General features: G+C 46.9%; 1 protein-coding gene across 11 annotated transcripts; it reads left to right on the top strand.

Annotated features, from left to right (window-relative positions):
- Positions 1–42416: 42416 nt before the first annotated feature.
- SPTLC1 (serine palmitoyltransferase long chain base subunit 1) lies at positions 42417–133052 on the top strand. 11 transcript variants are annotated; one of them, XM_036302433.1, is made up of 16 exons: positions 42418–42657; positions 49470–49577; positions 52094–52188; positions 61304–61397; positions 63502–63574; positions 80455–80587; positions 97685–97814; positions 104183–104272; positions 113966–114073; positions 114565–114660; positions 114923–115019; positions 117177–117231; positions 127843–127960; positions 130393–130466; positions 131286–131290; positions 131821–133052. In XM_036302433.1, the coding sequence occupies exons 1-16, from the start codon at positions 42601–42603 to the stop codon at positions 131943–131945; spliced, it is 1458 nt and encodes a 485-aa protein (XP_036158326.1). In that variant the 5' UTR covers positions 42418–42600; the 3' UTR covers positions 131946–133052. The 11 variants fall into 11 exon arrangements, 9 of the variants coding, with proteins under 9 accessions (XP_036158324.1, XP_036158326.1, XP_036158320.1 ...); XM_036302424.1 differs by lacking the exon at positions 131286–131290 and having other exon boundaries at positions 42447–42657; positions 131784–133052; XM_036302425.1 differs by lacking the exons at positions 42418–42657; positions 131286–131290 and adding an exon at positions 49138–49158 and having other exon boundaries at positions 131784–133052.
- Positions 133053–143804: the final 10752 nt, after the last annotated feature.

Here is a 143804-nt window from a genome sequence, read left to right as displayed (position 1 = left end):
ATTATCTTTCCCCTCAGGACCCGCCCAGAGAATTCTCTGCCCAGAAAATCCTGCCTAGAGTCCTTTAAAACCTCAGACTCCCCACCCCTGGGGGCTGGCACCATTTTGGGGCTCAGCCCATCTGGTTTTCCAGATGACCTCATCTACACTAATAAAAGGGAAACATGCAAATTGACCATCCCTCCGCTACGCCCACCAGCCAATCAGGGTGAGTATGCAAAATAACCCAACAAAGATGGTGGCGGCCATGGAGCTGGAGTGAGCAGGAGGCTTGGGTTTCCTGCCCTGGCCTCAGCTCAAGGAGGGGCTGGGGGCCTGGGCTCGGCTCCAGGAGGGGCTGGGGGCCTGGGTCACTGGGGGGCATGACCAGCCTGAAAACAGCCCTCAGCCCCTCACTCAGGCTGGCCAAGCACCCCAGCAGGACCCCCACCCAGAAGGGGGTGTGGCCAGCCTGAAAACAGCCCTGAGCCCCGCACCCAGGCCGGCCACACCCCCATGGGGTGAGGGTCCCTGCTGGGGGGCATGACCAGCCTGCAAACAGCCATCAGTACCTCACCCAGGCTGGCTACACCCACCCAGCGGGGAACCTCACCCCATGGGAGTGCGGTTGGCCTGAAAATCACCACAGGCCCCTCGCCCAAGCTGCCCCATGCTTCAGGGGAACCCCCCACCCTGATCTGGGACACCCTTCAGGGCAAACCAGCCAGCCCCCACCCATGCACCAGGCCTCTATACTAATAAAAGGGTAATATGCTAATTAGACTGGGAGACCTTCTGGACAAAGCCATGGTGGCAGGGCCAAGGTAGACATGGTTAGAGGCCAAGAGGGTAGGGAAGTTGTGGGTGATTAGGCAGGTGGGGGGGCGTTGGGGGTGATCAGGCTGGTGGGGGGGGCAATTTCGAGTGAGCAGGCCAGCAGGGAGGCAGTTGCAGGTGAGCAGGCCAGTGGGGAGGGAAGGTGGGGGCAAGCAGGCCAGCAGGGGTGGCAGTTGGGGGTGAGCAGGCCAGCAGGGGGGGCAGTTGGGGGCGAGCACACTGGCACGGAGGGCAGTTGGGGGTGTTCAGGCTGGCGGGGGGGCATTTGGGGGCGAGCAGGCCGGCAGCGGGGGGTAATTGGGGGCGAGCAGGCTGGCAGGCAGAGTGGTTGGGGCAATCAAGCAGGCTGGCAGGTGAGCAGTTAGGAGCCAGCAATCCCGGATTGTGAGAGGGATGTCCGACTGCTGGCTTAGGCCTGATCCCTGTAAACCGGCAGTAGGACATCCTTTGAGAGGTCCCAGATTGGAGAAGGTGGAGGCTGGGCCGAGGGACACCCCTCCCCTCCCCCATGCATGAATTTCATGCACCGGGCCACTAGTAAATTTATAATTCTTTTCCCCTTTTGGCCTCATGTGTTCCTTCTTTGGAGACCTTAACACCTTCCTCCTGTCAAAGTTAAAAATAAAACATGTTATTTCACCAGCAAAAAAAAGTTTATTCAGAAATGTCAGTGGAATTACAATTCAGGACATGCAAGCTATGGCAAACCATAGTCCAAGTCCTTGTTTGCCTAGGAGAATGAAGGAGAGAAACATTGCTTTATAGACAAAAAGGGGGACATTTGGAGGGGCTGTTGTAAACAAAATGTCCATTGGAAGAAACTGGGAGTTCCAAGTGTAGTGACTTCCCATTGAGTCATAGCAGGTTCTTATTGGCTGAGTCTGTTGCTGGGCAAGGAGAAAAGCTTCCTCCAGCTGGAGTAGTAAAGTAGGCAGTTGTGAAATTTCAGGTATAGTTCTTCCTGTTGGAGTCTGCAAGGGGCAGTGAGTGGTAGTATGTGAGAGCTCCGCCCAGGGCTTCCCCACTCGATTTTAAATGAGGTTTCCTTCATTCAGTTTCACCCTCCCCTCAGGCTACACACAGGCTCTCCCTCCTCTCATGACAGACCCAGACTTCCTTCCCCCTCCTCCTGTCATACTTGGTTAGCTGAGATTAGAACTGCTTGTCCCCTGAAACCAGCTAAGCACAGAGAAAAATGTTTGCTGTGATTTGGACTGAGACTTTCCCAGAGTGAAAATCACCCATAGTTTTCTCCAGTAGAGTCTGCTGCATTATGCTAAACTGACAATGTTGTTTAATTAATTAAACCACTGCCAGTCCTTGAGGTTCGGGATGATGACAGAATCCCAGAGGGAGGGACTAGAAAGCCGAGTGGCCAGTGGACGGGGTCTGCTTCTGTTGCTGGGCCCACCGATGTGCAGCAAGGACGGCAGCATGGCAGCCGCCAAGAGCACGTGCAGACTTCCTTATACCTGAGCTCAGGTGCTGAGGCCTCCAGACCCAGGACTCCCCCTTTGGAATGCATCTTTCAAAGGGAAACTTGTTATCGTGGAAACTGGGGGGGGGGGGGGGGGGGCGGGGGGCCCAGGGGGGGTGCTGGCAAGGCCTGAGTGTATTCTGAGTTTGGCACGGACCAGCCACTCACCAACAGGTCGGGGCCTGGCGTCCAGGTCAGGCCAGCAGGGGGTGCGCACGGAGGACGGCCAGTCATGGGCACGTGGTGACAGCACTTCTGTGAAGTCTTATTGGGCCAAAGCCAGCACCTGAATGAGTCTGACCTACCTGGCCTCCCTCCCTCAGGAGGCCCACAGAGGGAGCATCCTCACTAAACTTTTTCTCTAAAATATGTTCACTTTGGTACAAAACTGCTTCTAGACAGCAGACTGCATACATGCTGCAGTACCCCCTTTACCTCAAAATTCATGCAAAACTATAAAGTATAATAATAAAATACAAAGTCACATTCAAAATCAAAACACATGTGGAGACTGGGTTGTGAGGAGCGCTAGAAGGTGGAGAACAGGATCTGTGGGACACAGCAGGAGGCGGGTCACTACCAAGGTGCCCAGGCTTCCAGGTGGAGGGGCCTGGGGCTGGGCTGGGCACAGGGACCACAGTGCCGGAGGGATGACCCCTTCCCATGTCGTTTCCTTTGGGGCCCCAGTACAAAGGCAGGAATGCCCACCTCCCCCCGGGTGGGGTGGGTCAGCGCGGAGACCAGGCTGTGGGAAGTGCTGCTCAGTCCTAAGAGAGGCCCAGAGCAGAGTCCAGCAGGAACAGGCAGCCCTGCTTCTTGCTGTCTCTGAGGACGGTGAGGCTGAGGGCACAGACCCCAGCCTTCCCAAGCGGGCTTTCCCAAGAGGTGACAGGCAGCGGACGGGGACTCCCAGCCACAGGTCTGAGCGCATGTTCAAATGTCACTGTGCTTTTAGGGGTAACACCACCTTGAGAGAGGGAGCAATGCAAGAACTTGCATCAGAGAAAATCCAGTTACACAAGCAAGACCAGGATTTAAAACAACATAATGAAAATTCCCAGTGACACAGAGAAAGGGGTTTCGTCTATGAAATGTGGACAGAAAATAAAACCCACAGAATGAGAACAAATCGAGTTAGAAGCATTAGAGATAAAAATATAGGACTGGTGGAATTTAAAAATAACTTTATAACAAAATAAAGTGAACAAAATTACAAATTCTCTTACAAAAAGATACATATTTTATCATATTGTTGAATTTTCTCTCAGACACACTTTCTAACAAAAAATCAGGATTAGCCAGATACATATTGTGTGTGTGTGTGTGTGTGTGTGTGTGTGTGTGTGTGTGAATTTTGTAAGCTTCCATCTCCCATCTCTTTATGACCTTAGAGTTAATTTTGACCTACAAGGAAAAGATCACTGGCTAATTAAACATGATAAAAAACTGCCAGCAGATGTGATGATGCCATGTATGTTCGTGACCAAGAGAGAGGATGCTGGTATCCTCAGATAGTCTCTAGATTTAGAAAAACTAATACCAAAAATTTCACAGAAGAGTGCAGATCTAAATCCCTGCCTTGAGAGAGTGAGAATGTCCTTTAAAATAAATTGACCTTAATTACTAATTATTTTAGTGAAGAATAAATCAACATGGCCGAACAGAAACTCTCTTTTTTAATCTTCACCTGAGGATGTGTTTATTGATTTTATTTATTTTTTATTTATTTATTTATTTTCATTTATTTTTTATTGCTTAAAGTATTACAAAGTGTTTATTGATTTTAGAGAGAGGAAGGGAGGGAGGGAAGAGAGAGAGAGACAGAGAAAGAAATATCGATGGGTTGCCTCCTTTATAAGCCATGATGAGGATCGAACCCACAAACTAAGCATGTCCCCTGACCAAGAATCGAACCCAATCTTTTGGTGCACAGGACGATGCTCCAACCAGCTGAGCTACCAGCCAGGGAGAAACTCTGTTTTTTAAAGAAGCCAAATGAGATGGAGGTGTTCACAGGGATCATTGTTCCTATGCTGGGACCTCCCCAGTCACAGGGCTGACCTCATTCAATTTATAACCCCACCCAAGCTGTGTGCAGTGGGTTTTGCATATGAATGACCTGTCCTTGCTCAGGCTAAAATTTCTCCAACAATCTATGCTGGGTCAGGGAGCCCCAAACCTGTCAATAAAAGGCCTAAGACCCAGCACCAGCACTAGCCTGCCTTGCTTCACAGCTGGGCTTCATCTGGGCACTTCCAAACCTGATACAAAAAGGAGGAATCTGCAGATCTCTCTGTAGCTCCTGCTAGGGTGGCCCAAGGCAGTGGCTGACTTTGCACTTCCTGGAGACTCAAGAGCCAGTGCACCCAGTAGTCAATGTCAAACCATACCAGATTACAACTCTACACATCCATAAGCAACACACTCAAGGGGCAGACTCAGTGAGCATCAAAGCCCCACTGAAGCAAGTCCTGCTCTATAGGGGTATCTCCTGCACAGCAGCTCTTCCACTATAGTTGCAGCTGGGCCTCACAGCCAATTGGTCTGGAGGTCAATTCCTCCCAGTGACACCAACAGAAATCAAGTCTCAACTGTAAGACTATGAACACAGCCCACAAAGGGGTGCACCTGGAGTGCCCAGCTCAGGTGACTGTGGAAGGCTGAGCCACTGGACCCTATAGAACACCTACTACACAAGGCCACTCTACCTACTCAAGGAGACATATCAGCTCTCTCCAATACATAGACACAAACAGAGGGAAGCAGCCAAAATGTGGAGACAAAGAAACATGTCACAAATGAAAAAAATGGAAGAAAGCAAACTACTGGATATAAAGTTCAAAACCATGGTTATAAGGTTACTCAAGAATCTCCTAGAAACCTCCCAATAAATGGAAAAGGACCAGTCAGAAATTAAGCATACATTGACTGAAATAAAGAATAATATACAAGGATTCAACAGTAGGGTAGAGGACTCTGAGAATCAAATCAATGATTTGGAAAGTGAGGAAGCAAAAAACACCCAACCAGAAGAGCAAAAAGAAAAAAGAATACAAAAATATGATGATAGTGTAAAGAGCCTCTGGGACATTCACATTATAGAGGTGCCAGAAGGAGGAGGAGAGAGAACAAGCTATTGAAAATCTATTTGAAGAAATAATGACAGAAAACTTCCCCTACCTGGTTAAAGAAATGTGCTTACAAGTCCAGGAAGCACAGAGAGTCCCAAACAAGAGGAACCCAAAGAGGACCACGCCACAGCACATTGTAATTAAAATTGCAAGGATTAAAGACAAAAAGAGAATCTTAAAAGCAGCAAGAGAGAAGCAGTTAGTTACCTACAAGGGAATGCCCATACTACTGTCAGTTGATTTCTCAATAGAAACTATGCAGGCCAGAAGGGAGTGGCAAGAAATATTCAAAGTGATGAATAGCAAGGACCTACAACCAAGATAACTCTACCCAGCAAAGCTATCATTTAAAATTGAAGGTCAGATAAAGAGCTTCACCAACAAGAAAAAGCTAAAGGAGTTCATCACCACCAAACCAGTATTATATGAAATGTTGAAGGGTATTCTTTAAGAGGAAGAAGAAGAAGAGAAAGAAAAATATCAAAATAATGAACAAAATGGCAGCAAATACATACCTATCAACAATTGCATCTAAAAAATCAAAATAACTGCATAAGAAATCTAATGAACAGAATATATTGGTGAATAAAATAGAATTAGAGGGCATGGAAATAGAACATACTGACTATTCTCAGAGGGGACGGGTCTTAGGGGAGTAGGACGAGATTAAATAAAGATCTTATTTGCATATATACATTACCTATGGACACAAACAATAGGGTGGTGAAGACCTGGGGTGGGGCAGGAACCAGGTGGAGGAGAGCAATTGGGGGGGGGGGGAGGACATCTGTAATAATCTCAACAATAAAGATTAAAAGATAAGAAATGTATCAGACATAGAGGTCAGAAAAATGATGGTATAGATGCTCAGCAGCATAAGAAAAGACACGGTAACTAGGAAGAATGACATAGCACTAATAAAGAGCACATTGGAAGGAATACACAGCAGATTTGGGAAAGACAAGGATCAGATTAGTGAATTAGAAGACAGAGTAGATAGTGCACACTCCTTCCCAGGAGCACAACTGTGTCCTCTCCCTCCCCCTCTCAGGCACATTAGCATTAGCTTCTTCACTCCCAAGCTCCAAGGGCCCTTCCTTTACATCTATGACTTTTTTCCTAAAACCATTGATTCTAGGAATTACTTTTTCTACCCTTATGATTTAGCCAATAAATGTTATCTTATTTTTTTAAAAAATCAGATATCTAAAAAGAAAGAAAGAAAGAAAACAATTAAAAAACAGGAGGACATGCCCTAATTGGTTTGGCTTAGTTGATAGAGCATTGGCCTGTGGACTGAAAGGTCCCAGGTTCGATTCTAGCCAAGGGCATGTACTTTGGTTGTGGGCACATCCCTAGTAGGAGGTGTGCAGGAGGCAGCTGATCGATGTTTATCTCTCATAGATGTTTCTAACTCTCTATCCCTCTCCCTTCCTCTCTGTAAAAAAATCAATAAAACATATTTTTTTAAAAAACATAGGAGGACAGCTTAAGGGAGCTGTGGGACAACATGAAACATAACAGTATTCACATAATAGGTGCACCAGAAGGAGAAGAAAGTGAGCGAGGGATAGAGAATGATTTGAATAAATAATGGCAGAAAACTTCCCTAACTTGGTGAAGGAAAAAGTCGCACAAGTCCAGGAAGCACAGAGAGTTCAAAGCAAGAAAAACCTAAGCAGGTCCATACCCAGACACATCATAATTAAAATGCCAAAAATTAAAGACAAATAAAGAATCTTAAAGACAGCAACAGAAAAGCAAGTTGCTACCTACAAAGGAGCTCCCATAAGGCTGTTAGCTGATTCCTAGAAATTCCTAGATAATTCCTAGATAATTAGAAACTCTACAGGCCAGAAGGGAATGGTATGAAGTATTCAAGGTAATGCAAAGCAAGGATCTGAAACCAAGAATAGTATACCCAGAAATGCTATCCTTTAAAATAGTTGGTGAAATAAAGAGCGTCCCAGGTTTAAAAATAGGGGTGGGGGCTAAAGAAGTTTATCACCACAAAACTAGCACTACAAGAAATTCTAAAGGGACTGCTACAATGAGAAAAAGAAATAGAGAGAGAAACATAAGCATACAGAATTAAAATGGCAATAAATAAGTATCTTGTCAATAATAACATTAAATATAAATGGTTTAAATGCTCCAATCAAAAGACATAGGGTAGTTGAATGGATACAAAAACGTGACCCAACTATATGCTGTCTGCAAGAAACCCACCTTAGAAAAAAGACTCACACAGGATAGAGAAGGGATGGCAAAAAATTTCCATGCAAATGGAAACAAAACAAAACAAAAAAAGCTTGGATAGCAATACTCATATCTGACAAAATAGACTTCCTAATGAAGGCCATCACAAGAGACAACAAAAAGCATTATATAACACTAAAGGGATATTAGTGTGGATAGTGCCATTTCTTTTCACCATAAAGGAGTCCCTTTAACATTTCTTGCATAACTGGTTTAGTGGTAGTGAACTCCTTTTAGCTGTTGCTTATCTGAAAAATTCTTAATCTCTCATTTTGAATGATAATTTACTGGGTAGAGAATCTTTGGTTATAAGGTCTTTTTTTTTTTCTTCCAGAACTTTAGTATGTCATGCAATTTCATTCTGTTCTATAAAGTTTCAGAAAAAAATCTGCTAATAACTGTATGGAGTTTTCTTTATACATGACAAATGATTTTTCTCTTGATGCTTGTGCTCATTAACTTTTTACCATTTTTATTATAATGTTTTTTTGGTGTGGACCTCTGGGTTCATCTTATTTGGAACTCTCTGGTCTTCCTGAACCTGAATATCTGCTTTCTTCCTCATGTTAGGGAAGTTTCAGCCATTATTTCTCTCCTTCTCGCTTCCTCTCTATAAAAAAAAAAAAAAATCAATAAAATATATATTTTTTAAAAAAGATTATCAAAAGATTTTTTATCTGAAACATTGAAGGCCAGAGACAATGGGCTGATATATTCAAAGTGCTAAAAGAAAAAACTGTCAATGAAGAATCCTGTATTCAGCAAAACCGTCCATCTTAAGTGAGAGAGAAATTACGACATTCCAGTAAGTGAAATACAAGGTCTTTTGTTACCACTAGATCTTAAGAGAATCCTGTATGTTGAAATGAAAGGACTTGAGGCAAAGGTTTAAAGCTGCCTGAAGAAATAATGTCTCAGAAAAGGGAAATACTTAGGCAATTTTAAGAACTGGCATTATTCTAACAACAGTTTCTAACTACACTTTTGTTTCCTACCTGATTTAAGAGATTAACACACTTAAAGGCTAGTATGATTGTAACTTTGACTTGTAACTCCAATTTTTCACAATTTCAGAGATGAATGAACTTTAAAACCAATATTTTATATTATTGGACATGCAATGTATAAAGATGTAATTCTGTGATATCAATAACTGAATGAGTGAGGTAGGGACAGAGCTGTAAGGGAGTAGAGTTGTATGTTGTTGAAGTTAAGATGGTATAAATTCAAATTGCAGTTATATCTTAAGGGTGTTTAATGTAATCCCCATAGTAACCGCACACACAAAAAATCATTAAAACATGGAAGCAATGTAGTGTCCATGGTATACTAGTAGGCACACAATGGAATGCTATTCAGCTTAAAAAGGAAGGGAATTCGGACACATGCTACCACATGGATGAACCTCGAGGGCACTGTGCTGAGTGAGATAACCAGTCACAGAAAGACAAGCACCGTGCGATTCCGCTTACATGCGGTAGTTGGAGCGTCAGGGCCCGGAGCGGAGCGGCGAGGAGAATGGTGGTTGCTGGGCCAGGGAGGGGCAATAGGGCCTTAGTATTTCATGGGGACAGATCTCAGTTCTGCAAGATGAAGAATTCTGCAGGGGGCTGGCCACGGGGGCTCAACACTTACTGCCTCTGAACAGTACAGGTAAGAGTGGTTAAGATGGCAATCTCCTAGTCACTAGGACCTAGTGTGTTCACCACATAAAGGATGGGGGAAGTGGCCGAGTCCTGAGCCCTGGTGTGTGGGTGAGGGGACTGCCAGGGCATCAGAGAGCAGGATCCGGGCCAGGCATCTGCGCCCACCCCAGCCCACCACACCCTCCCTGAGCCCCTCCCTGGGCCCCCTCCCTGAAGCCCTCCCTGGGCCCCTCCCTGGGCCCCCACTGGGCCCCTCCCTGAAGCCCTCCCTGAGCCCCTCCCTGGGCCCCTCAAGAGCCCCTCCCTGGGCCCCTCCCTGAGCCCCTCCCTGAACCCCTCCCTGGGCCCCTCCCTGGGCCCCACCTTGGCCCCTCCCTGAGCCCCTCCCTGGATCCCTCCCTGGGCCCCTCCCTGGGCCCCTCCCTGGATCCCTCCCTGGGCCCCTCCCTGGGCCCCTCCCTGAACCCCTCCCTGAGCCCCTCCCTGGATCCCTCCCTGGGCCCCTCCCTGGGCCCCTCCCTGGACCCCTCCCTGGGCCCCTCCCTGGATCCCTCCCTGGGCCCCTCCCTGAACCCCTCCCTGGGCCCCTCCCTGAGCCCCTCCCTGGATCCCTCCCTGGGCCCCTCCCTGAACCCCTCCCTGGGCCCCTCTCTGAGCCCCTCTCTGAGCCCCTCCCTGAACCCCTCCCTGGATCCCACCCTGGCCCCTCCCTGAGCCCCTCCCTGAGCCCCTCCCTGAACCCCTCCCTGGATCCCACCCTGGCCCCTCTCTGAGCCCCTCCCTGAACCCCTCCCTGGATCCCACCCTGGCCCCTCTCTGAGCCCCTCCCTGAACCCCTCCCTGGATCCCTCCCTGAGCCCCTCCCTGGGCCCCTCCCTGAGCCCCTCCCTGGATCCCACCCTGGCCCCTCCCTGAGCCCCTCCCAGAACCCCCTCCCTGAGCCCCTCCCTGAGCCCCTCCCTGGGCCCCTCCCTGAGCTCCTCCCAGAACCCCCTCCCTGAGCCCCTCCCTGAACCCCTCCCAGGGCCCCTCCCTGAGCCCCTCCCTGGCCCCTCCCTGAGCCCCTCCCAGAACCCCCTCCCTGAGCCCCTCCCTGAGCCCCTCCCTGGGCCCCTCCCTGAGCTCCTCCCAGAACCCCCTCCCTGAGCCCCTCCCTGAGCCCCTCCCTGGGCCCCTCCCTGAGCCCCTCCCTGAACCCCTCCCTGGGCCCCTCCCTGAACCCCTCCCAGGGCCCCTCTCTGAGCCCCTCCCTGGATCCCACCCTGGCCCCTCCCTGGATCCCACCCTGGCCCCTCCCTGGATCCCACCCTGGCCCCTCCCTGAGCCCCTCCCTGGGCTGCATGTTGAATATTTGCTGGAGCCGCACAGTCACTCTGTGAAAAAGGCCCTCGCGTCCCCCAGTTCACAGGCCAGGAAACCAAACAGCCATCACCTCACAATGGTTTTTCACGGGGAGGCCAACAGGACTCGATGCGCCGTGTCCAGGCCGCTCTCCTTGGAGACGCACCGAACCGGGACGGAGGCGAACAGGGTCAGGACCTCTGGCTCAGCGGGCGGCCTCTGCGGGGCCTGGGCTCCAGCGCGTGGGGGACAGTCGGTCCGTCCCCGCCAGCACCTCCCCGCTTCCTCTCGGGGACCGAAAGCCCATTAGCGGCCACATTTGCTCCAGGAGAAGGAAGCGGCATCGGGATCTGAGACAGCACAGGCCCCGGGGACGGGCGGTGTCCGCACCGAGGCCCGGCCCCGGGGGCCAGTGTCAGGAGCGCCCCTCTGTCCTGGGTCACGAGGCAGGGAGAGCGGAGGCCCAGATCCCGGGGCCCCGGTGGGAGCCGCGACTGTGGACAAAGCAAAGCACCCGCTGTTTCAGCTGCGTGAGCTTTGTGTTTGTGTACAGGTGTGTCCTTCAAAAGGTGGTTCTAGAAACTAGAATCTAGTTCCTATTTTTGTCATCTGGCTCTTAGTTTTCGGGTTTTTAAAAATAATTTTTCTTAATTTTTATTTTTCAATTACAGTTGACATTCTATTAGTTTCAGGGGCACAGCGTAATGTTTCCGCGTGTGTATAACTTAGAACGTGACCTCTGTTTCTCGGTTTTAAAGCGATGCTCACGTTGATGTGTGTGCGTGCATGCTGCTTCTTTGTGGCGTGCATCTGTCCACTCGGACCCGAGAGGGAGGCCCGAGATGGGAGTGCGTCTCGGGATGTGGGTGCCCCTGGCTCCCGCGGGAGGTGGCCCCTAGAAGCCCTGGGAGTGCAGCGGGGAGTAGGGTGGGTGACGGGGAAGCTGGTGGATGGCCGGCGGGGAAGTTGGTTTCTTCTGTGGCGCTCGGGCTGCCCTGAATCGGGCAAAACTGGCTCCAGCTGCCGTAGGACGCTCCGGGGAAGGGGGTGCAGGTGCCGGAGCCGGGGGTGCGGGGAGGCACGGCGTCTGCTGCCGCGGTGTTCCCGTGGCTCATCTCCCTTTGGCAGACCTTAGCTTTCTCCTCCCTCCACATGCGGCGTGTTGACTAGCCTCCCCCGCGCCCCCTTCTGGCCGTGTGGGGGAGGTTTTCTAGAATATAAGCCCAGGAGTAGAGTTCTTGGGTGGAAGAGAAACACGTGTTGAGTTTCGCCAGTGCAACCAGACTGCTCTTCTCAAGAGCGAGCCTGCCGGACGCAGGGCCAGCAGCGCATGGGGTCCCAGCCCGCACAGAAACCGTTTCCAGCCCTGTCCACCATGGGGTCTCACTCACCCACTATCCCACCACACATGATAAGGTCCGTTTCTCATCCTGTCCCTCAGATAGGTGGACAGTGGTATCCTATTCTGGTTATGAGTTAATTTTTTATATTTATTAACTACTAGAGGCCCAAATGCACAAAATTCGTGCAAGGGGCTCGGCCCTTAGGGCTGTGGCAGCTTGCCTCGGCCCTCGCAGCCCCAGCTTTGTCCGGAAGGTCGTCCGGAAGGACATCTGGAAGGTCGTTCAGCTGTCTGATCCAATTACCATATTATGCTTTTATTATTATAGATTCAGATATTTGCAGGAGAAAGAAAATACTGGCTCCTTCCCCCACACCATACACAAAAATAAATTGCCGGTAATATCATTAAAATTAAAAATATTAAAATTATTAAAATACTGAAGTGTGTGTTTGAAAGTTGGTAAGAAAGTAAATCTTAAAAGTTCCCATCATAAAAAAAAATTGTAACTATTTGAGGTGACAGATGTTAACTAAACTGACTCTGGTGATCATTTCACAATCTATACAAATATTGCACCATTATGCTGTAGACCTGAAACCAATACAATGTTGTACGTCAATTATATCTCAACAAAACTGAGGGGAAATGTAAGTCTGAAGATGGCCTTTGCACACAAGACACAAAACTCAAGGGCCAAAAACAAGAACTATGGCATGCTTGACTACAAAAATATTTGTAATTGTTAATGGATACCAAAACAAAATTTTTTAAAAAGTGATGCAGTACCTATCTGAGTGGCCATCCACAATAAGTCAACAAACAACACGTGTTGACGAGGATGTGGAGAAAGGCACACTCGTGCACTATTGGGGGGCTGATGGGATTGCACACTGGTGCAGCCACTGGGGAAGACAGCATGGAACTGCCTTATGACCCACTGGTTCCACTTCTGGGTATACATCCGAAGAAATCCAAAACACTAATTTGAAAGATATACGCACCCCTGTGCTCATTGGAGTGTTACTTACAATAGCCAAGATATGGAAGCAACCTAAGTGTCCATCAATAGACAAGTGGATTAAAAAAGCTGTGGAAACTATAGACAATGGACTATTACTCAGCCACAAAAAAGAATGAAATCTTACTATTTGTGACAGCATGGATGGACCTAGACAGCCGTGGGCAAACTACGGCCCGCGGGCGGATTCGGCCCGTTTGAAATGACTAAAACTAAAAAAAAAAAAAAGACCGTACCCTTTTATGTAATGATGTTTACTTTGAATTTATATTAGTTCACACAAACACTCCATCCATGCTTTTGTTCCGGCCCTCCGGTCCAGTTTAAGAACCCATTGTGGCCCTCGAGTCAAAACGTTTGCCCGCCCCTGGCCTAGAAGGTATCATGCTAAGCGAAATGTCAGTCCGAGAGAGACAAATACCATAAGATCTCACTTACATGTGGAATCTAAAGACCGATATAATAAACAGACAAAACAGGAGCAGACTCAGGCGCAGAGAACAAACTGACAGTTGCCAGAGGGGAGGGAGGTTGGGAGGGCTGGGTGAAAAGAGGGCGGGGATTCATAAGTACAAATTGGCCGTTACAAATAGCCAGGGAGACACAAAACACAGCGCACAGCCAGTAACGCTGCAATAACAATTCTAGGTGCCTGGCGGGACCAGACTTACCGGGATCGCCTCATGAACTATGTAATTGTCTACTCACTGTGATGTACACCTTAAACTAATATAAAATACTGAATGTCAACTGTAATTGAAAAGTAAAAAGTGACGAATATAGGAAAACAATGTAGTGCAACATGTATAAAATGAGATAAATATACAAAAAATTATATAAGAAAATAATAACCCTCTGGGGAAATGGGCAGAAGGTATGCCCAGACGGTGAGCTGAAGAAGTTCTACAACAGGCACTAAGACAGCACACTCCACTCCCTAGGACTCGGGGTGCGGTCACACCCAACTAGCAGCATTTCTCCAGCATCTGGGGACAGAGCAGAGGGCTGTGTGGGCACGATGCAGGGTGATGGGCATTTGCCAGTCCTGTGGGGGGCAGGATAGACCCAGTGAGTCTTGCCCAAGCCTCCTGGCTCTCAGGTCACAGCGGGAACAGCACACAGAGGAGACACAGCGGCACATCAGGTCTCCCGCATGTTCACGTCTCCCCTGAGAGGTTAGCTGAGTTCAAGCACAGAGTCCCTTTGCTCAAGCCTCCTGGCGGTTGCTAAGAGTCTCCCCACACGCACCAAGACCCCCTCATTCCGAGGCTGGGCAGCATGGCAGGGGTGTGGTGGGGCCCTCATTTGAACATTTGAACATCAGAACCCTGAGCCGCTATTACAGCTCAGATTGCCAGGTGTGCTCCCAGAGTTTCCAACTCAGTGTGAGATGGGCTCAAGAATCAGGGGTCCCATGGACAGAGACAACAGTGTGGCGAAGGCCAAGGAGGGGGAGGGGAAGGTGGGTAGAGGCGGGCAAAGTGGATTAAATGGGAAACTTTTGCAATAGTGTCAACATTAACATGTTTGATACAAAAAAAAAATCGGGTGCAGATGGTAAGCATGAGAAAAACGAGGTTTTCATGATTGTATTGGTTTTCTCAGGCTTCCGTTACTGAGTACCACAGACTGGCAGCTTCAACAACAGAAACGTGCCTCACAGTCCTGGAGGCTCAGCGGTGCGGGTCTCGCCCGAGACCACGGTGAGCGGTGAGGGTGCGTTGGTTTCTCCCAAGGCCTCTCCCTTGGCTTCAGATGGCCATCTCCGCCCAGTGTCCTCAGGACTGTCCCCCGTGAGTGCCTGTGCCCTGAGGGCCTCTTCTCATAGCCGTATGACAAGTCAGTTCCTCACACACCAGTCGGACTGGTCGGGGCTCACCAATGACGTCCCTTGAACTGGCGTACCTCCTTAAAGGCCTTCCTCCGAGTACAATCACATTCCGAGTTACTGGATCTCGGGTGCCGGCATATGAATTTTGGAGGACACAGTGCAGCCCTCACAATGACCGCACCCAGGATTCTGGGCCAGGTCTTGGGTTTTTATTCCCTGTGGCCAGGACACCCACTCACCTCTTTTCCTATCCATATTGGGTCACCAAAAGGAAAACTTCAGAAAGCTTTTGGGAATAGGAATTAATTCCAACACTACTTATTTTTCTTGACTGTGTAATTTCTGCCAACACTCATCTCCCTCCCTTCATTGATGTCTCCCACCACCAAAATATAATCTCCACGAAGGCAGCTTCCTTTACTATTGTATTCCCAGGACCTAAAACAGTGCCTGGCATGAAGTAAGTGATCATAAATATATAACAGATAAATGAAGAAATGACTCCCCCTCCCCCAGCATCAACCCACAGGGCATGCTCATCACACACACACACACACACACACACCTCTAATGCATACAATATCTACCCAATTTTCCAATGTGATTCATTTCTTGCAAAATCTCCTTGTGTACCTTTTGTCTGTGAAAAGGAAGGTATCCGAGTGCTTGTTGTACAGATACTGATGAGGAAATGTCCTAAGACATTTTTAACTTTTAAGACAGAAGTCGCAGAGCCTTTCCTCCCTGGCCTTGTCCCATGGCCTCAGCTCTGCGCAGCTTGTCCCCTTCCAGCTCCTTGAGCGGCCTCTGCGCACTCTTCCTTCAGCCTGGGCATGTCTCATCCACTCTTTAGGAGCACCTGTCTGAGCTGAAATCTTACGGGCCTGTTGATAACACTAATTATTTGTGAAAGATATATGTGAGTATATTCATAAGCATGACTGTAAATGCTTTAAGACCCAGGAATATACACACCAAATGTTACAACTTTTCCCTGGCCATGTAGCCCAGTTGCTTAGAGCATCATCCCCGTCCTCTGGGTGTCAGGTTTGATCGCTGGTCAGGACACACGCAGGAGCAGTCAATGAACGCTGAAGTAGGTGGAACAACAGATAGATGTTTCTCTCTCTCTCTTTCTCAAAATCAATCAATAAAAATATTTTATGTTCACCTCTGACATGAATGAAAGTGACAATGGGGCCATGGGTAAAAAAGGGCTTTCATATTTTTCTCTATCTCCTCGAGCATTCCTTGAGTCTTTTACAACGAACGTCCACTCAGGTATTCCTTGTAGAGCACTAGTGAAAACATCACCAGGCCTTGCGGGTTTCCCCCAGCAAGCAAGGAGCTTAGAAGTCACCCCTCCATCCTCACAAGTGAAAGCTGGACCAACTGACAATCAGCAATTCCTAGCCAGCTGAGGAGTAAGGTCACAGAGGAAACCATGGCCCCCCAAGTCGGAGAGTCAGAGAATCACAGCTCACTGGAGCAGACACCCAGCAGCAGACGCCTCTGTGGGGGTCGGTGCTGGGCACAAAAACCTGAACTGAAATTTATGATTCGCTAGAGACTCCGAGTGGACCAGCCTGAAAGTCAAAAGCTCCAGGAGCTCCGGGCATGGGGTTGGGCTTGGGAGGGGGACTTCCATGCTTTCGTGAGTTTTACCCCCACAACTCCACCAGGTTCTCACAGTAAAGATCAGAGAAAAATTTCCTCCTGCTTCTGGGAGGAAGAGGAGAAAACAAACAACCGTGAAATAAGCCAGAGCACTCTATTCTTTTTTTTATTTTTTTTAATATATTTTTATTGATTTCAGAGAGAAAGGGAGGTGGAGAGATAGAAACATCAATGATGAGAAAGAATCATTGATCTGCTGCCTCCTGCACGCCCCCTACTGGGGATCGAGCCCGCAACCCAGGCATGTGTCCTTGACTGGAATTGAATGCGGACCCTTCAGTCCACAGGCCGATGCTCTACCCACTGAGCCAAACTGGCCAGGGCGCATTCTGTTCTTAAGAAGGCCTCCTCTTGCTCCCGGGAGAAGCTAGCCTGAGCCTAATCTCTGGGGGTTTACAGAGCCCAAGACGCTCCAGGGGAGGGCCACAGCCAGCACCGGCCCCTGGAGCCACCGTGTCATCTAAGAGTCGGGAGACGGAGAAAAGCTGGTGAAGCCGCAGGCCAAGGGCACAGGCTCACCACACCTGGGGCCTGATCCCAGGACCACAGAAGACTCCCCTACCCCCCTCACTACCACCATACTACAGGCCTACTTACTGGAGTTCTTTTTACCAAGTACTTCATGCCTAGCTATAAAGAAAAAAATGACAACCCACACTAAAGGGCAAAAAAAAAAAAAAAGAAAGAAAAAGAAAAGAAAAAGCACACTTTGAAGAGACAGAGGAAGCATCAGAAACAGACTCAGATATAGTGGGAATTTTGGAATTATCCAATTGGGGAATTTTTTTTTTTTACCAGTTTTTGAATTTACTTATTTATTTATTTTGAGGGTGGCACATTAGGCTTTTAATTATTAATCACATCCTTCTTCATCTAGCTGTGGTTTCTTTTGTTAATTTTTTTTATTGATTAAGTTATTACATATGTGTCCTTATCCCCACATTACCCCCCATCCCCCCACTCATGCCCTCACCCCGTTGGTGTCTGTGTCCATTGGTTAGGCCTATGTGCTTGCATATAAGTCCTTTGGTTGATCTCTCCCCCTTACCCCCACCCTCCCCTACCTTCCATCTGAGGTTTGATAATTGGGAAATTTAAAAGAACTGTGATTAATATGCTAAGAGATTTAATGGAAAAAGTAGACAATGATGGATTGGCATTGTAAGCAGAGAGATGGAAATTCTAAATATAAAAAGAAATGCGAGAGTTCAAAAACATCTATAATAATAAAAGCATAATATGCAAATTGACTGAACAGCTGAACAGCAGAACGACTGTCTGGATTACCGTCTGGACGACCTTCCAGATGACCATGCTATGACACGCACTGGTGCCAGGCCAGCCAAGGTGGGTGCAATGCGATTGGTTGGGGGGCCCCCACCATTGCCCCATGATTGCCCCACAGAGGGAGGCCCAGGCCACCCTCTGCGGGATGATCGATGGGGGGAGGCTCCATGATTGATCTCCCCAAAGAGGGAGGCCCAGGCCACCCTCTGCGGGATGATCGATGGGGGGAGGCTCCATGATTGATCTCCCCAAAGAGGGAGGCCCAGGTCACCCTCTGCACAGTGATCCCTTGTGGAGCCCTGGCCAGGTGGGCAGGGCCTCCCAGGAGGCGGCCACAGAGGGAGGCCCAGGCCACCTGGCTGGCGGCACTGCAGCAGGTGGGTGGGAACTCCTTCTGTGTGGTGATCGATCTGGGGCCTTGCGATCGATCGCCCCACAAAGGGAGGCCCAGGCCAACCAAGTGATTGCACCCCACGCCTGTCAGCTACAGAGGGAGGTGACCAGTGGTGGGGAAAGGAGAGCAGAGCCGCATAGATGGCAAGCAGTGGCAGCGGTGCAGACAGGGCCAGCTGCCAGAAGGCAGCCAGGGGAAGAAAAGCCCTGATAGGCTCTGATCGCTGGCCAGGCCTAGGGACCCTACTCAAGGGGTCCTGGATTGTGAGAGGGCGCAGGCCGGGCTGAGGGACACCCCCCCACCCCCGCATGAATTTTGTGCACCAGGCCTCTAGTCTAACATAAATGAAGAATGCCTTTGATGGACTCAGTAGTACTGGACATGGCTCAGGAAAGAATCTCTGAGCTTGAGTCTGTCTCAATAGAAACTTCCAAAACTGAAAAGCAAAGAGAAAAGAAGACAAAAATAGTAGAAAAGAATATTCACAAGCTACAGAAGGTGTCCCACACGTGCAATGGGACTGCCAGGAGGAGAAGAAGGAGGGAAAGGAGCAGAAGCCATGACTGAAATTCCCCCCAAATTACTGTCAGCCACCAAACCACAGGCTCAGAAATTCAGAGAATACCAAGCAGTAAAAATGTCCAAAATAAATTATACTTAGGCAAATCATACCCAAACTTCAGAAAATCAGATAAACACCTTCCCTACAGAGGAACAAAGCGTTACATTCCACTTCTCAAAAACCCTGCAAGGAAGAAGACAGTGGAGGGCAATACAGGGTGGGGCACAAGTACGTTTACAGTTGTGAGTGCACGGAACAGTTGATTCTTGTATTATTGTGTGTTATTATTGCATTATATTCCAGATGAACAGCTGTAAACGTACTTGGGCCCCACCCTGTATTTAGAGTATTAATTAAAAACCACCAACCTAGAATTCGTACCCTAAAAATTACCATTCAAAAGTGTAGGACAAATAAACAAAAATTGAGGAAGTGTGTTGCAAATAGACCTGCCTTGCAGGAAGTGTTAAAGAAATTCTTCAGGAAAAGAAAACTGATATAGGCCAGAAACTTGGATCTACATAAAAAAAAGAATAACCCTGGCCGATATGGCTCAGTGGGTAGAGTGTTGGCCTGTGGACTGAAAGGTCCTGGGCTCGATTTAGGTCAAGGGAGCCCACCTTAGTCCCAGGCTCCATCCAGCCCGTGCGGGAGGCAACCAATTGATGTGTCTCTCTCACATCTATGTTTTTCTCTCTCTGCCTCTCCCCTAGCCTTCCATTCTCTCTAAAAATCAATGGGAAAATATCCTTGGGTGAGGATTAACAAAACATAAAAAGAGAGAAAGGAAGAGCATCAGAGAATGAATAATTTGGAGGTAAAATACAATCTACTGATATCCCATTCCATGCAGTTGAAAATCCATGTATAACTCTTGACTCCTCAGAGACTTACGTTGTCTCTCTGTATCTGCAGGGGATTGGTCCCAAGAACCTCCCCACAGATATGAAATCCGAGAATGCTCTGAGTCCCCTACATAAAATGGCATAAATCAAAGCATACAGTCAGCACTCCACATCTATGGATCCCAAATGCGATCAAAAAGAGTACAGGTATTGATTTTTTTTTAATCCATGTATACATGGACCCGTGAAGTTCAAGCCCATGTTGTTCAAGGGTCAACTGTAGTTTTTATTCTATTTTTTGTTTTACTGGGGTGACATTGGTTAATAACATCATATAGGTTTCTGTCTATAATTTTATACTACATCATCTGTATACGGCATTTTTTATATGTACTAATCTAACAGATAAGTCTGTTAATAATAATAATAGCAACAATGTATCTGACTATGGATGCTTATGTATGGGTATATATTAAAGATACTCTTACTATAAAATCCCAGAATGGAGCTTTTTTCTTTTTACTCAGATGAATTGAAAATATATGACCCCCCCCAAATCTGCACAAGGATGTTTGTAGAAGCTTTATTCATAATTGTCAAAACTTGGAAGCAACTAAGTAGGTAAATGGATTAATAAATTGCAGACAATGCAATATTATTTAGTGCTAAAAAGAAATGAACTTTCAAGCCACGAAAAGACATGGAGGAAGCCTAATGCACATTACTAAGTGAAAGCAGCCAATCTGAAAAGGCTACATACTGTGTAATTCCAATCCTATGGCATTCTGAAAAGGATAAAACTATGGAGACAACTAAAGGTCAGTGGTTGTCAAGGGGAAGAAATGAACAGGCAGACACAGGGTTTTAGGGCTGTGAGCCTACCCCGTGTTCCTACAGTGTGGAAACAGGCCATCACACGGCTGTCCAAACCCACAGGGGGGCCAACACCACGCGTGGACCTCCCGTAAACCATGGGCTCTGGGTGATGATGATGTGTCAGTGTGGATTCGTCGGTGGTGACAAGCATTCCACTCTGGGGGGCTGGTGGTGGTGGTGGTGGGGGGGGGGTGGCTGTGCCTATATGAAGGCAGGGGTACATGGGAAATCTCTGTACTTTCTGCTTAATTTTTCTGTGAACCTAAGACTGCCCAAAAAATAACTTATTATTTTTTACAACCCACAAATGACAGAGCCATGGGTAACATTGTTCTGTGATTATTTTTATGGTTGATTACATTGCTGGTTTTCCTTATAGTGTTTTAGGTTAGTAAATTCTAACCACCTGCTCATTCCTTCTGGGATTCTGAAAGGTTTTAGAACTCCTATGTCAACAACACTTGTTTGGATGGGAAAACTTTTTACTCTCCTGGACACACAGCTCCCAGGTTTAAATCCACAGGAACACAAAGGGAACAGTTAAGATGCGTGGCCTTGTAAACGTCTTAAACGTGCAAACCTGCCATTGAGCAATCCAGCTCCCGGGCACTCAGCAAAGGAGGTCAGGAGGCTGCCTAACTCGTCCTGCTCCCAGTGGGTCCTGAATGGTTGCCTCCAGAAACCCTGCACTTAATTCTAATCAAGTGACTCAAGGAAACACAGGACACTCCTGCTGTCCTTGGCTCCGTCGCCGTTTCCCACTCCCAGACTCGCTCTGCGCTCAGCACCAGCGCTGCAGCGCACCTGCACACTCACCTGTCTGGAATGAAGAAGGAGGGGCTGTTCCTTTCCTCCAGTCTGTGATGTAAAAATAAAATTAACTCTGTTTGAAAGTTTGAGGTGAAGACATGATAGAGTTTCACGTTAAAAATCTGATTGAATCCAACTCACTTTGGGTGAAGGAAGGCCTTTGGGGCTCCACCTGGGAGGGGCTGGGCCTGCGTTTTTAAGGCACTTTGTCCAAGATAGAGACCAAGCCAGCTTCCCAAATCAGGTAAATGTCAGCTGGGTGGGGGGCCGATAGGGGCCCCAAGGGATGTAAAGGCCCCTGAGGCCTCCCGGCCCTGGGCGGTTCCACACCTGCGCTCCACTACTGTGCTAGGCGCTTCCACACCCGTTGGACCGACATACTGGGTCACGGTGAGCAGCAGCTCTGCCCGTTTCACACGCGGCGGCCTCACCGGGTCTCCCAGGCCGACTCAGCTCATTTCAGCCCATCCTCGGCTCATCCAGGGGACAAGGCGACTGTGGCAGCCACAGAGTGGGTGAGGGGCAGGGAATCGTGGTGAACCCCCTGATGTGCAGATCAGGAGAGGACAAAGGTCAAGAGAGGTGGAGTGACTCACCTGAGAGCACTGAGCAAAAGGGCAACACGCACCGAAGGTGGTCAGTCACCAGGGGTCCCACTTACTCCCTGGGCCAAAGCGAACTGGCCAGCGTCGGCTCCTTCCTTGAACTCTTCACCCTTGGCCCGGGAGGAAGAAGGGAGACAAAATTGTAAGCATGTCCTGAGTCCTGCATTATGTCCTGGCCACGTTCCTGTTCAAGGCGCATGCAAATGCCGTCTTCATTCTAGATGCCACAGCGGAAGCCACTGGCGGGCACGCCTGGTCCCAGCTCAGCTGGTCACTCCCTGAGCTGGCTCTGGACAAACCCTCCAAAATTTGGCACAGGCTCCCTGCACATTATCCCCACTGAAACTGGGACTTTTCTAATGACCACTTCCAGTAATCGCTCCACTACTGTGCTAGGCGCTTCATGGTTATTAAACCATTTTATCTTCGTGATAACCCAGAGCACATCACCACTCCCGTGTTACTGGGAGCAGTGCAGTAACTAATAATACATTAATCTTATGTAACAGTAGATTAATAGCACATTAATTTCTTCCAGTCTGTGACATAAAAATCAGAGAGAACCAAAAAAGCAGAGGGATTTTTAAAAATATCCTGAAAACCTCAAAACTAGGCCTGGAGGCCAGACCTATCCAACGGGGCTTGACTCAGAGGCTGTGGCCTTCTGTCCCCGCTCCTGCTCCCAGATGAGGCCCGCACAGCCCTCCTGGGAGAGTTCAGCTTCAGCTTTCCGGATCCTTCCGTGCTCATGCCACACCTGGAGCCCACGCAAGATCCAGAGCCTCCGGTCCTGGAGTGTCTAACAGGTAAGACTGACTTGCCTACTTTGTTTCAGGACTTTCATCCCGTGAGGAAATGGAAAGGAGGAAGGAGGAGGAGGAAGGGGAGGGAGCGGGGAGGGGAGAGGACCTGCTGGAGCACACGCTCCCCGTACAGGGAGGCATTCCAGCCCTGCACAGTGGTGTGTCATCCACCCACGCGAGTGCGTGCTTATGTGCAGGGTGTGTGCACATGCACTCGGAGAGGTAATGTCTATGTGTCCTCAGTGCAGGAACCGGAAAGGCTCTGTGTGAGTGACTATGAGTATTTCAAAGCTGAAATGCTAAAGGCATTTGGAAGCAGCTTCCTGAATAACAAATGCAAGTCACCCATCTCAGCCAGCGGGCAGGAGGCAGGCGTGGGCATCCATGACCCCCTGGCAGGGTCTGAGTAGCTCTGGCCTCTCGTCTTCCTGTCACCAGGGAAGGTCACTGACTGTGCGGGTGGACAGTACCCCCCCCCCCCATCCCTGTCTCTGTGCCTTTGCCCAAGCCCTGCTCATCGCCTCTCGTTCCTCCGCCACCTCCTTACATGGTCCTGTTTAAGCCTTCTGATCCCAGAAGGTTTTCCTGACCCCAACAAGCTCACAGTGTTAATCTTCTTGTCTGAAACCCTCCGTGGCCTGGAGGCATTCCCTCCCGGGACTGCAAGGCAGTTATGAGAAGTTAGGAGATGAACGACACAAGAGCTCCCAACAGTAAGTCTAAAACATGACAGGTCCGTGCTCCAAAAGGAAGCCGTTGTGACTGTGCTGAAAGTAACATAGAACAGGAAGAACACGAAAAATGTAAGCTTTTGTAGAAACTTTTCATTTTAAAAAATCAGGATGTTTTCAGACATAATAACAGTAAAGGTCTATGAATGTTGGCTGTGCCAGGCCTGCTTCGGAACAGGAGTACATACCCTCCCGTTTATCCCTACGGCCCCCGGGAGGGGACTTCTACCGTGGGCCCTGCTTGACAGGTGAGGAAGATGAGGCTCACGAGTTTTAGACGTTGCCCAGGGTCACACAGGTGCGGGGGCGGGGGGGGTCACCCACCTCCTCGCCTCTCGGCACCCCTCCTATCCTCGCAGGGCCAGGGCTCCCTGCAGAAGGCCCTCCGGAGCCCTGCACCTGGGCTTGTGAGCAAAATACTTCACTTTCCAGAACAGCGCGCTCAGCTCCTCTGGCACTTCTGGTCGTATTGGTCCGGACCTAAACCTGTGCGACGTAGTGACTGCAGACCGGAGAGATGAGTACATTTTATTATTATTTTAAATTGCTTATTTGGAGTATCCTGAAATGAAACTTAAAAATGTGCGCGTGCCGATGGACACAGACAGCAGCGTGGTGAAGGCCTGGGGGCGGGGGGTGCAGGTGGAGGGGGTCAGTGGGGAAACAGGGGGGACGTCTGTGTTACTTTCAACAATAAAGATAAATTCTTAAAGTTTTTGTATTGAATATCGATTAGAAACTTGTAAATACAGCGATGAAAGTACAGACACAGCTTCTCCTTTCGCCTGTGGAGAAGGCAGACATGACTCCCCTCAGGCTCCATTCCCCAACCAGCGGTGCGGGAGCTGAGGCCCGAAGCGCAGACACTGGGAGCTGCACGCCAGGCACAGGCACCAAGGCGCTGGCAGCGCCAAGGGACGGGAAGGGCTGGCACGTCCAGGTCCGCTCCCTCCTACCTGGAAACCGAACCCCATCTTATTGGAGCCGTGGCCAGAGACCCCTCGGCCTCAGTGAGAGCAGGCCCAGCCTCCCGACCTGGAGAGGTCCTAATGGGCGGCTAATTCTCCCGCCCCTCGGGACGGTGGGCGCCGGGAGAGAGGTTCTCCCGCCCTCACCCAGGGCGCCCTCGGCCCAGTGGGGTCTGGAAGCACACACCCCACACAAAGCCCCGAGGCCTGCGGGCGGGAGCAGGAGGGCGGGGCGGGGCATTGTCTCGGGTGTAGTGTAGGATCACTAATGGCCTTGAGGTCATCGCTGTCCAGATTCCTCTTGTAGCCAAACGCAGCCTAAACCGCACTCTGTGCAGAGGCGTCTGCTCCGCCATCCAATGCTCGGGTGCCCTCAGACCTCAGCAGGTGCGCTGTGCACAGCTGGGCAGCTCGCACTTGGGGGCGCACAGACGTGCTCATAGGGGAGCTAGGCTGCCTGACCCCAGTGGCTGGTGCCGGCTGCTGGCTGGGAGCTCAGCGGGGGCTGCCAACCACTGTGCCTGCACATGGGGCCTCTTCATGTGGCTTTAGTGTCTCACTGTATGGTGGCGCCCTCGAGGGAATATTCAAAAAAAGGGAAGGGAAGAGAAGGGGAGGAGAGGGGAGGGGAGGAGAGGGGAGGGGAGGAGAGGGGAGGGGAGGAGAGGGGAGGGGAGGGGAAGGGAGGGTGGGGTGTCCCTGGAGGCTTGGTCAAGTTCCCATGGCCTGCCTTTGGAAGTCACAGGGCCTCACTGGTCAGAAGCAAACAGCCAGTCTAGGTTCTGGGGGAAGCACCGTGCGCCCCAGTGAGAGGGCCATGGAGGGCGGGCGAAATGGGGGGCCAGCCATGCGCTCCGGGCTGTGGTTGACTCCCGGGGCCATTGTCCCTGGCTGTGCGGGAGCCAGCCACCCCTTCTCTCCTGTACAGTGAAGGGCTGCGAGAGGGCAGGGCCGAGCCATTTGGGCTCAGGAGCCTAGAGCAGAGCTCTGAGGGTTCTGGGAAAGTCGGTTCCTTGCTCTTAAGGCAAAAACCTCAAGAAACCAATCTCTCTCCTGGCCTAGGCATGAACATGGAACCGTGCAAAACTGCTTCCCAGCGGCTGCCGTCTTAGGTCTCGGGGAGCACTGGTCTTGAGCTATCCTTAGAAGGACGTTCACACCGGGGAGTGGAGCAGAGATCCCCGAGGAAACGTCTTCCACAGCTTTGTTGAGCCACAGGACGAGCTGTCCAGGGATGACGCGAACCTCACCGTTTACGTTCTTCAGGAATGACTTGCACGATGAGTGTCGCCGCGTGTTTTGCACGGCTCCGGGTACACCTAACATTAGGGTGGGGGTGCGGGAAGACACGGGCTGGGAATGGGCAAGGGGACCTTGGGCAAAAGGGGAAGTAAATGGGTGGGTGAATAAGTGACTACAAACTCAGTTCTCTGAGTAACTCAACTTTCAATCCCTATGGTAAGAATAATAATAATAATTAATCGAGAGCCTTAAGAAACATTATCTAAGGAAGAGTTGCCGAAATGGGTTCAAGGGTGTGCTACATATAAAACTACTGTTGGCCGAAACCGGTTTGGCTCAGTGGATAGAGCGTCGGCCTGCGGACTGAAAGGTCCCAGGTTCGATTCCAGTCAAGGGCATGTACCTGGGTTGGGGGCACAACCCCAGTGGGAGATGTGCAGGAGGCAGCTGATGGATGTTTCTCTCTCATCGATATTTCTAACTCTCTATCTCTCTCCCTTCCTCTCTGTAAAAAATCAATAAAATATATTTAAAAAAAAACAAAACTACTGTTGGATATGTTTGTGGAGTTACAGGAGAATTAAGGGATTTTCAGAGTTAATTTTATTATGTCAACAAATATACTAGATCCAAACAGAAATCTTTCCACATCCCACTGTTTAATACACATAAATCATTAACAGTAACTGGCACATAATGCTAAACATGTTAGGGGACATGTTACTAAGGACAATGAAAGATATAATTTTGGTTTAATTTTTATTTTTCTCCAAGGCGTATGTATTATAGCTTAAGAATTCAAACAAAAGCACAAGGTTTATAAGACAAAGCATTAGTCGTGGCCCACTCTTTATTCTATTTGTGTTTTCATCTCACTAGTGTTCACTAACAACTTACTAGAGTAGATAAAGATTTGGGCGACTTAAATTACCCCTCACACATTTCACCAACTCCCATCTTCTCAATATAGTCTTAATCCACTTTTTGGTTTAAGTTCATTCAGAGTGTTTTCATTTTTAGGTGATTTTAAGCCAAATGTTGATTCCTCTGTAACTTTCCCCCCTGAGTTTAATCTGCTTTGTGTTAGACCCCTAGGTCCATTCCTTCTACCCTCCACCCCTTCATCCAAGGCCTGGTCCCTTCAGGCCTGTCATAGCTGTCATCCTTGGACCCTGCCCCTCTTTTTTGTGTGAGGTGTCTCACGGCATCTTCTTTCTTGTTTTGCTGACTTGTTTGGGAACAGTTTATCTCCCAGGAGTTTCTTGAGAAACGATATCATGATACACGAGTGTTCAAGCACATGTGTGTTAGCCATCAGTGCTATTCACCAAATATTTCTGCCTCTGTTTTCCAGGCCTGGGTAAGATCACACCTCCTGACCACACGCATGGAAGTGGCATGTCACCATCATGCCAGAGCATGTCACTGCCAATATGCACGTGGCACTAACGCTGTAGGTGGCTGTTATGTTGGCCTGAGTTATGAGAAGGGGAGACAGGTTACAGAATCTCCCAAATTTACAAAGTGGTGAGCAAGAAATAGACTTTTGTTGTTATGAAGCACAAAAATTTGGGGGATGGCTGTTGCTGCAGCATCACCTAACCTATCCTCACTGATATACACTGTTTGTCTTCATTCTACTTTTATTATTGATTAGACTCCTTTGTTGGAAATCATCTCCTTTGGGAGCTTGAATACATTGTTCTGGCTTTCCAATAGTGCCAATGAGAAGCCTGAGGCGTCCTTACACCTGGTCCCTCCGTATGCTGTCTGTCCTCATTTTCCTTTTACTTTATAATAGGGGTGGGACTTCCTATAATCACTGCATGGACACCACGGGAGTCCTGAATCTGGAAACTCGTGTCCTGGGAATTTTCTCACATTACTAGAGGCCCAGTGCACGAATTCGTACATGGGTGTGGTCCTGAGGGAGGTGGGGGGGGGCGCGATCAGCCCTCCAGGTGGGCAGTGGGACCCCTTGCTGGCCCAGGATCCAAATCTATCCCGCTCTCATTCGAGTCAGTTGTCAGGAGCCACCTGGCGGCCACTTTTATATTGTTTCTTCCATGTGGAACATCTAGGGAGGGGAAGTGGCCTGGTGCCTGAGGCTGACTTCCAGGAGTCTGGTGGTGCTGTAGGGATCTTGCCAGTGGCACTGGTCCGTGGGTGCCTGGCCCGTTCTCTGGAGATTGGACCTGCAGGATTACTGAGGGAGCGAGTGGCTGCTGCCAGGCTAGTGGGCCTCCAGGACGGGTCGGTCAGCTGAGTGGCGCTCCTGCTGTGGGAATGCACTGACCACCAGGGGGCAGCTCCTGTATTGAGTGTCTGCCCCCTGGTGGTCAGTGCGTGTCATAGTGACCAGTCGTTCTGGTTGTTCTGGTCATTCCGGTCATTCTGGTTATTCGGTTGTTCGGCTGCTTAGGCTTTTATATATATAGATGTCTTAGGCCACTTTCTCCCACTTTTTCTTATGTGCTCTCTTTCTGAGACTTAAGTATTTGACTCTTGCAGTTCCTAAACTGATTCTCTTATCTCTGTACCTTTGTCCCTATTTTATATCTCTTTGATTTTTTGTTCCACTTTCTGAGAGATCCCTTTATGACAATATCTCTTCAAAGAGGCCTTCACTGGGTATTCTCTGTAATTCTTTATCTCTAAATGCACTTTCATTTTCTTCATAGCATTTCATGACATTAAACCACATGTTTAGATATCTGCATGGTTACTTCCCTCATTTATAGGGTTGAATAACAGACTAATCATGATTAAAAAGTGAATTATTGAGCATTTGTATATCTGCAGTCCCTAAGAAAGGGCTCAATAAACATATGTTGATGGATAAATGAATGAATGAAATGAATTCCACATCTAGAATTCTCAATAATTACCATTCTGTTAGGTTTAATGTAAGGTTTAATCTGAGATGTGAGATTTAATCTGACCAAAGCCAATAAATTGACCAAGACAAGCAGGGTAAGAGTGAAATATCGCGTTTATTGGAAGCTCTCGAGTGAGGTCCCACGGTCTGGAGGTGCAGGCCGGGGGAGTCACACCCGCCTGTTCCTGGCAGAGATTTTTATGCTGCTGTTGGACCAACCAGGTTTATCTGAGGTAGCTTGTGGCGGGTGATTGATGAGCGGGAAGTTGGTGCAGCTGCACCCTGGCCATCTTGAAAAGTCTCCGGTGGTTATTCATTGGCCATCAGCACAACAGGATGCTCTGGTGGGTCCCAGGATGGCAGCTATTGTCCAGCAGGAAGTGGCTCAGCAGTTCTGGGTTGTTTTGTCCAACTCAGCTGGTGGGATCAGGAAAGACCCTATTTTCCCAGCCCCAGGCCTTACACATTCCTACCAGCCTTGTCCTCTTCCATACCTCAGGCGATCTCCTCGGGCGTGTTTAAACACACACCTTCTTTCTGAATAAAACTGCCCCACTATCATTTTGGTTTGCATTTTCCTAATGACCTATGATATTGAGCAACTTTTCATGTGCTTGTTGGCCATTTGTATGTTTTCTTTGCATAAATGTCTATTTAAATTATTTGCTCCATTTTAATTGTATTATTTCTGTTGTTATTGTGTTGTATCTGCTTTGAACTTACAACATGTGTAGTTATAGAACTTTCTTCAGTTTTGGGTTGTTTTTATTTTTTAAGTTGGGGACAGTAGTGGGTGGCCCCACAGGGTGCCAATTCCCTGGAATGTCCTGGTGGCATATGGACAAGTGCCAGGTGTTCCCAGAAAAGCCTGTGCCTTAGCCCTGTGTCACGAAGGAAGGTGCTCCTGAGGCACACCACCTAAAGGTCCACCCTGCACCATGTGTACCCCTTTTCCCCCCTTCACTTTTTCTCTACACTCATCACCCTCTGAGGTGACACTGAGAGACTGGGTGCTGGCGCTCGATGGGTGAAGTTTGCTGCATCTAGAAGGCTGCACTGAGATGCCGAGTACTGTTGAATGAACAGGCGTGGAGCTGAGGGGAAGGACCAGGGCTGATGATGTCCAATGAGGACTCACCTCACTAACTCTGGATGAGAGGCTTCCTTATAGACCCTGGGACACTGGAGGTGGAACAAGTCTGTAGAAAGATAAGGTGCCTCGGGGGGGTCCATGACTCAGAAAAGAAATACATTTTGAGAACAGACAAGGACAGGACATGCTTTGATTTGGTGGCTGGGCGGGACCCTGACCTCTTCCTGGAGTTTGCCTCAGGAACGCTGACCATTCTCCGGTCCCAGGAACGGGCTGAGCTGTGTGTGACATCATAGATTAGCCACCTTGTTATTGGACTTGAGCTCTGAGCTGTGTGTGACATCATAGGTTAACCACCTTGTTATTGGACTTGAGCTCCTGAAGGCTGGACTGCAGACCCTCCCCTCCCCTTTCCCTGTTACACTTGCTGCTCACAGCTTCACGTAGCTGTCTTCTCCCTCGTGTACATATAACCAGCCAACTGGTGAGGGGGTCAGAGCAGAATTTCCAGGGTGACAGACTGCTCTACCCACACTGCCGGCATTATTGGAATAAACGCTCATATATGATTCAACCCTGTTTCTGTCTAATTTGACAGGTGGCCTCGGACCCATTGTTTCAAACTCACTATGAGATGCCATTTTACACCCACATAGAATACTTATAGCCAAAAAGAGAGATGGCCACAAATGTTGGTGAGGATGTGGAGAAATTGGAACCAACATACATTGCTTGTAGGAATGTAAGATGATGCTGCAGCTTTGGAACATAGTTTGGCAGTTCCTCAAAATACTAAGCATAGAGTTAACCTCATGACTCAGCACTTGCACTCCTAGGTAGGTGCCCAAGGGGAAATAAAACAGATGTCCACACAAAACCCAGCACACAAAGTTCATTAGGGCATTACTTATTATGCTCAAAAGGTGGAAATGACTCAGCTGTCTCCATAAGCCTCACCTATCACTGCCTCTGGAAGATGGCTAGGAAAATCAACTATTTAGCTCTCCTACCTTTATAGTAGAGGAAGGCAGAAGGAATGGTGGTTGAATATGTGTCTGGTGAGCCAAATGAATTGCCACATTCATCAAGAACAAAATACAATGCTACAGTGTATTTATTTATTTATTTTCCCATTGAGTTTTAGAAAGAGTGGAAGGGAGGGGAGAGACAGAGAGAGAAACAGTATGTGAGAGAGACACAGCAATAGGTTGCCTCCTGCACATGCCCCGACCGGTGCAGGGATCGAGCCTGCAACCAAGGTACATACCCTTGACTGGAATTGAATCCTGGACACTTCAGTCCATGGGCTGATGCTCCAACCACTGAGAAACTGGCCAGGGGAAAGCTACAGCGTATTTAAACAATATGGAATAGTATCAAGAATATACAAAGAGCTCTCAGAACTAAACAGTAAATAACAAGCAATCCAATTAATAAAGGAGCAAATGACATGAATAGACATTTCACCAAAGGCGATAGATAGACCTTTGCCGTCTTTATTAGGTAATTCAAGTCAAAACCATGATGCACACAGGTCGCATGAACAGTAAGGAACTGTGACAGCACCGTGGACGCAGGGGAACCGTACCGCTCCGGTGTTGCCTGTGAGGGTGCGGAATGGTCACAGCCGCTACGGAACATAGTTTGGCAGTTTCTTGTAAAACTAAACATAAAATTACCATATGACCCACAATTGCACTCCGAGGAATGTAGACCAGAGATAGGAAATTTGATATTCACACCAAAAACTACACAAATGTTCGTAGCTGCTTTATTCCCAATAGCCTCAAACTGGAAATCAGTCAAGTGCCCTGCAACGTGGGAGTGGTCTAGCAAGCTGCCGCACATCCACAGCATGAAATACAACTCGGGAATGAAAGTAACTACTGGCACCTGCCACCTCCGGCTCACTGGGAAAATATGCTAAATTAATTTTATTTGTCTATTTCTTTTACCTCATATCTCCTCTCCTCAGGAAACAGCACTGTTGAGTGTCTATTACGTTTTATGGGGAACATCAATCTTAGGTCACAGTGTTGAGAGCTCCTGGCTTTGGTCCCATAGCTCTTTGACATGACCTGTGAATTATGCAGAATTTAAAAAGCCAGTGCCTAAGGGGTCCCCTATTGTCTGGTTTCATTTGTATAACATTCTGAATATGCAAAGCTATAGAAATGGGGATTAGTGGGCACCAGGGACTGGGGACTGAGGTGAAGAAGGGAAGTGGGTGTGGCTACAAAAGGCTCGTGAGGGCTTTTGGTGGGAAGGACACGGTTCTGGGTCTTGGCGGTGTCAGTGTCAGTGTCCTGGCTGTAATATTGTACTACAGTTTTGCCAAATGTTATCATTGGGGGAAAGTGGGCAAAGGGCATATGCGGTATCTCTGTATTATTTCGTACAAGTCCACATGAATTTACATAGATCTCAAAATAAGCAATTTAATGTTTAAAAGCCATATTGTATTTTAATAGGCACAAACAAACAGATGAATGAAATCCAATGTAGACTCCAGATATAAACTCTATTGGGTTTAGTTCCCAGAAGCAAACCATGAGATAAGAATTTGTGTGAAAAAAATACAACTAAAAGATGGAACGGACATCATCCAGAACCACAGGAAGGCTGGCTGAGTGGAAGTTCTACAACCAGGAGGAAAGAGAAAAGCATACCGAGACTCAGAGGAGGCGCAGTGCTGAAGTAAAATACTAAGGTGCGGAGTGCATGTGGAGCGGGCTGGCGGCTGAGGGCGTGGTTGTTGTTTTCAATCAGGAGGGAGTCTCAGGCTCTGAGCTCCAGTTCAGGCGAGTCTCTAGGGACCCAGACTCATACAGGAGAAGCGGGACTGTCTGGCATCGCTCAGAACCCTAGGGCAGCTTTCTCTTCGTGGGGCTTGCAGCGATTACTGGGACACTGAGAAGCAGAGCCTCTGAGGGCAAGACCGAGAGCGGCCATAATTGCTAACCCTGCCCTGTTGATCCCATGGGACCCGCCCCACCCAAACCCTGCAGGGAGACTTTTGCTGGATAGCCTCAGGCAAAGGCTAGATTAGCACCTCCCTAGAGATCCAGGAGCCAGGAAGCCCAGAGGTCAAAGTGGGACCATCCAGTTTGCAGCTCCGTGGAACCATAAAAGACACACTCAGGGGACAGACTCAGTGAGCACCAAAGCCCCATCGAAGCAAGTCTAGCCCCAGAGGGGTGTCTCCAGCACAGAAGTTCTCCCACTGCAGACACAGCTGATTCTCAAAGCCAGTTGGCCTGGAGGTCAATTCCTCACAGTGTTAACTACAACAATCAAGGCTTAATTATAACAAGACTGTGCACAAAGCCCACAAGGGGGTGCACCAAGAGTGTCTACCTCAGATAATTGGGACACTTAGCACAGAAAGGCACTCTATCGACACAGGGAAGCATAAAAAATGATGAGACAAAGAAACAGGACACAAACGACAGAATTGGAAGAAAGCAAACTGCTGGATATAGAGTTCAAAACCACACTTTTAAGGTCTTTAAAGAACTGTCTAGAAGCCGCCGATAAATTTAATAAAGCCCTCAAAAAGACTGGTGAGACCGCCGATAAATGTAGTGAGATCCTCAAGAAATCTAATGAGACCCTCGATGTTGTGATAAAGGACCAACTAGAAATTAAGTATACACTGACTGAAATAAAGAATATTATACAGACTCCCAACAGCAAACCAGAGGATGGCAAGAATCAAGTCAAAGATTTGAAATACGAAGAAGCAAAAAACACCCAACCAGAAAAGCAAAATGAAAAAAGAATCCAAAAATACGAAGATAGTGTAAGGAGCCTCTGGGACAGCTTCAATTGTACCAACATCCGAATTATAGGGGTGCCAGAAGATGAGAGAGAGCAAGATATTGAAAACCTATTTGAAGAAATAATGACAGAAAACTTCCCCTACCTGGTGAAAGAAATAGACTTACAAGTCCAGGAAGCGCAGAGAACCCCAAACAAAAGGAATCCAAAGAGGACCACACCAAGACACATCATAATTAAAATTCCAAGAGCAAAAGACAAAGAGAGAATCCTAAAAGCAGCAAGAGAAAGAAAATCAGTTACCTACAAGGGAGTACCCATACAACTGTCAGCTGATTTCTCATCAGAAACTTTGCAGGCCAGAAGGGAGTGGCAAGAAATATTCAAAGTGATGAGTACCAAACACCTACAACCAAGATTACTTTATCCAGCAAAGCTATCATTCAGAAGTGAAGGCCAGATAAAGAGCTTCACAGGCAAGAAAAAGCTAAAGGAGTTCATCACCACCAAACCAGTATTATATGAAATGCTGAAAGGTATCCTTTAAGAAGAGGAAGAAGAAGAAAAAGGTAAAGATACAAATTATGAACAACAAATATGCATCTATCAACAAGTGAATCTAAAAATCAAGGGAATAAATAATCTGATGAACAGTATGAACTGGTGATTGTAATAGAATCAGGGACATAGAAAGGGAATGGACTGACTATTCTTGGGGGGGGGGGTGGTGAAGGAGTGTGGGGTGAGGGAAGAGATTGGACAATAATTGTGCAACTATGGATGAGGACAGTGGGTGGGGAGTGAGGGCGGAGGGTGGGGTGGGAACTGGGTGGAGGGGAGTTATGGTGGGAAAAAAGAGTAACTAATGTAATAATCTGAACAATAAAGATTTAATTTAAAAAAAAGAAAAGAAAGAATTTGTGTGAAATGGTTTATTAAAGCATTCTCGGGAAAAACTGGAGGGAGAGTAGGGTGGTGGGATCAGGAAGGGAAGGAGGCTGCAGTGGGTTGAATAGTGGCCCCTAAAAAGACATCTCCACGTCCTGACTCCCAGAACCCATGAGTGTGACCTTATTTGCAAAAGGGTCATAAACAGATGTAGTTAAGGATCCCAAAATGAAATTATCCTGGATAATCCAGATGTGCCCTAAAGCCAATGACAAGTTTCCTTCTAGGAAACCAAGAGGAGAGACACATAGAGAAAGAGGAGAAAGCCATGTAAGACTGAGGTAGAAATGTGAGGATTGTCGCCACAAGCAAAGGAATGTCTGGAGCCACCAAAATCTGGAAGGAGCGAGGAAAGAGTCTCCCCTAGAGCCCTCGGGAGGAGCGCGCCCATTCGGACACCTTGATTTTACATCTGACCTCCAGAACTGTAAGAGAACAAACTTCTCTTGTTCCAAGCTACTGAGTTGGGGTCATTTGTTACAGAAGCCCTAGAAAATGAATACAGATTTTGGTACTGGAGAGTGGGGTGCTGCTACAACTAAAACTGTGGATGTGGCTTTGGAATTAGGTAATGGGAGAGGCAGGAAGAACTTTGAGGTGCATAAGAGAAAAGCCTAGCCTTCCTTAAAGAGACTATTAATGGAAATAAGGACTGTAGAGGCAATTCTTGCTGAGAAGGAGCATGGTAGGGGAAGCTTCTGTTATCTCAGAAAATGCATCTCTCATCATGCATAGAATGTTAGTAAGTATGGATGTTCAAGGCGTTTCTGCTGAGGGCTCAGGAGACGGTGAGCAGCATGTTGTTGGAAATTGCAGGAAAGGCAGTCCTTGTGAATATGGTGGCAAAGAGCTTGGCTGAATTGTGTCCATGTTTATATGGAAAACGGAACTTGCAAGTGATGAACTAAGATACCTAGCTGAGGAAGTTTCTAAGTAAAATGATGAAGTGTGCAGACTGTTATCCTATATAATAAAAGCCTACTGTGCGAATTGTCCCCTCTGGCGGTCTTTTGACCTGGAGTTCGACCGCTTGCTATGAGCGCTCTGACCACCAGGGGGGCGCGGAACATGGCGGATATCAGTGGCACGACCTCTCGTGGGCTACCTGGGGGCTGCAGTGATGGGGATGGAGGTTGGGTGAGAATGCGGGGTGTCTGCCTAGCTCGCTCTCACTCTCCCTGCTACCCTCCCCTGGGACGCCAGGGCTTGCACACAGGGATAGCCCCCATACTCAGGTGCCAGGCACCCCACGAGGAGCCCACCCCACACCCACATGGCCTCTTCCAGGTGAGCTGGGCTGCAGCCTCTGGGACCACAAGGGCCAGTCGGGCTCCCCATGGCTTCGCACAGGAGCCGGTCTGCAAGGTTGGCCAGGAGAAAAGCGCGCTGCCCACCCAGCTTCTGTGCCGCACCACTGGCCGGCCCAGAGGCCTACACTGCGCCCTGGCCCGCAGCCTCTGGCCGTGCTCACCACATCCCCATGTGCGGACTCAGGTTCTGTGACTCAGGCAGAGAGGGGTGCGCGGGGCCTACTGGGGATCGAGCCTGCAATGCTGGCATGTGCCCTTGACTGGAATCAAACCCAGACCCTTCAGTCCACAGGCTGACACTCTATCCACTGAGCCAAACCAGCTAGGGCAAAGCAGATTTTTTTTTAAAAAAAAGCCTAAATGATCAATTGCTATTCTTATTGTGTTCATGCAAATGATCAGGCCAAATTGAAACTAGACTTAATACAGTAAATAAATTGGTCTTAATTTGGCTCCTTAATAAAAATGAGGGTGATTTAGGGGGAAAATTGTGTTTCAGTAGACTATAACACACAGTGTGAATATTATATTCAAAGCTTTAATTTTTCACCTATGAATTGAATTAGATCCTGAATTTATCTCTAGCTTTTACCCCAATAATACTAAAATTTATAACACAGTTTGTTTCCACAAGGTTACAAGCCCTACTCGCACTCAGGGAGTACCACCTCTAGATATCTCCTTCCATGTCCAGGCATCATCGTCCCTCTGACAGAGAGCAAGGATCTCTTGGCTCTGAAAGAAAACTTCGTCCCTCCTCAGCATGAAGCAGCTATGGAAGTGACCCTATGCTCCTTTTCTCTAAAAGAATTCAATGCCAAGATCCTTGCGGGGAAGGGGGGGGGGGGGAGTAGGCAGTTAGACAGATATGAGCAGAGCAAGGACGATGGGCCATCTGGAGGAGAAATGAACGGGACCCTGAAACGTGCTTCTCAGCACTCCCACTGCTCTGAAGCTGGCGGGGTGAAGCCCTGGCTCCATCTCACCAGAGTGCAGAGGGCCCCAGAGGGGAAGAATGGGTGGCTGAACCCAAGGAGCACCTCAAGGTCGTCTTTTGAAGGCAGCATTCACTATCCGCAGGCGCTTGACCACTGCTGATCTGGCTGAAGAACTAATTCCATCCAAAGAAATAAAAATATTTAGGTGTGTTTACCAAAATTGTTCTTAATATCTCTGACTTTTACCTTTCAAGAGGAGCTTACGTAGAACAGACCTTTAGATCTTGCCTAGTAGAAGTGGGGACACCCATTCATAATATATAGAATTATACTCATTCTGTTCAATTTGGGAGGTAAGTCATTTTGGTTAGGGTTAGGTTTAGGACTAGTGCTAGGGTTAGAGTTTGGTTTAGGGTTGGGTTAGGTTTAGGGTTAGAGCTGAGGTTAGGATTAGGGTTAGGGCTAGGGTTAGCCTCTGGATCTTTGGCTGCACATTGGAATCACCTGAGAGTTGGGGTTAGGGTTAGGGTTAGGGTTAGGATTAGGGTTAGGGCTAGGGCTAGGATTAGGGTTAAGGTTTGGTTTATGGCTAGGGCTAGAGTTAGGGTTAGGTTAGCATCCAGTTCCTTGGATGCACAGTGGAATAACCTGGAGAGTCAGGATAATGGTTAGGATTAGGGACTGGTTTAGGGTTAGCCTCTGGATCCTTGGAAGCACATTGGGCTCACCTGGAGTATTGGGGTTAGGGCTAGGGCTAGGGCTAGGATTAGTGTTAGTGTTAGTGTTAGGGACAGGGTTAGGGTTAGAGTTAGGGGTAAGATTAGGGCTAGGGTTTGGTTTAGGGCTAGGGTTAGTGTAAGGTTTAGGGCTAGGGTTATGTAACAGGTTAGGGCTAAATTAGGGCTAGGGTTAGGTTTAGGGTCAGGGTTACATTTCAGTTAGGGCTAAGGTTAGGCTTAGGATTGCTGTTCTAGTTAGGCCTAGAGCTATGGTTAGGGGGTTAGGTTTAGGGCTATGTTAGGGTTAGGGCCAAGGTTACAGTTAGGTTAGGGTTCAGATTAGGGCTAGGGCTATGGTTAGGGTTAGGGTTAGGGTTATGGTTAGGGTTAGGGCTAGGTTTAGGGCTAGAGCTATTATTAGGGGTAGGGTTAGGGTTAGGGCTAGGGCTAGGTTTTGGGCTAGAACTATTATTAGGGCTAGGACTAGGATTAGGGTTAGGGTTGGTGTTAGGACTAGGGCTAGGGTTAGGGTTAGGTTTCAGGTTTGGGTTAGGATTAGTGTTAGAGTTGGGGTTATGGTTAGGGTAAGTGTTATGGTTAGGGCTAAGGTTAGGTTTAGTTTTACTGCTAGGGTTATGGTTAGGATTAGGTCCAGGGTTATGGTTATGGTTATGGTTATGGTTATGGTTATGATTAGAACTATGGCTAGGGTTAGGGTTAAGGTTAGTGTTAGGTTTTAGGTTAGTGTGAGTGTTATGATGATGTCTAGGGTTTGGGTTATGATAGGGTTAGGGTCAGTGTTAAGATTATGGCTAGGTCTAGTTTTAGAATTAGGTTTAGGGTTAGGGCTAGGATTAGGGTTAGGTTTCAGGGCTGTTTTGGTTTAGGTTTAGTGCTGGGGTTACGTTAGGTTTAGGGCTAGAGCTAAAAGTAGGGTTAGTGTTAGGATTAGGGTTAGGGCTAGTTTTAAGGGTAGGCCTTGCCCTAGGGTTAGGGTTAAGGATAAGGATAGGGTTAGTGTTATAGTTAGGACTAGGGGTAGGGTTAGGGTTAGTTTTAGGGCTAGGTTAAGGGTTAGGGCTAGTGTTAGGGTTAGTGTTATAGTTAGGGAGAGGACTAGGGTTAGAGTTAGGTTTAGGGCTAGGGTTAGGCTTAGGCTTAGGGCTAGCGTTAGAGTTAGTGTTATAGTTAGGGATAGGACTAGGGTTAAGGTTAGGTTTAAGGCTGGGGCTAGGACTAGATTTAAGGTTAGAGTTAGTTTTAGGGCTAGGGTTATGGTTAGTGTTATAGTTAGTCTAGGACAGTGATGGTGAACCTATGACACGCATGTCAGAGGTGACACGCAAACTCATTTTTTTGGTTGATTTTTCTTTGTTAAATGGCATTTAAATATACAAAATAAATATCAAAAATATAAATCTTTGTTTTACTATGGTTGCAAATATCAAAAAATTTCTATATGTGACATGGCACCAGCGTTGTTAGGGTTTTTCAAAACGCTGACACGCCGAGCTCAAAAGGTTCGCCATCACTGGGCTAGGATAAGGTTAGGTTTAGGGCTAGGGTTAGTGTAAGGTTTTTGGCTAGAGTTTGGGTTTAGGTTAGGTTAAGATTAGGTTTAGGGCTATAGTTAGGGTTAAGGTTAGAGCCAGGTTTAGGGTTAGATTTAGGGTTAAGACAAGGGCTAGTCCTAGGATTAGGGTTAGGTTTAGGGCTAAGGCTACGATTAGGATTAGTGTTAATATTAGGGCTAGGGATAGGATTAGGATTAAAATTAAGGTTAGGGTTTAGGTTAGGCCTAGGACTAGGGCTAGGGCTAGGGTTAGGGTTAGGGTTAGCGTCTGGGTCCTTGGATGCACATTGGAATTGGTAGGATTAGTGTTAGGTGTTACAGTTGGATTAGGTTTAGGGTTACAGCTCGGCTTAAAGTTATGGTTAGTGTTATGTTTAGGGTTAGGGTTAGGTATAGGGTTAATATTAGTGCTAGGGCTATTGTTATGGTTATGGCTAGGGCTAGGACTAAGGTTAGGACGAGGGTTAGAGCTAGGGCTAGAGCACGTATTAATGATAGGCTTAGGGTTAGGGTTAGCATCTGGGTGCTTGTGCACATTGGAATCACCTGGAGAGTTGGGATTCAAGTAGGGTTTGGGTTAGTGCTTGGGCTAGGATTAGGTTTAGGGTTAGGTTAGTGTTAGAGTTTGGGCTAGGGCTAGGGTTAAGATTAGCATTTAGGGTTGCATTAGGATTAGGGTTAGGTTTAGATAAAGGTTAATGTTAGGGCTAGAGCTAGGGTTAGAGTTAGGTTTTAGAGTTGGGGTTAGGGTTAGGGTTAGCACTAGGGTTAGTGTTAGGGTTAAGATCAGGGCTATGGCTAGTGTTTGGTTTAGTGTTAGAGCTAAGGCTAGGACTAGGGGTAGGGGTAGCATTAGGGTTAGGGGTAGAGCTAGGTCTAGAGTTGGGGTTAGGGTTGGGGTTTTGTTATGCTTAGGGTTAAGTTTAGGGTCAGGGGTAGGGTTGGTGTTTTGGTGGGGGCTAGGGTTAGGACTAGGGCTAGGATTAGGGTTAGTGTTAGGGTTAGAATTAGGGCTAAGGATAGGGCTTGTGTTGGGGTTAGGGCTAAGGCTAGGGCAGGGTTAGTGCTATGGTTAGGGTTAGGGTCAGCTCCTGGTTCCTTGTCTGCACATTGGAATCTCCTAGAGGGTTAATGTTAGGGTTAGGGCTAGAGATAGGATTAGGTTTAGGGTTAGGTTAGTGTCAGAGTCAGGGCTAGGATTTAGGGTTAGGTTAGATTTAGGGTTTGGGTTGTGGTGAGGTCTAGTGTTAGGGTTAGGTTAGGTTTAGGGCTAGGGCTAAGGCTAGGGCTAGGTATAGGGTTAGGGTTAGGACTAGTTTTAGAGTTAGGGTTAGGTTTAAGATTAGGTCTAGGGCTAGAGTTAGCTTTATAGTTAGGGTTAGGTTTAGGGCTAAAACTAGTGTTAGGGTTAGGGTTAGTGTGAACATTAAGACAAGGCTAGGGTTCGGATTAGGATTAGTGTTAGTGTTAGGGTTAGGAACAGGTCTAGGGCTAGAGTTAGGTTTAGAGTTATTGTATGTGTCCTTCAATGCACAGTGGTATCACCTGGTGAGTTAGGGTAAGGGGTAGGATTATAGCTAGGGCAAGAATTAGCATCTGGGTCCTTGGATATACACTGGAATCACCTGGTGAGTTCAAGTTATGGTTAGGTTTAGGGCTAGGGCTAGGGCTAGGATAGGGTTAGGTTTAGATAAGGGTTAGTGTTAGGGCTAGTCTAGGTTAGAGTTAGGTTTTAGGGTTGGGTTAGGTTTAGAGTTAGAGCTAGGGTTAATGTTAGGGTTAAGATTAGGGCTATGGCTAGTGTTTGGTTTAGTGATATGGCTAGGGTTAGAGCTAGGTCTAGGGCCAGTTTAGGATTAAGTTTAGGATCAGGTTTAGGTTTAGGGTTAGAATTAGGGCTAGGGATCAGGCTTGTGTTGGGGTTAGGGCTAAGACTAGGGCAAGGGATAGTGTTAGGGTCAGTGTCTGGCTCCTTGTCTGCACATTGGAATCTCCTGGTGAGGTAAGGTTAGGGTTAGGGCTAGGGATAGGATTAGGTTTAGGGTTAGGTTAGTGTCAGAGTTAGGGCTAGGTTTTAGGGTTGGGTTAAGTTTAGGGTTTGGGTTGGGGTGAGGCCTAGTGTTAGGGTTAGGGTTAGTGTTATAGTTAAGACTAGCCCTAGGGTTAGGGCTAGGGTTATGATTAGGGCTACAGCTAGGGTTAAGGTTAGGTTTAGGGTTAGGGTTAGGGTTAGGGTTAGGGTTAGGGTTTGGGCTAGGGCGAGGGTTAGGGTTAAAATTAGGGATAGGGCTAACATTAGGTTTACGGTTATTGTTATTGTTAGGCCTAGGGCTAGGGCTAGGGCTAGGGTTAGGGTTAGGCCAGTGATGGCGAACCTATGACACGCGTTGTCAGAGGTGACACGCAAACTCATTTTTTTGGTTGATTTTTCTTTGTTAAATGGCATTTAAATATATAAAATAAATATCAAAAATATAAGTCTTTGTTTTACTATGGTTGCAAATATCAAAAAATTTCTATGTGTGACACGGCACCAGAGTTAAGTTAGGGTTTTTCAAAACGTTGACACGCCGAGCTCAAAAGTTTTGCCATCACTGGGTTAGGTTATTTTAACATTAGGATTAGGGTTAGGGCTAGGGCTAGGGCTAGATGAGGGCGAGGTAGAGGATGAGGGCAAGAGTGGGGGTGAGGATTATTGTGTACAAAAGAAAAGTGTTGTAATCTAAACCTGACATCTTTGGAGGGGAGAGAGGGCATGCCAGGCCTTAGAAACATGGTGACAGAAAGTGACCACAGTGGTCAGCAAAGTCCCAGGCTTTTATCTTTCTTGATAACGACCACTTTTTAGCTTAAATGTTGGAAATGCCAGTAACTTTCTCTTCCAGACCCTGGAAGGCGCGATCCTCAGCATGTCGACGCCGTGGTACCGCCTGCACCTGCCCAGGTGAGAGCACGTCTCTGTCCCACTGCGACCGTCAGCCTGGAGAGGGGCCACCGCCAGGGATGTCACCTAACCTTTCCCAACTCCTTTGATGCCAATTTATAAAAGGAACCGCAAAACTGCCCGTCTCTGGAACATTTTCTCAATCCGGGAGACTGTTCCGGGCATGTCTTCAAAATTTTGGCTCAAATAAACTCTGATAAAATTTTCTGTATGTTGGACTTTCCTTGGTCGGACACTGAGGAATCCGGAAGGTCTCACCCCTCCTTCTATGCAACACTGCGAAGCCCCAGTCCACGCGCGGCACCCGCCAGTGCCGGGGAAGAGCAGCTATTTTAATTCACGTTTCTGTATTTTGAATGACAATGCATTCTGGGACGACTTCCGTAATTTAAGAGTAAAGATCCTGGTTTTCAGCCACATTAACACTCCAGCGCTCCAGCGCTCCAGCGCCCGCCAGGGCGAGGGCGCGTGCGGATCCTCCGCCGGAGGGCCCAGCGCGGGGCGGGGCGGGGCGCTGGCGGCGCGTAGGAACCGGTCCCAGAGGCGGCGGCGGAGCCCCTCGGCGCCCCGCTCCGCCGCGCCGGGCAGCGCCCAGGCCCACCCTCTCGCGGTCCCGGCCGCCCAGTGCGCAAGCGCGACGGGGCGGTGCCCAGCCTCAGCCGCCTCGCCCCCGTCGCCGACGTCACTGGTCGGCGCCGCGCAGTGTGACGTCCCTGAGGCCCGCCTTCCGGAAGGAAGCCCGAGCGGCTGACGATGGCGACCGCCGCGGAGCAGTGGGTCCTGGTGGAGATGGTCCAGGCGCTCTACGAGGTGAGCGCGGCTGCTCGAGCGCCCGCGACCCCCGCCCCGGGGAAGGGGCGACGCGTGCGGGCTGGTGTCCGAGGCCACGCGGGACTGCCTCCGCCTCGCCGGACCGCGGCGTCCGGGCTGGAAGGGCTCGTGGGCGCGCCCGGTCCAGTGGCGGAGAGGGACGAGGGGCCGCTGGCGCGGAACCGAGGCCTAGGTTTGCGCTCCGGGAGCGGAGCCCGCGCGGTCCTGTCGGGGCGGGGCCGGAAGGCGTGGGAGGGCGGGGAAGAGGTGGTCCTCGAGGCCTAGTTGGCCCTAGGAGCGGAAGGCACAGGCTGGGAGGCCCTGGGAAGTCAGGTCTTGGGGACTGTGGAGCAGAAAAAGGGGGGGGCTTGTGGTAAGTTGAAGTTTGTTTTTATCGGGGCGTGAGGTTAGAAAAGCAGAATGATTTAGGATTTAGGAATATGAGATGCATGTAGTTTGTCATTCTTCTGTGTATGTCTCATTTTCTCTTGTAAATAAACAAGGCTAGCCATCATCATCATCCTATCTAATAAAAGAGAAATATGGTAATTGGTGTACGACTGCTACCCTTCCCATTGGCTAATCAGCAAGATATGCAAATTAACTGCCAGCCAAGATGGCCGCCGGCAGCCAGGCAGCTAGAAACTAACATGAGGCTTGCTTGCTTCAGTGACGGAGGACTCCAACGTTCTCCGCCTGCCGCTGCAGGCCTCTGAGCTGCAACTCTAAGCAACTATGTAACAAATATAGAAGCTAAACAAAACCCCAGAAACCTGCTTTAGTCCGCAGGGCTTCAGCCAGCAGGATCGCAACATTGTAAGCAAAGGCCAGAAACCTACTTTCAGCAGCGGAGGCCTAAGAGCTGGAGCCAAGCCTCAAAGCTAAAGCTGGCCCAGAATTAAAAAAAAAAAAAAGAAGAAAAAAAGGAGCGGTTGGGAGCTTCCGTCACCCGCCAGCCTGAAAACAGCCCTCAGCCCCTCACCCAGACTGGCCAGGCACCCCAGTGGGGACCCCCACCCTGAAGGGTGTGTGACCAGCTGCAAACAGCCATCATCCCCTCACCCAGGCTGGCCAGGCACCCCAGTGGGGACCCCCCACCCTGATCCAGGACACCCTTAAGGGCAAACCAGACGGCCCCACCTGTGCACCAGGCCTCTATATAGTAAAAGGGTAATATGCCTCCCAGCACTGGGATCAGTGTGACAGGGGGCAGTGCCCAAACCTCTTGATCACCCTGCGGCTCTGTGTGTGACAGGGGGCGGGGCCACAACCTCCCTATCCGCCCTGCTCTGTTCGTGACAGGGGAAGGCGCCCCAACCCGCTGATTGCCCTGCGGCTCTGGGTGTGACAGGGTTCGGCGCCCCAACCTGCCCCCCCCCCCCCCCCCCGCACGGGCCCTGCTCTGTGTGTGATGGGGTAGAGCCATAACCTCCCCATCGGCCCTGTCCTGAGTGTGACAGGGTGGGGCACCCCAATCCCCTGATCTGCCCTGCTCTGTGTGTGACAGGGGGCGGTGCCCCAACTCCCCTATCGGCCCTACTCTGTGAGTGACAGGAGGGAGCTCCCCAACCCCGATGGGCCCTGCTCTGTGCGTGACAGGGGGGAGCTCCCCAACCCCCTGATTGGCCCTGCTCTGTGCGTGACAGGGGGGAGTTCCCCAACCCCCTGATTGGCCCTGCTCTGTGTGTGACAGGGTACGGAGCCCCAACCCCCCTGATGGGCCCTGCTCTGTGAGTGACGGAGGCAGCGCCCCAACCCCGATTGGCCCTGTTCTGTGCATGACGGGATGGCGCTGCAACCTCCCCATCAACCCTGCCTTGACTGTGACAGGGGGTGGTGCCCCAACCCCCCAATCGGCCCTACCCTGAGCGTGACTGAGGGTGGCATCGCAACCTCCCGATCCACCCTGCTCTGTGCATGACAGGGGCGGCGCCCCAACTCCCCAATCAGCCCTGCTCTGAGCCCGACCAGGGGCTGCACCTAGGGATTGGGCCTGCCCTCTGCCACCCGGGAGCAGGCCTAAGCCAGCAGGTCGTTATCTCCCGAAGGGTCCCAGACTGCAAGAGGGCACAGGCCGGGCTGAGGGAGCCCTCCTTCCTCCCGAGTGCACAAATTTTTGTGCACCAGGCCTTTAGTATATAATAAAAGAGAAACATGCACATTAACTGTCCCTCCCCTATGCTCACACCAGCCAATCAGAGTGAGTATGCAAATTAACCTGACAAAGATGGCGGTTAATTTGCATACACAGGTGTCAAGCGCCCCAGGAGGCAACAGGCTGCGGGCTCCTTGGACCATCAGCGGCCCGGGAGGCGAGGCCGCCTGCGCCTAGCCACTCCCGGAACCTTGCCAGCAGAGAGCAGAGTGGGAGAGTGGGCGGAGAGCGGGAGGTTTGGAGGACTTGGCAGAGAAGGAGGCCACTTGACGTAGAGCAGAGCGAGAGAGAGAGAGAGAGAGAGAGAGAGAGAGGGCGGCTTGGAGGGTGTGGCTCCCTCTGTCACCCCAGCTTCCTCATCACAGCTGTGGAAACTGACAGCAGGGAGGAGGAAGTCCCACCCCCCCAGAATCAGCCAGAATCACCTGTTGGTCAGACAGCTCTCAGCGGCCTGACAGCCAGGACTCTCATTCACCTGTGTCTCAGTGACAGTAGAGAGGTGGGACTATGTCTAAAGAACAACTGTTGATACAACGTAGCTCTGCAGCTGAAAGATGCCTGCGTTATTGACAGAAAATGTCTGTAGAGCAGCGTACATCTGATCTTGAAAGAAGGCGGTGCCTGCGACAGAATGTATCTGAACAGCTACTGGAAAAACGTCACTCTGATGCCGTAAAGCACCGGCGTCATCAACAGAAAATGTCTAAAGACCAACGTGCCTTTGAAGTTGAATGAAGGCGGTGGCGGTGACAGAATATGTCTAGAGAACAGTCATCAACAAGTACTACCAATACTGGTAGGAACTGCCTTCTCAGTGAAAATGGAGTACATGAGGATGCAATTCTCGAACATAGTTGTGGTGAAATGACTGTTCGATGTGAATTTTGCCTATCACTCAATTTCTCTGATGAAAAACCATCTGATGGGAAATTTACTCGATGTTGTAACAAAGGGAAAGTCTGTCCAAATGGTAGACATTTTCCAGAATACCCAGCATATTTAAAAAGATTAATGACAAACAAAGATTCTGACAGTAAAAATTTCACGGAAAATATTCGTTCCATAAATAGTTCTTTTGCTTTTGCTTCTATGGGTGCAAATATTGCATCGCCATCAGGATATGGGCCATACTGCTTTCGAATACACAGACAAGTTTATCACCGCACTGGAACTTTACATCCTTTGGATGGTGTTTCTCAGAAGTTTGCTCAACTCTATATTTTGGATACAGGTGAAGCTACAAGTAAAAGATTAGCAATGCCAGAAAACCAGGACTGCTCAGAAAGACTCATGATCAACATCAACAACCTCATGTATGAAATAAATGAATTAACAAAATTGTACAAGATGCTACATGAGGTAGAAAAGGAAGCCCAATCTGAAGCAGCAGCAAAAGGTATTGCTCCCACAGAAGTAACAATGGCGATTAAATATGATCGTAACAGTGACCCAGGTAGATATAATTCTCCCGTGTAACCGAGGTTGCTGTCATATTCAGAAACGAAGATGGAGAACCTCCTTTTGAAAGGGACTTGCTCATTCATTGTAAACCAGATCCCAATAATCCAAATGCCACTAAAATGAAACAAATCAATATCCTGTTTCCTACATTAGATGCAATGACATATCCTGTTCTTTTTCCACATGGTGAAAAAGGCTGGGGAACAGATATTGCGTTAAGACTCAGAGACAACAGTGTAATCTACAATAATACTAGACAAAATGTAAGGACACAAGTCACACAAATGTAGTATTACGGATTTCATCTCTCTGTGCGGGACACGTTCAGTCCTATTTTAAATGCAGGAAAATTAACTCAACAGTTTTTCCTGGATTCATATTAAAAAATGGAGGCCAATCAGATAAATGTCATCAAAGCAAACCAATCTAAGTTGAGAGTTGAAAAATATAGTGGTTTGATGGATTATCTCAACTATAGATCTGAAAATGACAGTGTGCTGATTGGTAAAATGATAATACTTCCATCTTTTTTTAAATATATTTTATTGATTTTTTACAGAGGGGAAGGGAGAGGGATAGAGAGTCAGAAACATCGATGAGAGAGAAACATCGATCAGCTGCCTCCTGCACACCTACTGGGGATGTGCTCACAACCAAGGTACATGGCCTTGACCAGAATCGAACCTGGGACCCTTTAGTCCATAGGCCGACGCTCTATCCACTGAGCCAAACCGGTTAGGGCCTTCCATCATCTTTTGAGGGTAGTCCCAGAACTATGCAGCAGCGATATCAGGATGCTATGGCAATTGTAACGAAGTATGGTAAGCCCGATTTATTCATAACCATGACATGCAACCCCAAGTGGGCAGATATTGCAAATAATTTACAACACTGGCAAAAAGTTGAAAACAGACCTGACTTGGTAGCCAGAGTTTTTAATATTAAGCCGAATGCTCTTTTAAGTGATATCTGCAAATTCCATTTATTTGGCAAAGTAATAGTTAAAATTCATGTCATTGAATTTCAGAAACGCAGACTGCCTCACGCTCACATATTATTGATATTAGATAGCAAGTCCAAATTACGTTCCTCTAATTAATTCCCTTTCAATGTGCATGAATTTTGTGCACTGGACCACTAGTTTCAAATATGTTAGATAACGTGAAATCCAAATCTCAGTCTTAGAGAATGTTCATTTATTTGACATGTATTTAACTGAGCTTCACGCAGTGTCCAGTAGAACCTCTGTTTCTAACCATACATGGCCATTAGACACTTGAACTGTGTCTAGTGTGACTGAGGAACTAGATTTAAGTTAATTTAGATGTGTAATTAAATAATTACCTGGTGACTTAGTGCCATGGTATTGGACAGTGCAGGTCAAGACGCTGGATGAGCTTAGATTCGTTTACAGTGGATCTCAGTTTTCTTTTGACATTACTGCTTAGTGGCATGGGTGATGATGGCGTCGACCACTGCAAGACTTACCAGGACTTGATGAAAAACAGTTGACAGAGCAGATGTGGCATAATGGATGTCCAACAGTAGATTAATTATAGTAAAATAAGAGGTACTAAAATTTAATGTTTATTTTTGTATAAATGAATATTTTGTTTTTTATTTTTGCTCTCTTCTTGAAAATTGCATAACTGAGCAAGAGTGACACTTGGGAGAAGTCTCCCTGGATGTAACATTTCCAGGAAAGGAAGCTGCACTTGTGAATTTTATTAATCCACTAGACAGTTAGTGTCTCAGTTTTTCTGAGTGTTCTTTCTTTGTGGAGTGGGATGTTTAGTGATGTGGGCAGATGTTTGCCTACTAGAATCCAATTATTGAAGAAACCAAACGGATATTTAGAGTCCTTATTCTTTTTTCTTTTTATATATATTTTATTGATTTTTCACAGAGAGGAAGGGAGAGGGATAGAGAGCTAGAAACATCGATGAGAGAGAAACATCGATCAGCTGCCTCCTGCACACCCCCCCACTGGGGATGTGCCCGCAACCAGGGTACATGCCCTTTACCGGAATCGAACTTGGGACCCTTCAATCCGCAGGCCGACGCTCTGTCCACTGAGCCAAACCGGTCAGGGCTAGAGTCTTTATTCTTAAGAGAATTATATTCAAGGGGGATTAGCATATTTTAAAAAATCATCTTAAAGAGAGATTTCTGTTCTTGCTCCCGATGTCTGTGTGCTTGGTATATAGAATTTGAGGAGTCTTGTGTAGTGCACCCAAAAAAGAAGTAATAGTGTGTGTATGTGTACCGAAATCTATAATTTGATGAAAGTTATTTGTACATTGACCTGAAAATTTACAAACAAATTTTTCAGTAGTTTTCCGATCTCCACATTCTGGATTTTTTTAAACTGTGATGATTCATCACCACTTCTTTCTAATGTTTGAAAATAATTTGTGTTTACATTTCTAAATACCTCTTTTAAATTTTCCAATGACAAACTATGGGAGTAGAGCACCCTGTAACTGGCTGGGCTTTAGTTGATACGTGAACTCTTCCACGTGCACTTTGTGTGTCTAGTTGTACAGCAATTAGAAGTCACCTTGAGCTTTATCCTGAAAGAAGGCAGACATGGATAATTTCATTAAGATATCTTTATGCCTGTTCATATGGGAAACACTACATATTTTGGGGGAACTACAATAGAAAAAAGACCTGCTATCCCTTCAAGCATTTATAAAGTCTTTTTTTCTCTGCCATGTTAGAAGAAGAATTTAGAGGGGCTATCAAAAGAATACAAAAAAATGTAGTAAGATATGCAGAACCGTGGAAACTGATTTCCAAATAATTTTGTTACCTCACACATGGTAGAAGGAGTTAAAGAAGGCTTGTGAAGCTGTGATATGTTTGTTACAGTCATTTCCCAGGTAAAAATTTAAATTACCTCTAGGATCTCATAATTGATGTTGTTTGACATGTTGGGATTCTGTGTCAGATTTATTTTAAAGAGTTCTTTTTCTAACAATATTTTAATGCTACAATACCAGAGATTTTTAATGTGTAGAGGAAATTGCCTGTTAGAAATGGGAAAAGCAACGAGTAGAAGTGAAAGGAGCTTTTAAAGTAAATTTTAAAAAGTAACAGGTTAAAGGTCATAGGAGGCAGTATTTGTCGGTGCATTAAATTCTATATGCACGTTTTACAATTCATTTCACTTCTGTTTTTTATTCACTCTTAGGCTCCTGCTTACCATCTTATTTTAGAAGGAATTCTAATCCTCTGGATAATCAGACTTCTTTTCTCGAAAACTTACAAATTACAAGAACGATCTGATCTTACAGTCAAGGTAAGAAATTAAATCTCTATTTTATTATCTGGTGTATGATGATAGTTGCTACATCTTTCCTGAAGGATCTGTGGTAAAATATTTTCTGTACTGATAGAAAATCAAGGGGAATGAAATACGGGACAGGCAATCTATGGGAAAGCCAAGTACCTGCCCAGAGGAGTAGCATGTTACAGACTTCTTTACTTTACAAGGGACAAGCAGCAGTCTTACGAGTAGATGATGAAAGGGAAGCACGGGGAGCTACTCAATTTTGCCATTTCCAAATGCAGTTACATGAGTTGTCGGGAAGGGCCCGCTGTTTCTGAAGCCTGTGAAGATTTCCCTGTGGTCTTCATAAAGAAAGCTGAGTTGGAAAGAATCCTCCTCTCCCCCCACTCTCCACCTCCCCACCCCAAATCGAATTTTGATGTGTTCTGTATGGTAAGGGACCCAAGCCAGGTGAACCTTAGAAAGCAGAAGTGCCTAGACTAGAGGAACTAGGGCGCTGCCCACTGCAGTCCATTGGTATGAGGGACAGGGTAGGAGCACTCAGTGACTGCCTCAGTGCTTGGGAGGCAGGGATTGTGAGAGATGTTTTCCCGCAAAAGTCTCTGAAAGTTTGGTTCACAGGAAGCATTGAGTGCAGCGCAAAGCTGGAGCACTGGGCCTTTCTCTACTTCCTGGAGCCTCCCAGGAGGAAATGCAGTGGCGTGGAATTGCCACATCGATGTGCAGTTGCTGCCCTGGTTTTCCTGACCAGCTGCTGCTGTCCTGATCATTCATACTAAACTGTCCCCTAGGGAACATGCAGCATATGTTTTTAGGGCAGAACGTATGGCAGCCTGGGTAAAGCAGAATCAAAAGATCTCATTGCGTGATTGTCACCCTTAATATGCATATTTGAACCTCTATTTGGAGGAATACCCTACACGTGACCACAGATCTCTCCCTTTCCCCTGCCCCTTTTAATGAATACTTTGTGGGATTATCATGCCACAGAACAAACACTTTTTCTGTAGCATTGCAGTAAGACTGGGCCTTGCGGGCCAGAAGTCCTTTCCATGCTTTTCCCTTTGGTATTTAGGAACTTCTTGTGGATGATTAAGTGGCCATGAAACAGATTTCTAGCCCAACTTTTTAAAGGGTTTGATTAATCCAAATATTCTTAGTTTTAGTTTAGACATATCAATCCACACATATATACTTTTTTTAAAAAAAGAGCGATAGGTAAACATCTATAATAACAACAGTGTAATATGTTAATTAGACCAGATGTCCTTCCAGGGTCTAGGGAAGCCCAGGCCCAGAGTGCCAGAGGGAAGCCTGTGCTGGCAGCCGGGGGAAGGAAGGCCTACTCTTTCACGAATTTCGTGCATTGGGCCTCTAGTAGTTTTAGAAAAATCCTCTGAAAGCAGACTTAGCTAGAACAAAATTTAGTAATCACTGACATCTAACCCTCCCAGCAGTGGGAGGAAGAAACCGAGTGCTGTGAATGAGAAGTGTCCTTCTCAGTTGGATAGACCTACAGAGGCTCTGAATGGCAGGGCATCGTGCGTGGGTTCTTACACCTCTGCACGCTAGCGAGGGGACAGTGTGCGAGGCATGTACACGGCTGCTGTTCTCTTCCATGAGGTCATTGGCAGAAACAGATGAGACATTTATTGGTTGATTTATTCAGCCAGTATTTTTGAGCACCTGAAAATCAGGTGTATGGATATGCTTTTGGTCTTGCTCTGGAGTTGCCTAATAGGAGAAAAATGCACAGAAGCGTTTATTGGAAGTCTGAGACTAGAACTATTGGGAGAGGGTCTGTTTGTGAGGCAAGAATTGCTGTGGCCACCATGTTAATTTAGGGGCCTCATCTCATCCTGTACATCCAGACACATTTTCAAAATTACCTTTTTTCCTGATTCAAAAAAAGATAACACAAAATTATCAAAATACTTATAATGCATAAAGTAACAGATACAAGGAATAAAGTAGCTTTTTATGAGAAATTCCAAACAAAATCCCATTACAATAATTGTAACAGAGTTTTTATCTGTGTTTTAGCTCTGCCTGAATCCCTGCAGATGGCTTGTAGGAACAGTGCTTGGTGATCTGGTTGATCCCTTCCCATGATGGTCACCTCCATCAGCACTTCTGGTGTGGCTTTCTGTCTTGTCTTGGGATAGAGGCTGAGCTGACCTAGCAGAAATCATGCTTCTCACCTTTGTATTGTATACTTTCTTTTTGTTTCACAATCAGTATAAGTTGTACTTTGCACGATGAAAAATTCTGACTATAGAAGTAAAGTTTTCTTAAATTTTCCAGTCACCTACAAAACTACATGGAAAAAAAGTATTTTGCCTATGATATGAGGAGGTTAAGTGCCCCAAACTCAAAAATGATTCTATTTCATTTCTAACTACAACTAGACCTCTGGTTCTAGCAGTGTGTTCATTATGACGGTTCCATTACAACAAACAGTGATACTGCTGGAGTCACTGTCCGGTAACTAGCATTGTGCTGTCTTAACACCTTTTCTCTTGTAGGAAAAAGAAGAATTGATTGAAGAGTGGCAACCAGAACCTCTTGTTCCTCCTATCTCAAAAGACCATCCTGCTCTCAACTACAACATTGTTTCAGGGTAAATCACTTTGCTACTGTTTCCTGTGGGTAAGCTCAGCAAAGTATACAGTAGTTTAATGCTATTCCTTTTTTACCTGAAATAAAACATTTAGGCCCTAACCGGTTTGGCTCAGTGGATAGAGCGTTGGCCTGCGGACTGAAAGGTCCCAGGTTTGATTCTGGTCAGGGGCATGTACCTTGGTTGCGGGCACATCCCCAGTAGGAGGTGTGCAGGAGACAGCTGATCGATATTTCTCTCTCATCAGTGTTTTTGACTATCCCTCTCCCTTCCTCTCTGTAAAAAAAAAATCAATAAAATATGTTTTTTAAAAAACATTTAGGAATGAGTGCTAATCAGAAACTACCTGCTTTAGTTCCCAACATAAAACTTTCTTTTAGGAATGGTATGGGCATTTTTTGTAGTCTCCAATTTGGGCATTACAGTTTGTTCCTTTTTCTAAAAAAAATTTTATTTTTCAAAGTAATACACGCACATGATAATATGTCAAATGGTCAGACACACTTAAAATGAAAAGCAACACTCCTTCCCACCTGGTTTCTGATTTTACGTCTGTTGTCGGTTTCCTTCATAATAAGCTGTTAACAGTTTGCTGACACTACTACTACTTGATTAACGGTGGAAAACACCTATGGACTCGCAGTATGAATTATGAAACTTCAGCTCACTTATCCTACCTCTCCTTGCTTTCAGTGTCTGATCTGTTTTTATTATTAGTTTTTCTGTTGGGTATCTTTGCTTTTTGTATGTGCTTTTAAGTATTTTAAAAATACAGACACATATGTATTAATCATCCAGAATTAACAGGCATTTTGCTATCTTTACTTGAAATCTATTTTTTTAAAATATATTTTATTGATTTTTTACAGAGAGGAAGGGAGAGAGATAGAGAGTTAGAAACATCGATGGGAGAGAAACATTGATCAGCCGCCTCCTGCACATCTCCCACTGGGGATGTGCCCGCAACCCAGGTACATACCCTTGACCGGAATCGAACCTGGGACCTTTCAGTCCGCAGGCCGACGCTCCATCCACTGAGCCAAACCGGCCTCGGCACTTGAAATCTATTTTTAAAAAGAAAGAAACCATTACAGATATAGCTAAAGAAACTCCCATATATCACTTACTCTTGCCTCCCACACAGTATCACCACTATCTTGAAGTTGGTGGATAGTTTACTCTTTTACATTAGAATGATTGTTTTGTGTGTTTTTATTGCACATTTAGGCACTTTCTCAATGTCTGGTGGTCCTTAGCATCTTTTTATCTTCAATATGCAGAATGTTTCATTATAATTAATAGCATAATATAAATAGCCTGCAAAAACCATGCACAAATAAAACATTTTGTTATTGATAAGTTTAGAGTTTTCAACTTATGCAGTTCCTCTTTATATTCAATACTGAGTTGACACAAAAGTAAGTGAATTTACTTAATTTGGATAATTTTTTAAAATTTATGTAACAGCCTTATTGCAATATCCATATACCATTAAATTCACCCTTTTACGGTACATCATTAAATGGGTTTTAGTATATTCACAGAGTTGTGCAACTATTGCCGCCATCCAATTTCAGAATTTTCATCACCCCAGAAAGAAATTCCACACCCAATAGCATTTATTCCCCATTCTCTCTCCTCCTCAGCCCCTGGCAACTACTAATTCACTTTCTCTATGGATTTGCCTATTCTGGGCATTTCATATAAAAGGAGCCATTCAGTATGTGGCCTTTTGTATCTGCCTTCTTTCCTGGAGCCTAATATTTTCAAGGCTTATGCATGTTGTAGCATGTGCCAGTGTTTTATTCATTTTATGGATAAAGAACACCCCACTCTGTGGATAGATCACATGGTGTTTACACATTCTTCAGTTGATGGACATTTGGGTTGTTTCCACTTGGGGGTACATGAAAAAAGAAAATACATATAAATATGTATGTATATGTTCAAATACTTGTGAACACATTTTTGTGCGGACATGTTTTCATTTGTCTTGGGTATATACCTAAGAGTGGACTTGTTAGTCATATAGCAACTCATTTTGAGAAACCACCAAACTGTTTTCCAAACTGGCTGAATCATTTACATCCCACCAGTAGTATATGAGAACTCCACTTTCTCCACATCCTAGCCAACCCTTATTTTCTGTCTTTTTTAATTATAGCCTTCCTAGTAGGTGGGAAGTAGTATACCAAATGGCTAATGTTACTGAGTGTCTTTTTATGTGGTTATTGGCCATTTTCATATATCTTCTTTGGAGAATAGTCTACTCAGTTATTTATCTTTTATCATTGAGTTGTAAGAGTTCTTTATATATTTTGGATAGTAGGCCCTTATCAGATACATGATTTGTAAATATTTTCTCCCATTCTCTAGGTTTTTGTATCTTTTCTAGTGTATTTTGAAGCACAAATGTTTTTAATTTTTTAAGATATATTTTTATTGATTTCAGAGAGGAAGGGAGAGGGAGAGGGAGAGCGAGAGAGAAACATCAGTGCTAAAAGAGAATCACTGATTAGCTGCCTCCTGCATGCCTCCTACTGGGAATCAAGCCCCTAACCCTAACCCAGGCATGTGCCCTGACCAGGAATTGAACCATGTCCTCCTGATTCATAGGTCGATGCTCAACCACTGGGCCTCACCGGCCTGACAAATGTTTTTTATTTTAATGAAGTCCAATTTATCTCTTTTTACTCTTGCTGCTTGTGCTTTTGTGTTATATCAAAAAAATCTTTGCCTAGTCCAACATTATGAAGATTTACTCCTTTGCGTTTCCTAAGAGTTTATAGTTTTTGCACTTAAATTAGGTCAGTGATTTATTTTGAGTTAATTTTTATAATGCTGTGAGGTAGGGATTCATCTCCATTCTTTTACATGTGTATACCCAGTTATCCCAGCACCTTTTGTTGAAAAGACTATTCTTTCCCTATTGAATTGTCTTGGCACTCTGATGAAAATCTATTTTTAAGACTGAGACACTGAAATGCTAATTCGAAGCCCTGTGTCAGTGGGCTGGGCTTCCTGACTGATAGTGGGCATCAATTTAGGATAATCAGACAAGGACCTGCCCATTTATTTGAGGGAATCCCAGATTCAGTATTTTCTGCTTTTCATGTCTTAACTTTGAATTTCACTGCAGAGGAGTACTCCTGTGTGTTGGGATGGGAGTGGGGCGGTCTTAGGGGGTGCCCTTAATAAGCCTGACTTCCAGCCCTCTGGGAGCTGATTTGGAGGACGGAGGAGGGCTCAGTGTCCCATTTTTATTATGGCAAATTTATACTGATTTCTGTTTTCAGAGTGGTACTGTCCCCTCACTGGTCCTTAGGAATTTTAGTTTATATTCAGCATTTCCAGAGTAAATTTCCCGCCTTCCTGCAGGGCCGGAAAGGGACCTAAGGAAATGACTCCTTATCATGGGTTCCAGGCTGGGCTCCTGAGTCCCCCGCCTGTTCCCCTCTCCCAGGGAGCGCTGCCCCCAGCTGGGGAGCATTTTCATGTCTGCTGCAGGCTTTTCCCCGCCAGCGCACTCATGCTCAGCTTTCGCACCCTCAGCTTTCTTTCTGGTCTCTGTTTTACCAAATACAACTTACCCACCTGCTCTCTAGTTTCCCACATTTTGTTCCTGTCATCGCCTATGCCTGCTCTTGGTAAGGTCAAATATTTTAGACTTTTGTAGGCATTTTTGTGAGCGGATAGGTTTTTCTGTTAGGAAGTAATCGTTACGTTCCTAGGATAAACCCTATTTAAGGATGACTGTGGTTTTTGTAAACTACAGGATTTGTTTTGCTAATATTTGGGATTTTTCACGTCTATGTTGACAAATGAGTTTAGTTTCTTCTTTTCCCTTACTGTGCTGGTCCAGTTTTAATATCAAAGATATATTAGTCTTACCATTTCCCTAGCAACAATATGTGTTTCATATGGTGTTCTGTTGAGCACAGATTTTTAATCATGATTTCATTGTCTTCAATGAGTTTGTAAAGCTATTCAGGTTTCCTTCTTAAGTTTTTCTTACCATCATTTAGTCATTGTCCATTTCTTGTGTTTTCAAATGTTTTGGCATGAGTAGTTTTAGGTTTCTTCTGGGCATATATATAAAAAATGTATTCATAACACTTTATTATACATACACTAGAGGCCCAGTGCTGACATCCATGCACTGGGCAGGGGGGTTCCCTCAGCCCAGCCTGTGCCCTCTTGCAGTCCAGGATGCCTTGGGGGATGTCCACCTGCTGGCAGTTGGACATCCCCCAAGGGATCTTTAGCACTGCTGCGGAGGTGGGAGAGGCTCCCGCCATTGCCGCTGCGCTGGCCAGCCCTGAGCTCGGCTTCTGGCTGAGTGGCACTCCCCCTGTTGGAGCACACTGATTACCAGGGGCAGCTTCTATGTTGAGTGTCTCCCCCTGGTGGTCAGTACGCATCATAGCGACTGGTCGTTCCGCTGTTTGATCGATTTGCATATTAGGGTTTTATTATGTAGGATAGGGAATGACACATCTGTGGGGCTCATGTCTCCACTGCGAGCATCATTGTGTCTCCTTCCTCACTCATTCTCCAGAGGTTTACTTCTGGTTTGTTTTCTCCGTGGCACGCCTTTTGTGGAGACATAGGGGTGACCCCTTGGCTCAGCTCCACTCTTGTCAGCACCCACCTGAGGCAGTGCTCTTGTTTGCTTCGTTCTCAATGTCCTTTGTCCCTGGTGTCTGCCTCTACTCTCCTCTTCACTAAGACACCCACTGTAATACTTTATCATGCTTTCTAGCAGCATTTTGTGTGTGACACATTTCTATGTTATTAAAATGATACATTGTATATTTATGTTGTTGGTTTAAAACATATTCTTAATGTTTTATGAATGTATGTTTTTAATTTTGTGTTCTAGACTATTCTGATGTTCTGTTTTTTGTTAATCCTCACCCAAGGATATTTTTCCACTGACTTTTAGACAGAGTGGAAGGGAGGGGGAGAGGTAGAGAGAAACATCGATGTGAGAGAGACACATCGATTGGTTGCCTTGTGCACGCACCCCGACTAGGGCCGGGAAACCTGCGACTAAGGTACATGCCCTTGACTAGAATCAAACCCGGGACCCTTCAGTCTGAGGGCTGATGCTCTATCCACTGAGCCAAACTGGCTAGAGCTGTATTCTGACTTTTTGCTCAAGATTTCTGCTCAACATTTATTTTTTTCAACAAATACCTACTATGTTTAAGGAATGTGCTCAGCACATTGGTTTATAGAGCAATAAATCAAAATCTTAGTTTTCTTGGGACAGACAGACCGGCAATGAAATAAATACAGCGTTTGCTGGCATTGAGTGGTCTGAGGAAATAGGAAGCAAGGCATACAGAGGTGGGTGCCGGGTCCTTCTTGTCATTTCCTCTGACTGCTGCATCTTCTGTTGTGTATGGTAACTGAGTTCTAAATACCATCTTGGGGAGAAAGATGCATAGAAAACCCTGTGTTAATGTCCCCTTGCAAACCTGTTTGATCCCTCCATCGTGACCTGCCCATGGGCGCTCCCCTGCGTTAGTCTATGGGGCTTCAGTTTCCTCACAGCCTTGGTTGGTTGCATTAGTTTATTTTGCATTTCTCTGATTATTTGAGCCTTTGAGTATTTACCAGCTGCTGGGTTTTGCCTTTTATGAATGCCTCCTGATATCTTTTTATATCTTTCTGCTGATCTCTAGTGTGTCCTTTGATTAATAGAGCCATGTGGATTCTAATCCTTAGTCAGTTGGTTTTTTTTTTAATATGTTTTTATTGTTGAGACAGAGAAACATCACCGATCGGCTGCCTCCTGCATACCTTCCACTGGGATGGAACCCACAACCCAGGCGTGTATCCTGACCGGGAATTGAACTGGTGACCTCTTGGTTCATGGGTTGACGCTCAATCACTGAGCCACACCAACCAGGCTTTGGTCAGTTTTTGATGTGGTACTTTATTACACTGCTTCTAAAATGCACCTTTTTTTCCCCCTTCTATTTTAAGATCTCTGAATTGGGGGTGAATCATACAGCTGCTGCAAGTCTTTGTCAGCTAAGGGGCCTGGGGCGGGGGGCTGTCACTGCCTGTGTACCAGTGAACTAGGTCATGACTGTGTTTACTGCCAGCACTTCAGTTGAGTTATGGGCAGCGCTGGTAAGTAAATCAGCTGATGGCAGGAGAAAGGGCCAAACCACTCCAAGTAGGCTAACAGAGGCTACTGCAACTAAGGTTTGAGTGTCCCTTTGTCAGATTCTGCTGCCTTTGGGTAATAACAGCTTACTTTCTAGAAACATGGTTCAATTGGCAAAAGATGAAACTAGGAGTTTAGTTCATAGGAAAGTTCCAGCATTAAAACGTAGAGAATGAGTGACACCAACTTGTCAGATGGTAGGAGAGCACCTGCGAAGCCACTGCCTGGGTATTCGGTGGCAGACAGCAGAATAGTGTGAATGGCCACAGTGTCCGTGGCTTAGCAGAGGAGAGCAGACAGTCGGAACTTGGGCAAAGAGGTTAGGAATGTCCTGACCAATTGAATTGCTAGTATTTTCCTTTTCAGAAGTTCAGAAGAGTGTAACCAAAGTCTGTGTCTAAGAGTACCCAACAGATCTTTTCATTAAATATAGTCTAAAAAATTCTAGATGACAAGGAAGCATCCTGACCTTCTAATCAGCAGTGTTTTCTTCTGTAGTGGCCGATAAAATACAGTTGATGCCCTCTTAGATTCAGTGAAATACAATCAATCTCTTTATTATACACCTGTTAACTTCATCTTTGGTGTTAATTTTGACTTGATCAGTTTTGTTCATTTCGGCTTCATGGTTTGCATATTTTGAGACTTGCTTCAGAGATCATTTCCTACTCCAAGGTCACAAAAACATTCTTCTACATTTTCATTCATTATCTTTTCCAAAATACCTTTTTGGTTTGTGACATGTCTGGAATTCACCTTTGTACATGATTATACAACTTTATTTTTTCCCCCATAGAGAAATATCTGTGTGTAACTAAGTCATTTGTGGGGCAAATGCTATCGTTTGCCAGGTACTCATGTATACACAGCTCTCTTGAGTTCCAGATTCACTCACTGGTCTAGTTGTCTATTCTCACCAGCGCCAAACCTGATGTTGCTGGAGTCTGAAATGGTTGTTTTTCTCGGGTAGAGCACCCTTCTCCGTTTCCAAGTTCACTAAGCCACCTATGAACCTTCATTCATCCAGGTGACCTAACAGTGAGGCTGGGGTTTTTGGTTGGGAAGGTTTTATTTTCCTTCCTCCCATTCTCTGAGGCCTTGACTGTGGAGCTGTCTTTCTGGATTGATTTTACTGACTTCTGCAAGGCGACCCTGAAGGGTCTTGCTCTCCAGGATTCCTGTGTCAGGTCCCTGCATGGGGCACAGGTGTGAGCCTCCTGGTGCTCACCGGAAGCTGTTTTCCTGCCTTGTCCCAGGTGCTGGACGAAAACCGGTCCCCACATCCTGTGTCGTGCTTCAGCTGGCCTGTGCTCAGCGGCTTTGGGTGTGCTCGTTCTTGATAGTTTGGTTTCTCCGTGTCACGGTTTTTGTGGAATGGCCTTGACTTTCACAGCAGCAACTATTACTGCAGGCTTGTCTATATAGGTGTTTTGTTTTCTCATCTTTTTGTGAGTGCCAAAACCTCCACGTCAGGGAGGACTGGGGAAACTTTAAGAAGCCCTGAGAAGGGTCAAACTAAATAACATGATGGATTCACAGTCCCAGTGGGTGAAAAGAGAAGAAACCTTGAAGCCATAGGGAAGAAGGAAGGTAATATTTAGAGAACACCTCTGTGGACCAGGCACTTTTGTAATGACAGTTATCTTGAGAAAAAGGTCCTCTCCCCATTTTACAGATGAAGAAACTGAGGCTTACAAGCCCAGGTAATCTCCAAAAGTTTCTGAAGCCATCAGTAGCCACAGGGCAAACGACTGTAAATTTTTATCTCCTTTTGTGAATTTACTTGAAGTTGTCTTTCATTTCCTCCCTGGTTTCACAGCATCTTTGTTATCTTTCTCATAGAAAACCAGTTCTGTTGATACATACCAATGAGAGCAGTGTCTCGGTCTTTTCTGGCCGTAGTGCATTTTCTAGAGCAACCCAGCATGTAGACCAGTGCAGATGTGTAACTGAAACAAGTTTCAGGCACAGTCACTTCCCTTGCTGTGACAGTCCCACTCCATTCTATTCTATGGTTTCCTTTAGTTAAAATAGGTTGATTGTGACTGACTCAATTTGGTCCTACAACCGGTTAATTGCTTGTGACCTGTAGCTTGGCCCTGTGTTTCTGAAGCATGGCCTGCAGCTAGTGTTTGTCAGCAAAGGACTTGTCCTGTCCCAGCCACACTTAGATGCATACTCCTGTGGAGCTGGCCACTCTGTTTTTAATACAGTGGTCGCCAACCTTTTGGGCCTCATGGACCACCGGTTGGTGACCGCTGCTTTTATACACACACACACACACACACACACACACATGCACACACATCCCAGCTGGTGTGGCTCAATGGTTGAGTCTGAGGTACTTTATTTAGCTATTTTTTATTTATTTTTTAATCCTCACCTGAGGATATTTTTTCCATTGATTTTGAAAGAGAGTGGAAGGGAGGGAGGAGGTGAGAAGAGAGAGAGAGAGAGAGAGAGAGAGAAATAGCGTTGTGAAAGAGATACATCCATTGGTTGCCTCCCACACGCACCTCTACTGGCGCTGGGGAACCTGCAACGAAGGTACATTCCCTTGACTGGAATTGAAACCTTGACCCTTCGGTCCATAGGCCGACGCTCTAACCACTGAGCAACCGGCCAGGGCTAGCTATTCTTTCTTAAATGAATTGTAAAATCAAAACAAAGATTTGCCATCTATCCATTTTAAAATTCTAGCTTCTTAACTGAAGTGTACAGGGTAGCCTATTAAGAATTACTGCCCAAGTATCTGATTTTAATATACCATTGTCTAATTTTACTTTTTAAAAATAAACAGTACAAGAGCTGGAAGACCGGTGCACAAGTAGTGTAGAGTAACAACACTGTGTCCTGTCTGCTGCCAGGGTAGTGTGGGAGCATGTGTGCTGTAACGTGTTGGCTGAGTAAACCATTCTCATCTCTCTTCCCCAGCCCTCCAAGCCACAGCATCGTGGTGAATGGAAAAGAATGTATAAACTTTGCCTCCTTTAATTTTCTTGGATTGTTGGATAACCCTAGAGTCAAGGTAAGTAGCACCCATGCTGAAGTGAAAAGATAGCATGACTGACTTAAGAAACTGGACATAAAATCAAAGATCAATGCAGAGCATCAGAAAGGGCTCTCTAAGTGTCTGCCATTTCTCTTTTCTGGAAGAGCTGTGACCTGGATTTCCAGAGAGGGAGGCAGGAGTGTCTGTTGTGGCTTAGTGTTGTCCGAGCCAGACCTGGTGATGGTTGGAGATGTGTTTAGAAAATTGTTCCAGTTTCTGTTGGGATTGTCGGCCAGTAAATATTTTTGAGCCTAGACTTATGTCCACACATGCCAAAAAGTATAAACGCATCAAATTAACCGGGATTTGATATTTGAGTTAATAGAACATGTCTGTTTTAAGTTATATCCTTAAATCTTTTTTAAAAAATATATTTTTACTAGTGGCCTGGTGCACGAAATTCATGCAGGGGGCATGGGGTGTTCCTCAGCCCGGCCTGCACCCTCTCCAATCTGGGACCCCTTGAAGGATGTCCTGCGGGTTTACAGGGATTGGGCCTAAACCGGCAGTCGGACATCCCTCTCACAATCTGGGACTGCTGGCTCCTAACCGCTCACCAGCCTGCCTGCCTGCCTGATTGACCCTAACCACTCTGCCTGCCGGCCTGCTCACCCCCAGCTGCCCCCCGCCGCCGGCCTGCTTGCCCCCAAATGCCATCCCCCGCCAGCCTGATCACCCCCAACTGCCCCCTCCCCCCCCCCGCTGACCTGCTTGCCCCCACCGGCCTGCTCGCCCCCCACTGCCCCCCTGCTGGCCTGCTCACTCCAAACTGCCTCCCCCCCGCTGTCCTGATCACCTGCAACTGAACCCCACTGATGGCCTGCTTGCCCCCAACTGGCCCCCATGCTGGTCTGCTTACCCCCAATGGCCCCGCCCCCCACCAGCCTGATCACCCACAACTGCCCTCCCCTCTTGGCCTCTAACTGCCTCTACCTCGGCCCTGCCACCATGGCTTTGTCCAGAAGAATGTCCGGAAGGTCTCCTGTAAGGTCTCCCAGTCTAATTAGCATATTACCCTTATATTAGTATAGATAGAGGCTTGGTGCACGGATGGGGGCCGGCTGGTTTGCCCTGAAGGGTGTCCCGGATCAGGGTGGGGGTTCCCCTGGGGCGTGGGGAGGCCTGGGCGAGGGGCCTGTGGTGGTTTGCAGGCCAGCCACGCCCCCCTGGGATGAGGGTCCCTGCTGGGGGAGCGTAGTCAGCCTGGGTGAGGGGCTGAGGGCTGTTTTCAAGCTGGCCACACCCCCTTCAGGGTGGGGGTCCCTGCTGGGGTGACTGGCCAGCCTGGGTGAGGGGCTGATGGCTGTTTGCAGGCTGGCCAAGCCCCCCAGTGGGGACCCTCACCCCATGAGGGTGTGGCCAGCCTGGGTGAAGGGCTGAGGGCTGTTTTCAGGCTGGCCATACCCCCTTCAGGGTGGCCACAGCCCCTGGCAACCCAGGCTCCCAGATCCTCCTTGAGCGGAGACCACAGTGGCTGGAAGCAGGTACCTGGGATTTATTAATCTTCTATAATTGAAACTTTGTAGCCTTGAGCGGTTCCCATAGCCAGCCAGGGCAGTGGGGAAGCTTGGCTTCCTTCATCGCCAGGGGCAACCCAAGCCTCCTGTTTGCTCCAGCTCCGTGGCCACTGCCATCTTGGTTTGGTTTATTTGTATACTCCTGATTGTCTGGTGGGCATGGCTTTAGGTGTAGCAGAGGTACGGTCAATTTGCATGTTTATTAGATAAGATTGATTTCTGAGAGAGAGAGGGAGAGAGGGAGAGAGGGAGGGAAACATCCATGATGAAAGAGAATCATTGATCAGCTGCCTCCTGCACACCCCTACTGGGGTTCGAGCCTGCAACCTAGCATGTGCCCTTGACTGGAATCGAACCTGGGACCCTTCAGTCCGTCGGCTGATGCTCTATCCACTGAGCCAAATCAGCTATGGCTATCCTTAAATCTTTATGTCTGCTTTTCTTTGTATCCTATTGTTAGGATGTCATAGTTTAAGAAAGGAAGGAAAAGGGGGAGGAAGGGAGGAGTTACTGGTTAAAGACTAGGAAATGCCAGTTTTGAATTGTTTCTTTCCTCCCACAAGGCAGCAGCTTTGGCATCTCTAAAGAAGTATGGTGTGGGGACTTGCGGACCTAGAGGATTTTACGGCACATTTGGTATGTTTCAGTATTTTTCAGACTACTCTTTGGTGGAATAAGGTTCCATTTTATTTCAGAACTCCTTGGAAAAGGCATCTTTAGTTAGTTGTGGTGTTAAGCCGGTGCGTGCTATTTCTTACCTTATTTTCTAGAACGTTGTTGTTTGGAACCATTGTTTAGAGTTGAATGTCACTTGTGGAGAAGAGCCAAAGTTACCTTAGGTGTGCAGTTCTTAGGTCAAAGCCTGAGCTGCTGTTTCATGTGCCCCCCCATCCCCCCCAAGGCAGCGGTGTTAGGAAACAGTTCATTTCTGTGGTGCATGGCAATTGTAAGAGGAAGGGTCCTGTGTGGGTGGCTCTGCTCTTCATAATTGTGCAGGAATCGGCATCTTCCCTGTCTCTGCTCCAGTGTGGAGGGCACCATCCTTGTCTGCATGGCTGCAGCCAGGTGGCAAGTATAGGGAGCAGGAGTGCAGGGCAGCAATACACTTTTTTTTTTTTAAATATATTTTATTGATTTTTTACAGAGAGGAAGGGAGAGAGATAGAGAGTTAGAAACATCGATGAGAGAGGAACATCGATCAGCTGCCTCCTGCACATTTCCCACTGGGGATGTGCCCGCAACCCAGGTACATGCCCTTGACCGGAATCGAACCTGGGACCTTTCAGTCCGCAAGCCGACGCTCTATCCACCGAGCCAAACCGGTTTCGGCGGCAGCAATACACTTTTAGGCAGGCAAGTCACCCTGCACATCACTCTGCCACATTGCATTGGTGAGACCATAACCCGGGTCATGCCTTCCTGCAAAGGGGGCCGGGAGATAAGCTCCAGCTGGAGAACCACCATGTGCCGGGGAGAAAGGCAAACCTCCACGTGCCAGGGAGAAAGGCAAGAGCAGATTGTGAGGCGATAGGCTATGTAGCTCTTTTCTTTCTGGAATAAAGATGAAGGATCATTGATTTCCCTGTGTATGGGTGACCCTGGGACAGGCTAAGTAAATGTTAGGATGAGTGTGTGATTTCAAACACTATGAACTTCCCTAACAGATTTCTTAAAGACACCCTGGCATTTTCAGGTTGTGTTTATTACATGTATATTGTTCTTCTGAAAGCTTTGAAAATGCTAAATAATTGTTCAAATGAGTATATTCCTGGAAATAACATTCTGGCTTCAAAATGTCAGAGTGTGGTGAAAATAAAGCCAGGGAAGGCTCATCCATCTTCTGTCCTCACTTCCATTTCTGTGTGTGTGTGTGTGTGTGTGTGTGTGTTTCTTTAACAGTTATGATATTTTTATTTAAGAGAGCACTTTTCTTTATTCCTTAGCAAGTTTAGCAGTTAAATTATTTATATTGGAAACAGGTGACAGGAGTTAATGTCCAAGAATCCTACAGCTGGAAAGGTTTTAAAAGTCATATACTCCAGGATTCTAACTATTCATAAGACAAATAGAAAGCCCAGAGAGGTTAAGTGACTTCCTCACAGTCACACAGGTCATTAACTTCTGCCCTAAAACTGGAAACCAAGTATGCTCACTCCTAGTCTTTTTCCCCCCTCATTTAATAATTCTTTTTCTAAATAATTTTTTTAATTATTGACATACAGTTAGTTATATTAGTTTCAGGTGTACAACATAGATTTGTATAACTTACAAAGTGACCACCCCCATAAGTTTAGTGCTTATCTGACTCCATGTATATCTATATATATAATAGGCCAGTGATGGCGAACCTATGACATGCGTGTCAGAGGTGACACGCGAACTCATTTTTTTTGGTTGATTTTTCTTTGTTAAATGGCATTTAAATATATAAAATAAATATCAAAAATATAAGTCTTTGTTTTACTATGGTTGCAAATATCAAAAAATTTCTATATGTGACATGGCACCAGAGTTAAGTTAGGGTTTTTCAAAATACTGACACGCCGAGCTCAAAGGGTTCGCCATCACTGTAATAGGCTAATATGCCATCTGACCAGTCACTATGACATACACTGATTGCCAGGGGGCAGACACTCAATGTAGGAGCTGCCGTAAGGTGCTCGGCCATTTACAAAGAAATGGCACTGCGGACCTGGACCCCACAAAACAACACTTGGCTTACCCCAACTGGGACACAGGCCCCGCCACCAACCTGGAGCGACAGCCCACCAAATCACAGCTGATGCTGCCAAGACCCCATGGTGCAAAATGCGGCCCACAGCCCAGTCCATCTCGGAAACGGTGGCTGTGGGTGCCGGGTAATGACGTCATATAGCAACGGCCGGCTTCCTCTCCCCAGCAACAGGCCATCTGTATATATAAAAGGCTAATATGCTTAGTGTCCATCCAACTGGTAGCTATGATGTGCACTGACCACCAGGGGACAGACGCTCAATGCAAGAGCTGCTGAGCTGCAGTGACTTGGCAGCGGCACTTCTCAGGTTATGCACCCCGAAACCAGAGAGGAGGGAGCCCAATTCCTTGCGGGGCCACACGATTCTACCTTTGGCCATGGATTATGTTGTTGCTGGGGCACTGTCTGCTCTGAATCTGGTTTACTGCACACTTGCCTTTGTGTTTCACACACTGTACGACAGCAACTTTGCAGAGTGCCCCCTCCCACTCCGGGACCCCTCGGGGGATGTCGGAGAGCGGGTTTTGGCCCGATCCCCGCAGGCCAGGCTGAGGGACCCCACCTGCCGGAGGGACCCTGCTCACTCCACAGATGCCCTTCAAGCCATGGCGCCACCCCAGGTGTGGCCGGCTGGGGGTTACCACAGGACGTTGGCTCCAGGGCGTGTCCAGTCCACTCGCCCAGTCCTGCTCTGCCGACCACCTTCTAATTTATTTCTTTTCAATGTGCACGAATCCGTGCACTGGGGCACTTTTTTTAGTATAATATTATGACTATATTCCTTATGCTATATTTTATATCCTTTTGACTAATTTTATAACTGCCAATTTGTACTTCTTAATCCTTTCACCATTTTTACCCATCTCCTCAACCCCCCTGCCTTCTGGCAAGCATCAGTTTATTCTCAGTATCTATGAGTTTGTTTCTGTTTTGTTGCTCTTTTATTTTGAAAACTAGAGGCCCACTGCATGAATTAGTGCATGGGTGGGGTCCATTGGCCTGGCCAGCAATTGGTGCTGATTGGGGCCATCTTGCCCAGTCCCGATCGGGGTCGATCAGGGCCAGCTGGTTGAAGGGAGGGACCACAAGAGGTTGGCCAGCCACAGGAGGTTGGCTGTGGGAGTGCACTGACCACCAGGTGGCAGCTCCTGCATTGAGCATCTTCCACCTGGTGGTCAGTGTGCATCATAGTGACCGGCCATTTGGTCGACCAGTTTGAACGGTTGCTTAGGCTTTTATATATATACTAGAGGCCGGGTGCACAAATATTTGTGCACTCGGGGGTGTCCCTCAGCCCAGCCTGTGCCCTCTCGCAGTCTGGGACCCCTTGGAGGATGTCCACATGCTGGCTTAGGCTTGCTCCCTGGGGGGATCGGGCCCAAGCTTGCAGTCAGACATCCCTCTGGCATCCCGGCAGTCCTCAGGGGATGTCCATTTGCCAGCGGGGAGCAGACCTAAGCTGCAGTCGGACATCCTTAGTGCTGCTGAGGAGGCGGGAGAGACTCCCGCCACCACCGCTGTACTGGCAGCCATCAGCCTGGCTTGTGGCTGAGCAGAGTGCCCCCTGTGGGAGTGCACTGACCACCAGGGGACAGCTCCTGCATTGAGCATCTGCCCCCTGGTGGTCAGTGTGTGTCATAGTGACCCGTCATTCCCAGTCTTTCTGCTGTTAGGGTCAATTTGCATGTTATCCTTTTATTATATAGGATCGAGGCCTGGTGCATGGGTGGGGGTCGACTGGTTTTCCCTGAAGGGTGTCCCAGATCAGGGTGGGGGCCCTGCTTGGGTGCCTGGCCAGCCTGGGTGAGGGGCTGATGGGTGTTTGCAGGCTGGTCACACCCCCTTCAGGGTGGGGGTCCTCACTGGGGTGCCTGGCCAGCCTGGGTGAGGGGTTGATGGCTGTTTTCAGCTGGCCACACCCCCTTCAGGGTGGGGGTCCTCACTGGGGTGCCTGGCCAGCCTGGGTGAGGGGTTGATGGCTGTTTGCAGCTGGTCACACCCCCTTCAGGGTCTGGTTCCCTACTGGGGTGCCTGGCCAGTCTGGGTGAGGGGCTGGTGGCTGTTTGCAGGCTGGTCAAGCTCCTCCCAGTGGGGACCCTCACCCCATGGAGGTTTGGCCAGCCTGGGTGAGGGGCTTATGGCTGTTTCCAGGCTGGCCACACCCCCTTTCGGTTGCGGGGTCCCCACTGGGGTGCCTGGCCAGTCTGGATGAGGGGCTGAGGGCCGTTTTCAGGCTGGCCAAGCCCCCCCGGCAACGGAAGCTCCCAGCCTCTCCTTCTGGGATTAATTTACCTTCTATAATTGAAACTTTGTAGCCTTGAGTGGAGCTCAGAGCCTGCCAGGGCGGGCAGGAAGCTTGGCTTCCTCCATCGCCAGGGGCAACCCAACCTCCTGCTCACTTCAGCTCCGTGTCCACGGCTGGCTGAAAGCAGGTATCTGGGGTTTATTTAGCTTTTATAATTGAAACTTTGTTGCCATGAGTGGAGCTCAGAGCTGGCCGCGGCAGGCGGGAAGCTTGGCTTCCTCCATCACTGGGCAACCAAGCCTTCTGCTCGCTCCAGCTCCGTGGCTGCCAGCCGCCATCTTGGTTGTGTTAATTTGCATATAGTCACTCTGATTGGCTGGTGAGCGTGGCTTAAGGCGTAGCGAAGGTACGGTCAATTTACATTTTTGTTTTTTATTAGTGTAGATACACACGCTAGAGGCCTGGTGCACGACATTCGTGCACTGGGGAGGGGGTCCCCTCAGCTCGGCCTGCACCCTCTCACAGTCTGGGACCCCTTGGAGGATGTCCACATGCTGGCTTAGGCCCACTCCCCGGGGGGATCGGGCCTAAGCTGGCAGTCAGACATCCTTCGGAAGATGTCCACTTGCCAGCTGGAGCAGGCCTAAGCTGCAGTCAGACATCCTTAGCGCTGTTGAGACGGGAGAGGCTCCCGCCATAACCGCTATGCTGGCAGCCATCAGCCTGGCTTGTGGCTGAGCAGAGTTCCCCCTGTGGGATTGCACTGACCACCAGGGGGCAGTCTGTCCCTTGGTGGTCAGTGTGTGTCATAGTGACCAGTCATTTCCAGTTGTTCTGCTGTTAGGGTCAATTTGCATATTTCCCTTTTATTATATAGTATCAAGACCTGATGCACGGGTGGGGGCCGGCTGGTTTGCCCTGAAGGGTGTCCTGGATCAGGATGGGGGTCCCACTGGGGTGCCTGGCCAGCCTGGGTGAGTGGCTGGTCACTGTTTGCAGGCTGGCCAAGCCCCGCAGCAGGGACCCTCACCCAATGGGGGTGTGGCCTGCCTGGGTGAGGTGCTGAGGGCTGTTTTCAGGTTGCCTACACCCCCTTCAGGTGGGAGGGTCCCGCTGGCGTGCCTGGCCAGCCTGGGTGAGGGGCTGAGGGCTGTTTTCAGGCTGTCCACAGCCGCGTGCTGGAAGCAGGTATCTGGGATTTATTTATCTTCTATAATTGAAACTTTGTAGCTTTGAGTGGAGCTCAGGGCAGGCAGGAAGCTTGGCTTCCTACATTGCCGGGGCCAACCCAAGCCTCCTCCTCACTCCAGCTCTGTGGCCGCCACCATCTTAGTTGGGTTAATTTGCATATTTGCTCCCGATTGGCTGGTGGGTGTGACTTGTGGGTGTAGCGGAGGTATGGTTAACTTGCATGTTTCTCTTTTATTAGATTAGATATTGATAGATTTCATGTATAAATGAAATTATATGGTATTTGCCTTTCTCTGCCTGACTTATTTCACTTAGCATAACATTTCTAAGTCTATCCATGTTGTTGCAAATGGCAAGATTCACACGTGACATCTTCTTTAGCCATTTTTTTTATTCTTGTTAATCTTCCATATGTTGTCTTGGTTTTCTAGCCATTTGATTATTGATGAACACTTAGGGTTTTTTTGTGTGTCTTGGCTATCTAGATGTATAAAAGCCTAAGCAACTGTTTGTCCATTTGACCGGTAGCTATTACGTGCACTGACCACCAGGGGGAAGACGCTCAATGCACAGACCTGGGAACATGGAACAGACTGATGAATCTCAGAAGGAAGGGGGGAGGGTGGGAAGAGACTAACCAAAGATCTTATATGCATACTAGAGGCCCAGTGCACGAATTCATGTACCAGTGGGATCCCTCAGCCTGGCCTTGCAGGGATCTGGCTGAAACTGCAGTCCGACATTCCCTGAGGTGTCCTGGATTGTGAGAGGGCGCAGGCCAGGCCAAGGGACCCCCACCGGTGCACGAATCTTTGCACTGGGACTGTAGTTGTAAATAATACTGCAGTAAACATAGGGATGCATATGTCTTTTTTAATTAGTGTTTTGGGTTTCTTTGAATAAATTCCTCAGAAGAGGAATTGCTGAGTTCTTCTCTGACTCTTGTTGTAGCCTTGGTTTTAAAGTCTATTTCATGTGATATAAATATTGATATTCCAGCTTTTCTTTCACATTTCCATTTGCATGAAATATCTTTTTTCATCCCTTTACATTCAATCTGTATGTCTCTTTCAATCTGAAGTGGGTCTCTTATAGACAGCATTTGTAAGGGTCTTATTCCTTTATCCATTCAGCCACCTTACTAGTATATCTTTAGATATAGCTATAGATATAAATACACACACACACACACACACACACACACACATATATTTCAGAGAGGACGGGAGAGGGAGAGATGGAAACATCAGTGATGTGAGAATTATTGATCGGCTGCTTCTTTCACATCCCCTACTGGGGATTGAGCCCGCAATCCCGGCATGTGCCCTTGACCGGAATTGAACCCAGGACTCTTCAGTTTGCAGGCCAACGCTCTATCCACTGAGCCAAACCAGCTGGGGCACACCTTGTCTTTTAATTGGAGCATTTAATCCATTTACATTTCAAGTAATTATTGATGGGTATGAGGTTATTGCCATTTTATTTTGTATCTTTGTTTTCATCTCCTCTTTCTCCTCCTCCTCGTCTCTTTAACATTTCATATAATACTGGTTTGTGGTGATGAACTCCTTTAGCTTTTTGTTGTTGTCTCTTTATCAGACCTTCAGTTCTAAATGATAGCCTTGCTGGGTAAAGAAAATTTACTTGTAGGTCCTTGCTTTTCATCACTGTGAATACTTTCTGCCAACCCTTCTGGCCTGCAAAGTTTCTGTTGAGAAATCAGCTGACAGTCTTACGGGATCTTCCTTTGTAGGTAACTAGCTGCTTTTCTCTTGATACTTTTAAGATTCTCTCTTTGGCATTGTAATTATGATATGTCTTAGTGTGGGCCTCTCTTGGTTCATCTTGTTTGGAACTCTGTACTTACTGGATTTGTATGTCTCTTTCCTTCAACAGTTTAGGGAAGTTTTCCATCATTATTTCCTCAAATTGGTTTTTAATCTCTTATTGTTTCTTCTTTAGGCACCCCTGTGAGGTGAATGTTGGTACCCCTGATGTTGTCCCAGAGGGCCCTTAAACTGTTTTTTCCTTTTTTTAAAATTCCTTTTTCTTTTTGCTATTCTGATTGGGTATTTTTATGTATGCTTCCTTATATTCCAAATCACTGATTCAATCCTCTGTTTTATCTAATCTACTGTTGACATTCTCCAATGTATTCTTCATTTCTGACTGGTTCTTTATGTTTTCTATCCCCATTTTTGTAGTTCCAATCTTTTTGTTAAAGTTCTCACTGAAATCATTGAGCATCTTTATAACCAGTGTTTTGAACTCTGTATCTGATAGATTGTCTCCATTTTGTTTAGTTCTGGAATTTTATTTTGTTCTTTCATTGGGGCATGTTTCTTCTCAGTTTGGCTGCCTCCCTGTTTGTGTCTACATCTCCTGGTTTTGGTAGTGGTCTTATGTAGTAGGTGTCCTATGGGGCCTGGTGGTTCCACCTTCCTGGTAACCTGCCGGGGCTGACCAGCAGACCCTCTGCGAGGGATGAATAATTACCCTAACACACGTTTCAGTGAAAGAGGGGCTAAGGCACTACTCGGCTATCACCGCCAAGTAGCCCCGTTCGCCTGCCTCCTTTGTCCTAACAGCTTGAACTAAAATTAACCTCTAGTTACAATCAGCAGGGTAGGTATCCTTGAGAAAGTATATGCTTCTACAAGGTCGTGCCTTTAAAGACTAAACAGAGATTCTAGCAAAACACCCCGGGGATCGAACTTGTTTGGAAAAGTCAAGGTAGGGGCTGTCCTCTCAGAGGCCCCTGACCTTTCAGAGAATCCTCCTCACAGACCTTCCAACCAAGTCCCATGCTTCCCCACAGCAACCTGAGCTGGGTGCTCCAGGACTGTCCCTTGTGTGGGTGCCTCCTGTTGTAGCTGAGCCTTGATTGCTGTTGGCACATCAGTTGGAGGGATAGGCCCTCAGGCTGGTTGGCTGTGACTGCACTGGAGGACTTGTGCAGGAGCTGACCCTGTGCAGCAGGATTCGCGTTAGTGGGGCTCTAGTGCCTGCCAAGTCCATCCTTTTAGTCTCTTGTTTGTAGAGGTGGTTGGGTGGTGCTTTGGTGTGGTCTGTAGCTGGCCACCAGGTGTGTTGGTTCTGGAGCCTCTTGGGAGGCACTCTGGTGCAGGGCAAGGTCAGCCACTGCCTCTGCCTTCTCCAGGGCCACATGATAGGAGCTACAGAGTGATCTACAGATGGTTGCCACTTGTGCTGGGCTTGGAGGCACCTGGAATTGATGAAGCTTCAAAATGAGGCTGGCTGCAGCTAGTGCCAGACTTAGGGCTGCTTAGGAAGAGGTATGGTCATGCCGAGGCCAGATGCTGCTTGTTTGGTTTGTGAACCTTTGAGAGATGTTGTGAAAGTCCACAGCATGAGCCAAGACTGGCTGTTTTTATGGAAAAGCTGCTAGAAGTGGCTTTGGTGGACAGCAAATTTGATGGGGCAGGAAAATAGGCAATTACAGTTCGCCAGGTTGATGGAGACTCAGATAAGGTGTCCGTCTGCTAGTCAGGGGGTGGGGGTTGGAGGGATGGGGGGAGACTCAACAAAGGACCAGTGGACTCTGCCAACACTTGTGTTTGGAAGAAAGCAAACCACCATGGTGCTTTTTGAGCTGCAGCTCAGAGTGAGTGTCAAAGTCCATGGTGGGCTCTTTATGAGGGGTGGCTGGGATTCCAGCATCCCTGCGTCTCAGTCACAGTCTTTGCTGGTTTTCACAGCCACAAGTGATGGGGACTTCTCTTACTGGCACTGGAAGCCTGGGCTAGGTAGCCTGGTGTGGGTCTGGGACCCCTCACTCTTCAGGGGAACCTCCATAGCGTAGATATCACTTCCCATTTTTAATCTCCACACATGGGTATGAGACCAGCCCCTTCTGCATTAAGGCCCTCCTACCCGCCTCACCGTAGCTTCTCTGTACATCCTTAGTTATAGGTTCTGTTCAGCTTGTCTTTAGGAGGTTCTCAGTGAGGATTGTTCTGCAGTGGAGCGGTAATTTTGATGTGGTCATGGGAGGAGGTTTACCTTCTCTGCCATCTTGACCATTGCTAACTCCCGGTCTTAATGGCAGGATCAACGGCTTAAATGAGCTCCGAGCAGTCTCTCTCTTTGCTCTAACCTACTGCAAACGTGCGTTGTTTGCTTGGTTCTGATTCATTGGGAATGATTTCCTTGATTAACTATTGAAACACAAGGAAAGGCATTTTTATGGGGTTGTTAGTTGTAATCTGATTAATAAGGCTTTCTTTCTGTGACCTGCCTACTGAGGTAAAGAAGTTGCTTTCCTAAAAGCCTCTCTTTCTCTAGAATTCTATTTGCATGAGTGGCTTGACCCCTGTTGTGAGTTCATCTGAGATGACAGATAAGATATTTATTGCTAAATCAAGTCATGAAAACAAATGTTTCAAAACTTCAAGACCAGTTTTCCCAAAGCTATGGAAATATATTGTTAGACTAGCCCAGTCATCTTGCCATTTGGCTCACCTGAAATTTACTGTGCATAACAGGATGCTGTGTGCTTCCAAGCATGGGACTTTATTGGGGTTTTAGAGGAATGGTTTTTTAATTTTCTTGTTTGAATAATTCAGACCAGGATATAAACTTCAATAAGTTTCTAGAGATAGAAAAGGCTTCCCTTTCCCACTGCCATCCCACCACTAAAAAGACAACTACTATCAAGAGTTTCTCAGTTCTTCCATATGTAAACCACTTCCGTACATATATATTTTCCCCCATTTTTACAAACATGGAAGTATGCTACACATGACTTTTACCTTGCAGTTGGAGTGACTGTTTTAAGTTGGATTTGACTTTTCAGGTGTCTGAATGTGCCACCAGAAGCAGTATAATGAGCACATTGTTGTATATAAGCTCCTCTGTAAATGGCTGTTGGTCATGGAGTCATCTTTTCCTAATTGTAGTTGAAGCCTCAAACAGACGGTGTCATCTAGCAAAGGTTGAAGTTAATTTGCAGTGTTTTTGTGACAAGGCACTAAAGCTGTAGCTTGGAGTCGTGTGTAATGGTTTTCGAGTACCTTGTCCTTCCGATAAACTTCTTGTTCCTTAACAGCTGCCCATGTGGACTTGTCACCCTTTTCCTTTCTTTAGATGCCTATTGTCTATATTTTTCCCTTTTTGGTTCTCTAACAGGATAGTTTCTATGCTTTGCCTATTCTGGACGCGATCACTTAAATTATTGCAGTTATATTAGATTGCCTTGAAATTTCGGTGTTAGATAAGATCAGAGAAGCTACTTGAGGTCAGTAAGGCTAAATTTTAAACTTTTCAAATACCCTGTATAATGAACTTATCCTAAATATTTAGGATATTATATATTCGCTCTTGGCACTGAATGCTAATACAAACTTGGTGACCTTTCCTCTTCTTTGTAGTTGCGTGTGTATTTGTGAGGCTGAGGGTCTCTTTCTCTGGATCCCCAAAAGGTTTTGTCTTTTTTTTTTTTTCTCTTCCTGAAAGTCTCAAATTCAGGCATCTGTTTTCAAAGATGAAAATACTCCCTCTTTTTGTCAACTTTTCAGATAATAAATGTAAATCACTTGTAAAAGTACATTTCCTTATTAAAACATTCTCTCTTTTTATTTCACAGTAACATATTAGATATTAGGTGATCAATACCGCAAAAGAAAAATCAAACAACAGCTGAGTCAGGATTCATCTAGTTCCTTAGGCTAAGTGTTCTCCTGTGTCCTAAGGCCTGGCAGGTAGAACTAGTCAGATTCTTAGGATAGTCTCGTAAGGACTGTGTGGTGAGTTTGCCACCATCTCATTGTATTGTTTTGTGTATTGTAGAACTGAGCAAGTGATTTTATCAGATTGTGGAGCCTTCTCTCCCCCCCTCCCTTTTTAAAAATTTATCTTGATTGATTTCAGAGAGGAAGGGAGAGGGAGAGAGAGATAGAAACATCAATGATGAGAGAGAATCATTGATTGGCTGCCTCCTGCACGTCCCCATTGGGGATCAAGCCCACAACCCAGGCATATGCCCTTGACCGGAATCAAACCTGGGACCCTTCAGTCTGCAGGCTGACATTCTATCCACTGAGCCAAACCAGCCAGGGCCTTCTTTCCTTCTAAGGCCAATGGAGTCCCAGGGCACTTTGATAGTTTCTCTTGTTGAGAACTTTTTTGTTTATTTTGATTAGAATACATACATATCTCATTTACCTGGGTTTATTGCTGGTGCCCAGGATCTGCTTTGCATATATAATGCCTACTTGGCTCTTTGGTCTTAACACGTTAAGTGCCCAGTCAGTCACTGATGACTGACACTATACTTTCTGTCCGGAAGACAAAACAGGCTGGGCGCTTACCGTGTTAAACTAGATAAAAAGGCAGTTAGTGGCAGGGTTCCATGGTGAGAGAGAGTGGCATTTAACTGTGTTCTAAAGCCAACAGTAAACAATTGCTCATTTGTTTATTTTTAAATGTATGTTCTTTCTTTGTTTTATAGCAGTCAGCCGAACTATGACTGCATGTTTTAGTAGGAAGAGCATTGGGTCATGGAATTCCTAGGTCAGCCACTTCTTCTCCCGTCATGGGAGAGTACTTTCAGAGTGTAGGAGCGAACAGTCCTGTTTGCATCACTCAGAACATTTTGGTAAGAATCCCATAAGATTCTGTGAAAACATTTTGAGAAACATTCAGCACTATATTTATGTTCCAATGAGTGCATAAGTGATGTTATTTTTACTTTTAAGAAAAACTGTCCAAATCTCAAGGTATTTTAAAAAACCAACAGTGTAGAAAGCAAGCATATGGAGGCCTGAAGAGAAAACATGGTTGGTTGTTTTTTAAACTGTTCTAATGTTGATATTTGCTCTTACCAGATTAAGAGGAGATATTACATAAATGGAAAACTGAACAAGTGACTTTAATATAAGATAGTCCTTAAATACCTGGGATTTGGATAAATTAATTAGAAGACAGTGTAACTGTTTTTACCTTTTAAAAGAAAACCATTTTTAAATTCTAAAAATACTTGTTTAATTGAACAAACACGGCCCACTTACTGTCTCTTCCATGCCAGGTTTTGTTCTGAGTTTTATAAGCATGAACTCCAGAGGTTCTCAGAACCATCCTTTGAGGCAAGTACAACCGTTACCCATTTGACAGAAGAAGGACCTGAGAGGCACAGAGCAGGTTCATGCTTGTCAGGGTCCACACCTGGTGATGAGGGAGCCCAGAGCTGCCCCCCGCCCCCCATGATTGCCACAGCCAGGCCCCGTGCCGCCTCTGCCTCCCGGCACTTCCTTTCTGCCAAGGGCAGCCGGTGCTGGGAGAGACAGGCTTTCTGGCCACCTCCTCTGTGGCCTCTTACCTACGGTGTCAGTTCCTGGTAGTGAATCAGAGAATGTAGTGCTTGCACTCCATGCACACATGTGGCCCCAGTTGGTGAAGTGGATCACAGACACAGCAGACAGACATCAAAGTTGGAGAACAGGCCCTGACAGTTTTCCTGTTGGCTGCTGCCCCACCCCAAGAGTTCCGTCATTGTGCAAAGTAACTATCATACATCAGGAGAAATTATGTAGCTTATTCATATTTACCTGTGACAGAACTCGCTTCGCAGGGCTGACATCACTGTCTTTAGATAGGAGAGGACAGGCCGGTCTTTCTTAAACTTTTAGGCCAGGGTAAGAACCAGTAACATTGATTTATTGGATAGAGATTCTTCTTACACTTGATGGCAAGGACAGAAAAACGATTATGAATATATATAATAATGAGAGTATGCTTGGCATAAAATTTTCAGCAACTAGGTAGAAACTCTGAAACAAAGCCAAGTCTGCTTTACTGTCTCATTGCTAACCAGGGAAACGAGTTCTTTAGAGCTAAGTCTGTCGTGTGACTTAAAGTCACTTTTGTAGATAGCAAGAAGTATCTAGCATCCAAGTGTGTTTTTTCTTTATGAAATAGAGATTGAGTGAAAGCAATGCAATGTAGCTTGGTTGTCTACCTGCTAGCTAAATTGTGAAGATTTGGGGTAGCTAGTCCAGTTTAGGGGCAGCACTGTAATTTGAAGGAGGCCTTCCCCAGGGGACCTGCCTTCATGCCCGATGGGAGGTGAGAAGTGGCAGGTGGTGGGAGCCTGCCTGTAGGGAGGCACCCAAAGAGCACTGCGGAGGAGGACACACGCCCGAGCTCGGCTGTGTGGGGTCACTGGTTCTCTAGTGCTTTGCTGCTTCCTTGTTCTTGCCAGATTTTTCCTGAGTCCTTCTGTGGGTACCATCTGTCATAGAAGGGCGAGCAGCCAGGCGCTGGGTCAGATCCTCATGCTTGGTCGTGGTGATAGTGCAGGTCTGATGCTTGAAGAGCCAAGTACCCCTTTGGTACCATTTTGATCAGATGGGATACAGTCTTCTTTGTTACTATAAAAATCCCAAATGTGTTTAATGTTGATATAATGAAAGCGTCAGTCCTATAAAGATGACGATAACCAATTAGTAATGAAAATCAAATGGTTTTATGTGTGTGTTTTTCTATAATAGACTATGGTAGTATACATATCTTAACTGATAAATGGGAAGAACCTCCTTAATTTTTTATCATTACTTGATTGGAATAAGATGATGATTCCTAGTAGTGAATCAGAGAATGTAGCTTTATAACATCCTATAAGAACCCTATAAGTAAAGAGAGCTTCAGTTTCTGGATATTGCTTCTGAATTTTCTAATTCCTTGCTATATCTCTCTTGCCATCCAATCAGGGTTTAGTTTAGACCAGCCGTGGGCAAACTACGGCCCGCGGGCCGGATCCGGCCCATTTGAAATGAATAAAACTAAAAAAAAAAAAAGACCGTACCCTTTTATGTAATGATGTTTACTTTGAATTTATATTAGTTCACACAAACACTCCATCCATGCTTTTGTTCCGGCCCTCCGGTCCAGTTTAAGAACCCATTGTGGCCCTCGAGTCAAAAAGTTTGCCCACCCCTGGTTTAGACCATCTGTGTCTTCCTGGTTTGCACCTGCCTTTGGTTCACTGTTGAGTGTTCCCTTTTCAGTCAGAAATTGTTCTGGGTGTGTTGTGGTTCTGAGTGTGGAAGGGGCCCAGGTGTTTCAGACCTGTCGGTTGAAGGCATAGGTTAACCTTGTACTTGTGCCCGGCCTGGAGTTCTCCAGTGACAGTGCTGGGTGACCCTCTGAGCTGTGGCAGAAACCCAGTCCAGTGCCTATCAGAGTATCTGTCCTTATGTGATATTCACTAAATGTTTGATTAATGAATTAATTGAGAAGATTTTGGATCTCCCTCATCTGACTACTTTTTTTTTAATCCTCACCCCAAGATATTTTTCCATTGATTTCTAGAGAGAGCGGAAGGGAGAGAGGAGAAAGACAGAGACAGAGAGACATCGATTGGTTGTCTCCTGTACGTGCCCCTACCGGGGCTGGGGAACTTGCAGCCGAGGTACATGGCCTTGACAGGATCCTTTGGTCTACAGGCCGGCACTCTAACCACTGAACAAACTGGCCAGGGCCTGACTGCTTTTTAAATGTAGTCTTTTGTGAAGTTACAACTTTTATCATTCTTAATTTTGCCTTCAACTAGTTAGATTGCTCCACAATAGATTAGCTCGCCTCATAAGTCAGAGAATGGGTTCGCAGATTTTGCACTTAGTCAAATATTAGAGGCCCAATGCGTGAAATTTGTGCAAGGGGCTCGGCCCCGCCACCCCGGCAGCTGCCGGCCTCTGCCTCTGCCTCTGCCTCCGCCTTTGCCCACTGCTGCAGCTGCCCCGGCCCTCGCAGCCCCGGCTTCTTCCGGAAGGTCGTCCAGTCTAATTAGCATATTATGCTTTTATTATTATAGATTCTAAGAAAGTTGTTTCTTATTTCCTGTGGCTGAACTGACCTTCCTCACTTGGCCCCCCTGGAGGGTGTGAGAACCTGGCCCTTGATGGTTCACCATGTCGCTTACAGTGGGAATATAGTCCACTCACAGTCCAGCTTTGTACCCAGCTGGTTACATCATCTCTTCTGTATATCTCAGTTCTTCAGGTCTTGTCCCTCTTCCCCTTCTCACCAAGAAGGCCCCTGAGGGGCGGGGGCATACCTGTCCCTCAGGAGTGAGGAGCTACACTTCGCCCTGGTCTCTCAGGGAGGTGCCAGTGCCCCCTGGAAGAAGGCTGATGCTGAGGATGTTGGGGTTCGCCAGTCTCCTGGAGTGATGCTCCCTCCGACAGGGCCTCCGATCTGGGCCAGAGTGCTGTGTCAGCCCATCAGCCCCCTGCACCGTTCCTCTCTGGGGAACATCGGGGTCCCCTGCTGCTGCCTAGACTTCCAAGTTCCCTCGGTCTGAAAGCCTGCCTTCCCCACCTCTGACCACCCTCCTTTTTCCCATGAAGCCCCTGCCCCCCTCCCCCCGCCTTCTTATCAGCTGCTGGTTCTCCTTGTGCAGAGCGTGTGGTGAAGCTCCGGTCAGTTCTCCAGGCTTGGGTGCTGCTGTAGTAAAAGAGCTAAAGGGAGTTGTAACCATCCTTTTCTCTCCTGGTAAGACCACTTGGAAGGTTTTAGGTTCAAAGCCGGTCAGTGCACTGTTTATTCTAGACATCACTGGTTCTTCCATCCGGGGCTTGCAGCCTCATGGCTCAGCCTGGGAAGGTGAAAGGCTAACGGGAACCATGATGTAAGAAGAAGAAAAAGTTTAATGATCAACGTTTGTTCCTATTAACACATCAGCATTCTTCCTAAGCTCTCTCTATAAAAGGACCACATTTCTCTTGGTACTTTAAATTTTAGTTCCCTAATACACTTAAAAAGGAATTTAGGCAGAAATTCAGTCCTGCAGAGCGATGGCAGGTGCTACAGTTCAGTACTGGCACCCGCTGTGGAGGAGTGACCTCTGCTCAAAGCCTCTGTCTTGGTGCAGAGTGCGTGGAGTTCTTTTTGGTAAATGAACCACTTCCCCGCCCCCCTTTTTCCTTTTTCTGTTAGAAGCTGGTTGACAGTTGTCTTGGTGTTTGGTTTGGTACTTCTGCTAAAAGGCAGGAAGGCATTAGTAATGAATATTGTGCAGTGATTGAGGGACTTCAAAGCTGGTAAAGTGGCTGGGCCTTGAATTCTTGGGCTAGAGTGGTATCAAAGCAGAACCCCAAATTGGAGCCACATTGTACGGACAGATGAGTAGCTGATTCAGTTCACAGTTTTTAGAAGTATTATTGGCCCAGAGTTATCTTAATAGAGCTTATGTAATTTATAACTTGAAAACAATTACATTTTGGTCATAAGGTGACAGTATTAATAACTAAACTGTTTATTTTTATCCTTTAGTTAGTGAAAAAGAGTTACATGGCAGTTTAACCATTTAATTTTTTATTATTGAAATAGATGTGCACTTGGATTTGGAAGACCGCCTTGCAAAATTTATGAAGACAGAAGAAGCCATTATCTACTCGTATGGATTTGCCACCATAGCCAGTGCTATTCCTGCTTACTCTAAGAGAGGGGACATTGTGTTTGTGTGAGTAACCTTTACCTCCGTTTCTAATCAAAATCCTTTGAAAATAATATTGACCCTCCTAGAAAAGTCTTTTGGTAGAGGCTATCTGCCTAAAATAATAGATTTTTTTTGTTTTTAAAGAAATTCATAGTCACCACAGCTAAGTAATTCTACAGAATTTGTGAGACAGTCATTAGAAGGATGAGTACCTCAAGGTGTCGGCACTCAGTTATCTTTCATTATGATTTTATTTATTGCTATCGAGAAGCCCGGAGGAGGCCCACCATCTCCCTTCCCTGCACAGCTCTGTGGCCATGTGGTAACCTTGTGAGACTCCACTTCTCTGTACCCCAGCCCAACCGTTCGTCTCTGCTGGTCTTACTTCATGGCATGTTAAGAACACAGAAGCCGCCCTGACCGGTTTGGCTCAGTGGATAGAGCATCGGCCTGCGGACTGAAGGTCCCAGGTTCGATTCCGGTCAAGGGCATGTACCTTGGTTGCGGGCACGTACCTTGCTTGCGGGCACATCTCCAGCAGGGGGTGTGCAGGGGGCAGTGTGCAGGGGGCAGCTGATCGATGTTTCTTTCTCATCATCAATGTTTCTAACTCTCTATCCCTCTCCCTTCCTCTCTGTAAAAAATCAATAAAATATATTAAAAAAAAAAAAAAGAACACAGAAGCCATGAGTCAAGGGCTTCCTTCATTCCTGGTTGCAAATCTGCCCCCCTCATGCATGTATACTAGGTGGGTTGCTCTTCGCTATGGAGAGGAAGGACAGAGAGAAGTGGGTATGGCTGGCATAGCACAGGCAGCTGCCTGCACCTTCCAGAAGCCTCCAGCCCAAGCCTCTGTTGTCTTTTGAGTAGACCATTAAATGACCCTTTGCATTTAGAAACAAATTTACTTTGAATTTAAAAAAAAAACACACACAAATTTACACCAAGTCGTTGTGGCTCAGTGGTGGAGTGTAGAGCCATGAACCAGGAGATCATGGCTCGATTCCCAGTCAGGGTACATGGCTGGGTTGTGGACTTGATCCCTGGGCAGGAGGGGAGGGGGGGGGGGCATGGGACGGGGGCGGGGTGTGCAGGAGGCAGCTGATCAATGATTCTCTCCCTCACTCTCTCTTCCTCTCTAAAATAAAACATATATTTTAAAAATATTTTTTAACATATTTAAAAAAACAAAAGCAAATTTACTTTTGCCTTTTCTCTCTCTCTCTTTTTTAACACCATAGCCAGAATAAATTTTTTTAAAAAATACAAATCTGATTATGCCACACTTTTAAGAGCTTCCGTTGTTCCTGAAATAATGATCCAGGTCTTTATTTTGATTTTGCATGTTCTAGACTACTTTTTCAAGCTCATTTTATACCATTTTCCCTCAGGTTGTCCTGCTGTAGCCTCACCAGCCTTAGATACTAGTTTCCCCTCACTTCAGGGCCTTTGCACATGCTAAGTATATTGTTCCTTATCTCATCTCCTGTTTAATTCCTGCTCACCTTGCATGTAATATCACTTCTGCAGGAAAGTCTTCCCCTACCTCTCAGGCCAGGTCAGGACCCATGCTGCATGTGGAGAAGAACTTAGAGCTACAGAGGTCTGGTGCCTTGTGAATCTAGGACACATGGCACTCGCTGCCTGTCAGAGTCCCCCTGCTCCTCAGGCCTTCTTATGTCGTCAGGCGTGTGTAGCACACACACCTCTGCTCTCTGCTCATCTTGCCTCAGACTCACGGAATACAACAGTTTTAGTAGTTAATTGCCTTTTAATAGTGCTCAGTAAATACCAGTTCAGTGAATGAATGAATGGAGACTGGCGCTCAAAAGAGGGGTCGGAGTAACTGGCCTTCCCTGGCCCCTGCAGCCTCCGACTACTTCTCACACACTGTTGGAATTCCTGTTAGTGCAGCAAGCCCAGCCCAGGACGCAGCACAGGCTCTGCCTGGGCGTCGCAGGCCACACACTGTTCATCCTTCTATCACCCTGCAGCAACCTGGGAGCTCTCCAGCACATGGCTTGAACTAGTGTTTCCCCATGTCATGAGAATGAATGTTTTCATTAACTTTTTGCACATAGTTAAAAAAATCCAGTAAGACTCATCACAGATTTGAGAACTACTGATTTAAAGTATTTCTGGTTTTTAGTAAAAATAGTTACAGACAAATTCATGTCATCCAGATCCAGTATCACCTCATATAAGAACCTCACTATATAGACTTTTTGAGTTTTAAGTCCAGGAAAAGTGTACAGTTACAACTGAGTTTGTATTCTTCCTTTGTTACATAATAAGTACTACGTTATCCTTTTGGTTTTAACTGCTAGGAAAACTAGGTTAAATTCGCTTCCAAGTGTTATACCCAGTGTCTTTGAACTTCAGTTTCTAGTCAGTCATGAGACAATTTACTCTTATAATTTTAAATATTTTTCCAGAAATCAATAGGAACATTATAGGTAGAAATATGTTTCTTTGTGTCCTCATTTTGGCAGCCTCCCTGTGTTTAGTAAATTATTTTTTACTAGAGGCCCGGTGCACAAAAATTTGTGTATTTGGGGGGGAGGGGGGCCCCTCAGCCCGGCCTATGCCCTCTCACAGTCTGGGACCCCTCAGGGGATGACCACCTGCTGGCTTAGGCCCGCTCCCCGGGGGGGGATTGGGCCTAAGATGGCAATCAGACATCCCTCTGGCAGCCTCGCAGCCCTCGGGGGATGTCCACTTGCCAGCGGGGAGCAGGCCTAAACTGCAGTTGGACATCCTTAGTGCTGCTGAGGAAGCAGGAGAGGCTCCCACCACCACCGCTGTACTGGCAGCCATCAGCCTGGCTTGTGGCTGAGCAGAGCTCCTCCCATGTGAGAGCGCCCTGACCACCAGAGGGCAGCTCCTGCATTGAGCGTCTGCCCCCTGGTGGTCAGTGTGTGTCATAGTGGCCAGTCATTCCCAGTCCTTCTGCTGTTAGGGTCAGTTTGCATATTACCCTTTTATTATATAGGATAGAGGCCTGGTGCACCAGTGGGGGCCAGCTGGTTTGCCTTGAAGGGTGTCCCGGATCAGGGTGGGGGTCCCGCTTGGGTGCCTGGCCAGCCTGGATGAGGGGGATAAGGGGATGATGGCTGTTTTCAGCTGGTCACACCCCCTTCAGGGTGGGGGTCCCCACTGGGGTGCCTGGCCAGTCTGGGTGAGGGGCTGAGGGCCGTTTTCAGGCTGGCGGGCGACTGAAGCTCCCAACCCTTTTTTTTTTTCCTTTTTTTTATTCTGGTATTTATTTACCTTCTATGGCTGTCACTAGAGCTGAGAGCCGGCTTTAGCTCTGAGGCTCGGCTCCAGCTCTGAGACCTCAGCTGCTGAAAGTGGTTATCTGAGTTTGTTTGGGTTCTATAATTGTTACACTGTTGCGGTCCTGCTCGCTCCAGCTCTGACGGCTGAAAGCAGGTTTCTGGGGTTTGTTTAGCTTCTATATTGCAACATTGTTTCTTAGAGTGCAGCTCAGAGGCCGGCAGCGGCAGGCAGGGAACCTTGGCTTCCTCCATCACTGGAGCAAGCAAGCCTCATGTTTGCTTCAGCTGCCTGGCTGCCGGCCGCCATCTTGGTTGGCAGTTAATTTGCATATTGCCCTGATTAGCCAATAGGAAGCGTGTCGGAGGTATGGTTAATTACCATGTTTGTCTATTATTAGATAGGATAAATTCATTATGCATAGACAGTATGTCTGAAGCTTCATTTTCTTCCTTTTTTAGTAACCAGTATAAAGCCTTGTCAGTAGGAGGTCTCAGCACAGTGGTTGTTTATGTATTTAAGCCTTTCCTGGTCACTCTACTAAGTGTATGTTCATATTACTTCATATGTCTTTTTTAATGTAATATTTTATATTAAGATAATTGTGGATTTACATACACTTCTAAGAGATTCTTTGTGCCTTTTACCTAGTCTTTCCCAGTGGTCACCTCTTGCAAACTATAAAAGTGTTTCACACTGGGATATTGACAGTGATAAAGTCAAGACACAGAACATGTCCATCACCAGAAGGATCTTTCATGTTGCCACTTCCATGTCCCTCCCAACCTACCCACTATTTTTAATTTAAGTTTTAAGATGAAGTCTATTTTATATTTGATTTAAGTCAGTCTATCAAAATAGTATTGTTTAACATGCAATAAACATAAGTTTTTAATGAGTTACTTTACATTCTTTTTTTAGCCGTTTTTTAATTTTTAAATTACAGTTGTATGAGTCTATTTCTGTTTTGCTTGTTTATTTTTTTAGATTCAATTGTGGGTTATTTTTGTTTTTTTATATATTTTTATTGATTTCAGAGAGGAAGGGAGAGGGAGAGAGAGAGAGAAACATCAATGATGACAGAGAATCATTGATCAGCTGCCTCTTGCATCCCCCTAATGGGAATCGAGCCTGCAATCCAGGCGTATGGCCTTGACCAGAATAGAACCTGGGACCCTTCAGTCCGCAGGCCGACACTCTATCCACTGAACCAAATCTGCTAGGGCAGTTCAATTGTTGATAGATAAGTATTTATTACAACTTTATTGTTCATATTTTTATCTTTTTTTTCTTCTTTAGCATTTCATATTACTGGTTTGTTGGTGGTAAACTCTTTTTGCTTTTTTCTTGCCTGGGAAGCTCTTTAGTTGCTGTTCAATTCTGAATGCTAGCCTTGCTGGGTAGAGTAATCTTGGTTGTAGGTCCTGGCTTTTCATCACTTTGAATATTTTTTGCCAATAACTTGGGCCTCTTTGGATTCATCTTATTTGGGACTCTGGGCTTCCTGGAGTTGTATGTCTCCTTCATTCACCAAGGTAGGGAAGTTTTCTTTCATTATATATTCAAATAGGTTTCTAGTTTCTTGCTCGTTCTCTTCTTCCAGTATCCCCATCATGTGAATGTTGATATGCGCTTGAAGTTATCCCAGAGGCTCCTTACACTAGCCTCACTTTTTTGGGGTTCTTTTTGCTGTTCTACTTGCATGTTTTTTGCTTTCTTATATTCCGAATCGCTGATTTGATTGTCAGCTTTATCTACTATACAGTTGACTCCTGTAAATTACTCGTCATTTCAGTTAGTGTCTCCTTTATTTCTGACTGGTCCTTTTTTAAGAAATATTTTTTATTGATTTCAGAGAGGAAAAGAGATAGAAAATCAATGATGGGAGAGAATCATTGATTGGCTGCCTCCTGCACAACCCCCCTAGGGATTGAGCCTGCAACCCGGGCATGTGCCCTGACTGGGAATCAAACTGTGACCTCCTGGTTCATAGGTCGATGCTTAGTCACTGAGTCACACTGGCTGGTCCTGACTGTTCCTTTTTTATGCTGTTGAGGTTCTCACTAAGTTCATTAAGCATCCTTAATAACCAGTGTTTTGAACTCTGCCTCTAGTAGATTACTTGTCTCGATTTTGTCTAGTTTTTTTCCTGGAGTTTGTTGTTTTATTTGGGACATGTTTCTTTGTGTCCTCATTTTGGCAGCCTCTCTGTGTTTGTTTCTATGTATTAGGTAGAGCTGCTACATCTCCCAGGCTTGGTAGAGTGACTTAATGTAGTAGGTGTTCTGTAGGGTCAGTTGCACAGCCTCTCTGATCACAAGCTGGCACTCAAGGTGTGCCACCTTTTCTCCCCCAGTGTGAGCTGTGTACACCTCCCTCTTGTAGTTGAGCCTTGATTGCTGTTGGCACATCGATGGCAGGGATTTAACCTCAGCCCAATCATCTGCAAGGACTGGCTGTAGCCACTGACCACCGACCTCCGACCACCATGGAGGATCAGCTGTGCAGGGACCCACCGCTGCACAGAGCAGGACTTACTTAGTAGGGCTTTGATGCCCACTGAGCCTGCTTCTTTAGTGTGTTGCTTGTGAAGGTGGTTGGGTGGTGGTACTCTGACATGATCTGAAGGTGTCCACTGAGTGTACTGACTCTGGGGCCTGCCAGAAGGTACAGGCCAAGGTCAGCCACTGCCAGGGTTCTGCCTGGGCCACTCAGCACAAGCTACAAAGCGATCTGTAGGTGGCTGCTATTTGTGCTGAGCTCAGAGGTTCCCAGGAGAAACCAAGCTCTGACCCAAGGCTGGCTACTGCTGGTGTCAAACCTTGGGCCTGAGGTATGGGGCATGCTGAGACCATATGCTGCTTGTTTGAGAGATTTTAGGAAAAATCTAAAGCCTGAGCCATTCTCTGGAAAAGCCACTGGAACCAGCTTAGATGGGCCTGAAATTTGGGTGGAACAGGACCTCAGGGAATCACCAGGAGAGGGTCTCAGGAAAGGAACAGTAGCCTCTGTCAGCACTTCTGTATGGGATAAAGCTGACCCTCCAGCTCTCTCTGATGCCGGCCAATTCAGTTCCTCCCCATGTGCTCTTTTGAAGCCGCTGCCCCAGCACTGGAGCTCAGAGGGAGTGAGTTCTAGTAAATTCGTGTGTGGGCTCTTTAAGAATAACTGTCTGGGACTCCAGCAGCCCTCCATCTTACTCAGTCACAATTACCACTGGTTTTCAAAGCCAGAAGTTATGGGGACTTTCTTCCTGGCACTGGAACCCTGGGAGACTAGGTCTGGTATGGGGCAGGGAGCCCACGCTCTTCAGGGGGACCTCTGCAGCCAAGATATCCCTCCCAATTTTATCGGCCATACATGGATGTGGGACCAGCTCATTCTGCAGTGACTCTGCCTCTCCTACTAGTCTTGATGTGGCTGCTCCTTTAAATCCCTAGTTGTAGGACTTCCATTCAGCCAGATTTCAGGCAGTTCTGAATGATGGTGGTTCTCTGGTTAAGTTGTAATTTTTATGTGGTTGTGGGAGGAGGCAAATACTGGGTTTACACCTAGATGCCTCCCCACTTCTTAATCCCTGGCATCCACTAATCTGTTCTCCATTCCCATAATTCTGTCATTTTAATATTGTTGTGCAAGTGCAGTCTTAGAGTAGGCAACATTTGGGGATTGGTTTTCTTCAGCATTAATTCTCTGGAGATTTATTCAAGTTCTTGTGTGGAGCAAGAGTTTGTTTTTTGGATTGCTGAGTCATATTCCATGGTATGGGTGCACCACAGTTTGTTGAGCCTCTCATCTGTTAAGGACATCTGAGTTGCTACTCTAAACATTCACTTACACATTGTTTGGCAAATGTAAGTTTTCATTGCTTTGGAATAAATGCCAAGGAGTCCAGTGCTGGGTCATACAGAATGGCATATTTAGATTTTAAGAAATTGCCGAACTCTTTTTCAGAGTGGCTGTTTCATTTTATGTTGCCATTGACTGTATAAGTGATCTAGTTTCTGAGCATTTGGTATTATCACTATCATTTTATTTTAGTCATTCTGATAGGTGTATAGAGATATCTTATTATGGTTTTAATTTACATTTCCCTGATCCCTAATGATGTTTACTTTTTTTGGGACTATGTGTGGTCTTGGCATCAGAATAGTACTTCATCAAATCAATTGGAAAGTGATCTCTTCTATTTTCTGGAGAAATTGAAGGCTATTCAAATTATCTGTGTCATATTGGGTGAGTTTATGTTTTTCAAGGAGTTAGTCCATTTCTTTTACGTTGTCAGATTTATATATATGACGTGCTTTGTAATATTCCCTTATTATCCTTATACTGTCTGCAGAACCTGTAGTGACACCCCATTTCATTTATGACTGGTAATTTGTGTCTACTCTCTTTTTTGTCAGTCTTCCTAAAGGTTTGTCCATTTTATTGATCTTCTCTTTGGTTTATTGACATTTTTTTCTATTCTATTTTTGTTTTCAGTTTTTTTGACTTTTAATATTATTTCCTGCCTTCTCATTATCAGTTTATTTGTAATGCATTAGTGCTATGAGTTTCCCTCTCAGCATTCCTTTAGTTGTGTCTAATAAATTTTGATGTGTTTGTTTTCATTTTTATTTAATTGTATTTTATTTCCCTGTAAACCTTCTCTTTGACCTCTGGATTATATAGAAGTGTATTGTTTAGTTTCCAAGTGTTAGAATATTTAAATTTGTTGTAGTTTGTTTTATGGCTCATGATGTGGTCTCTCTTAAACAGTGTTCTGTTGTCACTTTAAAAAGAATATTCTGCTGTTCACTGGAGTGTTCTATAAATGACAGTTAGTTGATAGTGTTGTTGAGTTCTTTTCTATCCTTGCTGATTTTCTGTCTAGTAGTTCTATCAGCTGGTGTAGTTGTGATTTGTCAATTTCTCATTTCACTTTTATCCGTTTTTGTTTCTTTTCTTTTGCAGTTCTATTATTTGGTGCATATTTATTCCAAGTCTCTAGGACAGTGGTCGGCAAACTGCGGCTCAGCAAACCGCGGCTTGCAAGCCACATACGGCTCTTTGGCCCCTTGAGTGTGGCTCTTCCACAAAATACCGGCTCTTCCACAAAATACTTACTTCTGTGCATAGGCTGCAAAGTTTCAATTGCACTGTATGTGCACGCCTGCACATGGTATTTTGTGGAAGAGCCACACTCAAGGGGCCAAAGAGCCGCATGTGGCTCGTGAGTCACGGTTTGCTAGCCACGGCTCTAGGATAAGACCCTTGTTACCATTATATAATGTGCATCTTTGTCTCTGGTAATTTTCTTTGTCCCAAAGTGTACTTTATCAGATATTAACATAGGCAATTCAGCTTTCCCTTGGCGAATGTTTGCATGGTATATTTATTGTATGTAGTATATATGCACTCATTACCAATGTTATTGAATAATATATGTGTGTGTATCTTTATTATTTAATAATAAACCACTTTTATTATTACATTTGAAGTGAATTTCTTATAGGCAGCATATGGTTGAGTCATGTTCATTCTATTCTGTCAATCTCTAACTTTAAATTGTATGTTTTGGCTATTTTCATTTAGTAATATATGAGGCCTTATATCTGCCATTTTGTTTGTTACTTGCTCTCTGAGTTTTTGTTTTTCTACTTTCCCTTTCCTCTTTGTTGGTTATTTGACCATGTTTGGGGATTCCATTTCTATTTACCAAGATTGTTTTTTACTGTTTCTCTTTGCATAGTTTTTTAAGTCATTGCTCTGAGTATGACATTATATGTACACATAAGTTATCACATTCTGCTGCTCATTTTCTTACCAGTTTAAGTATAAAACTTTTACCTTATATACATCCCTCTACTATCCTCATTTTTAATGTAATTATTTAAATACTAGAGGCCTGGTGCACGGGTTCGTGCACCAGTGGGGTCCCTCGGCCTGGCCTACAGGGATTGGGCCGAAACTGGTTCTCTGACATCCCCCCAGGGTCCTGGATTGCAAGAGGGCAGTTCTCAGGTGACGCACCCCATAATTAGGCTCCCTCCTCTCTGGTTCCAGGGGCTTCACCTGAGAACCGCAGCTGCCAAATCACCACAGCTCGGCAGCTCCTGCATTGAGCATCTGCCCCCTGGTGGTCATTGCATAGCTACCGGTCGAACAGTTGGACAGTCGCTTAGGCTTTTATATCTACACTAATAAAAGAGAAACATGAAAATTGACTATCCCTCCGCGATGCCCACCAGCCAATCAGAGTGATATGCAAATTAACCCAACAGAGATGGCAGTTAATTTGCATACACAGGCGCAGAGTGAAGACTGAAGACAGCAGAAGGAAGCCCAGCACTGCAGAAGGGAGCGAAATGGTGGAGAAGGGAATGGAACCAAGGCAGCTGAGATGGGCACGGAGCTCAGGCAGCGGAGACAGGAGGGAATGAGGCGGAGGAGAAGGGAGGGAGCGAGGCGGCAGACACGGGAGGGAATGAGGCGGAGGAGAAGGGAGGGAACGAAGTGGCGGAGACGGGAGGGAGCGAGGCGGGCTTCACTCCCTTCTCTGCTTCTCTCCGGCCTCAGGAAGCCCTATTCTTGCAGGAATCTTCCTGACACAGGCCCCTAGTATATATATACACTAGAGGCCTGATGCATGAAATTCAAAAGCCTGGCTGGCAATTGAAGCGTGAGCGTCTGGTGTGGAAGGGTAGGTCCCACCTGACCTCCGGGTTCTGGGCAATACCTAAGTCCCCCAAGTGCCCCCCTTCGCCTGAGTCACAGCACCCGAGTCCCCTTGGGGAGATGAAGTGAGCATGGCTAGATGCTATGGGCTGTGGTGCAGCATGGGCCTCTGGGCTGCCCCAGTGGCGCCACACGGAAGCCAAGCAGGCAGTGCACTCTCCCAGTCAGCCTCGCAGACCAGCTTCTGCATGAACCCTGGTGAGCCCAACTGGCCCCTGCAGTCCCAGCAGCTGTGGCTCACCAGAAGAGGCCACATGGGTGCGGGATGGGCTCCTCACGGGTGCCTGGTGTCCCTGGGTAGGGTAGCAGATGGAGTGAGAGTGAGCCCGGCGGACACCCCGCATTCTCACAGCACCTCTGTCCCTGTCACTCCTGCCCCCAGGTAGTTGGCGAAAGATAGCAGCCTCCGCCCGAGCACCACGGGAGGTTGGTTGCCGCACCCTGGTGGTCAGTGCACATCATAGCAAGTGGTCAAACTCATGGATGAACGACTGCCCAAGGGGACAATATTCATATTAGGCTTTTTAAAGATATAGGATAGATGTCCTGTACATACATTGAGAACCACGTCAGACAGTGTAGTTTTTGCTTTATCCATTATACTAATAAAAGAGAAATATGTAAATTGGTAGTCACTCCGCCACACCCACCAGCCAATCAGGATGAGTATGCAAATTAGCCCAACAAAGCTGGCAGGTTAATTTGCATACATAGGCACAGAGCGAAGACTGAAGGCTCCAGCCCGAGCAAAGACTGAAGACTGAAGACGCTTGGCTTCTCCGCTGTGGCCAGAGTGGAGAAGCCAAGCCTCGCTGCGTTTGGACCAAAAGGCCTGGTTCCGAGTGCTGGCAGCCAGGGGAAGGAAGGCCTATTGTGTGAATCTTCATGCAATGGGCTTCTAGTCTATAATAATAAAAGCGTAATATGCTAATTAGACCAGTCAGCTGAATGACCTTCTGGACATCATTCTGGATGTCCTTCTGGATGAAGCCGCAGTGGTGGGGGCCAAGGCAGAGGCAATTAGGGGCAATCAGGCAGGCAGGTGAGCGGTTAGGGGCAATCAGAAAGGCAGGCGAGTGGTTAGGGACGATCAGGCAGGCAGGCAGAGGCGGTTAGGGGTGATCAGGCAGGCAGGCCAGGGGTTAGGAGCCAGTGGTCCCGAATTGCAAGAGGGATGTCCGACTGCCAGTTTGGGCCCGATCCCTCTGTGGGATCAAGCCTAAACTGGCAGTCGGGCATCCCCTGAGGGGTCCTGGGTTGCGAGAGGTGCAGGCCGGCTTAGGGACCCCCATCCCATGCATGAATTTTTTGCACCAGGCCTCAAGTTGTTTATAATGCTGCAATGCACATAGCGGGGGCGTATATTCTTTTGAATTAGTGTTTCAAGTTTCTTCGGCTATATCCCAGAAGTGGAATCACTGGGTCAAAAAACAGTTTCGTTTTTAATTTTTTGAGGTAACTCCAGTGGCTGCACCAAACTGCATTCCACCAACAGTACATGAGTGTACCCTTCTTTTCTTCACATCCTCATGTTATTTGTTGGTTTATTGATGATAGCCATTCTGACAGGCATGAGGTGATTTCTCATTTTGGTTTTAATTTGCATATCTCTGATGATTGGTGACATTGAGCATCTTTTTATATGTCTATTGGCCATCTACATGTCCTCTTTGGAGAAGTATCTATTCAGGTCCTTAGCCCATTTTTCAATTGGATTGTTTGTTTTCTTGGTGTTGAGTTGTATAAGTTTTTTATACATTTTGGATATTCACCCTTTATTAGATGTATCATTGGTGAATATGTTCTCCCATTCAATGCCTTTGCCCATTTTTTAATTAGGTTTTTTTTTATGTTGAGTTGTATATAAATTTTGGGTATTAATCTCTTATCAGATATATCATTGATGAATATCTTCTCCTATTCTGTGGGTTGTCTTTTTCTTTTATTGGTGGTCTTTTCATTTTGTTGATGGTTTCCTTTGCTGTGCAAAAAATTTTTAGTTTGATGTAGTCCCATTTGTTTATTTTTTTCTTTTGTTTCCCTTGCCAGAGGAGATATAGTAGAGAAAGTGTTACCTGAAAATGTCCAAGGTTTAACTGTCTATGTCTCACAATCCAGGACTGCTGGCTCCTAACCACTGCCTGCCTTCCTGCCTGATCGCCCCCTAACCGCTCCCCTACCGGCCTGATTGACATCTAACTGCTCCCCTGCTGGCTCGATTGCTCCCCCAACTGCCCTCCCCTGCTGGCCTGATTTCACCCCCAACTGCCCTCCCCTGCCAGCCTGATTGCCCACAACTGCCCTCCCCTGCCAACCATCTTGTGGTGGCCATCTTGTGACATCACGTGACGCCACCTAGGCTTTTATTTTATAGGATGTGTGCTGGATTTTGTTAAATGCTTTTTCTGCATCTATTGATATGATTATATGACTTTTATTCTGCATTTTGTTTATATAGTGTATCACATTAATTGATTTGTGGATATTATACAAACCTTGCATCCCAGGAATAGATCCCACTTGATCATGGTGTGTGATCTTTTTAATATATTGCTGGATTTGGTTTGCTAATATTTTGTTGAGGATTTTAGCACCCTATAATTTTCTTTCTATGTAGTATCTTTATCTGGTTTTGGAGTTATGATACGCGGCCTCATAAAATGAGCTTGGCAGTCTTCTCTCCTCTTGAGTTTTTTTGGAATAGCTTGAGAACAGTAGGTATAAGTTTTTCTTGAATTCTTGGTAAAATTCAACTGTGAAACCGTCTGGTCCAGGAATTTTGTTTGTTGGAAGTTTTTTGATTGCTGCTTTAATTTCATTAATTGTAATCTGTCTGTTCAGATTTTCTTTTTCTTCATGATTCAGTTTTGGGAGATTGTATGTTTCTAGGAATTTACCCATTTCTTCCAGATTGTCCAATTTGTTGGCAAACAGTTGTTCGTAATATTTTCTTTAAATCTTTTGTGTATCTTTGGTGTCAGTTGTTGCTTCTCCTCTTTCATTTCTGATTTTATCTTTCAACTCTTTTTTTCTTGATGAGTCTGGTTGAAGGTCTCTCAATCTTGTTTATCTTTTTAAAGAACTGGCTCTTGGTTTCATTGAAAACGTTTTTTTTATTGGCATATAATTGACATACAATATCTTATTAGTTTCAGATGCACACTACAGTCAAACCTTGTTTCTCAAATGTCTCCCATCTCGAACAGTTAGGTTCTGGACCAAGTTGTTCACAGAAAAAAACATCTGGGTTGTTGATTAAAACTTCAGTTTTCAACCTGACAATTCTTTTATGCTGATACCTCAGCATGACAGAAATTATCTCTCAGGGAACAGAGGCAAGAATGCTTTTGTTGCTGGAAATCTATAATTAGTACAATTTTAAAACATAAAGAAACCAAGAGTGCTAATGTTACTAAGGGTGTGAAAGTGTTCACAAAACAGTCACAGGCATTGAATAGGTGGAAAGACTGCTGCTGAGCAGATAAAGGGAAGCAGTTAGCCAGTGATAGCATTCCCAGGCAGGGATATAGTAAAAATTTGTTTAAGGCTAGTAGGGGTGGTTTTATAAATCTAAGAAATGTTTTTTTCCAGATCAAACAGTACATTAGACGTGCTGTATTTAAGAAAAGTTAAAACAAGGAATCAGTTGAAGGTCTTAAATGGATTCATTCAATTTACATTATTTCTAATGGGAAAAATGATTCTGTTTTCAAACAAATTGCTTCTCGAACAGCCTTTCAGAACAAATTAAGTTCAAGAAACGAGGTTCCACTGTATAGTGATTTGATACTTGTATATGTACATATGAATTGATCCCCTAGTAAGTCTAATTACCATCTGTTACCATACAAAGTTATTACAGTATTATTGCTATACTAGTTGCTCTGCGCACGAATCCATGCACCCTCCTGTAGCTCTCCGCCCACTGCTCCTGTAGTTATCTGCCTGCTTCCCTGCCCTCTTGTAGCTCCCCCTGACCCCCCCCCCCCATAGCTTGTTGCCCTGCCCTCTCCACCTCCCACTTGCTTGCTGCCCTGCCCCATTCTGTAGCTCTCTGCTGCCCACTTGTAGGCAGTAGGTCGCTGCCCTGCCCTCCTGTAGCTCCCCCCCCCCCCCCCATAGCTTGCTGCCCTGCCCCCTCCTGTAGCTCTCCGCAGCCCACTTGTACCTCGCTGGGCTACCCTCCTGCTGATCCGTGATCTGGTCGTGCTGCGCTTGGTCGTTATGCCTCAGGGCATAGTGGCTAATTAGCATATTCCTCTCTTATTATATAGGATTCCCTATGTTGTACATCACATCCCCATTGACTTATTTAAATTTTTATGATGGGAAATTTGTACTTCTTAATCTCCTTCACCAATTTTCCCCAGCTCACTGAATGGGTACGCTCTCTGGTAATTACCAGTTTATTTCCTCTATGAATGAGTGTGTTTCTGCTTTGATTTGTTTGGGTTTATTTGTGTGTGTGTGTTTTTAGTTCCACATATAAGTGCAATTATATTGAAACCGAAATGTGGGGTGTTTGAGTCCGAGTTCATTGTCTCGAGAAATCGAAGAATGAAGTCACAGACAAAAATGATTAGCGGAACCAAAGTTCATTGGGAGAAACCAGTCCTGGAACAGGTGCAGCTGGGGTTCCAGGAGCAGCCAGCGTCCAGGCTTCCTTTCCATGTGATAGTCGGGTGTAAAGTCTATCAGTCCATGTGTAGAGTCCCAGTGGCCATCAGCCACATGGGCACAGGCGTGTGCTCCCACCACAGGAACATCAGGAACCCTTTGCGCCCTGAGAGCAGCAAGAGGGAGTGCACGCTTTTTAATTGAGGGTGTGGATACAGCCTTGCTAGCTCCTGATTGGACTTTTTAAAGAATTCTGCTTAGCAATATCCTTGGGATTGGTTTATATGCCTCACTGCCTTATGATTGGTTATTTGCATGCCTCCTGTCTTAGCAATATCCATACATTTTCAAGTTCATGCCTCTCTCAGGTGCCCTTCCTTCCCCGCCCAGTTGGTGTCTTTGTAACTCCACCTAGTTGGGTTCCTGTTTTGTTTTGTTTTTAAAATATATTTTATTGATTTTTTACAGAGAGGGAGAGGGATAGAGAGTTAGAAATATCGATGAGAGAGAAACATCGATCAGCTGCCCCCTGCACACCTCCTATTGGGGATGTGCCTGCAACTGAGGTACATGCCCTTGACTGGAATTGAACCTGGGACCTTTCAGTCCGCAGGCCGACACTCTATCCACTGAGCCAAACCAGTTAGGGCGGGTTCCTGGTTTTACTTCCTCTTCCCATGGTCCCGATTCTGACTACCTACCTTCCTCTGTCTCCTCAAAGTGGTATTTATCTTTGTCTGACTTTTTTCACTCAGCATAATATTCTTTAATATTCCATTCTTTTTATACCGAGTGATATTCCATTGTGTATTTGTACTACAGCTTTTTTATCTACTTGTCTACTAATAGACACTTGGGGTGCTTTCATATCTTGGCTATTGTAAATAATGCTGCAATGAACATAAGGGTGCATATGTCTTTTGAATTAGTGCTTACATTTTCTCTGGATAAATACCCAGTAGTTAAATTGCTGGATTGTTAGATAGGTCTCTTTTCTATTTTTGGAGAAAATATTGTTGCCATGATTGCTCTAAAGTTATCAGAAGCCCTGACTCCCTATCACCTCAGGACAGCCATTTGTTGGCTGTTTTCTTTCATTCTGATTAAAGACCTCTGGTTCTTGGTAAGACAGGTAATAGTTGGTTGACACTGAGCGGGTGCTTTCTCTCCCTCATCCTCCTGAGCCTCCTCTGATACAGGCCACATTCAGGAGAGAGAGGTTGCCCCTAACTGCAGGGTGAGTGGAACTTGGCATGCTCTCCATGGTCTCACTGACACCATGTTGTAGCCCCATGTTACCCATCGGCACAGATCAATGTCTCAGCTCCCTTCTCCAGCACCACCTGGGGATGCTGAGGTGCCTTGCTACAGCCTCACCAGGGTCAGAGGCTAAGCCAGGGGTGGGCAAACTTTTTGACTCGAGGGCCACAATGGGTTCTTAAACTGGACCGGAGGGCCGGAACAAAAGCATGGGTGGAGTGTTTGTGTGAACTAATATAAATTCAAAGTCAACATCATTACATAAAAGGGTACGGTCTTTTTTCTTTTTAGTTTTATTCATTTCAAACGGGCCGGATCCGGCCCGCGGGCCGTAGTTTGCCCACGGCTGGGCTAAGCCCTCCCTCTCAGCCTCTGCTGGTGCGGACGGTGGGCCCGATATTCCTGTGGTGTGGCTGCAACGGAGCCGTTATTGTCAGCTGGGAGCCCTCTTTCCTCTCCCTTTGGCTACAGAACACAGGCTTCTGTTAGTTGTTTTGTCTGTGTCCATGGCATTTCCAGGTGGCCAGCTTCATCAGCCCTCAGTCTGGGAAATCCAGGAAACTCGTGTCATGCCATTTCTCAGGTCCCTAGCTGGTCTGACTTTTCTCTCCATCTTTCAGTCTTCTTAGACTTATTTTATATGTAATGTTAGGGGTTTGGTAATAAACCCCTAGTAAGAAACACCTAGTAAGAAACACCTAGTAAGAAAAATAGAGAAAATGTGTCTACTTCATCTTCCCAGACATAGAAATCTTGCATATACTTTTAATTAATACAACTTACTTTAAAAATATATTTCCTCCTAATGAACCCAATTTAGAAGATCTCATGGAAGTTTAATCTGCAAGATTCAGAGTTCTACCTGGTTTTGCGGAGAGTCAGCTCTCCAGGATGGCTTCTCTTGAGCGTGGCATCCCAACCAGAGGTGCCGCTGTGGTGCAGTGTGAGTGTTCGTGCATCTCTCAGAGAGCGTTGCTGAGAGTAAACCGAGAACCCATGCACAGTACGGCCTTAGCCTGCTGACGCCGAGGTGAAAATACAGAAGAGAGCTGCTTAGAACAGAACCAGGATGTAGTTTTGTGGAAAGCGCTTGCAGGGGGAAGCGCAAACAGTGATGTAAAAATGTTCAGGTGTGCTTTATTTATTTGTCATGTTCCCATTAACAAGTAAATGTAGGTCATCCTACTCAAATGCTAAGAATATTGACAAGCCCTTTAAACCCCAGTTTGGTTGTGCTCTTCCTTACAGAGATAGAGCTGCCTGCTTTGCTATTCAGAAAGGATTACAGGCATCACGTAGTAACATTAAGTTATTTGAGCATAATGATATGGCTGACCTGGAGCGACTGCTAAAAGAACAAGAGATCGAAGACCAAAAGGTAGGATTCTTTTGAAGAAAATTATGCAGTACTTTTCTACTCTAACCAGCTAAATTATATAGGAAATGATCATTTGTCATGAAAACTTGCCTGTGGATCACATTTGGATATTAAGGATGTTCCTGCTTATTAAGTGTACTTCATGCTGTAGAGCCAAGTTTGATGTAATTGCTTCATTACTGCCAAAATTATGTATGGCAAATTTGGGGAAGGTAATCAGGCAGCTTTCTAAAAAGGAGAGAGAGCCCGAACCAGTTTGGCTGGGTGGATAGGGTGTCGGCCTTCGGACTGAAGGGTCCTAGGTCCGATTTTGGTCAAGGGCACATGCCAGGGTTGTGGGCTCGATCCCCAGTAGGGGGCGGTCAGGAGGCCGCTAATCAGTGATTCTCATCATTGATTATTTCCTTCTCCCTCTCCCCCTCCCCCCTCTCTCTCCCTCTCCCCCTCCCCCTCCCTTTCCCTCTCCCCCTCCCCCTCTCTCTCCCTCTCCCCTTCCCTCCCTCTCTGAAAGCAATAAAAATATTAAAATTTTTAAAAAAGGAGAGAGAAAAACAGCCTGCCCTATGGGTGGGGGTGTATACTTTCAGCTCTGCAGGAATAGCTCCAGATTCAGTAGGACCGTGGTTGGGAAACCAGGGCTCGCGAGCCACATGCGGCTTTTTGGCCCCTTGAGTGTGGCTCTTCCACAAAATACCACGTGCGGGCGCGCACGTACAGTGCAATTGAAACTTGGTGGCCCATGTGCAGAAGTCGGTATTTTGTGGAAGAGCCGGTATTTTGTAGAAGAGCCACACTCAAGGGGCCAAAGAGCCGCATGTGGCTCATGAGCCACAGTTTGCCGACCACTGCACTAGGGTGTTCATGAGATGTAACAATTGGATTCAAAATAGATTAATTCATATCAGAATCAATCATGTATCAAGTGGAAGAAACAATAACATCAGATCTGAATTTACAAATTTATGAACAAAGTGAGACTCTCTCCCCACCCCACTGTCATGTGCTTCTAAGCAGCTGCTACCTGTGAGAAACAACAACCCCAAACCGGGTTTCCTGCCTTCTTGCCACCCATTTACACCGTTTCTTCCCCTTGAGGGAATGGGCTTGTTCCTCCGTGTGCCATGGGAGTGTGGCAGAGGAAATGTGTTCAGAGCATTACTGTTAGGATTATCATTTATTTTCTTCTGATGACGTGGATGAAGAAGGTAGCTCTGGTCTGTGATTCTACGGGAACTGTTACATGTAGACTGGACTAGGAACCTGGTCACCACAGCCTGTCTCAGCGTCACTTTCAAGGGGACTGTTCCAGGACAGCTCATTTGCCGGGAGCCGGTCCATCCTTGCTGTTTCAAGGGACCTGGCATATATGGCATACTGTTCTTAATATGTTTGCTCACCTTCTTGGCACTATGTGTTTTAACCAAGGTCTCCTCTCTGAGAAAGGTTGTTTCCCCAGGTAGGGATTTTCCCCTGAAGTTAGGGAGGGAATAAAACCCCTCAACTAAGTGCCAGGTGGGTAATTAATCACTTTAACTACGAACAATCATGCTTAAGCTACATAATCTTTACTCCCTGGAATGGAGATAAGAAACGCCCTAACCTTTGTAATAGAGATTGATAGGATTGAATCAACTGGTATAAATACAGATGTAATAAGACAGCAAGACACAGAACTTAGAACACAGAACTTAGAAGACAGAACCTACACACAGAACTTAGAAGACAGAACCTACACAGAACCTACAGACAGAAGAACTTCGCTGGAGAGAACATGGCAAAAGATCCTGGACTGAACCTGACTACAGAAATTGGCAAGAGAACCTGACTAGAACCTGGTGACTGAACCTGGCTGGAGAACCTAGCGAGGGAACATGGCTACAGAACCTGGCTGGAGTACCTGGAGAACCTAGCAAGAGAACATGGACACAGAACCTGGCTGGAGATCCAAACCAGAACTTCGCTGGAGATCCAGACCAGAACTTGGCTGAAGATCCTGGCTAGAGATCCTGGATAGGCTGCTGATCAACTGAATGCTGTCTTCGTGTCATTCCTTCTTCGCCGACTCCGTCTACACCTTTGGGGACCCCTGGACCTGCTGGGGTTGGACCCCGGCACTCATTCATTAGAGTCACTGATAAAAATGCCCATTTTTGTGTCAATTTTTGTTTATTCAAATATTTGCGTTATTCCTCTAGGATTCTGTCGTCTTTGTTAGGAGACAGCAGTCCTTACTGAGTACATAGACTCTGTGATGAACTTCCTCTGTGATACATGTGTTGTAGCTGCACAAGTAGGAAATTTTTTTTTTTTTAAATATACTTTTTAGTGATTTCAGAGAGGAAGGGAGAGGGAGAAAGAGAGAGAAAAATCAATGATGAGAGAAAATCATTGATGGGCTGCCCCCTGCACGGCCCCTACTGGGGACTGAGCCCACAACCCGGGCATGTGGCATGTGCCCTGTCCGGTATTAGAACCGTGACCTCCTGGTTTATAGGTCAACCCTCAACCACTGAGCCACACCGGCTGGGCACAACTAGGAAATCTTAACATTGAAACTATTCCATTGATGACTTTCTAAAAATCATTAAAAAATGTCCCTTGTTCTGACTTAGTAATAGCATGCTACCAGACTGAAGAACATTGCCTTGGGGAGTATGGCCAATGACCAGTCTGCTGTAGAGTTTATTCTGCCAAATTAGTATTGTACAAATCTGGAAAACATGATATTCAAATTTCTCTCTGTGTGTATGTGTGTGCACGCATGAGTGTGCACACGTGAGTGTGCGTGCGTGCACGCTTTACCAGATTTATATTACTTGTGAACTTTTTTTATAATAAAAAAATTATCTTGAAAATGTATTTCCATGTTATAGTTTTTACTAATTAATTTATACTATATTTTCCTGCCAAGAGTAGGTTTTCTAAATTACTCTGTATTTTTATTTTTAAAGGTGATTCTTTTTCAGTTTTATATAAATGTTAAATTTTTGAATATTTTCTACTTAGATGCTTATCTTTCCTTTGAAACTGAATTAAAATATTATAGTGTAGGCCAGGTATGGATCAAATTTTTGGGGGGTGGTATTAATTTCCCAAGATGTTTCTTGTTCCTTTTCCTACAGGGTTCTCTTGTCATATATTCTTCTAAAAATAAATAAATAAGTCAAGCATTTTATGGAAGAAATACAAATAACTAAGCATGTGAAAAATAATCTGAGAAAGATTATCAGAGAAAGTAGGCTAGCAGTTTTGGCCTGCCCAATTAGGGAACATTTTTTAATCGTAATAATCAGCCTCAACACAGACATGAGTGATGAGACAGAGGGCCCTCTTGGGGGTTTCATTGGCACAGCCTTTAGACGCAGTCACATTCCAGTATTCTTAAGTAGCTGTACCCTTGGGACTGGGATGTGGGGTGCTGTTATAGAAGATAATCAGAAGTGGTGTCAGAAATTGAAAGATATTTACGATTTGACGTAAAAAAGCAAAACAAGGGAAACAGCCTAAATGGAACATTAGGAGAATTGTTAATTTATGGTAAACCTACAAGGTAGAATTTCTCCCCTAAAATCATGTTTTAAATAATATTAAGTAATGTGGAAATGCTCATAACATCCTATATAATAGAAGGCTAATATGCAAATTAGCTGAACAGTGGAATGACCGGTCACTATGATGTGCACTGACCACCAGGGGGCAGATGCTCAACGCAGGAGCTGCTCCCTGGTGCTCAGTGCGCTCCCACAGGAGAAGCGCCGCTCAGCCAGAAGCCCTGAGCCAGGCTCATGGCTGGCGAGCGCAGCGGCTCCATGGCAGCGCTAAGGATGTCCACCAGGCAGGCAGGCAGGCAGAGGGGTTAGGGGCGATCAGCATGCGGACATCCCCCGAGGGGTCCCTGACTGCGAGAGGGTGCAGGCCAGGCTGAGGGCCCCACCCCCCCCCCCACCCCCAGTGCATGAATGTCGTGCACTGGGCCTCCAATCTATACTAATAAAAAGGTAATATGCTAATTAGACCTGATAGACCGGACATCTTCCAGTTGTCCAGTCCTCCTTCCGGACAAAGCCACGGTGGTAGGGGCAGAGGCAGAGGTGGTTAGGGGTAATCAGACTAGCAGGGGAGGGCAGTTAGGGGCGATCAGCCTGGCAGGGGAGAGCATTTAGGGGCAATCAGGGCTGGCAAGCAGAGGCAGTTAGGGGCAATCAGGCCAGCAGGCAGAGGCAGTTAGGAGCCGGCAGTCCTGTATTATGAGAGGGATGTTTGCCTGCTGATTTAGGCCTGATCCTACAGGGATTTTGTGCACCGGGCCTCTAGTCTATATATAAAAGCCTAAGCAACTGGCCAGTAGCTATGAAGCACACTGACCACCGGGGGCAGATTCTCAACACAGGAGCTGCTGAGCAGCAGCAACTTTGCAGAGTGCCCTCTTGCACTTTGGGACCTCTTGGGTGATGTTGGACTGCCGGTTTCAGCCCAATCCTTGCAGACCAGGCTGAGGGACCCCACCTGCCAGAGGAACCCGGCTCACTCTGCAGACGCCCTTCGTGCCCTGGCGCTGCCCCAGGTGTGGCTGGCCTGGGAGGGACCACAGGAGGTTGGCTCCAGGGTGTGTCCAGCCCATCTTGCCGTGTCCCGCTCTGCTGGGCACCTTCTAATTAACTTCCTTTCAATGTGCATGAATCCATGCACCGGGCCTCTAGTAATACCATCAAACCCATGTCCTAAAACTATTCCAGTAAAATCCTGATTTGAACAATGTAATTTATAAAGATACCAGAGGCCCGATGCATGAAATTCGTGCATTCAGGGTGGTGGTGTCCCTCAGCCCCGCCTGTGCCCTCTTGCAGTCCAGGAGCCCTTGGGGGATGTCCGGCTGACCGCGAGCCGGCCTAAGCCAGCAGTCGAACATCCTTAGTGCTGCCACAGAGCCGCTGCGCTCGCCAGCCATGAGCCTGCCTCAGGGCTTCTGGCTGAGTGGTGCTCCCCCTGTGTGAGCACACTGACCACCAGGGGGCAGCTTCTGCATTGAGCATCTGCCCCCTGGTGGTCAGTGCACATCATAGCAACCAGCCATTCTGCAGTTTGGTTGATTTGCATATTAGCTTTTTGTTATATAGCATAGGATGCTTTTTACAAGAACAACAAAAATTACCAATGTGTGGTTGTGAAGAGCTAATTTGTTAAATTGTTTTTTGTACTTTGTTATTTCCTAACAGTTTTACATTGAATATTTTCAAACCCTAAATAAGATACTTTGTTTTTAAAAGGCAGGGAAAGGCAGGATGCCCCCATGTCTCCAGCAGACCTGTGGCCTTGAAGTTTGTGTTAATGGCAGAGTAGAGATGACCAAGCAAACTCAGTGGTGGATACTTCAGCATACTGTGACAACTTTCGGAGTGTCCCAGCCTTGGGTTCTAAGCACCCCTTAAAGCAGAGCTCTGGCATTGGAGTTTCTAGATGTCCATCAGACAGGAGCTTAGAGGCAAGAAACTTTGAGTAGGAAGGTGGTGGTGAACTGTCTGTGGACCTCAGTGTTTTCAGCCCAGCACAGAGGAAGCATCTACACATTTGGCAGAGGGACTTGGAATCACCGAGGGGCAGGGCAGGTGTGTGTTGTCTGAAAAAAATCCCTCCATACCACTGCCTTCCAGCATCACTGGATGAGGTCATAGTCAGGTTTCCCTGACCCAGTAGTGCAGAGTAAGGAAAGGGGTTTCATCTGTTTTTTTGGTAAAAGAAGTATAAAGTAGGTTTTGTCTGTGTTTTTATTATGGAAAATTCTGGGCACTTTCAAAGGGAACAAAATAACATAATGAAGTCCCTATACCCTTCTCCCAGCTTGTTATCAACCTTCTGCCATTCTTCTATCCTCTGAACCACAATCTAATTCCCCACTACATCTCTATGATGATGATTGGCATCATTGTTATAGTTTATATTTTAGGTAAAATTTACAGACACTGAAACGCACAAATCCTTGCCTTTTTACCAATGGTTGGAACCATATAACCCAAGTATCATGGCCTCTATCATGACATCAAGCACCCTGTCATCCCAGAAAGTTCCCTGGGCACCTTCCCAGTCATTCTGAGCTTGGAGGGTTTTGTTTGTGTGATAATAGTCTCAGAGTGCCTCAACCGTGTGTGGGGGGGGGGGGGGCGGGGGGGCGGGGGGTGTCTCCTAGTTCATTGCAGGAGCTGAAAAACATGTCTGAGAGGAGAAAGCACTGTTTTTCCTCCTCATGATCTCAAACGTGGGCTTGAAATTCACACTGTCAATTTTTTTTTATTTTGATGAATAAATCTTGTAATAGATTTTTGTAATTTGGAGTTACTAAAATTTAAATGTTTATGGTTTTTCTTTTAAAGAATCCTCGCAAGGCACGTGTAACTCGACGTTTTATTGTAGTTGAAGGCTTATACATGAATACTGGCACCATTTGTCCTCTTCCAGAATTGGTAAGCAACCATGATTTCATTATCCTAGTATTCGGACTCTTTGGCAGTTTGCCTTTTGTTTATGACCACTTATAATGTATAACATCCACACTGCTGTGCACAATAAGGTCACAAGCACACTCGAATCATACCAGGGAAGTAGAGTAGCATGGAATGCCTACCCTGGCCTTTAAAGAGTGATCAAGACTCACCTTTTTAACACCAACTTCATCAAGGTGTAATCCTATATAATAAAAGCCCAATATGCTAAGTGTCCGACCGTTTATTCGACCAGTCACTATGACGTGCACTGACTACCAGGGGCCAGATACTCCAACCAGTAGGTTAGCTTGCTGCTGGAGTTCGCCGATCGGGACTGGGCGAGATAGGCCAAACACGTCTGGAGCCAATCTCCCTTGGTCCCTCCTCAGCGTCTAAAATAATTCTTCTAATTAGTTTCCTTTCAGTGTGCACAAATCCGTGCAGTGGGCCTCTAGTTGACATATAATAAAATACAAAGAAAGTTTACAGTCTAAGTTTTGATAGATGTATACGCCCCTATCACTGCCCCCATAGTTGAAATACAGAACAGATCTATCACTCTGGAATGTTCCCTCACGCCCCTTCCTAGTCAGTACACCCAAACCTGGCCCAGGGCCACCACTGATCTATTTTCTGTTCCTATAGTTTTGCCTTTTGTGTAGAACTTTGTCTAAATAAAATTATATGGTATGTATTTTGTAAAACTTAGCTTTTTTAACAAGGAAAGTAATACATTGTTTTTAGAAATCATGACTATTGAGATTTTTTTAAATTGAGATGAAATTTACATAACAGAAAGTTAGCTTTTTTTTTTTTAACTTTCAGTATCATGTTTATTTTTTCAATTTTACTGAAATGGGAATTCATATTTACAAATACTGAGAAAGTTTATAGAACCTAAAATGAGGCTTAAATAGTATGGAGCACTGTCTTGCTACAGTTAATTTTATCCAGATTCTAGGAAAAATAAATGATACTGGAAGTTGGTAAAATTAGCTAAAGTACCCAGCTTAGTGGCATTTAGTACCTGCACAGTGTGTGCACCTTCAATTCTCTCCTTCTAATTCCTTGTCATCGCTCCCAAAGAAGGCCTGTCCATCATGCAGTCCCTCTCCATCCCCCCCCCCCCCCCCATCCCTGAACAACCACCAGTCTGCTTTCTGTGTGGGTTTACCTATTCTGGGTATGGAATCATCCTAATATATATCAGGTATAGTAGTCCCCCATTATCCGCATGGGCACATTCCAAGACCCTCAGTGGATGCCTGAAACTGCAGATAGTATCAACCATGGTGTATATATATATATATATATATATATATATATATATATATATATACACACACACACACACACACACACACACACACACACAATGTTTTTCCTATAAATGCACATATACGATAAAGACTAATTTACAAATTAGGCACAGAAAAGATTAACAATAACTAATGATAAAAGCCTAATATGCTAAGTGTCTGTTCCAGTTGTCTGTTCAACCAATCAAAGGGTAATATGCTAATGATATGCTAAGGCCGCTCAACCGTTTGCAAGGACGTGCACTGATCACCAGGGGGCAGATGCTTCGACTGGTAGGTTAGCTTGCTACTGGGGTCCAGCTGATCAAGACTGAGCTAGACGGGCTGTACACGCCCTGGAGCCCTCCCTCGGTCCCTCCCCAGCTGGTCAACCTCCCGCGTCCCTCCCGGCACCGATTGTCAACCTCCCGCGTCCCTCCCGGCACCGATTGTCAACCTCCCGCATACCTCCCTGGCACCGATCGTGCACCGTTGGGATCCCTCAGCCTGGCCTGTGCCTTCTCGTAATCTGGGCTGAGTGACCTCCCCCCCCCCACCCCCACCCCCGCCCCGAGTGCATGAATTTCATGCACTGGCCCTCTAGTATCTACACTAATAAAAGAGAAACATGGTAATTGGCGTACGACCGCTACCCTTTTCATTGGCTAATCAGCGAGATATGCAAATTAACTGTCAGCCAAGATGGCGGCCGGCAGCCAGGCAGCTTGAAACTAACATGAGGCTTGCATGCCTCAGTGACGGAGGAAACCAATGTTCCCCGCCTGCCGCTGCAGGCCTCTGAGCGGGCAGTTTCAAACATTGTAACAAATACCGCCGGACTTCAGCCAGCAGATTCGCAACATTGTATGCAAAGGCCAGAAACCTACTTTCAGGAGCGGAGGCCTAAGAGCTGGAGCCAAGCCTCAAGCTAAAGCTGGCCCAGAATTTAAAAAAAAAAAAAAAAAGGAAAAAAGGAGCGTTTGGGAGTTCAGTCACCCCCAGCCTGAAAACAGCCCTCAGCCCCTCACCCAGACTGGCCAGGCACCCCAGTGGGGACCCCCACCCTGAAGGGTGTGTGACCAGCTGTAAACAGCCATCATCCCCTCACCCAGGCTGGCCAGGCACCCCAGTGGGGACCCCCACCCTGATCCAGGACACCCTTCAGGGCAAACGAGCTGGCACCCACCCATGCACCAGGCCTCTACCCTATATAGTAAAAGGGTAATATGCCTCCCAGCACCGGGATCGGCGGAGCCGAGAGGCCTCCCGGCACCGGGATCAGCATGACAGGAGGCAGCGCCCAAACACCCTGATCGGCCCTGCTCTGTGTGTGACAGGGTGCGGCACCCCAACCCCCCAGGGCCCTGCTCTGTGTGTGACGGGGTAGAGCCATAACCTCCCCATCAGCCCTGCCCTGAGTGTGACAGTGGCGGCGCCCCAACCCCCTGATCGGCCCTGCTCTGTGGGTGATAGAGGGCGGTGCCCCAACACCCCCCGCCCCCCCCACGGGCCCTGCTCTGTGTGTGATGGGGTAGAGTCATAACCTCCCCATCAGCCCTGCCCTGAGTGTGACAGTGGCGGCGCCCCAATCCCCTGATTGGCCCTGCTCTGTGGGTGATAGAGGGTGGCGCCCCAACCCATTGATCCGCCCTGCTCTGTGTGTGACAGGGGACGGTGCCCCAACTCCCCTATCGGACCTGCTCTGTGGGTGATAGAGGGCGGTGCCCCAACACCCCCCGCCCCCCCCCACGGGCCCTGCTCTGTGTGTGATGGGGTAGAGTCATAACCTCCCCATCAGCCCTGCCCTGAGTGTGACAGTGGCGGCGCCCCAATCCCCTGATTGGCCCTGCTCTGTGGGTGATAGAGGGTGGCGCCCCAACCCATTGATCCGCCCTGCTCTGTGTGTGACAGGGGACAGTGCCCCAACTCCCCTATCGGACCTGCTCTGTGCGTGGCAGGGGGGAGCTCCCCAACCCCCTGATGGGCCCTGCTCTGTGCATGACAGGGTACGGAGCCCCAAACCCTCTGATGGGCCCTGCTCTGTGTGTGACAGGGGGCAGTGCCCCAACCCCCGGATTGACCCTGCTCTGTGCGTGACAGGGTGTTGCGCCGCAACCTCCCCATCGACCCTGCCTTGAGTGTGACAGGGGGTGGTGCCCCAACCCCCCAATCGGCCCTACCCTGAGTGTGACTGAGGGTGGCATCGCAACCTCCCGATCCACCCTGCTCTGTGCATGACAGGGGGCAGCGCCCCAACTCCCCAATCGGCCCTGCTCTGAGCCCGACCAGGGGCTGCACCTAGGGATTGGGCCTGCCTTCTGCCACCCAGGAGCAAGCCTAAGCCAGCAAGTCGTTATCTCCCGAGGGGTCCCAGACTGCTAGAGGGCACAGGCCGGGCTGAGGGACCCCCCCTTCCCCCCGAGTGCACAAATTTTTGTGCACCGGGCCTCTAGTTAATTAATAAAAGTTACATGAGCTCTAACCAGTTTAGCTCGGTGGATAGAGCATCGGCCTACGGACTGAAGGGTCCCAGGTTCGATTCCAGTCAAGGGCATGTACCTTGGTTGCAGGCACATCCCAGGTGGTGAGTGTGCAGGAGGCAGCTGATCAATGTTTCTCTCTCATCGATGATTCTAACTCTCCCTCTCGCTTCCTCTCTGTAAAAAAAATCAATAAAATAATATATATTTTTAAAAAGTTACATGAATGTGGTCACTTGTTTCAGGGGTCCCTGGCTGAAGTTTTCATGTGAGTTCAGTGCTTTCTGGAGCAGCATGTTACCATCAATTGGAACATGTTTTCTGTTCAAGTCTTCTACCTGCAGATTTAACGTCTTTTCTGTCTTAACTAAGCACTCACACACTGTGGCTGTAAGTTTTGCAGATTGGGAACAGCAAAACTAGCATGAATTTCTTTCTTTAAATCCTCACTCAAGGATATTCTGCCATTGATTTTATTTTTAGGGAGAGTGGAAGAGAGAGGAGAGACAGACAGAAACATCGATTGGTTGCCTCCTGCACGTGCCTGGGCCGAGGAGAAGCCTGCAACCTAGGTACTTGCCCTTGACCGGAATCGAACCCGGGACCTTTCAGTCTGTGGGCTGATGCCCTATCCACCAAACCAAACTGGCTAGGACATCTTTTTCCTTCTTCACAAATTCAGTTAGAAGATCATAGATCTTAGCTACCTAAGCATATGATTTTTTTTTTCTTAAGTCAAGAACTTTCACTTTTTCATATAAAGGAAGTACTTTACAGTTTCTCTTCAGCCTGTCAGGATAGCCAGCACCACTGCTCTAGCACTGCGGGGCGCAAGCATTGCGACACCTCCACAGTCAATCCGGTAACAGACAGCTGCTGTGTGTCCGGTCCTACACGGGTACCCTGGGCAAAGGATGGTGCACGTCCCGGGCAGGACCGAGGGTGCGCGAGACTTCACCACACTGCTCAGAGGGGCACGGGCTGTTTATTGAATGATTTGTTTCTGGGATTTTCCAGTTGATGTTTTCAGACCACAGTTGACTGTGGGTGATGAAACCATGAAATGTAAACTAAGCTGAGGGGAGACTATTCACACATGACCTTTGTGTGTGGTTTTGTTCCCTGAGCTCCGTGTTCTCCCAGTCCCATGGTCGGTAAACTACGGCTTGCGAGCCACATGCGTCTTCTTGGCCCCTTGAGTGTGGCTCTTCCACAAAATACCACGTGCGAGCATGCACGTACAGTGCGATTGAAACTTCGTGGCCCATGTGCAGAAGTCAGTATTTTGTGGAAGAGCCAGTATTTTGTGGAAGAGCCACACTCAAAGGGGCAAAGAGCCGCATGTGGCTCACGAGCCGCGGTTTGCCGACCACTGTCCCAGTCCTTCCACTTGTGGCATGGACCAGCGCTCCATGCCTCTGTCGTGCTGAGTAACACGCAGTCTGTGGGTACGCAGCATTTTGTTTTTCTGCTGAATATTTGGGTTGCTTCCACCGTCTGGCTACTGTGAACAGCGCTGCTATGAACATTTGTGGACAAGCATTTCTTTGAGTTATTTGTTTTCAGAAATTGTGTCTATATATATAGCCATGTAATTGCTAGATCACATGGTAGTTTTATGTTTAACTTACTGAAGAACTGCCATACTGTTTCCTCAGTGGCTGTACCATGCTATTAATATGGTATATTACATGGATTGATTTTCCTGTGTTGAACCACTCTTGCATTTGACTATGAAAATTTGAATCTATAAGTCCATCACTTTGAATAAGGATTTAAAATAAAGGTTTCATAGCTAATTTTTCAAGTTTTTGCTATGTTTTGAGGAAATATGGATACATCCTAAATATCAATGAAAGATTTGTCTTTGTTTTCCTCTCGTTTTCATGAGTATCAAAGACTGATAGAATAATGAGGGGGGACAGGGGCACAGGGGTTAGGGGCCCAGAAGAGGCTAGAATGTCTGTTGTAGGACTAGGATCCCAGAGCAGTGCGTATGGGCAAGTGTCAGCAAGGAAGCAAGATCGCAAGTGAGGGAGAGGTCAAGATGTGCCAGATCTGAGTACAGAAAGGTTACAGGACACAAAATAGGGTTCGACTGTGGATTCCTCTTTGACTGATTTGTTTATTTGTGTACCAGTACTGTCATAATACTATTAAACTAGGGGCCCAGTGCACGAATTTGTGCACCTTGAAAGGAACTGTGGGCCACGAGGCTGCAGTGGGCACAGGGGTGGGTCTCGGTCTATCCTCCGTGCCCCTGCTGGCCACTCCTGCCGCAGCCTCCGGTCCCCTCTCTGCCGGTAGCCCCGCTCCCACTGCCGCCGCTCCCACGCACTGATGATCCCAACCCAGCTCGCACCGCTGTTGGCACTGAGCGATTGAGGCTGGCGCCAGCAGCAGGTGCAAGCAGGGCCGGCACGATCAGTGGGTGCAAGTGGCAGCTGCTGCCCCGATTGCCCTTCATGAGCGATCTGGGCTGGCGCTGGCAGCAGATGCGAGTGGTGGCTCTGGCGCTGGCTGTTGGTGAGAGCGGTGGCTCCTGTGCCGGCAGCGGGTGCAAGCGCCAGGTGGGACCGTGGCGTGTGGAGCAAAGAATTTTCAGTAACTACCAGAGGCTCGCCCTGATGACAGCGACTGGCGGCCCACGTTGGTCTGGCGCCCCCATTCACCTGCTCCACCATCTCACCATAGCCAACACCCACCATGTTCCACGTATGCCCCCTGATGGTCAGCACACATCATAGTGACCGGTTGTTAGGTTGTTCCGCCATTCGGTCTATTTGCATATTAGCCTTTTATTATATAGGATATACTCTATGACTTTTAAAAACTTTCTCATTCATATTAATGGATGGAAAGAGTGTTGAAGAGAGGTAATTCTCCCCAAATAAGTTTATTAATTTTTAATTAAAATTCAGCAAAAAGCTCAGTGTGCCCCCCCTGAATTTGATATTGATTAGCAAGATTAGCCGATAAAATCTTGATTAAAAAATAAATTATCACCCAGGCCAGTGTGGCTGAGTTGGTTGGGCATCGAGTCGTCCCGTGCACTACAAGGTTGCTGGTTCAATTCCTGGTCAGGGCTCATGCCTGCGGATTTGATCCCCAGTTAGGCCATGTGCAAAAGGCAACCAATCGATATTTTTCTCTCTCTTTCTTTCTCGTTCTCTCTCTTTCTCCCTTCCTCTCTCAAAATCAATAAATATTTTTTAAAAATAAAAATCAATAAATTACCTGAGACTTGGGACACATTTTATACATTACTAAAGGCCCGGTGCACAAAATTTGTTCATGGGGGTGTGGGGTCCCTCAGCCCGGCCTGCACCCTCTCCAATCCGGGACCCCTCGGGGGATGTCTAACTGCTCCCCTACCTGCCTGATCGCCCCTAACTGCTCCCCTGCTGGACTGATCGCCCCTAACCACCTCTGCCTTGCCCCGCACCCGGGACCCAGGATTCCCTCCTCCAGCTGGTTGCAGGCACCCGGGACCTGGGCTTCCCTCCCTCTGGCTGGCCGCAGGCACCCAGGACCCGGGCCAGCTTCGCCCAGGCCAGCCACAGCCTCAGGGGACCATGGGTGGGCGGCTTGTCCCTCTCCTGGGCCACAGCCTGGCTGGTCCTCATTCCTCTCTCGCGAACTCATTTGTGCCTGGCTGGTCCCCATTCCTTTCTCCCCAGTGTTGAGTATCTGGGCCATGACGGCGTGAGGGCATGACAACATTTGCATATTAGCTCTTTATTATATAGGATTCCTATAATTTCAATGTAAAAAGGTCCTTTTTTCCACAAATCTGTTTTTATTGATTTGAGAGAGATAGAGAGAGGAAGTGAGAGGGAGATAGAAACATTGATCGGCTGCCTACTGCATACTCCTTACTGGTGTGTGCCCTGACTGGGAATTGAACCTGTGATCTCCTGGTACATGGGATGATGCTCACCCAATTGAGCCACACTGGCCAGACAATGTGAAAAGATCCTAAAATTAAATCTTTAGTAATCAAAATACATGAGTCATGGGAATGTTTGAGAGGTCAACTTCTCATCATATATATAAAAATTTAGTGGTTTATAATCACTGTATTTTAATTCAGTTGTGAAATTGACCCTGTACATATCAAATGGGATAATTAAACCCTAGAGGATAAAAAAAACCTATAAACAAACATGCACATGCCCAACTTCCCACAGTGTACACAAAAATATAAAAGACATGAAATGCTTAGGAGAAAATACAGATCAATATGCATCCGAACCTTGATGGGAAAGGACTTTCTTCTAAGCCTGAAAGGAAAGGGGAAATCTTTTTCTGCATTAAAAAATGACATGGATCCCAAGTTAAAACATAGTGCCACTGAGGGAGGGAAGAGAGTACGTTTCCCCAGGAGTTTTTGTGTGATCAGACCTGTACTTAACTGATCCTATATTATAAAAGGGTAATATGCAAACTAACCCTAACTGCAGAATGACTGGTCGCTATGACACACACTGACCACCAGGAGGCAGACGCTCAATGCTGGTGCTTCCCCCTGGTGGTCAGTGCACTCCCACAGGGGGAGCTCTGCTCAGCCACAAGCCAGGCTGACGGCTGCCAACACAGCAGTGATGGCGGGAGCCTCTCCCGCCTCCTCAGCAGCGTTAAGAATGTCCGACTGCAGCTTAGGCCTGGTCCCCGCTGGAAAGTGGACATCCCCCAAGGGCTCCCGGGCTGCCAGAGGGATGTCTGACTGCCAGCTTAGGCCCGATCCCCTGGGGAGCCGGCCTAAGCCAGTAGGTAGACATCGCCCAAGGGGTCCCAGACTGCGAGAAGGCACAGGCCGGGCTGAGGGACCACCCCCCCTGAGTGCACAAAATTTTGTGCACCGGGCCTCTAGTAGGTTATATGTCTATACTCATAATGGCTCACCTTGTACTTTTTTATTTTTTTTTATTTTTATTTTTTAAATATATTTTATTGATTTTTTTACAGAGAGGAAGGGAGAGAGATAGAGAGTTAGAAACATCGATGAGAGAGAAACATCGATCAGCTGCCTCCTGCACATCTCCCACTGGGGATGTGCCCGCAACCCAGGCACATGCCCTTGACCGGAATCGAACCCGGGACCCTCCAGTCTGCAGGCCGACGCTCCATCCACTGAGCCAAACCGGTTCGGCATCCTTGTACTTTTTTAGAAATTACATTTTGAAGCATCACAAGTCAGTGGATTGTCGTTACTGACGTTCTCAGGTTCTGTAAACCTGCTGCAGGCACTGAATTACAGACCGTGAGCTGTTGCTCCTGGGCAGACACAGAGGTAGTTCTCGGCAAGGCTCTGCTCACCACCTTCTCCTCAGTCCTTGAGTCACAGCCTCATTTTGTGTGTTTCTGTTTAAAGACACCCTCTTTAATTGATAGTGTTGATTCACCAGCGTTGAGCTCTGGCTGACAGCGCTGTGACTCTCACCTGCAGGAAACTCATCTAGCTCACGTCTTTTCTCCACGGGGCACATCACAGCCTCTCGCTGAAGAACAGCACTTGGCACTCCACCTGGGACCACTTTAGACAACAGGGTCACCAACAAAAATCACAGAATATAAGAAAATGTGGCAATAAATAGACTGTGAAAAGAGCACTTTCTTACAGTATGAGCTGAAGCCGCTCCTGTGCAGCACAGCTGGGAAGGGCTTGTCAGGTGACTCCGAGTTCCCACTGCTCTGCCCTGGGCCTGGAGGACGGATTTGGGGGTACAGCTCCATGTCAGCAAGTGGGCAGTTCACAGATAAGAATGTGCCTGTCTTGAGGAGCAGCTGCGTGCTTTTTCTCCCTTGTCATGTTGGGGTAATTTGTTCTTCCCAGGGTGTTCTCTTTGCTACTCCTAATCAGACTTGTAAAGCTCTGTCTTATTAACACTTAGGTTCAGTTAAAATACAAATACAAAGCCAGGATCTTTCTGGAGGAAAGCCTTTCGTTTGGAGTGCTGGGGGAGCATGGCCGAGGAGTCACTGAGCATTTTGGAATCAATGTAAGTTTTCCTTTTTTGGAACATGCCTCATACCGGAAATGCGCGGTCCCATCCTGCTGGGCAGGTTCACAGCACAGGCAGTGCATGCACGTGCAGGGCCCGCCGCTCTGGTGTCTGTCCCCTCACAGCCACGAGGGTCGGGTCCCCGCAGGCTGCCAGCTCAAGGCGCGTCATAGAGTCTGTGCTGTGTTCATCGGGCAGCATTGGATCCGGGTTCCGCACCTGTGCTCTAGGAACAGTTGCATTTACCTCGCATTGTGTGTAAATTGTTCCTGGTGATGAAGTGGCAAAAGGGATAAAGTGAAACACTTTCGGGAGTGCTTTGCACTGTCCCTTCTTGTAGCGATCGATTGTGTGTGTCCATCCTCTATTTTCACATGCGTAGCTTGTAGAACCCAGGCGTTGACATGATTATTGCTGAAATCTCAGTGGGCTTGAAATTGGTCTTTTTTAATTGAGGAATAATTGACACGGTCCCTCTTTTCTGGCAGATCGATGATATTGATCTCATCAGTGCCAACATGGAGAATGCACTTGCTTCGATTGGGGGCTTCTGCTGTGGCCGGTCTTTTGTAATCGACCATCAGGTAGGTTCTTTCTAAAACAAGCTGTAGCCAAAACTCCTTCTCCTTGGTCACCAAGAACTGTGACTTATAATTAACATTTCATTCACAGTTAATCACAATTTTTTTGTTGTTGTTTTGTTTTGTTAATCCTCACCTGAGGTTATTTTCTCCATTGATATTTAGAGAGAGGGGAAGGAAGGGGCAAAGGGGAGAGAGAGGAGGGGGGAGGAAGGGAAGAAGGGAGGGAGGAACATATTTATGTTTTTAACTTGTTTCTTCTCAGCGCCTTTCCGGTCAGGGATACTGCTTTTCTGCCTCGTTGCCGCCCTTGTTAGCTGCTGCTGCCATTGAGGCCCTCAACATTATGGAAGAGAATCCAGGTATAACCTTCGAACCCAGGAAGTCAGACTGCAGGTTACATTAGCCCTGGTCCTATGCGCTTTTTGGAGGAATTAGCTAGAGATAATGTGCCAGTCAGCTCTGGGCTGAGTCTCACTCTCGGCCTGACTGGAGAGGAGCAGGGCAGCGCGCTCCTGTGTCTGCCGGCCTGGAGCTGAGCTGGAGCGGAGCACTGCTTCCCATGTGGGTGGGCGCAGTACTGGGCCTGTGTCGTCTGTTTATCTCTTTTTTTAGAAATTAGCCCAAGTGTGCTACTAATTTTTGTTACATATACTTTTATGACTGTCTAACTTCCCTTCCGCTTTTAAATCATCGATTGGATTCTAGTTTACGACCATTAAAATCAACTGAATTTAAAACGTGGCTTTGGTTGTGATCATGCCTCCTCACCAAAGCCTGAAACAGAATTTGAGAAATAGGCATAACCTGGTATTTCTTGAATTTCAAATTTTCTAAGTTTCTAAATTTTCAACTTTGGGTTTAATTCAGAGAGTTGGGGACCGTGAGTGTTTTCTGGGCACTTTCCCACACCTGCCCGGCAGGTGGCCTGGCCCTCCAGCCTCCTGCTCAGGTAGTTTAGTTGTCCAGGTTTTCTTGAGGAAATGGAAAATATCAAGGAAAAGATCATCAAAATTATTACATACGGTCTCTATTTTTTACCAGATTGTTTACCAGTTTGATATTTCTGTAACAGATATCTTGGTACCCTTTTATCCTTAGCCAAATTATTTGTAGAATTTTGATAAGAACAAGAGCCATTGTTTTGCTGTGGAAAACGTCATCCCAGCTTTGCTAAGAAGGATGAACAGGTATCGGTGTGTGCCAAGGACGAAAGCTTGGCCTCCAGAGGCGTTTCTGGCCGCCTATCTGTGTGTTGTTAGTATGTGGAAGGATTTGCAGCATTTTAAATTTATGAACTTGAAATGGATCTTTTTAAAAAAATATATTTCTTTTATTGATTTCAGAGAGGAAGGGAGAGGGAGAGAGAGATAGAAACATCAATGATGAGAGAGAATCATTGATTGGCTGCTTCCTGCATGCTCCCCACTGGGGATCAAGCCTGTAACCCAGGCATGTGCCCTTGACCGGAATCAAACCTGGGACCCTTCAGTCCGCAGGCCGATGCTCTATCCACTGAGCCAAACCGGCTAGGACTTGAAATAGATCTTTAAAAAATATTTTTTGATTAGTAATACCAGATTTTCCAAATATGTACTTGACCTTGAACAACATGGGTTTGAACTTCCCAGGTCCATGTGTATGCGATGTTTTTCAATAAATACCTGCACCATCTTCCATTGATTTGAGGATGCTGAGGTCCTACTGTGTGCATTGATCTGTGCCATGTCGTATGCATCTGCGGATTTTGGTATTCCCCACAAATGCCAAGGGACAACTTAAGTTTTTAAAAGTCAGAAGTTAAACTCAGCCTGGCCAGTGTTGCTCAGTGGTTGAGTGTCAGCCTATGAACCAAGAGGTCAAGTTTTGATTCCTGGTCTGGGCACATGCCCGGGTTGCAGGCTCAATCCTTGGTGAGGGTAGGGTGTGCAGGAGGCAGCCAATCAATGATTCTCATCATTAATGTTTCTATCTATCTATGAAATGAAGTAAAACTACATATCCCATCTAATAAAGAGGTAATATGCAAATTGACCATCACTCCAACACACAAGATGGCCACCCCCATGTGGTCAAAGATGGCTGGCAAGGGAGGGCAGTTGGGGGTGATTGGGTTGGCAGGGGAGGGCAGTTAGGGGTAATCGGGCTGGCAGGGGAGCAATTAGGTGTCAATCAGGCCGGCAGGGGAGCAGTTAGGGGGTGATCAGGCTGGCAGGGGAGTGGTTAGGGGCAATCAGGCAGGCAGGCAGGCAGGCGAGCAGTTGGGAGCCAGCAGTCCTGGAGTGTGAGAGGGATGTCCGACTGCCCAGTGGGATTGGGCCTAAATGAGCAGTCGGACATCCCTCGACGAGTCCCAGATTGGAGAGGGTGCAGGCTGGGCTGAGGGACACCCTCCACCCCCACCGCCGCACGAATTTCATGCACCAGGCCTCTAGTATATTATAAAAATTTTTAACTCAGGTTTTTAACCCTTGCATTGTCCAAGGGTCACCTGTACTGAGGAATGTTTTTTTTACCAGGTATTTTTGCAGTGTTGAAGGAAAAGTGCAGACGAATTCATAAAGCTTTACAAGGGTAAGTTTTCTGTTTTCAACCAGCTTAAAGTTTACCTGCTCCGCATATAAACCATTACTGAAAAATTTTCCGTGTCGTCTCTTTAGTTTGGAGCATATTTGATAGGCTCGGGTCAGTTTGAATTGCAACTAAGAAACCAAAACCTCAGTTCACTCAGATTTGTCTGTCTGTATGCATGAAACCAGAGCACCCGCTGTGTCATCATTTCAGGGAATCATGATTGTTTTTCTAAGGAGTGATACAAGCTCAATAATAAAATATGCTAGCAGTGCTCAAGATAGAAACAACGCATGCCCGAGTGCGCAGCCGCCTGTAGGAGCAAGCGGCCGGCACGTGCTGCTCGTTGGTGGCTGTGCACGTGCTGTCCGCAGGCCTTAGGAAATTACTAAGGTGTGTTTCAGGTTCATGTGAGAAAAAGAAACAAGTGAAATTGGAGTGAACCTGATGAGTGGCTTATTTGTTTTAATGACACAAGAACTTCAAGATTCCTCGAGTGAGAGAAAATGGAAGCTGGTGATGTTTCAGGCAGATCTCTGGTCTTACAGAACATGGTCTCACAGTGCCCACGGGGTTTCTTCCTGCCTTTTCTAAGGTGAAACCTGCCCTTTGGGGATGTAAGGCATCTCTCTGTTGCCAGATATGGAAACTAGAAACTTTTGTAAAAGAAAAGGCCAGGCGAAAGGCGAGCAGCTCACAGCTGTGCCAGGTAAAGGAGGGGCAGAAGTGAGTCACGTTCTGGGTGTGTCTGCCTCAGCATAACAGCAGTTCTTGCACGATTTGTGGTGGAGAGGCACAGTGTGTGCTTCCAGTCACACTGGTGATGAAATGTGAACGTACAGCACAGCCCAGCCGTGCGTCCCTTCAGCCCAGGAGCAGGTGCCTTCTGCTGCTGGCAGGGTGCTGTGCTTCGTTGGCAAGGCTGGCCCTCCACTCTCCCCAGCTCTTGGCCACCTTTTCCTCTCTCCAGTGTGTTTACCCCTCTGTCTCTCCATCTGTGTTGAGCTGCAACCATGCCTCCTGCTCTCACTGGAAACTCCCTCGCCTCTCCTAACAAACCCATGCACTTCCCGGCTTCTGAACCCGTCTCCCCTTGTGTTACAGCCAAAGAAATGCTCTCCAGGCATCACAGCTCTCTTTCTAAAGGCGGGTGTGGCTTTGGTTGTGCCTCCTCCCCGTCCTGAGTCGTGTGATGAGCATTCAGCTACACTGTCCTCTCTGTAGTGTACATTCCTTTCCCTGACTTCTCCTTCACCTCCGGTAGCTAACCCGCTCTGCTCCGTGTAGCTCATCTCCATGCCCTCGCCCCTCATCTACACTTGAAACTCCTGAATCTGCCTTTGCTCTCACGCTTCTCCCAGACGGTGCCCGTGGAGGCCACGCTGACTGCCTCGTTGCTGCATCCGGCGCAGTCTTCTGAGCCCCTCTCCCGTAGCACAGGCGCCTTCAGCACAGTGACCACTTTCCTCCTTGCGGCTCTCCTCCCTGGGTTCTGTGACAGCACCCGGTTTTCCTCTGCCTCTGAGTCGCCTCATGGTTTCCTTTGAAGCCTTTCTGTTAGCACCCTCCTCTTCCGGGCGTCGTCTGCGCTCCTCTTTCCTCTGGCACCTCCTTGGAGGATTGTGTGCTTCCATCCTGGACTTCCATCGTGACCCCTCTGTGGGCAGCTCACGGATTTGCATCTCCAGTGTACCCCACTCTTTAGGGCTCCAGGCCTCACGTCCAGGGCTTATTACTAAGTAGTTCCACGTGGAGGACTCCACAGGTGGTACCTCAGACCACCCGCAGTAAGGCAGGTGTGGGGGCACATCACACAGGTACCCAGATATTAGAGATAACAGGAGATAAAACAGCCAGGACGCCAGTGTGGCAAGAGGGGGAAAGGCCAGGGCATGCAGGGCTTGGAGGCTATGACAAGAACCCGGCTCAGATAGGAAGCTGTGGCCTGGTTCTGAGCAAAAGATGGCAGGATATGGGGCGGGGGGGTCTCTCTTTTCCACATCCAGCACGGAGAGAATGATCCGGTTATTCAAGTAGAGGCGCTGGGGATTGAGAAATGAAATAAAGAGACAAGACAGAAAAATAGAAGGAAAAGCTGGGGCCGGGTGGGACCGCTGTCCTCTTCTGACTGAAAGACAGACAGACCCAGCACTGAAGCAGCGTGTTTATTTTATAGCCCAAATACCAGGAAGTTACGTCAGTAAAGGGCAGGCCGGCTGGTGGGCTTGACAAGCAGTCAGGAACTCGAGGGTGTGGCTCCACCTCAGGGCCCCTCCCACAGGGCTAGGCACTTGGTGTCCCTTGGCCATTAAGCCAGGGGTTGGGGTCATAACTGGCTTGCCAGTCAGAGTCCTGTTCTTTCCTGGTGTTTGGCTGGATCTACAATAATAAAACCCACTCCCCGACACCTGGGCAGCAAAGATGAGAGTCAATGCTGAGAACACATCGCCGTCTTGGTAAGATGTGTATCCAAGGCTCGGCTCTGCCAGTCACCTGGGGTTCAGTTGACAGTATTTTAGGAGGCATGCCCATGTGTCTTCCCTGGGGGGCCCTCTACAGCAAAGCCACTCTTTTGCTGTGTGAAGTAGATAATATTCTATGGTAGCGAGTACCGAGGCAGAGACCAGCGAGGAGCTTGTGCGGTGCTGCATGTAAGAGATGACGGGGGGCTTTGACCTTCCTACCAGCAGTGGATTTTGGATGGAGTTTGAAGCTGGATTTGCCAGAAGTTCGTATTCCAGTGAGTGAGAAAGAGAAGACGCAAGCTTGAGCTTAAGGTTTTTGGTCTGAGTAACTAAGCAGAGTTGCTAGTCCGCGAGATGGTTAGGACTGCTGGGGGCAGTGTGTTGGGCACGGTCAGTGGCCGTGTTAAGCTGGAAATGCCATCAGATGTCTGGGAGATGTAGCCACTTAAGTTTAAGGAAGAGGCCTCGGGTCAATTGCATATAAATAGTATTTCCAGCATTTCCATGTGAAGCGGTCAGGAGCCAGAAGGAGACTGCGAGAGAGTGGGGAGAGTCCAGTGAAGAAAGTGGCGCAGGCCACAAGTCCCCGCTGCTGCGAGCTGGGCCTTCATTTCCCGCCTGGAGGCGGAGCAGTGTCGGGAGGAGCAGGTGCAAAGGCCTGACAGAAGCAGGATCCGGAGAGACCGGGCAGGAGAGATGGGACACAGTCACATGACAATTTTGAGGAGTTTGGCTGTTCAGAGAGACAGAAAGGATGGTGATTGGAGGAAGAAAATGAGTCAAGAGAAGGAAGTTTGTTTTGATGTTTGCACGGTCAGTTTATAAAAACACCACCTCCTTTCTTCACTGGTTGGTCTCTCTCATATACCAGTGTCTCACTTGTACTTGAATCTGGTTTTTAGCCATCTTTTCTCCTTCATTGGTTAATTGTTCAATCCTCGGGCTGTTTAAATACTATCTGTTGTTATCACTGTATAACTTTTGGTATATGTGCTGCCAGAGTGAGCAATAAGTTCAAGTTTCACCAGAAATAATTACTAGAATTTTAATTGTAATTGCATTAAATGTTTTGATTAATGTGGAGTGTATTTGTATCCACTTATTTGGATTTTCCTTTGTGTCCTTTAATGGAAATTTAAAATTTTTCTCTAAAGCTTCTTTATCTTATGGACTGTTAAAGGTAATTTGTAGGTATCCTAATGATTTTATTTCTATTATAAATAGGATTGTTTTTTCTTTTTAATTATCACCCGAGGATATTTTTCCATTGATTTTTAGAAAGTGGAAGAGAGAGGGAAAGACAGAAATATCGATTTGAGACAAACACATCAATTGGTTGCCTCCTGCATGCACCCTGACCAGGGCCCAAGCCAGGAGGAGCCTGCAACCAAGGTACATGCCCTTGACTAGAATCGAACCCAGGACCCTGCAGTCCGCAGGCTGACGCTCTATCCACTGAGCCAAATCAGCTAGGGCTATATTGTCTAACTATTTCTGATTTACAAGAATGTTCTTGTTTTCTCTAAACTAATCTTACATTCAACAGTAGTTCTTTTCTCTAATTGATCTTAAATTCTAGTAGTTCTTTTCAGTCTGTTGTGATGATGCACATAGAAATGCTATTATCTGCTATTAGAGGCCGGGTGCATGAAATTTGTGCACGGGAGGGGGGGGTTCCCTCAGCCCAGCCTGCACCCTCTCCAATCTAGGACCCCTTGGGGGATGTCCGACTGCCGGTTTAGGCCGGGATTGGGCCTAAACCAGCAGTCAGACATCCCTCTCACAATCGGGGACTGCTGGCTCCTAACTGCTCACCTGCCTGCCTGCCTGCCTGATCGCCTCTAACTGCCCCCCCCCCCCTGCCGACCTGGTCGCCCCTTACTGTCCCCCTGCTGGCCTGGTTGCTCCCAACTGCACTCCTCTGTTGGCCTGGTTGTCCCTAACTGCCCCCCCCCCCCCCAGCTGGCCTGGTCATCCCCAACTGCCCCCCTGCCGACCTGGTCGCCCCCAACTGTCCCTCTGCCAGCCTCGTCACCCCACGCAGCCAGCTTGTTCAGTCATTTGGTCATCCCTCACTAACCCCCATGATGGCCTGGTCGCCTCACGCAGCCTGCTGTTCAGTCGTTTGATCGTCCCTCACTAACCCCCCTACTGGCCTGGTCGCCCCACGCAGCCTGCTGTTTGGTCGTTACTGTGACAGTGTCCCGGACAATTTGCATATTCCTCTATTATTAGTGTAGATAATGTTTTTTCTCTTCGTAATCCTTAAATAATTTTAATTATTTTTCTTCTTTTATTGCATTGCTCTGGGTCTACTGAACAGGCAGTTGTAGCAAACATCCTTCTCATTTCCAATATAAAAGTGTTTTCTTTATTCAGTATAAAACATCATATAATAGGGTTTTGGTGGGTGGCCTTTTTCAAATTATGCCTAGATTTGGAGACTTTTTAAAAATTATAGAATTGTCTCATGCTGAATTGTATTGATATTTATTTATTTATTTATGTATTTATTTGCTTATTGTTGACAGTATTACAGACGTCTCCCTTTTCCTCCCTCTCTGCCCCGCTCCGCCCAGGGCTTCCCCATGCTGTCGTTTCTGATGGTAGGCCTCCCTTGCATTTCTGACTAAACTCCTACTCAATTACAATAAGTTTCTACACTAATATATTTAGTTAGCTTGTATTTTAATTTGAATTTTTATATCCATAATTGTAATTTAAATGGACCTGGGGAATATTATGCTAAGTGAAATAACCCAGTCAGAGAAAGGCAAGTACCGTATGATCTCACTCACATGTGAATCTAATGAACAATATAAACTAACAAAGTGGAGACAGACCCATGGATACAGAGCACAGACACAGCTGTCGGGTAGAGGGTAGGGGGCCAGGTGAGAAGGGTGAAGGGATTAAGCAAAAAAAAAAGAAAGACTCATGGACACAGACAGAGGGAAAGGGGGTGGGGGAGGTAGAAGGGGGTAAAGGGGAGATAAGTGGTGGTAGAAGGAGACTTGCCTTGGGGTGGAGAAAACAATACAATATATAGATGATGTTTTATAGAATTGTATGCTTGAAACATACAATGTCACCCCAATAATTTAAATAAATAGATAGTCCTATTATCTTTTTTGTACCAACCTTTCATAACCCAGGAATCAGTGTTCTGGTAGCCTCAGTAAATGAAGGAGCAGTGTTTCCACCTTCCCTGCGTTTTGAAGCCATTGTGTAAGACCAGGTCCCCCCTAAGGTTCTCCAGCCTTGGACCTTTGTATTGGGTATAGTCCGTGGTAATCTCTGTGTCTGCATTATTTCCTCATTATATTTCATGTTTCTTTCTTTTGCATTTTTATGGTAAACTTTCCAGAAATTTGCCTAGCTCATTGTCTTTAAATTTAATTTTGTTTCTGTTTTTATCATATTTCCCTTTTTTTTTCCCCCATTGATTTCTTTCTTGTTTTTTTGCCTTCTTGGAATTTATTCTTACCCTTTTTTTAGCTTCTTGAATTTAGGTTATTGGTTTTATTTATTTTCCAGTAAAGATAAATAATATCTAAGGCAATGATCAGGGGGTCACTTCCATGTAATTTTGTGAGTCCCCTCTAATCAGTGATCCTCCTCCTCATCTCAGAGGCTGCACCTGGGAGAAGGCAGCAGCCTGTGCTCTCTGATCCTGGGACAGGAGCGGCTGCGTTCCAACAGACACGTGCCCAGCCCTCCCCAGGCTGGGGGCACGCACGGGCCTCGTCTGAAAGGTGGATTGCTCTGTCCTGGCATCCAGCCAGTGCTTAGTATTTAAACATTTTGATAAAATAATATGCTTTCCAGAATTTTATTCAAAAAGTTTAATAGGCCCTGAAACAAGTTTTTAAGCTTCTGAGCTCAGGCTATAATTCTGTGTCCACTTGGTTTTCATTACACTTTCATCTGCTCTTCAGTCGTGGCAGCCAGAGAGAGGGCACTGCGTTTCCTTCTCCCAGCAGCCTGCCCACCTGCTGGGTGAGCAAGCCCTTTGTTTGAAGCTCGGGCTCAGGTGGGCTATAGGTGTCCTGTGTGTATTACGGAAAACCCAGGCTTTTTAATTAATATAAAATGCTGTTTGGAAGGCAATTTTTTAAAGTCCCCCCTGAGAATATATGACCTAAAAACAGTTGGTACTTTCTTATGGACAAGTTTAACACATTCGGAGTTCACATAGGATATGGGTTTTGAACGCATATTATTTTGCTTGTACATCAATAAAGAAAACTAATCCAGAAGTTTCTCCACACTCCAGAAGCCCTAGATTCTAAGACTCCATGATTTCAGTTTGCAGCCTGGCTTATTGAGAAGTCATAGCATGGCGCGTGACATTCAAAGAAAGGAGGCAGTTCAATAATGTGCAGGGAGGTTTGAGGCCAGGCAAGGTTCCTTCCCGCAGGGCGCATGCTGCTTGGCGTGTGGTGGACAGGATACTCGTAAAAGCTGTGGAGTCCTAACCTATCTGAGGATTCAGGCATGCTACAGGTGCTTTCTGTGCTCACTTCATTCTGAGGGAAGGATAAGTCTTTTTGGGTGAAACAAAATAAATGAGAGCAATCCAAGGTGCTTAGCCTAATCTATAATATTAAAAGCGTAATATGCTAATTAGACCTGACAGCCGAACGACCTTCCAGACGAACCTCCTTTCCGACAAAGCCCCAGTGGCGGGGGCCGAGGCAGAGGCGGTTAGGGGCAATCAGGCAGATAGGCGAGCAATTAGGGGCGATCAGGCAGGCAGGTGAGTGGTTAGGGGTGATCAGGAAGGCAGGTAGAGTGGTTAGGGGAGATCAGGCAGGCAGGCAGAGTGGTTAGGGCGAGGCAGGCAAGCGGTTAGGAGTGAGGGGTCCTGGATTATGAGAGGGTGCAGGCTGGGCTGAGGCATACACCAGGCCTCTAGTGTCACATAAACATGCATTACCATTGGTGCCAGGAGATGGGTCAAAATCACCCTTAAAACCTTTCTCCCTGCGAGTTCGGTTTCCTAAGAAGGAGGAATATAAGTGTTAGCTCAAATAAAATTTAAAAGTAAACATGAGAATAAGGACACTTTTCAATCAAAACATATTGCTGGTAGTCAGATTATACCATTGTCAATGTCAGGAATTCTTCCTGTAATTTATGAGATTAAAGATGAGATACAGACTAAAGACTTAGATGATAAGCAAGGACACAGTGTTACCAGTGGTGATACGCAGTCGGAGGAGGGAAGGAGACAGTAGTGTAGACCATGCATGTCAAACTCAAAGGCTAACAGAGCAAATAAACAAGGTTTAAGTTTATGCGGGCCGCAAAAAAATAAAAGCTTCAATTTTCATAGAAACAGGTTCATTTCAATAGAGACATGTTGAATACAAAGGGCTGAAATAAATGACTCATCGTTAACGTAAAATAACTGAACATTTTTATAAAAATTAATATTTTCTCTTGAACATTAACTTACCAGACACTGAATAATTGCACAGATTAATAAGCATAATGGAAATAAACCTATTTTTCTTGTTCTCCGAAAGCGAAATATTTCCTGTTGCGCACAACAAACAAGTCAGTCTAAGACTAATGATGTGGCCATCCACTGCTAAAATATTCGCTGCTAGTATTAGTGGAGAGAAATGGGTGCCTGCGCATAAGGGAAATGAATGCTACACGATTATAGTAACCAGTCATTAGCGAATGTTGTAGTTCATTATTAATAACTAGGGGCCCTCGCCCTGACCGGTTTGGCTCAGTGGATAGAGCGTCGGCCTGCGGACTCAAGTGTCCCAGTTTCGATTCCAGTCAAGGGCATGTACCTTGGTTGCGGGCACATCCCCAGTCGGGGGTGTGCAGGAGGCAGCTGATTGATGTTTCTCTCTCATTGATGTTTCTAACTCTCTATTTCTCTCCCTTCCTCTCTGTAAAAAATCAATAAAATATATTTTTAAAAAAATAACTAGGGGCCTGGTGCACGAAATTCGTGCACTAGGGGGAGGTGTCCCTCAGCCCAGCCGGCCCCCTCTCACATACTAGGAGCCCTCAGGGGATATCCTAGTGACGGCTTAGGTCCACTCCCTGCTCCCCTTGGGGATAGGGCCTAAGCCGCAGTCTGGCCTCCCTTTGTGGGAGGTGACTGGGCTGATCAGGGGAAGGCACCAGCCCCATCAACCCGCTGCTGCAGCCACTGCCAGTCACCACAGCCACCAAGGTTTTCTCATCAACATGGACTCCAGTCCCTTCACCATGAAAAAATGACAACTTTCTTTAGGCATTTTCAAGATGTGTCTTTCATATAATAATAATTTCTTTATTATTTTTTCTTATCTTCACCTGAGGATATGTTTCCATTGATTTTTAGAGAATGTGGAAGAGAAAGGGAAAGACAGAGAGAAACATCAAAGTGAGAGGAACACTTTGATTCGTTGCCTCGTGCATGAGACCTGACCTGGGCCCCGGCCAGGGAGGAGCCTGCAACCTAGATACATGCCCTTGGTCAGAATTGAACTCAGACCCTGCTATCGGCAGGCCAAGGCATTATCCACTGAGCCAAACCGGCTAGGGCAGGATATGACATTTCTTAGCCCTCCAGCAGCGGACCTTCGTTTTTTTCACCAGGAGTGTGGTGAAAAACCCTAGATCACCTTTTTGGATTCTTATTACCCAAGTTACTAAGAATATTACCAGTGGCATACAGGGAGCTTAGCCAATGAGAGGTCAAAGTGTTTCCTCTGTAGTTCACACCAATCGCCGGCTTGGCCCCTCTACCCCCCCGCCCCAGGCCTGACGCCTTGGCCAGAGGCATCGACCCCCATCACCCTCCAATCGCCAGGTCAGCCCCTTGCCCAGGCCTGATGCCTCGGCCATAGGCATCAGGCCTGGGCAGGGGACCCCCAGACCCTCTGATTGCCAGCTCCGCCTCTGGCCCAGGCGTCAGGCCTGGGAAGGGGACTCCCATATCCCCCCGAACACCAGCTCGCGCCACCCCCACCCCCCCCCGGCCTGATGCCTCTGGCCCAGGTGTCAGGCCTGGGCAGGGGATCCCCTCCGATTGCCAGCTCCGCCCTCCGCTCAGGCCTGATGCCTCGACCAGAGGCATTGATCTCCATCACCCTCCGATCGCCGGATCAGCCCTTTGCCCAGGCCTGACGTCTCTGTCAGGCCTGGGCAAGGGACCCCCATCTCCCCCGGTCACCAGCTTCTGGGGCCAACCTGCGGCCCGGGATGGCGGCTGCGCTGTCCTGCCCTGCCTGCAGTATGCAAATTAGCCGTCATCTTTGTTGGTGGCTAATTTGCGTATTGTGCTGATTAGCCCATGGGAGGTGTAGCAAAGTGACAGTCAATTACCATGTTTGTCTATTATTAGATAGGATTACGTATAATAGGATATTGTAAAAATTAAGTTATGAAATTTTTATTAAAGCATTCTTACATACCGTTATATTGGCTGGGCCACAAAAATATTCGTTGTGGGCCGCAAGTTTGACATGCTAGGTGTAGAGCAGCGGTTCTCAACCTGTGGGTCGTGACCCCTTTGGGGATCGAACGACCCTTTCACAGGGTTCGCCTAAGACCATCGGAAAACACATATATAATTACATATTGTTTACAGTAGCAAAATTACAGTTATGAAGTAGCAACGAAAGTAATTTTATGGTTGGGGGTCACCACAACAGGAGGAACTGTATTAAAGGGTCATGGCATTAGGAAGGTTGAGAACCACTGGTGTAAAGCATGATGGTGCAGCCCCTCCGTGCACTGGGAGTGACAGCTGAGACCAGGAGCGACCAGCGCTGGCCACCGGAGGGTGGGAGAGAGCAGGTGAGGAGAGGAAACAGCAGGGCGGAGGCCAAGGGGCTGAGGACCCATGAGGAACCACCTGAGGAGGGGCCACCTGAGCCTGTGACATGTGACCCAGAGGTGACCAGCAGCCGGGCCCTTCCTCCCAGCCCGCTGACAGGAGCGCAAGCGGGGTTCTGGCCTGTGAGCACTGCCCAGAGCATGCATTTGTCTTTGGTTGAACCGGAATCCCACCTCCGGAGGTTCCTGTAACAATCAGTGTGAGTGGCGTGCACTAGTACAGACCACGGGCAGTTACTTGTGTGGAGACGCCGAGCCGGCAGGGGTGGGGCTCTGACTGTGCGTGTCTCCCCTCCAGCATTTCTGGGCTGAAAGTGGTGGGGGAGGCCCTGTCCCCAGCCTTCCACCTGCAGCTGGAAGCCAGCACTGGGTCCCGTGAGCAGGACGCCAAGCTGCTGCAGGAGATCGTCCGGCAGGTGAGTGCCAGCCCTCCCAGCGGTTCTGCTTGCCCCACGCCTCCCTGACCGGAGCAGCCTTTTCTGTCATTTCACAGCTCTCTTTGCCCCGGGGTAGGGGGAATGGAAGAGCGTGGTCCCCCTCACGGAATGGCGCTCCTGCCCAGTTGAGTCTAGCATGTCTGACAGGGACAGCTCACGCCGCTAGCGGTTTCAGCTTGCACTGAGGACGCTGTGTTCTGGCCCACATTGTATTCACATGTAAAATACTCTTGCTTCTACTGAGTCGCTAACCTTCCAGAAAACCCTTTTGCTTACCATGTACAGCACCAGGCTTTCTTACACGTGGTGGGGCCGTATGGTGTGCAGTGACCCCGGGCAGCACTGGACAGCTGACTGTCAGGGTGAATCCCAGCATCGCTCAGAAGCAGGCCATAGTGACCTCGTAACGCAAGGCCACTTGGTAGCCATGGCTAAGTTGGGTGTCAACATATTCAGTGTCTGAGAGGCAGTTTACTACTAACTGAAACTCGGTTGCTAACCAAGAAGAGACCCCTGAGGAAGATCACTTGCCCTTTTCTGTTCAGCAGCCCCCCCACCCCGCCCCCACTTCCCCCCATGCTGCTCCCCGCAGAAATGCCCAGGGGCCCTGCGGCTGCGGAGCCTGCATGCCTTGCACTTCCATCGGGAGCACACACAGGAGTGAGATGGGCTGCACACTATGCCTCCACCTGCTCTCCCCGCATCCCTCCGCCCGGCATCAGCGAGTGTGATGGCTGCTGGCTGCCATGTGGCTGCTCAGGATGGGCGCAGTGTGCGGCCACCTCTGGCTCACAGCTTGCCTCAGATGTCCTGCGTCCTGCGGTGTGTGCACCACATCGCCTGGAGCCACAGGTTCCTGGACAGCTTCCTGCAGTCTGGCCATCTGGGGTCAGTCCTCTTAAAAAACGGTCTCACCAGACGCAGAACGTGAGATCCCTGATGAAGCTGGAGTGCTCTCACCTGCCGAGGGAGACAGTGTCACAGCTGCCCTCCGGTCAGACAGCTCCACAGACGTGAAAAAGACAGGCTCTCACGGGACCAGCGTACTGTCAGCCAGTGCCTGCCGCGGTGTTTTTATAAGTGTGCAGACAGGAGGAGTGACAGCACCCATGACACCAAAGCAGGTTCTAGCTTAAACACCAGCCAAAGGGACAAGCCAGGCGGTCAGTACGATCACAGGGCCTTCCTGGGCGGTGAGTTAGCTTCCCAGGCAGGAGTGGCCGCTGCAGAATGGGCCTGGAACCACATTGGGGTTCACTGCGCCGTTCTCTGCACACGTGTGTGTGCGGGACATGGGCCTCCCCACTCCGGCCGTGTATCTCGCTGTCCCTGCAGAGACAAGACGGGAGGGAGGGCGGCGAGATTGCCCTCTAGCGGAGAGCCTGGCGGGCTGTCTTCCAGCCACGGGTGGGCGGGCGGGCGAGGGAACAGGGCGGGCTCTGGGGGACGGCACTGTGCCACGCGCATGTGAGAGGTGGGCAGAGCTCTCACGTGGGTGCCTCGCCACAGGTTCCACCTCAGGGCCGGTGGTCCCGCCCTCCCCCCTCTTCCCAGTGCCTGAGGGACAGGAGACCGGAGCTGTGAGCCTTAAAACTTTGTAGAACTAAAAGGGTTTGTTGAGTTGGTCTATACACACTGAGGTGGGTTGGATGCTTCTTACTAGCCAGGCTGGGGGCAGCCGGGCAGGTGTCCACTTCTGGACGCAGATCAGCCCGTGCCATTGCCGGGTGCCCGTCCTTGCCCCTCAGAAACGCTGCCCTGCCACTTAGAGAACGCCCCTCCTGCGGCTGCCTGGCCGCCACGCACGGGTCACTCCTTGTGCCGCCACGTGCTCTTTTTTACAAGTCTGACTCGACTCCAAACGCTTTCGTCACCCCAAAGAAGAAACCACGGTAACGCGCTCCCTTCCTCTGACTCATTCTGCCTTCGTTTTGATAGATTGTGTTTCCAGATCCAAAGTGTCAGCAGGTGACGCCGGCCTGGAGAGCGGCCTCAGACGTGTGTAGCCGCCTGGCGGGCCGGGCGCTGGCAGGGGGAGCAGGCGGTCAGGGGCAGCCGAGCTCCGAGCCCTTTCTAGACGCTCTGCTGGCACCAGGCCCAGTCCGCTCGTGGGCCGCCTGCGGGCTTTGCTGGCATGTGCCCCTGTCCCAACTCTGCTTTGTCTGAAATGACTACCAGCTACTGTGGCCGTTTACATGTCAATGAAGTCGACCTAACGCTCCGTCTCTGGTGGCTCCAGCCGTATCTTTAAGTCCTGCTGGTCACGCAGGCTCCCGCCGTGGTGGGTGGTGGGGGGCTCCGCGTACGGTGCTGCCCTCACTGGTCTCCAGCCGTCGGCATCGGACCGGGCGCTAGGCCTGCCACAGGGGTGCCCCTTGCGCCTGCTGTGGCTGACTGCCCTCTTCCTGCAGTGCATGGACCGGAGCATCGCCCTCACCCAGGCGCGCTACCTGGAGAGAGAAGAGAAGTGCCTCCCGCCTCCAAGGTTGGTAGACGTTGAAGTATGGCCTCACTTTGTTCCTTCTCTAAAATCTGGGTGAGATGTGTCATGGTTTGAAGTTTTTGAAAGGGCGAGGAAGAATGTTTATCATTAAAATAGAGTACATCAGCAGTTGTCTGCTTTCAAACTAGATGTTTGCACATTTTAACTGAAAAACCCCCAGGACTCACAATGCCCTCCTAGTTGACTGAGAAATGCCTGAGGTCCCAAGAACGGAGATGGCAGGTACTTCCCACCCCTCACAGCACACGGTGTGCGCAGGGCCCACACACCCTTGTAGAACCCAGGCAAACAGCAGTGGCGGGTCGGAGGGGCGGGAGCCAGCGTGGGGACGCGCCTGGACTCCTGGTTTAACACAACACCCCCCGCCCGCCCCGCCCGCCCACCCGCCCGCGTCCAGTGCGGTGAAGGAGGGAGACGCTGAGGCATGGTTTCCAGGGCACGGCATGGGGTCAGTGAGGTCACAGAGAAGTGGGCCTGGGAGGGACTCGGGCTTCCGAGAGCAGCTGACATGTAAGCTGAGCCCAGAAAATCGAGTATGTCAGACGACCTGGTGGGCATGGAGCCTTCCAGAAGGGAGTAGAGTGTACGTGGCATGGCGCCCCCGGGTGCAGGTGGGAGCCAGAGCCCGAGCGTGAAAGGCAGCAGCAGGAGCGAGCTTGGAGCCAGCCCCGGGGGCCTCGTACATGGGAGCCAGAGACGGGGCGCTGGGTCTGCAGGCCCCCAGCAACAGCTCACAAGCACCTTAGGACACTGCCCTCCCTCGCTGCGCCCAGGCGGAGGTGTAACTGAGTGTCAGGACAGGGGCCGTGTGGGCCTTATGCCCTGGGCTCCCTGCCCAGCACAGTGCAGCTCAGCAAATGTGTCATCGATAACAGTAGATGTTTGTAGGGGACAGAGGTAGAACTGCTCTTAGGAGCTATTTGTCTCCAATTTTCTGCAAATTTGAAAATGTTTGCCTTGCTGCAAAGTATTGTAGAGCTTCCACATGACTTACTGAATTACGACAGGAGCAACCAGACAGTCCATTAATTGGAACTTTGGCCTGGGGTCTGGGACTGCTAAAGCAGTAGTTTATGTAAAAGACCGGTTTCCTGGCGTTGCTGGGCAGATCCCCCTGCCAGGTCACGTGGAGTAGACACACTAACCGTCCAGGCAGGAGCCACGAGCTCCTGTGACAGGTGGTGTCAGATGTTTGGGGCCTGCAGGACAGAGGGCCCTGTCCCACCCTCACCTGCTGTCGTGGGGAGATCAGGCGGCAGGCTGAGCAGTGGGCATTTTGTGTCCTTCCTCATCTCGCAGCATTAGGGTGGTGGTCACAGTGGAGCAGACGGAAGAGGAGCTGGAGAAAGCTGCATCCACGATCAAGGAGGTAGCCCAGGCGGTCCTGGGCTAGGCCCGGAGGCTCAGGGCTGGCCGCCCGGCACACAGCCTCACCACACGTCGGAGGCCTGCACCGACTGACTGGGCATCGGGTGCGGTGGCTGCGGCCTCGGCATGACCATGCGAAGGATGCTGGTCATTTTTACAAAGAAAACATCTGAAAGCCCAGGAACTGATGGTTGTTTTTAAGGAAAACTGATGAAAGCATACAACTGTGTGAAATCATGCTGTTTAGTGCTATCTAAATGTTCATTATACTAGTATTTTATATTCTTCCTTTTGTTCTTGTCATTGTTTGAAAATGGAGCTTCAGTTACCGTCCCTCCCTCCTGGGGAAGACTGGACACTCCTCAGGGCTTCCGAGGGAGCGCCCAGTGCGGCCTGGAGAATCCGACCGCAGGTCCGGCTCCGCCCCTCGCTGCAGGCTGCGCCTTGGGCGCTCAGTGTGGCTAACATACAAAGGAACACTTCTCTGTGCAGTTATTATAAACTGCTCATTCCATTTGAATCCTAAAATTCTTACAAACACTAAGTATTGCCGTTACACCATTTCTGACAGCTGGTCTTAGCCTCTGCCCAGAGAATAGCATTAGGCTTCCTGTGTGAGAACTTAAATCAGATCCTGTTCTGTTTTCATCATTGACCTTTCCGTTTACTACGGGGAGATCCAATCTGTTTTAGGAAGAGGGTTATTGTGACGATCCTGTGAACCATGCCCTCGATGTTCTAGAATATCGTGAATGGATTCCTAGGGACATAGAACTGCAGGCTTTGTCTAAGCTACAGAAAATGAGAAGTTTTTTCTTCTCAGGTGATTGATTCCAAATATCCAAAAATAATATAAAGCACTAAAAATTACATTATGAAGCTGTACCTCAGCTGTTTTCCCTTAGCAAGCCCAGTGAGGTGGTGTGAATATTTGTTGCGGGCACCCATGTTGCATAAGTATTAAACCTTTTTTCCCTCTTACTAACAGTGAAGGAATGAAATTGTAGAAATGCCATTTTTATAATCTGTGCTCATCCTTTAAAATAACACCTTTTTAAAATGTGGTTTTGATTTTGCTTGAGGTAATTCGTCCATACGGCCTTGTGGCCGGTGCTGCTGCTCACAGGTGCAGGGCTCTTCGCAGGGTGAATCTGTTTTGTTTGTTTGTTAACGAAAATAAAGTTACATTCCTGATAATGAGTCTGTTTGTGTATGTAACATAGTCAACAGAATACTCTCTTGATTTTACTTTTCTACAAATCTAGGATGTTATTTTTGTAGCAATTGGGTGAAAAATATTAACTTCTTAGTACTGTGAAAAGTGGTGTCAGATGTCTGGAGCCTGCATAATTTCAATAATGTTTCTGAAATTTCCTAGCTTTCTACTAATTTAAGCCTTGGCCACATAGAACTACAAACATACAAGAACCATTAGTTTATAAATGATGAGGATAGTAACTTTTAAACTGCTTTGTACTTTCCAAGTCAGAATTGTAACAGCTGTGTTTATTGCTACTTCTAAAAAGTATAAATTCCCGGGAAAGATGGTAGAGCACGTTATTTAACTTCAATCCTCAAAAAATACCAACATTTTAAACAAAAACAATGTTTTTAATTATTTATGTAAAATGCCCACAATCCAGTAATGTAAATGGCAAAAAATGTCAGTTAGGCAAAATGCTGAGGAAAACACTCAAATCTGATGCAGGTTCCGAGTTTCTCCCAGAAACACAGGGTTCTGAAGCGCTCGGGAAGGACGCTCTGTTGAGAGAGGCGGCGGCTGCGACATGGGGAGCCCATGTCCACCGGGCACAGGGCCAGGGTTGGCGCCGCGCGCTGCCCTTCCTGTTGTCTGCAGTGAGGGTGCCCTCAGGAAAGCAGCCGACGCAAGTCGGACCGAGAGACAGCAGCACGCCAGGTGCGCGCTGCCAGCTGGGCCAGGTGCGCGCATGTGCGCTGCTGTCTGATATGCCACCAGGTGTAAGACGCAGTTCAGTGTCAGGTGATGTGGATGGGAAAGGTGCATCTTTACATCTGAAATAAACAACAATATTCTGATGTGTGGGCCTGATGCCATCTTTCCTGTGGACATAAAACCTTTGTCCCAGAAATAGAGTGTGTTTGAGGATGCTGATAGGCACCTAAATCTGATTATCTCCATTCGAACTATCCTTGTGAAGACGGCGAATAAAGCCACCCACAGCCACACCTACTCTATGGATTATGTTGTGGAGAATACTTACACTTTATTTCCCTACTTACTCTCTGATGAAGAGAGTGCACTGGGAGGCTGAAGGAAGATGAAACACAGATAAATCAATAAAAATTCTCTCAGCAGCATACAAAGCAAAACAAAAGTGAAGCAGCATTCTGAAGAGATTCAATGCAAAAAAAAATGAATGTGAATCAAGCACTTTATATCCAGAAAAGCTATCCTTCAAGTAACATGTTTATAGAAAAACAAAATTAGAGCTCAGCCAGGCTGGAGTGGGTCAGTGGTTGAGCATCAACCTATGAACCAGGAGGTCAAGGTTCAGTCCCTAGTCAGGGTGCATATGGGAGGGAGCCAATCTCTCTTCCCCCTTCCCCTCTTTCTAAAATCAATAAACATCCTTGGGTGTTTTTTGTTTGTTTTGTGTTTTTTTTAAGAATTATAATGGGCCCTAACTGGTTTGGCTCAGTGGATAGAGCGTTGGCCTGCAGACTGAAGGGTCCCAGGTTCGATTCCAGTCAAGGGCATGTACCTTGGTTGTGGGCACATCCCCAGTAGGGAGTGTGCAGGAGGCAGCTGATCGATGTTTCTCTCTCATCGGTGTTTCTAACTCTCTGTCCCTCTCCCTTCCTCTCTGTAAAAAAACCAATAAAATATATATTTGTTAAAAAGAATTATAATGGGAAATTTCAGCAAAAGGACAAATAGGAGCAATGAATATATTTAATTAGACTGAAGTAAAAATGTGACAAGTAGAAAATATATAAATGTTACTCTAACAAAGTAGAAAGAAGTGATACTAATAAAATGTGGAAGGAAAACTTCAAATAAGCTCATTGTGTAGATACAAGAGACAAACCTAAACTCATGATTCAGAAAGGCTAAACAAAGGAAAATGGAGCCCTCCCTGGTTGCTCAGTGATTAGAGCATCAGCCCACAGACTGAAAGATCGCGGGTTCCATTCCAGTCAAGGGCACATACCTTGGTTGCAGGCTTGATCCCCGGTCTCAGTTGGGACACGTGCAGGAAGCAACCAATCAATGTTTCTCTCTGTCTGTCCCCTCCCTTCCCTTCTACTCTTTCTAAAAATCAATGGAAAAAGTGTCCTCAGGTGAGGATTAACAAACAAACAAAAAAGAAGCAGAAATGATCATCCTGAGAGCACAAGGTAGAATTCAAGCCAGTAGACATTAAGTATGTATTGCTAAAGGGCACAATTTAAAATAATATGATAGTTAACAAATAATTTTGCGCTAAATATTAGAACCCACGCCCAAAGTATATATTATATAGATCCAACGGAAAATAAAAATACACTTAAGAGTAGGAGGTTTGAACTTTTAGTCCAAGAAAAGTCAAGTGGGAAAAAGTAGGGCTATGGAAGACCTAAGTAATATAATACATAGATTATATAGCAATACCAAGCCGAATAGAGAAAAGGCTTATTCTCAAACACATGCAATTCACAGGTATTGATCACGCATGAGAAAGCATGGGTTAATTTCAGATTACTAGGTTTGCAAAGAAATGAAGTGTGACTATACTCAGAGGGGAATAAAGCAGCCAGTAGAAGCTATCTTGATCATCCCCATATGAAGAATTTTGTAAAGATTTCAAGGCAGTTAAAGTATAGGAAATCATGTTTATAGAAAGTAAAGGAAATTATGATAAACACAAAGAAAAATTGTTTTAAAAGACAACATGGGCCGAAACCGGTTTGGCTCAGTGGATAGAGCGTCGGCCTGTGGACTGAGAGGTCCCAGGTTCGATTCCGGTCAGGGGCATGTACCTGGGTTGCGGGCACATCCCCAGTGGGAGATGTGCAGGAGGCAGCTGATCGATGTTTCTCTCTCATCGATGTTTCTAGCTCTCTATCTCTCTCCCTTCCTCTCTGTAAAAAATCAATAAAATATATTTTTTTTAAAATTTAAAAAAAAAAAGACAACATGGAAATTTTGGAGTTGAAAAATAAGAAAACATAAAAATCACTAAGAGGGCCATCAGAGGATCAGTAACTCGAAGATAAGTAGGAAACAACAACCTGAAGAAAGGAGAATATAATGATGTTTAAAAAATATTTTTATTGATTTCAGAGAGGAGAGGAAAGGAAGAGATAGAAACATCAATGATGAGAGAGAATCATTGATCGGCTGCCTCCTGCACGCCCCACACAGGAACGAGCCTGCAATCCAGGTGTGTGCCCTGAGCAGGAATCAAACTGTTGACCTGTTTCATAGGTCAGTGCTCAACCACAGCAGCGGGACCCACATTTTATTTATTTTTTAATGAGTCTACACATTGAAAAAGTTGACAAACATAAAGTATTGTGTAAACAGATTCACATCCAGACACATCATAGTGAAAATGCTGAGAGACAAAAAGAACCTTGAAAGCAGCAAGAGAATAGTGCAAGGGGGCAGCATGATTAACGCTGGTGTGTCTGGGATAACAGAAGCCAGAATGCAGAGCAGGCATTCAAGGCCCTAGAACACCCGTGGGCAAACTACGGCCCGCGGGCCCGTTTGAAATGAATAAAACTTCAATCCCCAGAAGGAAAGTAGGGGAGGGCGGGGGTAAGGGGAAGAGATCAACCAAAGGACTTGTATACATGTATATAAGCCAAACCAATGGACATGGTCAACAGGGGGATGGGAGCATGAGTGTGCGGGGCGGGGGTGGGGGGGGGGTGGGGGGGGGAGGTTGGGGGTTAATGGGGGGGATGAGGACACATTTGTAATACCTTAATAATAATAATAATAATAATAAAAAGACCGTACCCTTTTATGTAATGATGTTTACTTTGAATTTATATTAGTTCACACAAACACTCCATCCATGCTTTTGTTCCAGCCCTCCAGTCCAGTTTAAGAACCCATTGTGGCGCTCGAGTCAAAAAGTTTGCCCGCCAAAACCGGTTTGGCTCAGTGGATAGAGCATCCACCTGCGGACTGAAAGGTCCCAGGTTCGATTCCGGTCAAGGGCATGTACCTGAGTTGGGGGCACATCCCCAGTAGGAGATGTGCAGAGGCGGCTGATCGATGTTTCTCTCTCATTGATGTTTCTAACTATCTCTCTCCCTTCCTCTCTGTAAAAGATCAATAAAATATATTTAAAAAAAAAAAAAAAGTTTGCCCACCCCTGCCCTAGAACAAGAAACCCATCAACCAAGAATTCAGCATCGGCAAAATAATCCTTCAAAAATAAAAGTGAAGAAAGACATTCCTAGGAGAACTAAGAGAATTCATTGCTAACACATGCCTCACAAGGAATACTAAAGGAAATTCTTCAGGATGAAAAGAAGTGAGAGCAGACAGGAAGTCACATCTGCAGGAAGAAATGAAGATCTCCAGAAATGGTAAATCTGTGGGTAAATTTTTTTAGACTATAAATATATTTCCCATTTCTTCCCTTTACTCTTTTAAAAGATATGAGTGTCCTAACTGACTTTGCTCAGTGGATAGAGCATTGGCCTATGGACTGAAGGGTCCTGGTTTCAATTCCAGCCAAGGGCCCATGCCCGGGTTGCGAGCTTGATCCTCAGTAGGGGGTGTGGAAGAGGCAGTCGACCAGTGATTCTCATCAATGTTTTTATCGCTCTCTCTCCCTTCCTCTCAGGAATCAATAAAATATATTTTTTTAAAAGATATGAGTGTAGCCGAAACCGGTTTGGCTCAGTGGATGGAGCATCGGCCTGCGGACTGAAAGGTCCCGGGTTTGATTCTGGTCAAGGGCATGTACCTGGGTTGCGGGCACATCCCCAGTAGGAGATGTGCAGGAGGCAGCTGATCGATGTTTCTCTCTCATCGATGTTTCTAACTCTCTGTCTCTCTCCCTTCCTCTCTGTAAAAAATCAATAAAATATATTTAAAAAAAAAAAAAAGATATGAGTGTAACCTCAGCCTTTCTCAGAGTAGAGACTCTGCTTGTAAAGTGAACTCAGGGCTTTTTCTCCTAGCATGGAACCAGGCATGACCTCCCTAAACTGGCTACTTGGAACAGACTTTCTTCAGAGATTTCTCCAAAGGCTTTAAAATATTCCAAACGTGGAAACAAGATGCTGGCGTAGGTAAATGACTGTACTCACCACCTCCCACAACCACATCAAAATTAGAACTAAAGTACAGAACAACTGTCACCCAGAAGTGCCTGAAAGCTGGCTAATGGGAGTCCTGCAACTAGAGAAGTAAAGAAGAAAGCACACTGAGGCTGGTAGGAGGGCAGAAGCACACACGGGCTGGTCCGGCACTCACCTATGCCCCTTTTTTTAACTGGGAGGGAGAGTGTCTCTGTGGAGGCTGCCCATGAGGAGCAAGGAGTCCCAGCCGCACACCAGCACCCTTAGCCCAGGCTCTCAGAGCTGAGAAGAGAAGTCCCCATAACTTCGGGCTGTAAAAACCAGCGGGGATTGTGGCTGAGTGACATGGAGGCTGCTGGAAACCCAGGTGTCCCTCTTAAAGAGCCAGCACACAAACTTACTAGGACTTGATCCCTCTGAGCTACAGAAACAGGCAGCCTTGGGGGTCCTAGAGACATACAGGGAGGAACTGGATTTTCTGACATCAGTGCAGGAACTAGGGAGCAGCTTTCTCCTAGATGGGGGTCCTCGCAGAGGTCATTGTTCTTGTGCTGGGACCTCCCCTGTCCCAGAGCTGATTGGTAGCCCTATCTGAGTTTCTATCATCCTGGCTCACACTGTTTGCTCCACCCTGGTGATTCCCTGAGACCCCACCCCATCCAGCTTGCAGCCCCACCCAAGCTGTTTGCAGCGCCTTTTCCATAGGAATGGCCTATCCTGGCTCAAGCTTCAGATTTTCCTAAAATCTCTCAAACAAGTGTGCCCCTAACCTATCAATTAAATGCCCGAGACCCAGGAATAGCACCAGCCTGCCTTGCTGCACAGCTGGGCCTCACCTGGGCACTTCCAAGCCCAATACAAATAGCAAGTAGCAGCCATCTGCAGATCCCTGTTAGCTCCTGCCGGGAGGCCCCAGAGCCAGTGCACCTGGTGGGCAGCGTCAGACCACACAAGATTACAACTCTACACATCCACAAGTGGCACACTCAAGGGCCAGACTCAGTGAGCACCAAAACCCCACTGAAGCAAGTCCTGCTCCACAGGGGTGTCCCCTGTACAGTAGCTCTCCCACTGTACTCACAGCTGGTCCTCACAGCCATTAGGCCTGGAGGTCAATTCCTCCCAGTGACGCCAACAGCAATCAAGTCTGAACTACAAGAGAGAAACCAAGATGGCGGCATAGGTAAACACCGGAAATTGCTGCCTCGCACAACCACTTCAAAAATACAACTAAAAGACAAAACGGACATCATCCAGAACCACAGGAAGGCTGGCTGAGTGGAAATTCTACAACTAGAAGGAAAGAGAAAAGCACACTGAGACTCAGAGGAGGTGCGAAAGTAAACTGCAGAGGGAAGGAGGCGCACGCGGAAAGGGCTGGCAACTGAGGACACAGTTGTCTTTTTCAATCGGGAGGAAGTCTCAAACTCCTGACTGCTCTGAACTCCAGTTCCGGGCAAGTTTCTGGGGACCCAGACTCATACAGGGAGAAACTGGACAGTCTGGCATCAGTCGGAACTCGAGGGCGGCTTTCTCTCAGAGGTGCTTGCAGCGATTGAGACGCGGGGCCTCTTAGGGTAGGACTGAGGATCAGCCATAGCTGTTTGCTCCACCCTGTTGATTCCCTGAGACCCAGCCCCACAAAGGCTGTGCACAGAGGCTTTTGCATATGAAAGGCCTGGCCCTTTGCAATCTGAAAATTACCCAACAAACTGCAGCTGGGTCAGAGAGACCCAGAAAATCCAAAAGAAGGCCCAAGGCCCCACAGCAGCTTGCATTGCTTCACAGCTGGGCTTCATCTTGGCACCTCCAAACCCCGAACAAAGAAGAGGAATCTTCAGATCTCTCCACAGCTCCTGCTGGGTAGCCTCAGGCAGAGGCTAAATTAGCACCTCCTTAGAGATCCAAGAGCCAGTGTACCCAGTGGTCAGAGTGGGACCATCCAGATTACAACTCCTCAGATCCATAAGGGACACACTCAGGGGGCAGACTCAGTGAGCACCAAAGCCCCACTGAAGCAAGTCTTGCCCCAGAAGGGTGTCTCCAGCACAGAAGTTCTCCCACTGTAGGCACAGCTAATTCTCACAGCCAATTGGCCTGGAGGTCAATTCCTCCCAGTGATACCTACAACAATCAAGGCTTAACTATAACAAGACTGTGCACAAAACCCACAAAGGGGTGCACCAAGAGTGTCCACCTCACGTAATTGGGGAGGCTGAGCCACTGGACCCTATAGGACACCTACCACAGAAAGCCACTCTATCAACACAGGGAAGCATAAAAAATGCGGAGACAAAGAAACAGGTCACAAATGACAGAAATGGAGGAAAGCAAACTACAGGATATAGAGTTCAAAACCACACTTATAGGATTTTTCAAGAATTTTCTAGAAACCGCCGATAAATTTAGTGAGACCCTCAAGAAATCTAGTGAGGATATGAAAAAGGACCAACTAGAAATTAAGCATACACTGACTGAAATAAAGAATATTATACAGACTCCCAACAGCAGACTAGAGGATCGCAAGAATCAAGTCAACGATTTGAAATACAAAGAAGCAAAAAACACCCAACTGGAAAAACAAAAAGAAAAAAGAATCCAAAAATATGAAGATAGTGTAAGGAGCCTCCGGGACAACTTAATGCATACCGACATACAAATTATGGGGGTGCCAGAAGAGGAGAGAGAGCAAGATATTGAAAACCTATTTGAAGAAATAATGACAGAAAACTTCCCCTACCTGGTGAAAGAAATAGACTTACAAGTCCAGGATGCGCAGAGAACCCCAAACAAAAGGAATCCAGAAAGGACCACACCAAGACACATCATAATTAAAATGCCAAGAGCAAAAGACAAAGAGAGACTCTTTTTTAAAAAATTGTTTTATTGCTTAAAGTATTACAAAGGGTTTTACATATGTGTCCTTTTTTTTCCCCCACCCTTGACAATCCCCTGGCCTCCCCTACCCCCCAGTGTCTTATGTCCATTGGTTATGCTTATATGCATGCATACAAGTCCTTCGGTTGATCTCTTACCCCCCTCCCTCCTGCCTCCCAACCCTCCCTGACCTTCCCACTGCAGTTTGACAATCAGTTTGAGGCAGCTCTGCCTCTGTATCTGTTATTGTTCATAAGTTTATAATGGTCTTTATTATCCATGAGTGAGTAAGATCATGTGGTATTTTTCCTTCATTGACTGGCTTATTTCACTTAGCATAATGCTCTCCAGTTCCATCCATGCTGTTGCAAATGGTAAGAGTTCCTTCTTTTTTATAGCAGCATAGTATTCCATCGTGTAGATGTACCACAGTTTTCTAATCCATTCATCTGCTGATGGGCACTTAGGCTGTTTCCAAATCTTAGCTATGGTGAATTGTGCTGCTATGAACATAGGGGTGCATATATCCTTTCTGACTGGTGTTTCTGGTTTCTTGGGATATATTCCTAGAAGTGGGATCACAGGGTCAAATGGGGTTCCATTTTTAGTTTTTTGAGGAAACTCCATGCTGTCTTCCATAGTGGCTGCACCAGTCTGCATTCCCATCAGCAGTGCACGAGTGTTCCTTTTTCTCCACATCCTCTCCAGCACTTGTCGTTTGTTGATTTGTTGATGATAGCCATTCTGACAGGTGTGAGATGGTACCTCATTGTTGTTTTGATTTGCATCTCTCGGATGATTAGTGACTTTGAGCATGTTTTCATATGTCTCTTGGCTTTCTGAATGTCCTCTTTTAAAAGGTGTCTATTTAGGTCCTTTGCCCATTTTTTGATTGGATTGTTTATCTTCCTTTTGTTGAGTTGTATGAGTTCCCTATAAATGTTGGAGGTTAAACCCTTATCAGTGATAGCATTGGCAAATATGTTCTCCCATGCAGTGGGCTTTCTTGTTGTTTTGTTGATGGTTTCTTTTGCTGTGCAGAAACTTTTTATTTTGATGTAGTCCCATTTGTTTATTTTCTCTTTAGTTTCCAATGCCCTAGGATCTGTACTGGTGAAGAAATTGCTTTGGCATATGTCTGAGATTTTGTTGCCTTTGGATTCTTCTAGTATTTTTATGGTTTCCCGTCTTACGTTTAAGTCTTTTATCCATTTTGAGTTTATTTTTGTGTATGGTGTAAGTTGGTGGTCTAGTTTCATTTTCTTGCATGTATCTGTCCAATTTTCCCAACACCATTTATTGAAGAGACTATCTTGACTCCATTGTATGTTCTTGCCTCCTTTGTCAAATATTAATTGAGCTATTGGTTGGGGCTGATTTCTGGGCTCTCTATTCTATTCCATTGATCTATATGTCTCTTCTTGTACTAGTACCAGGCAGTTTTGAGAACAGTGGCTTTGTAATACAGCTTGATATCTGGTATTGAGATCCCACCTACTTTGTTCTTTCTCAGGATCACTGCAGCTATTCAGGGTCGTTTTTTATTCCAGATGAATTTTTGGAGAGTTTGTTCTAGGTCTGTGAAATATGCCATTGGTATTTTAATGGGAAGTGCATTGAATTTATAGATTGCTTTGGGCAGTATGGACATTTTAATGATGTTGATTCTACCAATCCAAGAACATGGTATGTTGTTCCATCTGTTTATGTCTTCCTCTCTTTTCTATCTCTTTTTTCAATGTCCTGTAGTTTTCTGAGTAGAGTTCTTTTACCTCTTTAGTTAAGTTTATTCCTAGGTAGCTTAATTTTTTTGGTGCAATGGTAAATGGGATTGTTTTTTTAGTCTCTCTTTCTGCAAGTTTACTATTGGTGTATAGAAATGCCATAGATTTCTTGGCATTAATTTTGTATCCTGCTACATTGCCGAATTCTTTTATTAAGTCTAATAGGTTTTGATGGAGTCTCTAGGGTTTTTTAAGTATAATATCATGTCATCTGCAAATAAGGACAGTTTTACTTCTTCTTTCCCAATTTGGATGCCTTTTATTTCTTCTTCTTGTCTAATTGCAATGGCTAATACTTCCAGTACTATGTCGAACAGGAGTGGTGAGAGTGGGCATCCCTGTCTTGTTCCTGTTCTTAGGGGAAATGGTGTTAGTTTTTGTCCATTGAGTATGATGTTGGCTGTGGGTTTGTCATATATGGCTTTTATTATGTTGAGGTATGATCCTTCTACTCCCACCTTGCTGAGAGTTTTTATCAAAAATGGGTGTTGAATTTTGTCAAACGCTTTTTCTGCATCAATTGATATGACTATGTGGTTTTTTTCTTTCAATTTGTTTGTGTGATGTATCATGTTTATTGATTTGCGGATATTGTACCATCCTTGCATCCCTGGGATAAATCCTACTTGGTCGTGGTGTATGATCTTTCTGATGTACCAAAGAGAGACTCTTAAAAGCAGCAAGAGAAAGACAGTCAGTTACCTACAAGGGAATACCCATACAACTGTCAGCTGATTTCTAAACTTTGCAGGCCAGAAGGGAATGGCAAGAAATATTCAAAGTGATGAATAGCAAAAACCTACAACCAAGATTACTTTACCCAGCAAAGCTATCATTCAGAATTGAAGGTCAATAAAGAGCTTCACAGATAAGAAAAAGCTAAAGGAGTTCATCACCACCAAACCAGGATTATATGAAATGCTGAAAGGTATCCTTTAAGAAGAGGAAGAAGAAGAAAAAGGTAAAAACACATCACACATGGGTGTCAGACCATCCTGTTCCT

This window comes from Myotis myotis, unplaced genomic scaffold, assembly GCF_014108235.1.
Source record: "Myotis myotis isolate mMyoMyo1 unplaced genomic scaffold, mMyoMyo1.p scaffold_m19_p_31, whole genome shotgun sequence".
Taxonomy (NCBI): Eukaryota; Metazoa; Chordata; class Mammalia; order Chiroptera; family Vespertilionidae; genus Myotis; species Myotis myotis.
The sequence above is the reverse complement of the archived record's forward strand: the minus strand, read 5'-3'. Positions and strand labels throughout refer to the sequence as shown.

Bases quoted from the DNA above. Each gene is read 5' to 3' on its own strand.
- SPTLC1 (XM_036302433.1), top strand. From the start codon at position 42,601: ATGGCGACCGCCGCGGAGCAGTGGGTCCTGGTGGAGATGGTCCAGGCG. The intron at 97,815-104,182 runs GTAGGATTCTTT...TTTCTTTTAAAG, and splicing joins AAGAGATCGAAGACCAAAAG to AATCCTCGCAAGGCACGTGT. The intron at 115,020-117,176 runs GTATAACCTTCG...TTTTTTTACCAG, and splicing joins CATTATGGAAGAGAATCCAG to GTATTTTTGCAGTGTTGAAG.